Here is a 144,179-nt window from a genome sequence, read left to right as displayed (position 1 = left end):
CATGAAGAAGAGATGAGTGACCTTGGAGGAGGAAAGATTGCTAGCTAATCTCCTCCAAGGGGCCGGCCTCCTAGAGAGAAAGGGAGAGACATGTTCTCTCCAATTTTCTCCAAAAGAAACCCTAAGGATGAAATGGCTATAAAGTTGCCTTTATACCACCTCACAATGGAGTGGCAAACTTGCAATTAAGCCAAGTTCACTACCCCTCTCTATATGGCCGGTTTTCCCAAGCCTTTGGGCTGTTTTGGGCTTCTTGAGTTTTGTTTGTTAAGTTGTCATACAACTTAAGCTAATGGGCTTGACGATTCGAACCCCAATTTGGGCTTTAAGGCCCAAAACTAACTCAAGGTTTAAAAGGAACTTATTCGTTTGATTAATTAACATATTAATTAATTCTTGCCATAAACAATTAAACCATTTAATTGTCCTTACTTATCTCCGTTGTTTTTTCAATCTCTACCTTACACGGTGTATGATCCATTAGGTTCCTTTTAGCGAGGCAGTGGGTGATTAGAACTCTTTCAAATCGATTGTGAATTGAAACTTACTTTCAATTCTCCCTTTAGTGATTATACACGTTTAGGGCTCCACAAACCATGAGTGACACCTAGCAGCATGTCATGGTTACCCAAGCTAATCAGAAGAGGTGGAAAACCTATTCAGTTTAGGATTACAATGCAATACGGTCTTTCTCTAATACAATACTCTTGACCACATTGTTTGGTTTAATAGCTTATTCATGTCTACTATCCAATGTGATTCTCTTACTTATATGATTACCTTGAATGTGATTTGGAACGACTTCCTAAATCTTATTCATACTCTGGCCAGAGATTCTTAATCATATCATAGAGTATTCTCCCTCAAACAGTTTGAAGGTTAGAGATCCCTTGTTGCGCATTCACTTGCCTCCATGGCTAAGTGGCTTAACCCCAACTATGCCGTGGACACCCTCTGACGGAGTGACTTTGACATAGTCAAAGATCAAGGACCTAACCACAAGACAACTATCATGCCTCAGGTTAAAGGACTACTTTGCATTATCCCAACCATGAGTTCTCATGTGACATGAGTATGAGAACTCCTCGTTGATCGTGTTCAGTGAACTCATTCGCTATTGAGCACCTACATGCTTGTCTTGGTGTCAATCACACCAATGCTCAAGACTAGTCACTCTCTCTGAGAGAAGACACAGCACGTACTGATCTTAACGGACTGTCAATGCCCAATTGGCAATCCTATGATCAGGAACGTTTAGGATATGTATACGAAAGAGAATGGTCTCATGAATCTAATTTGTTTAAATTACATTCTCCTAATTACATATTCCTTGGACTTATCGTTTAAGCATATAACATTTATATGAGACGGCTTAAAACAATAATATGTGCCCTTGATATTAAACTAGATTAGTTTAACATGTGAAATGTCCGTAAAGTATCATCATATGATTGGTTTTAGGGCACATTTCCAACAATCTCCCACTTGCACTAGAGCCAATCAGCTTGGTCATCAGTGATGATACCTCTTCTGTAGTCATTTCAAAAATGGTTGAGTAGTAGGCCTAGACAATGGATATCTATATGCTATCCATAAAAGCAACCTTGAGAATAACAACGTCACCATTATACATGATTCTTAATCATGTGGTTTAGTCTCTCATTTGAGTTCAGATCTTGATGAGACCTTGATTCCCCGGCTTGAACTATCGCCCCATTAGTGTCGTAGTGTCGGTACACTGGAGACACTTTTTGGTTGGAACCGAATAGAGAATTCATAAATGAACTTTCTCATCCAAACAACATTGTTGTAAGCTTCTTTGTGGCAATATATTTCGCATGCATAATGGAACACACTAAAGTCATTACTTTTAATGTTTCCATCCAAATATCTCTTTAGTTATAATAAGGAGATATCTAATTATCTCTTCATTCATAATGAAGAAACATCCAATGATGGATTAGATTCATAATCTAATACATTTACGCTTCCATTACGTTACTCTAATTCTTCCTTATTCTTGAGGAATCCATCCTTTATTATTTCTTAAATACTTAAGGATTCACTTGACAGTTGCCATGGTTCTGATCCTGGGCTTGCATTGATATCGTCTTGTACCGATCTTGGTACAACTCATATCAACGTTTTTCATACAATATGAAATACATAAATCACCTTTCTACATATGCATAAAGGATTCAATTTACGCATTATTTCTTTGGGAGTCAAAGGGTACATTCCCTTTGAGAAGAGCTACCTCCTAGTCTCACTAGAGTTGTTCTTCTGATTGAAGTTTATCATCATATGAGAAACTTCCTAGCAGCTTTTGTCTATCATTAGGGCTTGATATAATCCAATTATATCCTGAAATCTATCATTATAGATTTCCATCCCATGTTTATAGACTATGTCTCCCATATACATTCTATCGTTATAGAATATTTAAAGTCATACCTTTAACGAAGAAGTATTCTTTTCATTTCCAAAATTAATATATCATATATGTGTATATACATATATATTCAAATTTAGGAACATGATTAACTCCCACTAATCTTTTGTAAACCTAGTAAACAAAAGATTCATTTACATTTTATGAGAAATCAAACGATTTGATCTTTCTCTCATAAGACGCTTATAGCTCCCACTAGTTTGCTAAGATTCATGATGGATGGATCTCTACAACTTACATGTCTTGTGATTCATAGTTTTAGACATATATTATCAAGACTATCTTAATAATTGTTTCGGAAACCCATATTATGTCCAAACATTGAATCACCATTTAGTTGTAGCTAGCATTCTTTGAATTAATTGAAACCAAGACTATGTCAAAGATGGTTTCTTCCAAGTCAACCATTCTCTTTGATTGTAGTCACCTTAAGCTATCATTTAGCTATAAAGGTTTCATTATTTCGGGTCAAATGGTACTTTACCATTTCCTTGAGTATATGTCGTATATACACTCAATGTAGTCATAAGGATTTTCATTCTTATTTCTTTCGAATTAAGAGGTGTAACTCTATGACATAGTCACAAAGTTCAAACCATTCAACTGAGATAGTTTATAAATCCTTCTCGAGTACCTTGGATCCTGTGGTGTAGGAACTAGGTTGTTATATTTGTTGATTATCATCTTGTCTCTCAAACAACCCGTTCTTTGAGTTCTATCTCTCGTTCATTTGCGCATAGGAAAATCATTTGTAGGATTACAATGAACTACCCAACAAAACAACATTTGTTAGTTGGTTTATAGAAGTGATATCCAAAGGTTAATTTAAGGATACCCACAAGATAATTCTTTAAACAAATATTGCTTATTAGCACACAACCCCAAATCTTAACATGATTAAGATTTGTCTTTCTTTCCAACTACATCCTATGGAGTCATGAAAATTTTGGAAGATCTTCTAATTGACAATCATATTGTCTTAGAAGTATATATCATATATATGGGTAATTGATAACATCCAACAAACTAAATCTTATTCAAGTTTGTTCTTCTCCTAATGGAGAAATCCATTATCTTATGATGCTTCTTTCCTTGATATCTTTCAAGGAAACTGTTCTAAAGTGTTACCTTTCCTTGGATCAAATCTAAGGAGGTAAATACTTTAGACGTCTTACTCATCAACTTACATTCTTGAATTCTTTGAAACCTTTTGCAAAGTATTCGGACTTGTGTTTATTCAAAATTAACGATAGTCCAACCGAGAGCGATCTTCGGTGAATGTCATACAACATGAGTAGTATTATGTTGTGGACAAGTGCCACTAACATCTAAGTGAATTAACCTCAACAACTTTGTGATTCTTTCTTCCTAAAAGAATAAAGATTCAAACATTTTGCCTCTATACAATTTTAACAAGAAGGCATTGGATCCGGATCTAACGATCCAAAGCATCCATCTATGACCAACTCATAATTTATGTTTTAGAGGTATCACAACTTAGTTGGGATTAGTCACTACCTTGCAACCTTTTAGGTTTTAAGCATCGTTATATTCTGAACAGTTAACACTACCATATCATCTCTACTATAGAGATAATCAATTAGATTACAATAATCTAATCATTCATTAATAAAGAACAATGTTTTGTCAAACAAAACATTCATCCATTTCTCATACGGAATTATGTTCCTTTATTCAAATTGGAATGTAAAGACAATCTTTGTTTTTCCATTTTCTTTGGTAGTTCATATGAGGAAGTAAGTACTACCTGCTTTCGCAGAGATCTACATTTGATTCACATTCCGAATGTGAAGTACTTTCTCTTTTCTCATTAATCTTCTACTTCTTATTAGCCACACTTTTACAACGATTGTAAAACATAGTTACTAATACGGAATCAAGCATTCAAGTAGAAGAACCAACTGTTTTGAACTATTCAAGAACAATTTACAACACCTTCGAAATGTGTGTTCTTGACACTTGCAAGACATTTCTTGCAAATACCCCTTCCAATGTCCATCCTTTCATAAAGAAAATTTGTTCCCTTGGAGTTATTTCGCCTTCTTCATTTGACTTCTCCTTTGACTACAATAGTCATGGTCCCTAAACTCCCACTATCTCTCTTGAAACTTATTTTAATTGTGTTATACACATCAAACGATTTGGAGAGAGTGCGGTTATTGTTCACTATATAATTTACAATAAACTTAGTGAACCATTTGGATAGGGACTCAAAGGTGAGGTCCTAGCCTAGTTTCCGTCTCGTGAAGTGGTTTAACACTTCAACACTCAATGATTCAAAATCATCATAAGTCCTTGTTGATGGACTATTTTTGTCAACCAACCATTATGTTCTAAACACAATTACAAACTTTCAAGAGTTGTTCAAGGAAACTCTCATTTCTTCATACAACAATTTGTAAGTGAAGAATCATGGCACATAAAGTGTCCATGCCCTTGTGCTTACTTCTCAAGTTCTTTGTTCATTTAACAAAGGAACAAGCACTAGTGTTTGCATTAACTAAGGGTTGTTCAAAGCAACTCTTATTTCTTCATACAACGATTTGTAAGTGAAGAACTATGACACTAAAAGTGTCCTTGTCTTTATGCTAATCTTCATAAGTTCCTTTGTTCATATAACGAAGGAATAAGCATTGGTTGTTTGTGTTGTCCTCTTTATGATAGACTTATCTAACATGTTCTTCCAATGATACATTACCAATACGAAGATTGTGAGGATGAGACTACTTAGGTACATATACAATCCATTTAAGACAATATATGGGATTGTGGTACCAAGTCCAGAAACTAAAGCATTCGGCTTTTCTTTGTCAAGTTTTGGATAGTGTTTACAAATATATCGGTAAACAAATACATAACAAATATAAATTGATTGATTTTAAGCCATTTGATCCGGGTCTTTAAATCAAATAGCACCACCCACTATTTTTGGCAAATTCCATATCCCTCATCGGAATTCGAGAGTTTTGGAGGAAACTCATAGTAGGGTATAGGAGACTCATCATTACCAAGCCCACCTCACAATGATATGATGTTGGCTAGCATCAATAATAATGAGAGAGTACACTTACTCATTTGCATCTCTTGCAAGTACCCATTTTATTTGGCCTCTAGAGAATGAAGCCTCACAATGATATGATGTTGGCTCCATTGCACTTAGTTAAGTCATTCCCACCATGCAAGTTCGAGTAGGGGTTCAACAACAACCTTACAATGATATGATGTTGATCATTCTCGTTGCCTACCTTCACGACATCATGTATCCATATAGAACTCCTCCTGAGTGTAAGCATGCACTTTGTACTCCCCCATGATAGGGTGAAGTCAGTGTACGAGTCACAAACTATCACAGCCTACCACGGTGGAAGGCCACGAAAGAGTGTTCAAAGCACTCTCACGTTTATCAACTTAATAATGGTTTGGTTGAGGGTTTTAGGTCTCATCACATATAAGCATGCATTTTAATCTTATTAAAACAATTTGGTCCTATTACAACTATTGGTCCATGTGATTGATTTAGTTGTATATAATACTCCCACTATGCTTGTAAAACAGTTTTTAAAGCAAGAGTATATGGTACTACTAACATAAGGTTTGCATTCATTGATGGACTATATAGTTGCCTTAGGGCCTTAGGATGACTATGAACCTTTGATTAGATCCAACACGAGCCTAGTGTTGGATCTTGGTCTAGGGATGGTGATTGATTTTAGTTACGCATTTAATCATATTAAGGCGTGTTTTTCCTATTGGGCGTTGGACCCAACTACACCAATTTCATGCATATCAAATAAAACAAGAAAGGAGTACTTCAAAGTAAAGAAGAGCTTATGCTGTTTTGTAACATTTGATCAAAACACCAAACCTTTTTGTTCTTGGTTAGAACATAACAAGAACAATGAAGAACATCCATGAAAACCCATAAGAGCTCCATGAACAATTTTAACCCAAAGACACCCCAAAAACTCTCAAACTTAAGGGAAAAAACATATTACCATACTAGGGTACTTAGGGGTTCCTAATGTCACTTTAAAACACTTTTAACAAGACAAACAAGAACCCAAAAATCCACCCTTTGGATTTGGCCGAATTTCCCAAAAAACATGGCACCAAATTTTAGCTTCAAAATTCATGCTCATATGAACTACGTCTTCAACATTTGAGATGGCAAATTTTCTAACAAAATTTACATTCAAAGAAGCATGAATAAAGCTTGTAACAATTACAACATTCAAATCAAAGACTATGAACTACAAAACCCAAAAGGATTCACCAACTACTAGACCTAGGCTCTTGATACCACTTGAAGGAAATTTTGTGAAAAACATGTTCATTTGAGCAACATCAATGGCATGCAATTAACATTTAAAGGCGGAATCATGCTTGTATGCACTCAAAACACAACATTACCCATGAAATTCAAAGCCTAGTAGAAACGTGAACCAAGACTCAACTCAAGAACAAAGTGAGTTGAGAAATCTTATACCTTTGTTGATTCCTCTTTGCATAAGCAAAGGCTAATCACCCAAGGAGAGGGCCTTCATTCCTTGCTTCTTAGATCCATGGATTTCTTGGATGAGGATGGTTGAAAGGATTCTCCAAGTTCCCAAAGTTGAGAACCTCTAATTTTCCACACCAAGGAGGGACATGAAGAAGAGATAAGTGACCTTGGAGGAGGAAAGATTGCTAGCTAATCTCCTCCAAGGGGCCGGCCTCCTAGAGAGAAAGGTAGAGACATGTTCTCTCCAATTTTCTTCAAAAGAAACCCTAAGGATGAAATGGCTATGAAGTTGCCTTTATACCACCTCACAATGGAGTGGCAAACTTGCAATTAAGCCAAGTTCACTACCCCTCTCTATATGGCCGGTTTTCCCAAGCCTTTGGGCTGTTTTGGGCTTCTTGAATTTGTTTGTTAAGTTGTCATACAACTTAAGCTAATGGGCTTGACGATTCGAACCCCAATTTGGGCTTTAAGGCCCAAAACTAACTCAAGGTTTAAAAGGAACTTATTCGTTTGATTAATTAACATATTAATTAATTCTTGCCATAAACAATTAAACCATTTAATTGTCCTTACTCATCTCCGTTGTTTCGCCAATCTCTACCTTACACGGTGCATGATCTATTAGGTTCCTTTTAGCGAGGCAGTGGGCGATTAGAACTCTTTCAAATCGATTGTGAATATAAACTTACTTTCAATTCTCCCTTTAGTGATTATACACGTTTAGGGCTCCACAAACCATGAGTGACACCTAGCAGCATGTCATGGTTACCCAAGCTATTCAGAAGAGGTGGAGAACCTATTCAATTTAGGATTACAATGTGTTTGGGTTGAAACTTAAACTTTGGGCTTAGAAGGGAGTTGGCCCAAAAAGAGAAGGAAAAGCCTGAAGCTCAGCCCAAACCTACAAAGCAGAAAGTGTTGGAAATGTGCCCTAAAACCAATCATATGATGATACTTTACGGACATTTCACATGTTAAACTAATCTAGTTTAATATCAAGGGCATAGATTATTGTTTTAAGCCATCTCATATAAATGTTATATGCTTAAACGATAAGTCCAAGGAATATGTGATTGGGAGAATACGATCTAAAGAAGTTAGATTCATGAGACCATTCTTTCGTAGACACGTCTTAAACGTTCCTGATCATAGGATTGCCAATTGGGCATTGACAGTCCGTTAAGATCAGTACGTGCTATGTCTTCTCTCAGGGAGAGTGACTAGTCTCGAGTCATTGGTGTGTGTGACATCAAGACAAGTACGTAGGTGCTCAATAGAGAATGAGTTCACTGAACACGATCAACGAAGAGTTCTCATATTCATGTCACATGAGAACTCATGGTTGGGATAATGCAAAGTAGTCCTTTGACCTGAGGCATCACAGCTATCTTGTGGTTAAGTCCTTGATCTTTGATTATGTCAAAGTCACCCCATCCGCGGGTGTCCACGGCATCGTTGGGGTTAAGCTACTTAGCCATGGAGGCAAGTGAATGCGCAACAAGGGATCTCTAACCTTCAAACCGTTTGAGGGAGAATACTCTATGATATGATTAAGAATCTTTGGCCAAAGTATGAATGAGATTTAGGAAGGCGTTCCAAATCACATTCAAGGTAATCATATAAGCACACGAATCACATTGGATAGTAGACATGAATAAACTATCAAGCCAAACAATGTGGTCAAGAGTATTGTATTAGAGAAAGACCGTATTGCATTTGTAATCCTAAACTGAATAGGTTCTCCACCTCTTCTGATTAGCTTGGGTAACCATGATATGCTGCTAGGTGTCACTCATGGTTTGTGGAAGCCCTAAACGTGTATAATCACTAAAGGGAGAATTGAAAGTAAGTTTCAATTCACAATCGATTTAAAAGAGTTTTAATCGCCCACTGCCTCGCTAAAAGGAACCTAATGGATCGTACACCGTGTAAGGTGGAGATTGAAGAAACAATGGAGATGAGTAAGAATAATTAAAAGGTTTAATTATTTATGGCAAGGATTAATTAATATGTTAATTAATCAAACGAATAAGTTCGTTAAAGACCTCGGGATAGTTTTGGACCTTAAGGCCCAATGGGCTTCGAACGTCAAGCCCATTGACTTAAGTTGTATGACAATTTAATGAATAAAGATTCACAAAGGCCCAAAAGCCCAAATCCCTAATGTGGCCGGCCATATGTGTTGAATTAGGGTTTTTTGGTTCTTTAGGTCATTTATAGAAGTGACTATATAAAGAACTTTATAGCCTAAAACTCATAAAGGGTTCTTTTGGAGAAAATTGGTGAGAACTTGTCTCTCCTTTTCTCTCTAGGAGGCCGGCCCCCTTGGAGGGTGGATCTAGCAATCCCACTACTCCAAGGTCACTCATTCCTTCTCCAATCTCTCCTTGGTGAAGAGACTTAGAGGTTCTCAATTTTGGGAACTTGGAGAAACCTATTCTTCCATCCAAATCCATAGATTTAAGATGCAAGGAATGAAGGCCCTCTCTTTGGGTGATTAGCCTTTGCTTATGCAAAGAGGAATCTACAAAGGTATAAATTTCAACTCACTTTGTTTTGAGTTGATTCATGGTTCACCAATCTACTAGGCTTTGAATTTCATGGGTAATGTTTTGTTTTTGAATGCATGCAAGCATGATTCCACCTTTTAATTGTTAAATGCATGCTATAGATGTTATTCAAAAGAACATGTTTTCACAAAATCATCCTTCAAGTGGTATCAGAGCCTAGGTCTAGTAGTTGGTGAATCCTTTTGGGTTTTGTGGTTCATAGTTTTGATTTAAAAGTTGTAATATGTTACAAGCTTTATTCTTGTTTCTTTGAATGTAAATTTTGTTAGAAAATTTGCCATCTCAAATGTTGTAGATGTAGTTCATATGGGCATGAATATTGGAGCTAAAATTTGGTGCCATGCTTTTGGGAATTTTCGGCCAAATCCAAAGGGTGGATTTTGGGGTTCTTGTTTGACTTGTTAAAAGTGTTTTCAAGTAACTTTTGGAACCCCTACGTACCCTAGTTTGGTTATATGTTATTTCCCTAAAGTTTGAATGGTTTTGGAATGTTTTTGGGTGAAAAATGTTCATGGAAATTTTTTGAGTTTTTCATGAATGTTCTTCATTGTTCTTGACATTTTAGCCAAGAACAAAAAGTTTTGTGTTTTGATTTATTTCATAAAGTTTATGTTTTATGATTTTCAAATGTTTAAATGTTTTAGATATTTGTTTAAATGGTGTAAGAGATATTGGTGGGTGTGTAAGGATTAATTTCCTTTCACACACACCACTTGCACCACTTGATTGCTTTATGTCAAAACTCACAAATCAACACACACATCACTCCATTTCTTCTTCCAAAACCGGCCACCCCCTAGTGGGGGTACTTTTGGGGCCTTTTATGCAATTACATAAAGTTTTGATACTTTTGTGTATTTGCACTTTGGCCCAAAAGTTTACGTTTTTACGTTTAGGTCCAAAAACGCAAAAAAGACAAATTGTTTTGCTCCTTTAATGAAGTTTTTACATTGTTTAAATTTTGGGTTCTAGTGTAATTACATGAAGTAGTGGACTTTTGTGTTCTTACAAAGTGACCCCAAAAGTTTATGTTTTTGCAATATTGCCCAAAGGTTGTGGTAATTGCATTTTGGCCCAAATTAGGTAGAGAACAAAATTGTTTTGTCTCTTTAATTGAGAATTGGATTTTCATTTCATTTAGCTCCATTTAAATCAATTTTATGGATACAAAAACCAAATGAAAATGTTGTATTCAATTTAATTAGTTAAAGTGTTAATTAATTAAAGGATGATTATGAACCTAAGCCTAATATAATTGAGCTATGTGAAAGGCCGTTTCAAATTTGTTTGAACCATGGGAATGTGTAGATTAGATTTTGGTTGTAATTTGATTTGATCAAATGTTGTAAAAGGGCATAAGCCCTTCTTTACTTTAAGGTAATTTGTTTTATGCAAATGTTGTAATGAGCATAAGCTCACCTTTACTTTGAAGTACTTCTTTCTTGCTTTATTTGATATGCATGAAAATGAAGTAGTTGGGTCCAACGCCCCTAACACAACACGCCTTAATGTGATTAAACGCGTAACTAAAATCAATCTCCATCCCTAGACCGAGATTCAACACAAGGCTCGTGTTGAATCTAAACAAAGGTTCATAGTCATCCTAAGGCCCTAAGGCAACTATATAGTCCATCAAATGAATGCAAAGTTTATGTTAGTAGTATCATATACTCTTGCTTTAAAAACCGTTTTATAAGCATAGTGGGAGTATTATATACAACTAAAACAATCATATGGACCAATAGTTGTAATAGGACCAAAATTGTTTTAATAAAGATTAAAATGAATATTAATATGTGATGAGACCTAAAACCCTCAACCAAACCATTATTAAGTTGATAAGCGTAAGAGTGCTTTGAACACTCTTTCGTGGCCTTCCACCATGGTAGCTCTGAAGGAAAATTTTTGTGAAAACATGTTCTTTTAAGCAACATCAATAAGCATGCAATTAAAAATTAAAGGCGGAATCATGCTAGCATGCACTTAAAAACAAAACATTAACCAAGAAATTCAAAGCCTAGTAGATTGGTGAACCATTAATCAACTCAAAACAAAGTGAGTTGAAATATATACCTTTGTAGATTCCTCTTTGTATTTAAACAAAGGCTAATCACCCAAGAGATAGGGCCTTCATTCCTTGCATCTTAGATCCATGGAAATGGATGGATCTACACCAAGGAGAGCATGGATGATAAATGAGTGACCATGGAAGAATAGATAGCTAGCTACAACTTCCATGGTGGCCGGCTTTTCTAGAGAGAAATGGAGAGACAATTCTCACCAATTTTCCCCAAAACAAAACCCCTATGAATAAAAGGCTATAAAGTCATATTTATACCTTTATTCATTTGAGTGGCAAACTTGTAATTAAAGCAAGTTCACTACCCTTTCTCTATATGGCCGGCCATGGGGGGTTGTTTGGGCTTTTGGGTCTTAGTGAATCATTATTCATTAAGTTGTCATACAACTTAAGTCAATGGGCTTGACGTTCGAAGCCCATTGGGCCTTAAGGTCCAAAACCTATCCCGAGGTCTTTAACGAACTTATTCGTTTGATTAATTAACATATTAATTAATCCTTGCCATAAATAATTAAACTATTCAATTGTTCTTACTCATTTAGTTTGTTTCATCCATCTCCACCTTATACGGTGTACGATCCATTAGGTTCCTTTTAGCGAGGCAGTGGGCGATCAAAACTCTTTCAAATCGATTATGAATTGAAACTTACTTTCAATTCTCCCTTTAGTGATAATACACTTTTAGGGCTTCCACAAACCATGAGTGACACCTAGCCGTATGTCATGGTTACCCAAGCTAATCAGAAGAGGTTAAGAACCTATTCAGTTTAGGATTACAAATGCAATACGGTCTTTCTCTAATCTAATACTCCTGACCACATTGTTTGGTTTGATAGTTTATTTATTCATGTCTACTATCCAATGTGATTCGTGTTCTTATATGATTTCCTTGAATGTGATTTAGAACGACTTTTCTAAATCTCATTCATACTCTGGCCAGAGATTCTAAATCATATCATAGAGTATTCTCCCTCAAACGGTTTGAAGGTTAGAGATCCCTTGTTGCGCATTCACTTGCCTCCATGACTAAGTGGCTTAACCCCAACGATGCCGTGGACACCCCGATGGGGTGACATTGACATAATCAAAGATCAAGGACTTAACCACAAGACAACTGTGATGCCTCAGGTCAAAGGACTAATTTGCATTATCCCAAACATGAGTTCTCATGTGACATGAGTATGAGAACTCTTCGTTGATCGTGTTCAGTGAACTCATTCTCTACTGAGCACCTACGTACTTGTCTTGATGTCACACACACCAATGACTCGAGACTAGTCACTCTCCCTGAGAGAAGACATAGCACGTACCGATCTTGACGGACTGTCAATGCCCAATTGGCAATCCTATGATCAGGAACATTTAGGATGTGTCTACGAAAGAATGGTCTCATGAATCTAACTTCATTAGATTACATTCTTCCAATCACATATTCCTTGGACTTTATCGTTTAAGCATATAACATTTATATGAGACGGCTCAAACAATAATCTTTGCCCTTTATATTAAACTAGATTAGTTTAACATGTGAAATGTCCGTAAAGTATCATCACATGATTGGTTTTAGGGCACATTTCCAACAATCTCCCACTTGCACTAGAGCCAATCAGCTTAGTCATCAGTGATGATACCTCTTTTGTAGTCATTTCATAAATGGCTGAATAGTAGGCCTAGGCAATGGATATCTATATGTTATCCATAGAAGCAACCTTGAGAATAACGACGTCACCATTATACATGATTCTCAATCATGTGGTTCAGTCTCTTATATGAGTTCGGACCTTGATGAGACCTTGATTCCCTGGCTTGAGCTATCGCCCCATTAGTGTCATAGTGTCAGTACACTAGATACACTTTCTGGTTGGAACCGAATAGAGAGTTCACTAAATGAACTTTCCCATCCAAACAACACTGTTGTAAACTTCTATATGGCAATATATTTTGCATTCATAATGGAACACACCAAAGTCATTACTTTAATGTTTCCATCCAAATATCTCTTTAGTCATAATAAAGAGATATCTGTTTATCTCTTCATTCATAATGAAGAAACATCCAATGATGGATTAGATTCATAATCTAATACATTTACGCTTCCATTACGTTACTCTAATTCTTCCTCATTCTTTGAGGAATCTATCCTTTAGTATTTCTTAAATACTTAAGGACTCACTTGACAGTTGCCATGGTTCTGATCCTGGGCTTGCACTGATATCGTCTTGTACCTATCTAGGTACAACCCATATCAATGTTTTTCATACAATATGAAATACATAAATCACCTTTATGCGTATGCATAAAGGATTCTTATTTACGCATTATTTCTTTGGGAGTCAAAGGGTACGTTCCCTTTGAGAAGAGCTACCTCCTAGTCTCACTAGAGTTGTTCTTCTGATTAAAGTTTATCATCATATGAGAAACTTCCTAGCATCTTTTGTCTATTATTAGGGATTGATATAATCAAATTATATCCTAAAATCTATCAATATAGATTTCCATCCCATGTATATAGACTATGTCTCCCATATACATTCTATCTTTATAGAATGTTTAAAGTCATAACTTTAACGAATGTTTAAAGTCATAACTTTAACGAAGAAGTATTCATTTCATTTCCAAAATTAATAAATCATATATACATTCACATATATCACATATATATTTATATATATATATACATACAAATTTAGGAATATGACTAACTCCCACTAATCTTTTGTAAACCTAGTAAACAAAACATTCATTTACATCTTTATGAGAAAGCAAACGATTTGACCTTTCTCTCATAAGACGCTTATAGCTCCCACTAGCTTGCTAAGATCCATGATGGATGGATCTCTACAACTTACATGTCTTGTGATTCATAGTTTTAGACATATATTATCAAGACTATCTTAATAATGGTTTCGGAAACCTATATTATGTCCAAACATTGAATCACCATTTAATTGTAGCTAGCAATCTTCGAATTAATTGAAACTAAGACTACGTCAAAAATGGTTCCTTCAAAGTCAACCATTCTCTTTGATTGTAGTCACCTTAAGCTACCAATTAGCTTATGAAGGTTTCATTATTTCGGGTCAAATGGTACTTTACCATTCCCATGAGTATATATCATATATGCACTCAATGTAGTCATAAGGATTTTCATTCTTATTTCTTTCGAATTAAGAGGTGCAACTCTATGACATAGTCATAAAGTTCAAACCATTCAACTGAGACGGTTTATAAATCCTTCTCGACTACCTTGGAGCTTGTGGTATAGGAACTAGGTTGTTATATTTGTTGATTACTTTCTTGTCTCTCAAAGAACCCATTCTTTGAGTTCTATCCTTCGTTCATTTGCTCTTAGGCAAATCACATTGTAGGATTACAATGAACTACCCAACAAAACAACATTTGTTAGTTGGTTTATAGAAGCGATATCCAAAAGTTAATTTAAGGATATCCTACAAGATTGTTATCAAACAAATATTGTGTATTAACACACAACCCCAAATCTTAACATGCTTAAGATTTGTCTTTCTTTCCAACTACATCCTATGGAGTCATGAAAAATTTGGAAGATCTTCTAATTGACAATCATATTGTTTTAGAAGCATATATATCCTATATATGGGTAATTGATAATATCCAACGAACTAAATCTTATTCAAGTTCGTTCTTCTCCTAAAGGAGAAATTCATTATCTTATGATGCTATTTTCCTTGATATCTTTCAAGAAAACTATTCTAGAGTGTTACCATTCCTTGGATCAAATCTAAGGATGTAAATACTTTAGACGTCTTACTCATCAACTTACATTTCTTGAATTCTTTGAAACCTTTTGCAAAGTATTCAGACTTGTGTTTATTCAAAATAAACTATAGTCCAACCGAGAGTGATCTTCGGTGAATGTCATCCAACATGAGTAGTATTATGTTGTGGATAAGTGCCACTAACATCTAAGTGAATTAACCTCAACAACTTTGTGATTCTTTCTTCTTTCCAAAAGAATGAAGATTCAAACATTTTGCCTCTATACAATTTTAACAAGAAGGCATTGGATCCGGATCTAACGATCCTAAGTATCCATCTATGACTAACTCGTAATTTATGTTTTTAGAGGTATCACAACTTAGTTGGGATTAGTCACTACCTTGCAACCTTTTTTTTTGGGTTTTAAGCATCATTATGTTCTAAACAGTTAACACCACCATATTATCTCTACTATAGAGACAATCAATTAGATTACCATAATCCAATCATTGATTAATAAAGAACAATGTTTTGTCAAACAAAACATTTATCCATTTCACATAGTGACGGAATTTAGTTCCTTAAAATTGGAATATAAAGACAATCTATGTTTTTCCAATTTCTTTGGTAGTTCATATGAGGAAGTAAGTACCATCTGCTTTCGCAGAGATCTATATTTTATTCACTTTCCGAATGTGAAGTACTTTCTCTTCTCTCATTAATCTTCTACTTCTTATTAGCCACACTTTTACAACGATTGTAAAACATAGTTGCTAATACGGAATCAAGCATTCAAGTAGAAGAACCAACTGTTTTGAACTATTCAAGAACAATTTACAACGCCTTCGAAAGGTGTGTTCTTGACACTTGCAAGACATTTCTTGCAAATACCCCTTCCAATGTCCATCCTTTCATAAAGAAAGTTTGTTCCCTTGGAGTTATTTCGCTTTCTTCATTTGACTTCTCCTTTGACTACCATAGTCAAGGTCCCTAAACTCCCACTATCTCTCTTGAAACTTATTTCAATTGTGTTATACACATCAAACATTTTGGAGAGCATGTGGTTATTGTTCATTTATATAGTTTACAATAAACTTAGTGAACCATAAGGATAGGGACACAAAGGTGAAGTCCTTGCCTAGTTCCCGTCTCTAGAAGTGTTTTAACACTTCAACACTCAATGATTCAAAATCATCATAAGTCCATGTTGATGGACTATTTTTGTCAACCAACCATTATGTTCTAAACATAACTACAAACTTTCAAGAGTTGTACAAGGCAACTCTCATTTCTTCATACAACAATTTGTAAGTGAAGAATCATGGCACATTAAGTGTCCATGCCTTTGTGCTTTCTTCTCAAGTTCTTTGTTCATTTAACAAAGAAACAAGCACTAGTGTTTGCATTGACTAAGGGTTGTTCAAAGCAACTATTATTTCTTCATACAACGATTTGTAAGTGAAGAACTAATAACACTAAAAGTGTCCTTGTCATTATGCTAATCTTCTTAAGTTCCTTTGTTCATATAACGAAGGAATAAGCATTGGTTGTTTGTGTTGTCCTCTTCATGATAGACTTTTCTAACATGTTCTTACAATGATACATTATCATTAGGAAGATTGTGAGGATGAGACTACTTAGATATATATGCAATCCTTTTAAGACATTCTTTGGGATTGTGGTACCAAGTCCGGAAACTAAAACATTCGGTTTTATTTGTCAAGTGTTGGATAGCGTTTGCAAATATATTGGTAAACAAATACATAACGAATATAAATTGATTGATTTTAAGCTATTTGATTCGGGTCTTTAAATCAAATAGCACCACCCACTATTTTTGGCAAATTCCATATCCCTCATTGGAATTCGAGAGTTTTGGATGAAACTCTTAGTAGGTTATGGGAGGCTCACTATTACCAAGCCCACCTCACAATGATATGATATTGGCTAGCATTAATAATAATGAGAGAGTACGCTTACTCATTTGCAACTAATGCAAGTACCCATCTTATTTGGCCTCTAGAGAATGTCACCTCACAATGATATGATATTGGCTCCATTGCACTTAGTTAAGTCATTCCCACCATGCTTAGTTCGTGAAGGGGTTCAAGAATAGCCTCACAATGATATGATATTGACTATCCTCGTTGCCTACACTAACCTCATCATATGTTTATGGATTCCTCCTGAGTATAAGCATGCACTTTGTACTCCCCCATGATAGGGTGAAGCCGGTGTACAAGTCATAAACGATTGGAGCCCACCACGGTGGAAGGCCTACGAAAGAGTGTTCTAAGCACTCTCACGCTTATCAACTTAATAATTGTTTGGTTGAGGGTTTTAGGTCTCATCACATATAAACATACATTTTAATCTCTATTAAAACTATTTTGGTCCTATTACAACTATTGGTCCATATGATTGTTTTTAGTTGTATATAATACTCCCACTATGCTTATAAAACGGTTTTTAAAGCAAGAGTATATGATACTACTAACATAACCTTTGCATTCATTTGATGGACTATATAGTTGCCTTAGGGCCTTAGGATGATTATGAACCTTTGTTTAGATTCAACACGAGCCTTGTGTTGAATCTCGGTCTAGGGATGGTGATTGATTTTAGTTACGCGTTTAATCACATTAAGGCGTGTTGTCTTAGGGGCGTTGGACCCAACTACTTCATTTTCATGCATATCAAATAAAGCAAGAAAGAAGTACTTCAAAGTAAAGGTGAGCTTATGCTCATTACAACATTTGCATAAAATAAATTACTTTAAAGTAAAGAAGAGCTTAAGCCCTTTTACAACATTTGATCAAATCAAATTACAACCAAAATTAATCTACACATTCCCATGGTTCAAACAGATTTGAAACGGCCTATCACATAGCTCAATTATATTAGGCTTAGGTTCATAATCACCCTTTAATTAATTAACACTTTAACTAATTAAATTGAATGCAACATTTTCATTTGGTTTTTGTATCCATAAAATTGATTTAAATGGAGCTAAACAAAATGAAAATCCAATTCTCATTTAAAGAGACAAAACAATTTTGTTCTCAACCTAATTTGGGCCATCATGCAATAACCACAACTTATTTGGGTCATAATGCAATTAACCTCAACTTTTGGGCTATGTTGCAAAACTTTTGAGGTCACTTTGTAAAGACACAAAAGTCCACTACTTCATGTAATTACAATAGAACCCAAAATTTAATCAATGCAAAAACTTCATTAAAGGAACAAAACAATTTGTCCTTTAGCGTTTTTGGACCTAAACGTAAAAACGTAAACTTTTGGGCCAAAGTGCAAATACACAAAAGTATCAAAACTTTATGTAATTGCATAAAAGACCCAAAAGTACCCCACTTGCAAGGGTGGCCGGTTTTGGAAGAGGATAGAGTGATGTGTGTGTTGATTTGTGAGTTTTAGACATAAAGCAACAAGTGGTGCAAGTGGTGTGTGTGAAAGGAAATTAATCCTTACACACCCATCACCATTTCCATCACCCTTCAAATAAATATCTTATGCATTAAAACATTTGAAAAACATAAAACATAAACTTTATGTAATAAATCAAAACTTTGAATCAAAACACAAACCTTTTTGTTCTTGGCAAAAATGTCAAGAACAATGAAGAACATTCATGAAAAACCCAAAATTTTTCATGAACTTTTTCCACCCAAAAACATTCCAAAACCATTCAAACTTTAGGGAAATAACATCTAACCAAACTAGGGTACATAAGGGTTCCAAAAGTCACTTGAAAACACTTTTAACAAGTCAAACAAGAACCCAAAAATCCACCCTTTGTATTTGGCCGAAAATCCCCAAAGTCATGGCACCAAATTTTAGCTCCAATATTCATGCTCATATGAACTACATCTACAACATTTGAGATGGCAAATTTTCTAACAAAATTTACATTCAAAGAAACAAGAATAAAGCTTGTAACAATTACAACTTTTAAATCACAAACTATGAACCACAAAACCCAAAAGGATTCACCAACTACTAGACCTAGGCTCTGATACCACTTGAAGGAAAATTTTTGTGAAAACATGTTCTTTTAAGCAACATCAATAAGCATGCAATTAAAAATTAAAGGCGGAATCATGCTAGCATGCACTTAAAAACAAAACATTAACCAAGAAATTCAAAGCCTAGTAGATTGGTGAACCATTAATCAACTCAAAACAAAGTGAGTTGAAATATATACCTTTGTAGATTCCTCTTTGTATTTAAACAAAGGCTAATCACCCAAGAGATAGGGCCTTCATTCCTTGCATCTTAGATCCATGGAAATGGATGGATCTACACCAAGGAGAGCATGGATGATAAATGAGTGACCATGGAAGAATAGATAGCTAGCTACAACTTCCATGGTGGCCGGCTTTTCTAGAGAGAAATGGAGAGACAATTCTCACCAATTTTCCCCAAAACAAAACCCCTATGAATAAAAGGCTATAAAGTCATATTTATACCTTTATTCATTTGAGTGGCAAACTTGTAATTAAAGCAAGTTCACTACCCTTTCTCTATATGGCCGGCCATGGGGGGTTGTTTGGGCTTTTGGGTCTTAGTGAATCATTATTCATTAAGTTGTCATACAACTTAAGTCAATGGGCTTGACGTTCGAAGCCCATTGGGCCTTAAGGTCCAAAACCTATCCCGAGGTCTTTAACGAACTTATTCGTTTGATTAATTAACATATTAATTAATCCTTGCCATAAATAATTAAACTATTCAATTGTTCTTACTCATTTAGTTTGTTTCATCCATCTCCACCTTATACGGTGTACGATCCATTAGGTTCCTTTTAGCGAGGCAGTGGGCGATCAAAACTCTTTCAAATCGATTATGAATTGAAACTTACTTTCAATTCTCCCTTTAGTGATAATACACTTTTAGGGCTTCCACAAACCATGAGTGACACCTAGCCGTATGTCATGGTTACCCAAGCTAATCAGAAGAGGTTAAGAACCTATTCAGTTTAGGATTACAAATGCAATACGGTCTTTCTCTAATCTAATACTCCTGACCACATTGTTTGGTTTGATAGTTTATTTATTCATGTCTACTATCCAATGTGATTCGTGTTCTTATATGATTTCCTTGAATGTGATTTAGAACGACTTTTCTAAATCTCATTCATACTCTGGCCAGAGATTCTAAATCATATCATAGAGTATTCTCCCTCAAACGGTTTGAAGGTTAGAGATCCCTTGTTGCGCATTCACTTGCCTCCATGACTAAGTGGCTTAACCCCAACGATGCCGTGGACACCCCGATGGGGTGACATTGACATAATCAAAGATCAAGGACTTAACCACAAGACAACTGTGATGCCTCAGGTCAAAGGACTAATTTGCATTATCCCAAACATGAGTTCTCATGTGACATGAGTATGAGAACTCTTCGTTGATCGTGTTCAGTGAACTCATTCTCTACTGAGCACCTACGTACTTGTCTTGATGTCACACACACCAATGACTCGAGACTAGTCACTCTCCCTGAGAGAAGACATAGCACGTACCGATCTTGACGGACTGTCAATGCCCAATTGGCAATCCTATGATCAGGAACATTTAGGATGTGTCTACGAAAGAATGGTCTCATGAATCTAACTTCATTAGATTACATTCTTCCAATCACATATTCCTTGGACTTTATCGTTTAAGCATATAACATTTATATGAGACGGCTCAAACAATAATCTTTGCCCTTTATATTAAACTAGATTAGTTTAACATGTGAAATGTCCGTAAAGTATCATCACATGATTGGTTTTAGGGCACATTTCCAACAAGCTCCAATCGTTTATGACTTGTACACCGCCTTCACCCTATCATGGGGGAGTGCAAAGTGCATGCTTATACTCAGGAGGAGTCTATATACATACTTGATGAGGTGAGTGTAGGCAACGAGGATAGCCGATATCATATCATTGTGAGGCTATTCTTGAACCCCTTCATGAACTAAGCATGGTGGGAATGACTTAACTAAGTGCAATGGAACCAATATCATATCATTGTGAGGTTACATTCTCTAGAGGCCAAATAAGATGGGTACTTGCAAGAGATGCAAATGAGTAAGCGTACTCTCTCATTATTATTAATGCTAGCCAATATCAGATCATTGTGAGGTGGGCTTGGTAGTAGTGAGTCTCCCATACCCTACTAAGAGTTTCCTCCAAAACTCTCGAATTCCAATGAGGGATATGGAATTTGCCAAAAATAGTGGGTGGTGTTATTTGATTTAAAGACCCGAATCAAATGGCTTAAAATCAATCAATTTATATTCGTTATGTATTTGTTTACCAATATATTTGCAAACGCTATCCAACACTTGACAAATAAAAGCCGAAAGCTTTAGTTTCCGGACTTGGTACTACAAAACCATAGATTGTCTTTAATGGCTTGTAAATGTACCTAAGTAGTCTCATCCTCACAATCTTCCTATTGATAATGTATCAGTAGAAGAATATGTTAGAAAATGTCTATCATAAAGAGGACAACACTTTTAATGTCATAATTCTTCAATTACAAATTGTTGTATGAAGAAATAAGAGTTGCTTTGAACAACCCTTAGTCAATGCAAACACTTAGTGCTTGTTTCTTTGTTACATGAACAAGGAACTTGAGAAGTAAGCACAAGGGCATGGACACTTTATGTGCCATGATTCTTCACTTACAAATTGTTGTATGAAGAAATGAGAGTTGCCTTGTACAACTCTTGAAAGTTTGTAATTATGTTTAGAACATAATGGTTGGTTGACAAAAATTGTCCATCAACATGGACTTATGATGATTTTGAATCATTGAGTGTTGAAGTGATAAACCACTTAACGAGACGGAAACTAGGCAACGACTTCACCTTTATGTCCCAATCCTAATGGTTCACTAAGTTTATTGTAAACTATATAGTGAACAATAAACACATACTCTCCAAAATCGTTTGATGTGTATAACACAATTGAAATAAGTTTCAAGAGAGATAGTGGGAGTTTAGGGACCATGACTATTGTAGTCAAAGGTGAAAGTCAAATGAAGAAGATAAAAATTAACTCCAAAGGAACAAACTTTCTTTATAAAAGGATGGACATTGGAAGGGGTATATGCAAGAAATGTCTTGCAAGTGTCAAGAACACACCTTTCGAAGGTGTTGTAAATAGTTCTTGAATAGTTCAAAACAGTTGGTTCTTCTACTTGAATGCTTGATTCCGTATTAGTAACTATGTTTTACAATCGTTGTAAAAGTGTGACTAATAAAAAGTAGAAGATATATGGGAGAAGAAAAGGTGCTTCACATTCGGAACATGAATAAAATATAGATCTCTGCGAAAGCAGATAGTACTTACTTCCTCATATGAACTACCAAAGAAATTGGAAAAACCAAAGATAGTCTTTACATTCCAATTTTAAGGAACTTAATTCCGTCACTATAGTAGAGATGGATGAATGCTTTGTTTGACAAAACATTGTTCTTTATTAATCAATGATTGGATTATAGTAATCTAATTGATTGTCTCTATAGTAGAGATGATATGGTAGTGTTAACTGTTTAGAATATAATGATGCTTAAAACCCAAAAGGTTGAAAGGTAGTGACTAATCCCAACTGAGTTGTGATACCTCTAAAACATAAGTTATGAGTTGGTGAAAAATGGATGCTTTGGATTGTTAGATCCGGATCCAATACCTTCTCATTAAAATTGTATAGAGGCGAAATGTTCGAATCTTTATTCTTTTGGAAAGAAGAAAGAATCACAAAGTTGTTGAGGTTAATTCACTTAGATGTAGGTGGCACTTGACCACAACATAATACTACTCATGTTGTATGACATTCACCGAAGATCGCTCTCGGTTGGACTATAGTTTATTTTGAATAAACACAAGTCCGAATACTTTGCAAAAGGTTTCAAAGAATTCAAGAAATGTAAGTTGATGAGTAAGACGTCTAAAGTATTTACCTCCTTAGATTTGATCCAAGGAAAAGAAACACTTTAGATGAGTCTCCTTGAAAGATATCAAGGAAAGAAGCATCATAAGATAATAAATTTCTCCATTAAGGAGAAGAACGAACTCGAATAAGATTTAGTTCGTTAGATGTTATCTATTACCCATATATAGGATATATACTTCTAAAAACAATATGATTGTCAATTAGAAGATCTTCCAAATTTTCATGACTCCATAAGATGTAGTTGGAAAGAAAGACAAATCTTAAGCATGTTAAGATTTGGGGTTATGTGCTAATAAGCAATATTTGTTTTGATAACAATCTTGTGGGATATCCTTAAATTAACTTTTGGATATCGCTTCTATAAACCAACTAACAAATGTTGTTTTGTTGGGTAGTTCATTGTAATCCTACAATGTGATTTGCCTAAGAGCAAATGAACGAGGGATAGAACTCAAAGAATGGTTCTTTGAGAGACAAGATGATAATCAACAAATATAACAACCTAGTTCCTATACCAAAGGCTCCAAGGTAGTCGAGAAGGATTTATAAACCGTCTCAGTTGAATGGTTTGAACTTTATGACTATGTCATAGAGTTACACCTCTTAATTCGAAAGAAATAAGAATGAAAATCCTTATGACTACATTGAGTGTATATATGATATATACTTAAGGAAATGGTAAAGTACCATTTGACCCGAAATAATGAAACCTTCATAAGCTAATTGGTAGCTTAAGGTGACTACAATCAAAGAGAATGGTTGACTTTGAAGAAACCATCTTTGAGATAGTCTAGGTTTCAATTAATTCGAAGATTGCTAGCTACAACTAAATTGTGATTCAATGTTTGGACATTATATGGGTTTCCGAAACCATTATTAAGATAGTCTTGATAATATATGTCTAAAACTATAAATCACAAGACATGTAAGTTGTAGAGATCCATCCATCATGGATCTTAGCAAGCTAGTGGGAGCTATAAGCATCTTATGAGAAAAGGATCAAATCGTTTGATTTCTTATAAAGATGTAAATGAATCTTTTGTTTACTAGGTTTACAAAAGATTAGTGGGAGTTAATAATGTTCCTAAAATTTAAAATATATATATGATATATTAATTTTGGAAATGAAAAGAATACTTCTCCATTAAAGTTATGACTTTAATACATTATATGAAGATAGAATGTATATGGAAGTTAATCATGTTCCTAAAATTTAAATATATATATTGAAGGATTATTTTGTGAAAACAAGTTCATTTAAGCAACATCAATAAGCATGCAATTAACAATTAAAGGCGGAATCATGCTTGCATGCACTTAAAAACAAAACTTTAACCATGAAATTCAAAGCCTAGTAGATTGGTGAACCAAAACTCAACTCAAAACATAGTGAGTTGAAATTTATACCTTTGTAGATTCCTCTTTGCATAAGCAAAGGCTAATCACCCAAAGAGAGGGCCTTCATTCCTTGCATCTTAAATCTATGGATTTGGATGGAAGAATAGGTTTCTCCAAGTTCCCAAAATTGAGAACCTCTAAGTCTCTTCACCAAGGAGAGATTGGAGAAGAAATGAGTGACCTTGGAGTAGTGGGATTGCAAGATGCACCCCCCAAGGGGCCGGCCTCCTAGAGAGAAAATGGAGAGACAAGTTCTCACCAATTTTCTCTAAAAGAAACCCTAATGAATAAAAGGCTATAAAGTCATATTTATACCTTTATTCATTTGAGTGGCAAACTTGTAATTAAAGCAAGTTCACTACCCTTCCTCTAAATGGCCGGCCATGGGGTGTTGTTTGGGCTTTTGGGTCTTAGTGAATCATTATTCATTAAGTTGTCATACAACTTAAGTCAATGGGCTTGACGTTCGAAGCCCATTGGGCCTTAAGGTCCAAAACCTATCTCGAGGTCTTTAACGAACTTATTCGTTTGATTAATTAACATATTAATTAATCCTTGCCATAAATAAATGATTAAACCATTTAATCATTCTTACTCATCTCCATTGTTTCTTCAATCTCCACCTTACACGGTGTGCGATCCATTAGGTTCCTTTTAGCGAGGCAGTGGGCGATTAAAACCATTTTATATCGATTGTGAATTGAAACTTACTTTCAATTCTCCCTTTAGTGATTACACACGTTTAGGGCTTCCACAAACCATGAGTGACACCTTGCAGCATATCATGGTTACCCAAGCTAATCAGAAGAGGTAGAGAAAACCTATTCAGTTTGGGATTACAAATGCAATACGGTCTTTCTCTAATCTAATACTCCTGACCACATTGTTTGGTTTGATAGTTTATTTATTCATGTCTACTATCCAATGTGATTCGTGTGCTTATATGATTTCCTTGAATGTGATTTAGAACGACTTTTCTAAATCTCATTCATACTCTGGCCAGAGATTCTAAATCATATCATAGAGTATTCTCCCTCAAACAGTTTGAAGGTTAGAGATCCCTTGTTGCGCATTCACTTGCCTCCATGGCTAAGTGGCTTAACCCCAACGATGCCATGGACACCCCGATGGGGTGACTTTGACATAATCAAAGATCAAGGACTTAACCACAAGACAACTGTGATGCCTCAGGTCAAAGGACTAATTTGCATTATCCCAAACATGAGTTCTCATGTGACATGAGTATGAGAACTCTTCGTTGATCACGTTCAGTGAACTCATTCTCTACTGAGCACCTACGTACTTGTCTTGATGTCACACACACCAATGACTCGAGACTAGTCACTCTCCCTGAGAGAAGACATAACACGTACCGATCTTGACGGACTGTCAATGCCCAATTGGCAATCCTATGATCAGGAACATTTAGGATGTGTCTACGAAAGAATGGTCTCATGAATTGATCGGATCATATTTATATATATTTTTACTTCGAATTCACTCGTCTTTTCTTGGTTAGTTCCTTATATTTTTGAGCTATTTACGTTATTTTTGTGTTTATAGGATCTGTTATGCAAATTTACCCTTTATTGTCACATGATAATACTAATTTACATTTTATAAACAATGTTTGTCCCTCTCATTATTATGATGTTTGCAAAGGAAGAGAAGAAAGAAGAATAAAATAAAGGGAATCCAAGAGAGGAGTGCGGGGAGGACAGCAAGTCAAAGTGGACAGCACGTTGGGGGAGTCAAAGTAGGAAAAAGAAGGCAGAAAACTGGAAGAGGGACACGGCATAATTAAAAGGAAGGAATCCAAACATGGCAGCTGGCAGCTAGGGCAGCGGAAGGAAAGAAAAGACGGGATCCGAGGAAATAAAAAGAAAATCTGAGGTCATAGGACGCAGAGGGGGGGGGTGAGATAGAAGAAAAAGGGGGAGCTGCCTTTGGGCAGCTCGCAGAGACGCAAGGGGGATAGCGGGGAGAAGAAAAGAGCTGCTTGAGCAGCGTCAAAGAAAAGAAAAAAATATAAAAAAAAATAAAGGAAGGAGCAGCGAAAAAGATGTGAGGCAAGCAAGGGAGATAGGCAGAGAGAAGGGGAGAGGCGCAGGAAGAGTGGGGAGAGAAGAGACTGGCAGCGTGCAGGGGACAGAGGACGGGACAGCAGAAAAAGCACAGAGGCTTGCCAGCGCAGAAACGCAGGGAGAGGGAAGTCAGGGAGTGAAGAAAGCTGCAAGCTGTTCTCTCTCTCGGTTTAAACTTTCCAAACTTCTATTTTATTTCTGTTTTAATAATATGTAAATAAACTGATTTTGGCTAGAGGTTAATTCAAAGCCATGATTATATCTGTAATATGAATTGATTACCTTCGGTTGTGATTTCATAAGTTGTGATTTCAATTTACTTATCCGTTCGTATAAAAACTGATTTGTGTATGTTGGTTGAGAGTGCACGCTTAATTTACATGCATGAATTTGATGCTAGAATATAAGTGAATTTCACCTAATCGTTATGAACTTATTTTCACAAGTAGTAAAGGTTGCTAGTCACAATCACGTTAAGTAAATTCTTGGCAAGAGTATCATGCTTTTCATAGTTACGAATGCCTCGTCAATGCTTATAGTTTTCACAAAGTTTAATGATCTTTGATTGTATCTCTATTGTGCTTTTCACGTAGGGGACTTTTGAAGAATGTTTTGAATTGTTGTATGCGTTTTCCCGTCCAATTCAATAACTTAAGGAAAACTTGAAGATTAAAAAAGTGTTGTTCACGGTTAATCTGAAGTGATGAGATTCACAATTTATTGAAAGAACAACTGAAAATCAATTTAGATTGCATATGTGTCATGTGTGGAGAAGAACCCTCTAGCTAGTCCGTCATTTATCATTTTACCTTAATTTCATGTTTTTGTCAATTCTGTAATTTAATTAAGTTTAATTTACTTTTCATCAAAACCAAACACCCATCCATTATTAAATTATATTATTTATTTAGTTTTCTTTATTGTTAGTCTTTTAATTTAATTTCCATCCATTTCAGTTCCTAGTGTTTAATTTAATTGTTTTCATTATTTTGAGTCATTTTAAGTGTGTTTCGAGTTATTAGAGTTTTTAGCCTAGTTTTGTGTCCTTGAGTCTTGTTTAATATTTTTAAATTAATTTAGAATAGATTAGCAATCCCTCCTAATCCCCGGCCTAGAACGATACCCTACTTACATCTATACTACAATTGTCAAAAAGAGGGTTTAATTTGTGTGTTAACTTATTTTACGCATCAAATTTTGGCACCGTTGCCGGGGATTAGCAACTTTGCTAATCCTTTTATTTTTGTTTTTGTTTATGTTTATATTGGTGTTTGTGTATTTTACTTTTGATATTTGATTTATTTTTCTTTCTTTGATTTTAGGTTCAAATGGAGCCGAGGGAAATTTAAAGGAAAGATGCGTCCGGCTAAAGACGTTAAATCAAGCGCTTCTTGGGAGGCAACCCAAGCATTCAACGAAGGGAGACTTTGGAATCACTAACCCAATCAGCTTTGCATTCTTCCACCCTTATCTTTACTGCTTTCATTTTGTTTTGTTTAGTTAGTTGTGTTATTTGGTTGATTTCTGTGAGTTTGTGTTATTTAGTTTAAGTGTGGGGGAAGGTTAACCAAAGTCTCTTTACATTAATTTACATATAAAAAAAAAAAAAAAAAAAGGATAAAATTTAAAATTAATGAAAAAAAAAAATAAAAAATACATAAAAAAAAAAAAAAAAAATGCAAATATTTTACAATAATGTAAACTAATAGTATTCATTGGTCGGGTGGTGCTTCAGTAGTAGGCGGGGCTTCAGCAGTCGGCGGGGCCACAGAAGGAGGAGGCGGCAGAGGTTGATCAGTTGGAGCTTCACTACGCGGTGCCGCCCCAGAAGACGAAGGCAGATGCGGTTGGAATAAACCCACAAACCTCCGATGATCAAGTAAAATTTGACCATCGGTGTCCTGCATCTGGTCAATCTTCCTCTTCATACTGGTGGCATAGCTGTGTGCGAGCTTGTGCAATTCCTTATTCTCATGCTTGAGCCCTTTAATCTCTTGCTTGAGACTCTGTATTTCAGCCACCAAGGATTCAACGTGACGGGTTCGGGCATATAGGCGTTGGGCCATGTTGGATACGGAACTCGCACACTGCACGCTAAGAGCCAGAGACTCCTTCACAGCCAACTCATCAGACCGTCTAGCGAGCAGTCTGTTATCTCTGGGAGTGACAAGGTTTCGGGCCACCACCGCAGCGGTCATGTCATTTTTTATCACCGAATCCCCCACGGTAAGAGGACCGGTAGGGGATATGAAGGATGGGCGCCATATATTGTCTGGTGAAGGCGGAGCTGCCTCTTCACCAATGTTCAAGTCAAAACGACGATCGGAAGGGCCAGACATTTTTCAGAGGTGGTGAAGAAAGAAGAGAGTCGGAATGATCAAGATTAAACAAGTGCAAGAAGGGAGTGTTTACAGGAGGGTGCTCAAGTGTGTTGTGGAACAAGCTTAACGCCTCTATAAAAAGAAGAAATCGGAGAGGCGCTCCTCAGAGAAGCGTCCTCTCGCAAATCGAAGAGTCGGGGCTCCTTTCTCAAAAGCTGGATTCTTTTCTCAAAAGAGGCGTTTCATTTCTTAAAGGCTGGGCTTGCTCAGAAACCACGAGCCGAACCCCGGATTTCAAAAGATCAATTTGTCCAGACGTGTCGTCACTTGTCACACGTAAATTGCTTTGCGAAATTCTCGGGCAGTTTGTCGAAGCACCAATTCAGAAATCGAAGAGGGAAATTCAACAGTCAAAGACACGCTAGCTTTCTCAAAAGCTGGGCTTCAACCCACGGGCAAATCTTCTTTTCCAGATTTATCCGCACGTGTCACATGCTACCTCTACAATCGACGTTGCTCAGAGCTCGAAGCGCCGATTCCAGATATCAATGAGGAATCTGCTTTGCGGAAATTACGGGCAGCTTTGTCAGAAAGCGCGTAATGTGTACTATTCATCCATCCACCGGCTGCCGACAATGAGTGAGAGAATAGTTCCGGTTGTGAAGAAAAGCCCTATAAGTATCTACCTTCGCCTTCCACAGCAAAAGCACACTCTCTCAGCACACCCTCTCAACACTTCTTCATCTCCGAAAATGCATTCCCAAAGAATCCTCCTAAGTTACTCTGTGTTCCTCATTCCTTGGGATACTCCTGCGAACAACCCATTCAAAGCAAAAGTATTTCATATCATGAAGGTTGAAAGCAAGAGTATCTCATATCATGCTTTCTCCCTGTCCTTTCTCCAGCCAGCACTTGCTCTCGAGTACTCATCATCTTGTGTTTCCTCTTCGTCTCTTACGTATAAGGGAAGTGAAGATGATACCTCGAAGCATGTGGAGACAACGTGCTGATTCATCCTCAACTAAGGACAAGGAGAAAGAGAGCAAGAGGTGGGCACTTGGAAAGATTGAAGAAAGAAACAGACCAACACCTCTCCCTCGTGCCTGCCCGCCATGCAGAGGAAACAAGCAGAGAAGAATGCAGCTTGCACAATCATCCCAGCAGAAAGAGTCTGAGATGAAGAACTAGAGAAGCTGCCACATCTGCTTGGAGAACAAATAAGGAACTGCAAAATCACCAAAGAGCAAAGCTTCGCCGTACAATATCATCAAATCATCACTTGCAAGTAAAAAGCTAAGTGTCACCCTGTTCAAGAGGAAAGCTGTGGAAAGTCAACAAGCACGACCAATGATTACTTATTAGTTTTATTCATTATCTTTTATCGTAATTTTCAATTTTTCGTTTGCAATTTTTTTTTAATTAATTTTCTTGCGTACTTAACTGAATTATTTCTTTTCTTTGCAGGAACTTTTGGTTCTTTCCACCCTTGAAGTTGATTGCAGAATTTTAGCTTGGGGGTCATCGCTTGATTTTACTGCAAATTAGGGAAGTTTTCAGTCCACTTGTTTTATTTTGTTTCTTATTATTTTTTTTATTTTTTTATTTTTTATTTGCATTATAGTGTTTTCTGACATTGGGGACAATGTCAAGTTTAAGTGTGGGGGTAGAAATCTCTAGAATTTCATTTGTTTCTGTGTTGTTGTTTTTTGTTTTCTTAATTAGTTTTGTTTTCTTTAAAAAAAAAAAAATTAAAAAAAAAAAATTCGGAAAATTTAAAAATAAAAAAATATTGTCGTTTTCTTTATTGTTTTAAATTAGATTTTTGTTAGTTTCCCGACCCAATGATATAATTAGATCAAATTTGAACCATGATCATCAAGAACTTAGTTAACATGTGTTTTGTGAAATTCCTAATTCTCTTGTTAGTTTTGTACATGTTTGACCATCTTTGAAAAAACCAAATGCACATAGCCTTGTTAATGTGAAACTAAAGCATGACTTAAAGCTTTATATGTGAATTTAGTGACCATATACATCCTATGTGAGTTTTTGAGCCTATTGAAAGTGTGTGCATTTTTCATACACTCCTATTCTTTCATGTGTGATGAACTTATGTGAGATACATCTCTAGAACTTGCGTAACGATCTTTCGAAATGTTTGTCATTGATTGCATGAACTTGGAAATGATAGAGGCATTAGGTTTACCACTATGGCCCAAATAACCATGTTTCCCAAAGAAAAATGATATCATTAGTTTGCCAATTTGAGCCGTGTTTGTTGAGCCTTTTATTTCTTATCACCAGATATGTCTACCCTTATACCTGAAACATTTTTCCTTACCCTTTCCAAGCAAGCTAGTGAACAATGTGAGATTGTTTTATGAGAAACGTTTGTGTAGTACTTTGAAGGTGTTTGGCAAAAGAATAAGTGTGGGGGTATTTCATGTTTGTATTTAAAAAAAAAAAAAAAAAAAAAAAAAAAAAAAAAAAAAAGAGAAAAGAGAAGAAAAAGAAAGATTGTATACAAATGAAATAAAAGTTTTTAAAGTTTCAGTTTAAGGGTGTGGTTGGAGGTGTTAGAAGAATTGTTGGAGAGCTTGAGTTCTTATAAATCTAAACAAAAGAACTGCTTGTAGCTTGGAACTTGTGTTTACCTATTCTTTCATTTCAATAACCCTCTCCCTAAACCTCATTACGTCCAATAAAAGTCCTCTTGATTTAAGTTTTGCAATTATGATTGTGGAGATGAGATCTTTATGCAAGCTTATGGTAGAAATTTCACATTTGATTCTTTGAGCGAAACACATTAAAACTAAACACATATGTGATTGAGTGTATATCCCGTGAGAAGGTTACTAGTTTGCATATGATGATTTTAAAAATAAAAACTTGAAATTGCATTAGCATGGCTATCTGACACACTACACTTCAAGGATGATTCAAAGATTACTGCTAATATTTGAATAAGGAAGATAAACTTGGATTAGTTTCTTGATGCTAGCTATGGTTCTTGATGATTTGTTTTCTTAAATGAAATTCTATGAGGGTCACATAGGGGGAAGCTAATGTTTTTCTTGTTACTTCTTGTTCTTATTTTCTTTGTTTTGCTCGAGGACTAGCAAAAGTTAAGTGTGGGGGTATTTGATCGGATCATATTTATATATATTTTTACTTCGAATTCACTCGTCTTTTCTTGGTTAGTTCCTTATATTTTTGAGCTATTTACGTTATTTTTGTGTTTATAGGATCTGTTATGCAAATTTACCCTTTATTGTCACATGATAATACTAATTTACATTTTATAAACAATGTTTGTCCCTCTCATTATTATGATGTTTGCAAAGGAAGAGAAGAAAGAAGAATAAAATAAAGGGAATCCAAGAGAGGAGTGCGGGGAGGACAGCAAGTCAAAGTGGACAGCACGTTGGGGGAGTCAAAGTAGGAAAAAGAAGGCAGAAAACTGGAAGAGGGACACGGCATAATTAAAAGGAAGGAATCCAAACATGGCAGCTGGCAGCTAGGGCAGCGGAAGGAAAGAAAAGACGGGATCCGAGGAAATAAAAAGAAAATCTGAGGTCATAGGACGCAGAGGGGGGGGTGAGATAGAAGAAAAAGGGGGAGCTGCCTTTGGGCAGCTCGCAGAGACGCAAGGGGGATAGCGGGGAGAAGAAAAGAGCTGCTTGAGCAGCGTCAAAGAAAAGAAAAAAATATAAAAAAAAATAAAGGAAGGAGCAGCGAAAAAGATGTGAGGCAAGCAAGGGAGATAGGCAGAGAGAAGGGGAGAGGCGCAGGAAGAGTGGGGAGAGAAGAGACTGGCAGCGTGCAGGGGACAGAGGACGGGACAGCAGAAAAAGCACAGAGGCTTGCCAGCGCAGAAACGCAGGGAGAGGGAAGTCAGGGAGTGAAGAAAGCTGCAAGCTGTTCTCTCTCTCGGTTTAAACTTTCCAAACTTCTATTTTATTTCTGTTTTAATAATATGTAAATAAACTGATTTTGGCTAGAGGTTAATTCAAAGCCATGATTATATCTGTAATATGAATTGATTACCTTCGGTTGTGATTTCATAAGTTGTGATTTCAATTTACTTATCCGTTCGTATAAAAACTGATTTGTGTATGTTGGTTGAGAGTGCACGCTTAATTTACATGCATGAATTTGATGCTAGAATATAAGTGAATTTCACCTAATCGTTATGAACTTATTTTCACAAGTAGTAAAGGTTGCTAGTCACAATCACGTTAAGTAAATTCTTGGCAAGAGTATCATGCTTTTCATAGTTACGAATGCCTCGTCAATGCTTATAGTTTTCACAAAGTTTAATGATCTTTGATTGTATCTCTATTGTGCTTTTCACGTAGGGGACTTTTGAAGAATGTTTTGAATTGTTGTATGCGTTTTCCCGTCCAATTCAATAACTTAAGGAAAACTTGAAGATTAAAAAAGTGTTGTTCACGGTTAATCTGAAGTGATGAGATTCACAATTTATTGAAAGAACAACTGAAAATCAATTTAGATTGCATATGTGTCATGTGTGGAGAAGAACCCTCTAGCTAGTCCGTCATTTATCATTTTACCTTAATTTCATGTTTTTGTCAATTCTGTAATTTAATTAAGTTTAATTTACTTTTCATCAAAACCAAACACCCATCCATTATTAAATTATATTATTTATTTAGTTTTCTTTATTGTTAGTCTTTTAATTTAATTTCCATCCATTTCAGTTCCTAGTGTTTAATTTAATTGTTTTCATTATTTTGAGTCATTTTAAGTGTGTTTCGAGTTATTAGAGTTTTTAGCCTAGTTTTGTGTCCTTGAGTCTTGTTTAATATTTTTAAATTAATTTAGAATAGATTAGCAATCCCTCCTAATCCCCGGCCTAGAACGATACCCTACTTACATCTATACTACAATTGTCAAAAAGAGGGTTTAATTTGTGTGTTAACTTATTTTACGCATCATGAATCTAACTTCATTAGATTACATTCTTCCAATCACATATTCCTTGGACTTTATCGTTTAAGCATATAACATTTATATGAGACGGCTCAAACAATAATCTTTGCCCTTTATATTAAACTAGATTAGTTTAACATGTGAAATGTCCGTAAAGTATCATCACATGATTGGTTTTAGGGCACATTTCCAACATATATGATATATTAATTTTGGAAATGGAAAGAATACTTCTTCGTTAAAGTTATGACTTTAAAACATTATATGAAGATAAAATGTATATGGGAGACATAGTATATATACATGGGATGGAAATCTATATTGATAGATTTTAGGATATAATTGGATTATATCAAGCCCTAAATATAGACAAAAGATGATAGGAAGTTTCTCATATGATGATGAACTTCAATCAAATGGACAACTCTAGTAAGACTAAGGAGTTGCTCTTCTCAAAGAGAACGTACTCTTTGACTCCCAAAGAAATAATGCGTAAATAGAATCCTTTATGCATACGCAGAAAGGTGATTTATGTATTTCATATTGTATGAAAAACATTGATATGAGTTGTACCTAGAAAGGTGAAAGACGATATCAGTGCAAGACCAGGATCAGAACCATGGCAACTGTCAAGTGAGTCCTTAAGTATTTAAGAAATACTAAAGGATAAATTCCTCAAAGATCGAGGAAGAATTAGAGTAACGTAAAGGAAGCGTAAATGTATTAGATTATAAATCTAATCCATCATTGGATGTTTCTTCATTATGAATGAAGAGATAATTAGATATCTCTTTATTATGACTAAAGAGATATTTGGATGGAAACATTAAAAGTAATGACTTTAGTGTGTTCCATTATGAATGCAAAATATATTGCCATATAGAAGTTTACAACAATGTTGTTTGGATGGGAAAGTTCATTTATGAACCCTCTATTCGGTTCCAACCAGAAAGTGTATGACACTAATGGGGCGATAGCTCAAGCCAGGGAATCAAGGTCTCATCAAGGTCCGAACTCAAATGAGAGACTGAACCACATGATTGAGAATCATGTATAATGGTGACGTCGTTATTCTCAAGGTTGGTTCTATGGATAACATATAGATATCCATTGTCTAGGCCTACTACTCAGCCATTTATGAAATGACTAAAGAAGAGGTATCATCACTGATGAACAAGCTGATTAGCTCTAGTGCAAGTGGGAGATTGTTGGAAATGTGCCGTAAAACCAATCATATGATGATACTTTACGGACATTTCACATGTTAAACTAATCTAGTTTAATATCAAGGGCATAGATTATTGTTTTAAGCCGTCTCATATAAATGTTATATGCTTAAACGATAAGTCCAAGGATTATGTGATTGGGAGAATACGATCTAAAGAAGTTAGATTCATGAGACCATTCTTTCGTTGACACATCCTAAACGTTCCTGATCATAGGATTGTCAATTGGGCATTGACAGTCCGTTAAGATCAGTACGTGCTGTGTCTTCTCTCAGGGAGAGTGACTAGTCTCGAGTCATTGGTGTGTGTGACATCAAGACAAGTACGTAGGTGCTCAATAGAGAATGAGTTCACTGAACACGATCAACGAAGAGTTCTCATATTCATGTCACATGAGAACTCATGGTTGGGATAATGCAAAGTAGTCCTTTGACCTGAGGCATCACAGCTGTCTTGTGGTTAAGTCCTTGATCTTTGATTATGTCAAAGTCACCCCATCCGCGGGTGTCCACGGCATCGTTGGGGTTAAGCTACTTAGCCATGGAGGCAAGTGAATGCGCAACAAGGGATCTCTAACCTTCAAACCGTTTGAGGGAGAATACTCTATGATATGATTAAGAATCTTTGGCCAAAGTATGAATGAGATTTAGGAAGGCGTTCCAAATCACATTCAAGGTAATCATATAAGCACACGAATCACATTGGATAGTAGACATGAATAAACTATCAAACCAAACAATGTGGTCAAGAGTATTGTATTAGAGAAATACCGTATTGCATTTGTAATCCTAAACTGAATAGGTTCTCCACCTCTTTTGATTAGCTTGGGTAACCATGATATGCTGCTAGGTGTCACTTATGGTTTGTGGAAGCCCTAAACGTGTATAATCACTAAAGGGAGAATTGAAAGTAAGTTTCAATTCACAATCGATTTGAAAAAGTTTTAATCGCCCACTGCCTCGCTAAAAGGAACCTAATGGATCGTACACCGTGTAAGGTGGAGATTGAAGAAACAATGGAGATGAGTAAGAATAATTAAAAGGTTTAATTATTTATGGCAAGGATTAATTAATATGTTAATTAATCAAACGAATAAGTTCGTTAAAGACCTCGGGATTGTTTTGGACCTTAAGGCCCAATGGGCTTTGAACGTCAAGCCCATTGACTTAAGTTGTATGACAATTTAATGAATAAAGATTCACAAAGGCCCAAAAGCCCAAATCCCTAATGTGGCCGGCCATATGTGTTGAATTAGGGTTTTTTGGTTCTTTAGGTCATTTATAGAAGTGACTATATAAAGAACTTTATAGCCTAAAATTCATAAAGGGTTCTTTTGGAGAAAATTGGTGAGAACTTGTCACTCCTTTTCTCTCTAGGAGGCCTTCCCCCTTGGAGGGTGGATCTAGCAATCCCACTACTCCAAGGTCACTCATTCCTTCTCCAATCTCTCCTTGGTGAAGAGACTTAGAGGTTCTCAATTTTGGGAACTTGGAGAAACCTATTCTTCCATCCAAATCCATAGATTTAAGATGCAAGGAATGAAGGCCCTCTCTTTGGGTGATTAGCCTTTGCTTATGCAAAGAGGAATCTACAAAGGTATAAATTTCAACTCACTTTGTTTTGAGTTGATTCATGGTTCACCAATCTACTAGGCTTTGAATTTCATGGGTAATGTTTTGTTTTTGAATGCATGCAAGCATGATTCCGCCTTTTAATTGTTAAATGCATGCTATAGATGTTATTCAAAAGAACATGTTTTCACAAAATCATCCTTCAGAAAGGGCCTTTCCCGACTAGGTGCAGATCATTTGCACCACTTGCTCACCTACCCAAGGGCCAAGTGGTATAAACCTTGCCCAACCTTCTTTATTTTTGTCTTTTCATTCATTAGCCTAGCAATATGTTGTATACTTCAAGTTGTATCCAAGTTATTTCTAGTAATATGGCTATTAAAAGACTCTCTTAGCGCTTGAATCCGATTTGAATATGTCTTCACAGTTTAAGCCAGATCTAAGCTCTAAGCCCTCGGGCATATAAGATTTGATCACCCTAAAAAGTCCTTGGCCTCAAGGCATAAAAAAGAACCTGATGTGGACTTAACCCATCCACGACAAGCTTTGATAAACAAGAAGTCCAAAGTTACTTGGGGCGCAAGTAATTAACCTGCCACTTAGTTTTATTTCTGTTATATTATGATGACCATATAACGTTCGAGTACATGATGAATTCTGATGGGAAGCCTCAAGGCCTATTCAAGGCCCCACAAAGGCACCTGTTTGGATTCATCCTATTTCTCGGGCAAGAACGTCGAGTACGGGATAAATTCTGATGGGAAGCCTCAAGGCCTATTCAAGGCCCCAAAAAGGCACCTATTTAGATTCATCCTATTTCTCGGGCAAGAACATTGAGTACAGAAGGGGTTCTGATGGGAAGCCTCAAGGCCTATTCAAGGCCCCACAAAGGCACCTATTTGGATTCATTCTGCTTTTTGAGCTCAGGTAATCAGAAGTATGATGGTTATAAGACCCATATAACCAACAAAAGGAACCTTATGTGTTTGAGTACTAAGTTAGTTATTTATGGGAAGCCTCAAGGCCTACACCTAAGGCCCCACAAAGGCACCTGTCAATAACTAACATAGTCTCTCGAATATATATAATTAAAACTCAAACATCCGTTCTACATCTGCCATGCTGAAGATGGTAGTGGCACGCTTGAGCAATTCAAAGTTAATCTTGATCGTGAGCCTCAAGGCCTACACCTAAGGCCTCACAAAGGCACCTTTCAAAGTTAACTCTATCCTTCTCTTTCACCCTTGCCCGATAGGCTTTGCCCGACATGCCCGCCAGTAAAGCAGAAGTCCGACAGAAAGCATCAGTCGGCGCCAACCTCTCAAGGAGCTGTGTGCTCGTCGGCCAGGAAGCATTCCCCACGGAAATTCCCACCACGAACATAATTTTGGCATGCCCGGTGGGACTATTTCCAAATTGCTTTGTTGCACATGCTACAAAGACTGGAGAATGTTTCTGCAGGCTCAAGAAAAGAAGATGACCCGGTTCTAAAACCACCTATCCCTATGTCTTTACCTCATCTTGGGGAGAAAGATGATAGGGAGAAGAGGGGCCTTAAAACCAATCAACTAGAAGAAGCTGCGGTGACGGATAAACATACGAATCCCTTCTTAGAGGCCCCTATAAATATGATCAGTATAGCCTGGGCGGAGAAGGGAAAAAAGTAGGTCACAAGAGAAGAAGAAAGAAGACTGGTTGACAAACCCATAAAGGGGGGGTTAACTTGCCTGAATATCCAAAAGTCGCCATATTCAAAGGAAGGGTGTTGTGCAGTAAGTGCCAATGCGAGTGTGAACTCGAAATACCGCCCGCAGGAGCCCTCATAGATCATGAACTGATCAGGAGGAATGAAGAACAAAAGAGAAAAGAGGCACAGGAGAAAGCTCGACGGACTGCAGGAAGGGATACCTCCCGAAGTGTCTTTTAGCGGTTAGGAGGCGATTCCCAACCAAGGGCTTTATCAGAAATATTTTGTAACCATGAAGTTTCTGAGGAGGCAGAGGATAAAGATGCCAAGAAGCCAAAAGAGAGAAGTGTAGGGCACTCTCAGTACGGCCATATGGGAAGAGAGGTCAGGAGGAATGACAGGATAACAAACCCCGTCACAAAAGATAATCCTACCCGCCTCGGGTGAAAATGGTATGTGGTTGGGAAAAATGGACAGCCCGTTAAGCAAATGGGTGCCTCCATGGTCAAAAGGGTTTAGAGGCAACACAAAGCTTACATGAATTCCTTGAAAACCCCAACGACGTCGGAAGCTTCCAAAAATCAAAAGTTAGAGAAAACGTCATCTGGGGGGAGTAGTCAGCTCCGCTGGAGAAGTAAGAAGGAGGTGGAAAAGGCTAATAGCAAGATTGAAGGCGAAGGAAATCATGTGCCACAAAGCCTACACCCTAGGAAATATAGAATCTTGAGGAGAGCTCAAGAAGATATGGTTATGGTGCCAACTCCCGGATGGAAGGCAGAGCAGCCTATTTGCGTTGGAACTATCTCCCCTGAGAATAAACAACCTTCTCTATCATTAGAGGATCCCTTCGGGGAAGTTCCAAAACAAACACCATGTTTAGGTGTGAATCAGCTAGAGGGGGCACCAGAACCATTGCTTCCACCAGATGCTATAGCGTGGTTGGATGAGTTCATGGACCAGATTGGGAGCAAAAAAGAGGAACTGCCAGAGCCTAGCAACTTTCATATAAACATGGCGTATGTGCTATCTGCTATGTTTGTTGCCCAACCTAATCAGCCCGCCGCCATGGAAGGAGATTATGTAACAATTGAGCCAATGATGGCTCATGTTAATATGGAGATAGCAGAAGAAGGAGAGTCGGGAAAAGCTGCATTATCTGAATCATCCAAAGAAGGTCCTTTAAGGATCTACACAGACAAAATGGTGTTCAATCGCCCGAACATTTCATTTGCCAATCATCTAAAGCCCATATATGTAACAGCTCATTTGGAGGGAGTGCCCTTCAAAAGGATTTTGATTGATGGAGGGGCAGCTATTAATGTATTACCAGCCAAGCAGATGAAAAAGTTGGGGAGAGGCACAGAGGATCTTATTCCTACAGACCTCACAGTTTCTAGTTTCTCGGGCGCTATCACCAAGACTCTTGGGATATTGCCTTTGGAAGTAGATCTGGGGTCTAAACAGATCATGTTGGCGTTCTTTGTGGTGGACTGCACCTCCACCTATGGAGCCTTACTTGGAAAAGATTGGATCCACCAAAGTCTTGTTGTACCCTCCACCCTACATCAACAAGTGGCTGTGTATCATGAGGCAAGCGCAGAAGGGCCAGGCTTTTGGGAGATGGTAGAGGCCAAATCACGGCCATTTCTTCCCCCAGCCAATATAGCGGAAGCAAGTTTCTACAATCCCAACGTAGGAATCTTGAAGTGTTTGGGAGCAAATGAGAACGGCCGCCCTACCAAGGTGACGGCCCAAAAGCTCCTAGAACAAGGGATGCTCCTTACTAGAGAGGAGTGGGATAGACTTTATATCATCCCAACACCCCTACACCATCAATGATAGAACAAAAAAGGAAAGATCAGGTAATGACAGTCAGATCCCTGATTAAACGACTGTTGGTGTATGGGAAAGGAAGAAGACAAGAAAATGAGCTCTTAGACAGAGAAGAGCAGGAATGGCAGGTAGGAGCTTCAACCAGCCAGGATGAAAGCAACGAGGAATCTTGTCTAGAAGAATTGGAAAGGGCCATTCAAATGGACGAGTGTATATATGACCTAGATGAGCCAGATGACTTGCCCAAGAGCCTGGAGCTAGTAGAATTTTTGTGTACAGAACCTGATAAGCCACCACCGGAGGTCCAAGATCCTTTGGAAGTTATTGAGCTAGGAACAAAGGAGGACCCAAGACTAATACAAATCAGTGGTTTATTGGAGAGTGAGGATCGGGCACAAATTATCTGTCTCTTGCAAGAATTCAGAGATTGTTTTGCTTGGCATTACACTGAGATGTCGGGTTTAGATGCAACCTTGGTGGAACACAGAATGCCCATCAAGGAAGGATATAAGCCGGTTAAGCAAGCACCACGAAGGATATCGAAGGAGATAGAAGATAAGGTCAAAGAAGAGATTGAGAGGCTCGTAAAAGCTGGATTTATCAGGCCAGCCAAATATGTGGAGTGGTTAGCCAACATTATACCCGTTTTAAAAGCCGTAACAAAAGCGGTACGATGTTGTGTTGACTACAAGAATATTAATGGTGCTACACCTAAAGATGAGTATCCCATGCCCATGGCAGATCTATCCATAGATGTAGTAACAAAACACAAAGTCTTATCTTTTATGGATGGAAATGCCAGGTATAATCAGATAAAGATGGCCCCGGAGGATATACATAAAACAGCTTTTAGGTGCCCTGGGCATGTGGGGGCATATGAATATCTGGTCATGCCCTTCGGGCTCAAGAATGCTGGTGCAACCTACCAAAGGGCAATGAATGCCATCTTTCATGATCTGATTGGCCATAATATGGAGGTATATATTGATGACATCATGGTGAAATCCAAGACTGAAGAACAGCATCTGATAGACCTTAGGTAGGCATTAACAAGAATGAGGATCCATAAATTGAAGATGAATCTAAAGAAGTGTGCGTTTGGAGTGAAAGCGGGCAATTTCTTGGGATTCCTGGTTCATCAAAGAGGGGTAGAAGTGGACAAAAATAAAGCTCGGGCAATAATGGAGTCGCCTTCACCCACCAACAAAGTGCAACTTCAGAGGCTGCTGGGTAAAATTAATTTCTTAAAAAGATTCATTGCCAATCTAGCGGGCAAGATCCAGCCGCTGACTCCTTTGTTAAGACCGAAGGATAAGGAGAATTTCGAGTGGGGACCACCGCACCAAGAGGCTTTCGATGATATCAAAGCTTATTTGACTTCCCCGCCAGTATTGGTACCACCTCAGAGGGGAAACCCCTTAAAGCTATATATCTCTGCTTCAGATAAATCAATTGGGAGTTTGCTAGCTCAGAATAATGAAGGCGGGAAAGAGCAAGCAATGTACTACCTCAGTAGAATTCTGACCGAGGTAGAAACAAGGTATTCCCCAGTAGAGAGATTATGCTTAGCTCTGTATTTTACTGCCAATAAGCTGAGGCATTACATGTTACCTTGTCATGTGCACATTATCGCCAAGACATATGTGATAAAGTACATGTTGTCAAAGCCAATGTTAACAGGAAGGATTGGGAAGTGGATTATAACATTATCAGAATTCAGCTTCCAGTATGTCCCCCAAAGGGCAGTAAAAGGCCAAGCAATTGCTGACTTCTTGGCGGAGCATCAAGAATCTCGAGATGAGATAATCAATATACCGGGAACCCTGGAAGTTACTAATGTTTGGATCCCGCCAGGCAAAGGGATCTCGGGCAAAGATGAGTGGATCCAACAGGAGATAAGAAGAGTGGCTGGTTTATGGATTACTTCTTGGAAGCTGTATTTCGATGGTTCTTATACTCAGAAGGCTTCAGGAGCTAGGATTGTGATTATCAACCCTCAAGGGATTTATCATTATTACTCATTTCTCTTGGATTATCAAGGGAATACCAACAATCGAGCAGAGTATGAGGCCTTAATAATTGGTTTGGAAATCTTAATGGATCTGGGGGCAATGGAAGTTGAGGTGTTTGGTGATTCAGAATTAGTAATAAACCAGCTAAATGAGGAGTTCAATTGCAGACTTATCACCATGGCCAGATACAATTTGACGGCCACACAATTGTTGAGTTATTGGGATTCTGATATATCGGTGAGTCATGTTCCCAGGGGAGCCAACCTAGCAGCTAATGAGATGGCGCAATTGGCCTCAGGCATGCCAATACAGGAAAAAAGATATGGGTTGGATGTCGAGATTCAAAGGAGAAATCTTCCTTCTATCCTGGAAAAGGGATTCAGCCTAGATGTAATGGTTCAGGAAACTGAGATAGAAGATTGGAGATCGCCCATCATCCATCATTTGAAATATCCCTTCAGCAAGAAGAATAGACAGCAAGCAACTAAGTATGTCTTATGGGCGAAAGACCTACTAAGGAAGACTCCAGACGGGTTATTATTGAAATGCTTAGGCCAAGAGGAGTCCATGAGAGTGATGGCCAAAGTACATGAAGGAGTATGTGGAGCACATCAGGCGAGGACAAAGATGAGGTGGTTACTTAGGCGATATGGTTATTTTTGGCCCGACATGGAAAAAGATTGCAAGTCCTATGCCCGAGGGTGTGAGGAATGTCAAAGGCACAGTCATCTTCAACATGTACCCTCTGTGCCTTTAAATCCAGTAGTCAAGCCCTGGCCCTTCAGAGGATGGGCAATGGACTTCATCGGGCATATTTACCCGGCTTCTAGCAAGGGGCACACTTTTATCATTGTAGCAATGGATTACTTTACCAAATGGGTGGAGGCCTCGGCGGTAAAAACCGTAACCTCAGCTGCGGTCAAAAATTTTATTGAGACCAAGATTCTGCATAGATTTGGGGTGCCCGAAACCATAGTGACTGATCGAGGGCCATCTTTTATTTCAAAAAAAGTTGAAGAATTTGCAAGCAAATACAAAATAAAGATGATCCGGTCCAGTCCCTACTACCCGCAGTAAAATGGCCAGGCAGAATCCAGCAACAAGATTTTGGTAAACATTATCAAAAGAATGGTGATAGATAGTCCGGAAAAATGGCATGAAAAGCTGGGGAATACTTTGTAGGCATACATAACTTCCAAGAGGGCAGGTACAGGGACAACTCCTTATGCTCTAACCTTCGGGCAAGATGCAATGCTTCCCATAGAGATCAATGTGAGTTCTGTCAGAATTCAAAATCAGTTTGGGTTACATAGCGAAGAATACATCGAAGCCATGTGTCAAGGGATTAAAGACTTAGATGTAGCTCGAATTGAAGCTCTGAACCAGATTCAGGAAGGAAAGAGAGCTGTTGCCCGAGCGTATAACAAAATAGTGAAAGAAAAATCTTACAAGGAAGGAGATTTGGTGTGGAAGACAGTTCTTCCTCTAGGAGCTCAGCTTAGGGGCTTTGGAAAGTGGAGCCCGACGTGGGAAGGTCCTTTCATGTTAAATTCTTGAAAAGGTATTGTCCTACATTATGGGATGTTAGGGATTGTTACATCGAGGAGGATGCAAAGTAAAGCAGGTTTCGGGATGCTAAAGTATAGTGTATATTCATCAGTCATTCAAGAAGACAGAAAGACACAAGATTGTTAAGATATTGTTTATTTCATTTTCGACAAAATGGTGAAGTTTACAACAAATTCAATTTAATCCCGATGTACTACGTACGACTCCTTCCAGGTGCAATGACATCTCAGCTGGTTTTCTGGTATCTTCATAGGTAGAATCCGGTCAGGTGATCAAGTTGTACGGCCAAGACGCGCCTGGTAGAAGATCCTCAGGCAGAGTCATCACCATATATGATGTGAAGCCTGACTTATCATGACGACGAGCGGGAAGGCAAGTCTTCATGGGAGCACCGCCTGACCAAGGGTGTTGGAGATAGCAGGGTGTCTGACCAAGGGTGTTGGGGATAGTGGTTATTTGATGAAAACTCTTTTTCTCACGAAAAGGGAGTTTTAGGAAACCCCATTTGAATCTTAAAGAGCTCATTTCTCAGTCTTGGGGAGAAAACTAAGAAGGCAAAAATACTCAGGGTTAATTGAAGCGAGGGTTAAAGGAATTTGGTTGACTGAGCAAGAGGCAAAATCAAACCTGAATTTATAGAAACCCCAGAGGGTAACCCAAAGGTCGTGAGAAGAGCAAGAGACGCATGGTCGTAGGCCTCCTGTCCAGAAAAACACAAGTTCCAAGAGCGAGTATACAAGCATGCGGATATTCAATCAATATTGGCGCCTGGAATTCCAGTCTGAATATTGATTGAAGGGGGCACTGTTTGGGTTGAAACTTAAACTTTGGGCTTAGAAGGGAGTTGGCCCAAAAAGAGAAGGAAAAGCCCGAAGCTCAACCAAGACCTAGAAAGCAGAAAGGGCCTTTCCCGACTAGGTGCAGATCATTTACACCACTTGCTCACCTACCCAAGGGCCAAGTGGTATAGACCAACCAGCTAATCAGCCCAAAAGTACTTTATGATGGCAATACAAGTAAATAGCTGATGAGTCACTATCCTTCAAACTGCATTCGGGCAAGATTATTGCTACAGGAAGCCAAGCCAAGGTGGCTATAAAAGGAGAAAGAGAAGTCAGAATCAAGGACACTCAAACAAACAAACAAAAGTACAAACTCTGTTCAAAGCCAGATTTGCCTTCAAAACGAAGCTGTAGTCAGCCCAAGCCTTCATCCCTTTTGGGACAAACCTTTTGTAATAGCTCTACTACCCTGTTTAACGCCTGCTGTAGTATTGATTTTCTTTCTGCAAACTCACCTCCCAACCCCTTTTCTAAGCTTTCAAACCTTCTGTTAACCCATAAAGATAGGAAGTTGCAAGACGATCAGCCTTGCTCGACCTTCTTTGTTTTTGTCTTTTCATTCATTAGCCTAGCAATATGTTGTATACTTCAAGTTGTATCCAAGTTATTTCTAGTAATATGGCTATTAAAAGACTCTCAGCGCTTGAATCCGATTTGAATATGTCTTCACAGTTCAAGCCAGATCTAAGCTCTAAGCCCTTGGGCATATAAGATTTGATCACCCTAAAAAGTCCTTGGCCTCAAGGCATAAAAAAGAAACTGATGTGGACTTAACCCATCCACGACAAGCTTTGATAAACAAGAAGTCCAAAGTTACTTGGGGCGCAAGTAATTGACCTGCCACTTAGTTTTATTTCTGTTATATTATGATGACCATATAACGTTCGAGTACGGGATGAATTCTGATGGGAAGCCTCAAGGCCTATTCAAGGCCCCACAAAGGCACCTATTTGGATTCATCCTATTTCTCAGGCAAGAACATTAAGTACAGAAGGGGTTCTGATGGGAAGCCTCAAGACCTATTGAAAGCCCCACAAAGGCACCTATTTGGATTCATTCTGCTCTTTGAGCTCAAGTAATCAGAAGTATGATGGTTATAAGACCCATATAACCAACAAAAGGAACCTTATGTGTTTGAGTACTAAGTTAGTTATTTATGGGAAGCCTCAAGGCCTACACCTAAGGCCCCACAAAGGCACCTGTCAATAACTAACATAGTCTCTCGAATATATATAATTAAAACTCAAACATCCGTTCTACATCTGCCATGCTGAAGATGGTAGTGGCACGCCTGAGCAATTCAAAGTTAATCTTGATCGTGAGCCTCAAGGCCTACACCTAAGGCCTCACAAAGGCACCTTTCAAAGTTAACTCTCTTTCAGCCTTGCCTGACAAGCCTTGCCCGACAGGCTTTGCCCGACATGCCCGCCAGTAAAGCAGAAGTCCGACAGAAAGCATCAACCGACGCCAACCTCTCGGGGAACTGTGTGCTTGTCGGCCAGGAAGCATTCCCCACAGAAATTCCCACCATGAACACAATGCAATACGGTCTTTCTCTAATACAATACTCTTGACCACATTGTTTGGTTTAATAGTTTATTCATGTCTACTATCCAATGTGATTCTCTTACTTATATGATTACCTTGAATGTGATTTGGAACGACTTCCTAAATCTTATTCCTACTCTGGCCAGAGATTCTTAATTATATCATAGAGTATTCTCTCTCAAACAGTTTGAAGGTTAGAGATCCCTTGTTGCGCATTCACTTGCCTCCATGGCTAAGTGGCTTAACCCCAACTATGTCGTGAACACCCTCTGACGGAGTGACTTTGACATAGTCAAAGATCAAGGACCTAACCACAAGACAACTATCATGCCTCAGGTCAAATGACTACTTTGCATTATCCCAACCATGAGTTCTCATGTGACATGAGTATGAGAACTCCTCGTTGATCGTGTTCAGTGGACTCATTCGCTATTGAGCACCTACATGCTTGTCTTGGTGTCAATCACACCAATGACTCGAGACCAGTCACTCTCCCTAAGAGAAGACACAGTACGTACTGATCTTAACGGACTGTCAATGCCCAATTGGCAATCCTATGATCAGGAATGTTTAGGATATGTATACGAAAGACAATGGTCTCATGAATCTAACTTGTTTAAATTACATTCTCCTAATTACATATTCCTTGGACTTATCGTTTAAGCATATAACATTTATATGAATGGCTTAAAATAATAATCTTTGCCCTTGATATTAAACTATATTAGTTTAACATGTGAAATGTCCGTAAAGTATCATCATATGATTGGTTTTAGGGCACATTTCCAACAGTTGTGGGAGTCCCTACTTAGGGACTCCTATCAGAGATGCTCTAAGGGTGATAATAAACATGTAAATATTAGCATTTTCCCGTTGTCATTTTATTTATGATTCCATTACCAATTTCCTAATAACTACAACTTTATTCCTCCATACTTTGTATCTTTTACTTATATTAGCGAAAGAAGGGTGTTCTTGTTGTGGAGCTTTGGACTCTTCTCTTTTAGTGCATAAAGGTTTGAGTTAAACACAATTTAGTTGAGTTGTTGTATCCTGGGGGGGACAAGTCAAGAGATATATTGCTGCACCAGTTCGTGAGCTTTTGTAAAACTGTAGTGGGCTTCAATCTCCTTAAATAGAGTGAGATACATGTGCCTCAACCTAATTGTCTACGTGCTTTCTTAAAAGAATACTACAATTTTATTGTAATTTTCTTGTAATTTTCCCAACATTGTCTACATAATATTGTGCTTCAATTGTACTCGCGTATTTCTGATCTCAAATTTAATTTTTGTCTTTAGGTGTTTAGCCATCTCTTCTGCCTTGAGCTTGTAGAAGACGTCAATGAAGTTATCTTTGGTCATTGTTCTGCTTCTTGTATCAAGGAGGATTGCTTCTCTGAAGCCGCTCTTCAACTTGAGAAATCATTAAAATTGGAACACCAGGAAACAAGCCAAAGCATTATTGTTGAAGTTTCGGTTTAAGTTTTCTTGTATTTCTAATAATGTGAATGTACAAGGATACACATATATAAAAGAAAAGAGAAGAATAGAAGAACCAGTTACATCCAGCAGTCCTTAGGCTAAACCCTAGAGACCAGCTATACTCCTTAATTGAAGAAGATTACACCAAACACTAGATATTAGCCGTACTCCTTAATTGAAGGAAACCAACTACAAGACTAAGAAGAGATTTACACATGATCTGTCAGGAAACACAGAAGGTGTCATAGAGCCTATGATGCACCCATGATTTCTGGATTTGCATAATCAATCCTATGCAGCATCAGTCAATACTCCCCTTCAAGCTGGATCAAGGAGTATAATTGATCCAACCTTGCTGAGAAGATGTTGAAAATGTGCAGACGAGAGAACCTTAGTGAACACATTTGCCAATTGATCATAACTACAACTGAAGACCATTTTGATGAGTTATGACTGAGCTTGAGCCCGGATGAAGTGATAATTAACTTCAACATGCTTGGTTCTTTCATGAAAAACTAGGTTTGTAGCAATGTGCATGGCTGCTTGATCATCACACATGAGAGATATAGGAGTTGTACTCGAGAACCCTAGGTCAAACAAAAGACTTTTAAGCCAAATCCATTCACATGTAGTGGCAGCCATTGTTCAATACTTCACTTCAGCACTAGAGCAGGCAATGACTTGTTGTTTCGTACTCTTCTAAATAACAATGTTGCCTGCAACAAATGTGCAATAACCAGTGATGGATTTTCTGTTGATTGCACTACTTGCCCAGTCAACATCAGTGTATGCATAAAGATACCCTTATCGTTGGAATGGTTATTACGCATGAGGATACCCCTATCGATTGACCCTTTGAGATAGCATAGAATCTTTTTAACAAAATTTAGATGTTCTACTATGGGTGCATGCATGAATTGACTGACTAAGCTCATAGCAAAGGTAATGTCTGGACGGGTGATAGTAAGATAGATAAGTTTGCCAACCAATCTTTGACAATAGGTGATATTCTTGAGTGCCTAACCATCAGTGGTAAGCTTAAGTTTACTGTCAATTGGGGTGACAACTGGCTTGCAATTGGTGAACTTAGCTTCCTCGAGTAGATCCATGGCATACTTGCGTTAGTTGAGAAACAAACCCCTTTGAGAGGTTGCCATCTCAATGCCAAGAAAATACTTCAACTTTCCAAGATCCTTGATGGCAAAGGTTTGATGTAAGGAGGCTTTCAAGGCTCTAATTTCATATGCATTGTCACATATGATAATAAGATCATGTACATAAATAAGGACCACTAACTTCCCACGGGCTCCATTATGTACAAACAAGGAAGAATCGGCATTACTTATGAGAAAACCTTCCCTTTCCAACACTGAACTAAGCTTGGCATACCAAGCTCTTGGTGATTGCTTCAAACCATAGATAGCCTTGTGTAGTTTGCACACCATGCCATCCTTTGCTGGAGAGTAACATGGATAGGACTGATGCTGCATAGGACTGATTATGCAATTCCAGAAATCATGGGTGCAACATGGGTTGCACGGCACCTTCTGTGTTTCCTGACAGATTATGTGTAAATCTCTTCTTAGTCTTGTAGTTGGTTTCCTTCAATTAAAGAGTATGGTTAATATCTAGTGTTTGGTGTAATCTCCTTCAATTAAGGAGTATAGCTGGTCTCTAGGGTTTAGCCTAAGGACCATTGGATGTAACTGGTTCTTTTCTTCTTCTCTTTTCTTTTATATAGGTGTATCCTTGTACATTCACATTATTAGAAATACAAGAAAACTTAAACCAAAACTTCAACATGGTATCAAAACAGTGTCATCCTTGACCTGTCTCTACCCAATTTTTTTTCTGCTGTTGTTCATCTTCAAGCTCCAGTAATGGCTGAAGAAGGCTAGGGTTTATCAATGTTAGAGTTGAAGCACCTGAGCCTTCCACTCAAGCACATGAAGCATGGTTATGCAAGGACCAACTGGTCATGTCTTTGTTACTCAACAACATGGAGAAGCATGTGGCTAAGATCTTTAGCTATGCTGAATCCTTACAAGATCGATGGAAGTCTGTGAAGGACATATATGGGAACTAGAATAATTATGCTCGTGTGGTCCAGTTGAAGAAAGATATTGCATGTATTCAACAAGAAGGAAGGACCTTTGTTCAACATCTTGGTGTCCTTAAAACCATGTGCAATGAGCTGGATGTGTATCTTCCTCATATCACTGATCCATCTATTCTTCTCAAATGTGCTGAGGAAGATAAGATATATTAGTTGCTAGGAAGTTTAAGCTCCGAGTATGAAGATCTCAGAAGTCATGTTTTAATGAGCACGTAGCTGCCATCTTTTCAAAATGTTTGTGCTACTGTGCAACGTTAAGAATAAGAAAAAGGGTGATGAACCAAGAGCCAAGCCACAAACTACCTGAGGCTCGAAAGTATGCTGCAAACTACAAGTAAACTGACAACAACGTGTAAAAGGGGAGGAATCCACACTTCAAGTGCAAATACTGCAATGCTACCGGACATGTGGAAGAAAGGTGCTGGGAATTACATCCAGAGTTGAAACCTAAGTTCAATAAGAATATTAGGTCAATCACTCCGAGAGCATCACAGATAAGCTCCTACAAAGCACAACATGTTGCAAATCATGCCTCGAGCTTGATTAACCATGGCTCATTTGACTTCACTACCAACCCCTTATCTCTTATCAACGAGTTTGCAGCATATCTTCAAAGCAAAGGGCATGGAAAGGTTGTACCAACTCCTAAGGTGAACAGTGACAACCACATTGCACTCTTGGCCAGTTTGCTTGGTTCCTTGCTAACCATGACCATGTTCATCCTGATAAAGCTTCAGGTATCTTCAATGCTTTCTCCACTGCACTTCAAACTGGTGTTGAACCTGATGGTTGGATAATCGACTCAGGTGCCAATGATCACATGACAAATAAAGTTTCAAACTTGCATGACTTTCATCCTTTTTCAAAGCCTTCTCAAGTGTCCATTGCAAATGGAACAAATGTTTCGGTGATGGGCAGAGGAAAATTAAATTTGATGTCAAAAAACATCGAGTCTAGTGCCCTATATGTTCCATCGTTTCCCTTTAAATTACTCTCCATAGGGCAACTCACCTCTACTTTAAAATGCACTACCACTTTCTCACCAACTAATGTGGTATTTCAGGATTGTATTACCAAGAAGATGATTGGTGAAGGTTTCTTTCTAAATGGCTGTGTTATTTTTGCAAGAAGTCCCATCTTCCTAAAGCTCTTCAAGCAAACTTAAGTAAACCCCAGGATCAATAACTTTAGCATCAAAGACTAGGTCATCCATCCGAAGTTGTTTTGTCAAAACTATTTCCCATGTTTTGTCACCCATATTTTAAGTGTGATACATGCCTTTTTTCCAAATTTGCTAGGCTACCTTTTGGTTCTTCAATGTCCAAGTCTAGTACACCATTTGAAATGGTACACACTGATGTATGGGATCCTACTTTTGAATCATTAGAGGGTTACAAGTATTTTGTTATATTTGTGGATGATTACACTCGAATCACTTTCCTTTATCTCATCAAATCTAAAAGTAAAGTTCCAACTATTTTTAAAGGTTTTCATAAGTTTGTTGTAACACAATTTCACTCAACTGTTAAAACCTTGAGATTAGACAATGGCACTGAGTTCTTATCCAAAATCATGACTCAATACTTAAGTTCACAAGGAATTATTCACCAAACAAGTTGTGTGGGAACCCCACAACAAAATGGGATAGCCAAGAGGAAGAATAGAGATCTACTTGAGAAGACTCGAGCACTCATGTTGCATGTGAATGTACCCAAAAAGTTTTGGTCATATGCAATCCTTACAGCCACCTATTTAATCAATGGGCTTCCTAGTCGTGTTCTAGGTTTCAGAACACCATATGAAACCCTTAAAGACAGACCAATAAACCTGTCACACTTGAAAGTTTTTGGTTGTACTTGTTTTGTACATGTGCAAACTCGACATCGTGACAAATTGGAAGCTAGGGCAGTCAAATACGTGTTTATGGGGGTACTCCTCCACCCAAAAAAGGTATAAATGTTTTAATCCTGTCACTAACAAGTGTGTTGTATCCAGAGATGTTCGCTTTGAGGAAGAAACTTCATTCTTTAAAAAGGGTTCTACTTCATGTAAGGGGGATCTTTTGTGTGACTTGTTTCCATTACCTATATACACTGAGTTTTTGCATCACGATGATTCCTTAAAAGGCAATGGCAGTCAAGAGCAAGAAGTCATGTTGAAAACGACAACTTCAATAGTTTCTCAACCCAACTCACAAGGAAATGGTGATCTTGAGGCTACACCTCAATCCTTCACTCATCAACCTTCTCAAGATGTTAGAATGAATCCACCTAGGGAAAGGAAGGCTCTTGCCAAGTTTGTAGACTACGTTACTTATGCTTCTAGACATCCCATCTTTGAAGCAATAAGTAATCACAGTTTTTCAAAATCTCATGTGGTATTTCTTACTGCAGTCTCAAATCTTGTAGAGCCTAACACTTTTCAAGAGGCCAATCTCATCCCTTATTGGAGGAAAGACATGTCTGAAGAACTTCAAGCTTTGGAGGAAAATTGTACTTGGAGTATCATTCAATTACCTCCAGGAAAGAAGGCAATTGGGAGTTGTTGGGTTTACAAAACTAAACTCAAGGCTGAAGGCTCAATAGAACGACACAAAGCTCGGCTTATTGCTTGTGGTTTCACCCAAATCTTTGGGATTGATTACAAAAAAAACCTTCGCTCCAATGGCAAAAATGAACAAAGTGCGTGTGCTACTTTCAGTTGCCGTCATTTATGGTTGGTTGTTATACCAGATGGATGTTATGCTTTCCTTCATGGAGAGCTTCAGGAGGAAGTTTACATGAAAATTCCCCTAGGTTACTCTCCAGCAAAGGATGGCATGGTGTGCAAATTACACAAGGCTATCTATGGTTTGAAGCAATCACCAAGAGCTTGGTATGCCAAGCTTAGTTCAGTGTTGGAAAGGGAAGGTTTTCTCATAAGTAATGTCGATTCTTCCTTGTTTTTACAGAATGGAACCCGTGGGAAGTTGGTGGTCCTTATTTATGTAGATGATCTTATTATCACATGTGACAATGTATTTGAAATTGGAGCCTTGAAAGCCTCCTTACATCAAACCTTTGCCATCAAGGATCTTGGAAAGTTGAAGTATTTTCATGGCATTGAGATGGCATCCTCTCAACGGGGTTTGTTTCTCAACCAACACAAGTATGTCATGGATCTACTCGAGGAAGCTTAGTTCACCGTTTGCAAGCCAGTTGTCACCTCAATTGATGGTAAACTTAAGCTTACCACTGATGGTGAGGCAGTCAAGTATGTCACCTATTATCAAAGATTGGTTGGCAAGCTTATCTATCTTACTATCACCCGTCCAGACATTACCTTTGTTGTGAGCTTAGTTAATCAATTCATGCATGCACCCACAGTAGAACATCTAAATATTGTTAAAATGATTCTACGCTATCTCAAAGGGTCCATCGATAAGGATATCCTCATGCATAATAACCATTCCACTGAGATTCATGCATACACTGATGTTGACTGGGCAGGCAGTGCAATCGACAGAAAATCCACCACTGGTATTGCACATTTGCTGGAGGCAACATTATTACTTGTAAGAGTAAGAAACAACAAGTCATTGCTCGCTATAGTGCTGAAGGCAACATTGTTACACCGAATTTCATACGTATAAACAATAATGCATAACCTTTACAAAAATGTAAATTCAATAATCATAAATATTTCATAAAAGCAATTTAAATAAATCCCAAATTCTCCGTAAAATAAATATAGAAATCCATAAGGCATAATATAAATCATGTTCAAATCCTGAAATATGAAATGCATGCTATACTAATAGGTATAAAATATTCAATTTGAGAAGGGGTCCACTCACAGTTATTCTACCACCGGGATGCCGCTTGAACTAGGGAAGACAAGGTCACTTCCTACCGATGCACCTAACCACAATTAGAGACCAATTAATAAAACTCTACTAGAACGGTAGAATTTGGGAAAATGGACAACGGATTCGGATTTGGCATGTAGAAAAACCTAAGGAGGGACCTCGAGTTCCACCACACGTCGTCACAGGGCAGCTGCCCGAAAGGCCACGTGCTGAGATAGGTCACCAAAAAAGTCATCGGCGGCGCCGTGGATGATGACGTACATAGTACCTTTAGTGGAGGTGCGTGTGCTCCATGCCCCGGCCATGGCAGCGCCCACGCGCTGATCGTTGCAAATGGGTTTCAGAGTTGGGTCGGGTCGGATATGGGCTTGGGTAGTTGGGTTGGGCCAGTTATTAGGTTAGGCCTGGGTTGGATCCAGGTTGAGTTAATGGGTTTGGGCCTGGCTAGTGGGTTAACAAATTTGGGCTGGATAATAGGTTGGGCTCAGTTTGGGTTACGGGTCAAATCTACCCGATTGGACTGGTGAGTCATTGGAGTTTCACCAGAAACTGCATAATTGCACCAAGAGTTTGCAGGGGGTGATCGCAATCCAAAATTCATGAATTACAAGTCAAAACTTATAGAAAACATCAATGCAAGGTTCGAGGACTTACTCATAGTAGATTTAGGAGAAATAATGGTCAAATCCACCTTGGATTCGACGAATTTTCCTCAAAGACCATTTGCTGGAAACAAAGACCACAAAATGCATAGAGGTTAGAAACCTTAGATTTCAACTCAAAATTCACATGCAGAGCAAGAGAACGATACCTAGTTTCCTTTTGGATTAATCTTAGTTCTAATTGGACTCAAACTCAAAGAGTTTTCACTTGGAGTTCACCAGAAAAACTGCACTAAGAGGAGCAGCTTAAGTTCTCCTTCTTCCTTGGCTTGATTCTCACACACAAGACCAACAAAAGATTCTTCAGACTGTGTTGATTCCAAATATGGTGATTCCGAATTTTTGTTTGATTGTAAAAGGAGGTGGTGGTTGGCTTCGGTGGTTTTAGAGACAATTAGAGAGGGAGGCTGTTACAGAAAAGAGAGGTGAGGGAGAGAGTTTGAGATATTAGAGGGAGAGAGCACGGGGAATGAGGAAAGTGGGGTGTGGCAAGCTTGGGTTCAAGAGTAGTGATGATGGTGCTCTCGGTTACTAAAGAGAAAGTTGTAGAGTATTGTTGAGAAGAGAGAGAGAGAGAGAGAGAGAGAGAGATAGAGAGGGTTCTAGATAGTGGAATGTGTCACAGAGAGAAAGAGAAGAAAGTGGCCCGGAAGACATTACCCAACATAAGGGTATATTTGTAATTTTATACATAATTTTTAAAAACAGGTTGTTATGCCTCAAGTTTGACGTAACTGAGTAGTGAATGACTTTTAGCATCAGACATATACTCTGCATCATGCATTCCCTAGGAATGGCGGGCATAGTCGGTTCTACATTGAAGTGACGTGAATTAGAGGAAATCTTAGTGGGATAAGTCTAGTTGAGATCAATTGAAGATCAGAGGCTATGATGGTCCTCTGGGATTTACGTTCCTTAGGAATGGCAGGTAGAGGCATACCTATTGGGAGATTACTCAAAACATCCGAAGTCTGTGTTAGAGAAAATTATGGAAGCACTAGTTATAGGCAAAGTTAGTAGGTATATGTGGGGTATACCGAATCTGTTTCTTCGGGCTTGTTGATTCCGCTGAGGGAATTGGTGTGGACCCTTAGGAAAATTTCCCGGTAATTGTTTTAGTGACAACATTCTTGCTTACTCCAACAATGAGGTTAGTTCAGTAAACCTCAACAACCAGCTTTATACCAAATTTCTCAAATGTCGACCTCTTAGATTTCGTACCTTTCTTGGGAGACAAGAGCGTAGCAGAAAATATTTTTACCAAATCCAAGGTTGTGATAGTTGGAAATAAAAAATTCTCTCGAGTGTCGTGAATGCTGAAATAACATTGGTCTTGTTGTATCTATCGACAGTTATCAACGATTCCTTGACCATATCTTTATTTCCATTTTCTTTGGCTAGGAAGAAGTCGATTTTGTTAAGATGTTGGTTGTGAACGAAGTCTTCAACAACTGAAGTGTTGTTTCACTTGACTATTATTCCTACACCTTTCGATGACGTCGATCAATTTCAAATCCTACAATGATGCTTTATCGAACGTGTAACTGTGAGCTGATGCAGCATGATTGTGTAATGCTCATGCCTTGACATTGGAACTGCATGAAGTGAACCATCCAATCTATGACCTAGAGTCTACAATTATCGTTCTTACTTGAAAACTCTCTGTGGAGAAATGTGTTAGATCTTTATCAACCTCGCAAACTTCCTATTTATTTTCACTTGGAAGGAAAAAAATCTTAGACAACAGTGATGGATAGGATATATCAATGACTACGATTGCACCATCGCGTACAACCCTGATTATGCAATTGTAGTTACTGACGACCGCATTAGAAAAACACATAGGTACCGAATGCTCTTCAATCAGTTCTATTTTCAACTTTTGCGGAACACTCGAATACTTTAGTGACACTGCTTTTTGATTATCAAGAAACCTTGTTAGCTAATTTTCAAGTTCTACCTTTCTACCTTTGGCTTGAGATGACAAGGAATTGTTTAGTCCTTTGGCATAATTCTTCATTATCGAATTTATCACTCTTTGACGTTTTGGGCTGCACTGGCTTTGTTTGTAATCCCAGATTCACCCCCTTGGTACTAAAAGATATTTTAGTCAATCTTGGGTCACTCATATGTTCTTTGTATCATTCTAAAGTAGATAGATTGACCAGGAGGACCACCAGACATTGAAGTTTTTAGTTGAGATCATCAGTCCTTGAATTGCCCAATTAGCAACTTAACGAATGAATCTTCACCATTGGTAATTTAATATTCTTGAAGCTACCGTTGTAACAAATTCTAGTATATTTTGGTTTGGGAAAAATCTAACTTTCAGTCCGTCAGCTTTCATTTGACTATCATTCAAGTTGAGTTATCGTTCGACCATTTCCATTGCTAGCACATAATCAAGTTAAGAAGTTACATGCATTCAAGCAGCATAGTTGTATATTCAAATCTAGATATCATGTACTCTAGAGTTAATGGACTTATCTTGACCATTGAACTTTCGAGTGTTCTTATAGCTTTCTCGACATGGTTTCTCTTAAAATCCGTGAAGAATTCACGATGGATCGACTCAGCTAAAATTCAGGCTCATGTTCATATCGGTTTTGATCGGAACGTTGGGGGCATAATCTTCTCACAAGCTTATCAGATTTACCGGGAAGAATTCTAAGTGATCTTGAGGTTTGTGCAGTATTTTAGTATGGAATTAGTGAAGGAAGAAATGTATTCTTTGAGCATGGTGATTGTGGGGCCAATTTTTGTGAAGGATTTGAAGCGGTAATCGTTATTCGAAGGAAGTGGTCATAGTGATAGTTCCTTTATTATAGGCTTCGAATCTTGTACATCTCAATCAAGATAGCAATCATCGTGGTTAGTCACGAAAGAAATGTTCTACGGCAAGTGTTTGTCTCTAAAGATTTTTTTAATTATTTCGTTCCGGGACTTGATGGTTCTTATGTACCTGGATGTCAAGGCACTTCCAGTAGTTATGATTGGTGCGTGTTGGGGTAGTGTGGGAACGCGATCGAGGTGTGAATCGAACAATCTAGGCATATTCTAACATGAGAGGTAAAATGGTATTTTGGCATCCTCAGAACTAGTCACTCGCTTACCGAGACAAAAATGAGTTATTAGTGTTATAGGTTGTAGACTGTAATATTGATTGCGTAATTGTTGGGTTCACTAAGTAAGTGGGCAAGTCGGCTCGTCTACGGCAGTAGTTATTGATTGGTTATGGTTTGGACTTGACTCGTGACACACACGCACACTCATTCTCAGAGTACATGACAGTTTGAATACAAAGGTGAGACCCATTTTCATTTCGGTTTTGACTTTTTAGCGAAAATATTTTGATTTACATTATTATATTTATAGATGTATTTTTTACATCGTAAATTTTTGGGTAGTCATTTTTACTTTCGGTTTTACTTTTATTACAAGTATTCTAATTCTATGTTATATATCTATTTTCGACGTTATCTTATTTTCCATGTATATTTTTGAACTTATACTTATATTTTTGACTTTATAGTTTTTATATGAGTACTTCACTGTATTATTATAATGGGGATGGAAGAATGTATGAGCTTGGAGGCATGAAGGAGAACTCATTACAATCCGATCGCGACGGAATGGCATTCTCTTTTATGCAACCTCTCTAACTTGATTTCTTCCATGTGTATATATACATATTTTCTCCCTCTTTTTCGAGTATTTTATGTATAGCAAGTTATTTCAAATTTCAAGGTTGAAATTTTCTTAATGGGGTAGATTGTAACAACCTGCAACTTTCTCTTTAGTAACCGAGAGCACCATCTTTAAAGTTAGAGCACCATCTTGTACACAATTCTGTTTTCTTAAGGGGTAGATAGTAACAACCTGTTTTTAAAAATCCTGTACACCATCCTGTTTTCTTAACGGGGTAGATAGTAACCCTCAACAATACTCTGCAACTTTCTCTTTAGTAACCGAGAGCACTATCCTGTCACACCCCACTTTCCTCCTTCCTCGTGCTCTCTCCCTCCAATATCTTGAACTCTCTCCTTCACCTCTCTTATCTGCAATAGCCTCCCTCTCTAACTATCTTTAAAACCACCGAAGCCAACCACCACCTCCTTTTACAATCAAACAGAAATTCGAAATCACCATATTTGGAATCAACATAGTCTAAAGAATCTTTTGTTGGTCTTGCATGTGAGAATCAAGCCAAGGAAGAAGGAGAACTTAAGCTGCTTCTCTAGGTGCAATTATTCCAGCGAACTCCAAGTGAAAACTCTTTGAGTTTGAGTCCGATTAGAATTAAGATTAATCCAAAAGGAACCCAGGTATCGTTCTCTTGCTCTGCATGTGAATTTTGAGTTGAAATACGAGATTTCTAACCTTTGTGTATTCTATGGTCTTCGTTTCCAGAATCCGGCAAATGGTATCTAAGGAAAATTGTCAAATCTAAGGTCGATTTGACACTCATTTCTCTTAAATCTACTATGAGTAAGTCCCCAAACCTTGCAGTGATGTTTTCTTTGAGTTTTGACTTGTAACTCATGAATTTTGGAATGAGACCACCCCCTACAAAGTCTCGGTGCAATTCTGCAGTTTCCAGGGAGACTCCGGCGACCCGCAAGTCCAATCAGGTCGACCCGACCAGCAACCTAAACTAAGCGCAACCTATTATCCAACCCAAATCTATTAACCCATTAGTCAGGCCCAAACCCATTAACTTAACCCGGATCCAACCCAAGCCCAGCCCAGCCCAACCCAACCACCCAAGCCCATATCTGACCCAACCCGAGTTTGAAACCCATTTAACACAGTCAGCGCGTGGGCGCTGCCATGGCCGATGTGTGGAGCACACATGCCTCCGCCGGAGGTAATGTACTCCATCGCTATCCACGGTGGTGTCACCGACTTTTCCGACCAACTTTTTGGCAACCCAACTCGGAGTATGGCAGCATGTGCGGTGGTGTGTGGCCTTCAGGGCCACCACCTCGTGGCGACGCGTGGGGGAACCAGAGGTCCCTTCTTAGATTTTTCGACGTGCCAAATTAGAATCCGCTGTCCGTTTTCCCAAATTCTATCGTTCTAGTAGAGTTTTACTAATTTGTCTCTAATTGTGGTTAGGTGCATTGGCTGGAAGTGACCCCATCTTCCCTTGTTTGAGTGGCAACCCGATAGTGGAATAACTATGAATGGACCCCTTCTCAAATTGAATATTTTATAACTATCAGTCTAGCATGCATTTCATATTTCAGGATTTGAACATGTTTTATATTATGCCTTATGGATTTCTACATTTATGGTTACGGAGAATTGGGGATTATTTAAATTGCTTTTACGAAATATTTATGATTATTGAATTTACATTTTTCTAAAGGTTATGAATTATTGGTTTTATACGTATGAAATTCGGTGGATTTACGAATATGAATTAGCATGGATTTATTCGATGAGTTTTCGAGCCCTGATGTTTTGGCATGAGTTTTTGAGATATATTTTTCGTAAATATTTGGTGGGTTATTATACAGCACATCCACACAACATGGGTATGTAGACGTCTATGGCCATAGGACACAGTTGAGGATACTTATGTTATACCCCCAGCTTCACTGGCGAAACCAGTGTCGGACAGCTTCACTAGCCACGGCTAGTGTTGGTGTGTGATGTTATATGTATATGTTTCTTCTCTGGCATCACCCAGAGTTGTACAATTTCACCTTCAGGTAATGGGGCCTACCATGTTTCTTCACTAGCGTAACCTAGTGTCGTACAGCTTCACCTTTAGGTGATGGACATGTACTACCTTCAGGCAACTATGATACCCTTAGACATTTCAGTATTGATGAGATTTATGGATTTGCCTTTGGGCAACGACAAGACCATTATTGAGCTTTGTTTTGCGCATACTTGTTTTACGAATGATTTCATGGCATGCTAGAGTTTTCAAAAAACTTATTATATGTAGTATTATATATGTTTTCAAAATAGGGGGTTAGTATGTTCCTAAGAAATCGGTTTTCATATTATTAGTATTAACATAAATTATGGTCCACTCACCTTTTGCTTTTGCCCCCCTCAGGAGTTGGAAACGAGGCATTCGAGTCTTCTCAGTGTAGGTCTCATTCCTTGGTTCAGATCTTTGGTGTTTTTCTTGGTTAGTTATATGCTCTGAACACGATTCGGCATTGGTGTTTTATATTCTATTGACATATTTTTTTTTATTCATATGCATGTTTAAAATGGCTTCATCACCCTTGGGTGTCTGCCAACACGTGCTTATCCTGATATTGGGGGATATCGGAGTTGGGGCGTGTCACAACCCACTGACAGTAGAACCCCATCCTTAGTGTAAATTGACCAATCTGCCCCCAAATTCTATCTGTTGGATCTTAATTAAAGCAGGCAAAAGGGTAATTTGGTCTACCAACTAGGCAGCCCACTTTGAGCCCAAAACCCACCAGCCCAAATCAGGCAACAATGGCGCAACCCTAAACCTAAACCTATGGACACAATTACCCTCTTAACTTTTAATAATTACCCTCCAACGTAGACAAATTTGGTGGCTATGATGTAAATAAGGCAAAACCAAGGGTTAATCATTTGACTGTAGCTAAGCTACAGTCAAATGCCTTCTCAATTTTAGAATAGATAATTTCCCAAGCCTTTTGAGTTGTCCAAAGAGGTTGTAAATGGTTTATATAAATCATGTTTGTTAATCATTGTAATCATCTTTCAATCTTTCAATCAATTAATCAAATATTGTTTGGGATTTCCGTCAAAAACTGGTGGATTCTAGATTATCGTTTCTTGAAGGATATTGCGTCAGAAAGTTAGCAAAATTATTTTACAAAATTTGGTTACAAGGACAAGTCTGTTGCAAGGAAACTTTTCACGAACTATTCAATTTGTTGTAGGATGTTTTTTAATGAGGATAAATTGGAATTAAGTACACTTTACAGTTGATAGAGATCGAGATTTTTCCATAGTTGCTACGATTGTTTTCTTTCATTGCCAGCTTCAATATAATGTTATCTTTGGTTAAAACCTCGAAGTTGATATATGACAGATTGGGAGAAACACAGTTTTGTGGTCGGTAAATGTGATACAAACAACATTATTGACTCTTTCCTTGGATATAAACAGTCTTGTCCCCCTCTTGAGCACAACCGCGCTCTTTTGACGTCCAGTTTTTTGACCCCTCTTTGAATCAAGGTTGCCAAATCTCTAGGTATACAAAATTCGACTAATTACTTGTTGGACGGACAAAGAATAACTAATTTGGCACTTCTCCAACAGAAAACTAGATGATATTTGCGACATCCAATGCTCAGTTACCTTTGATAACCTTTCTTTTTATTTTCTTAATCTAGTTTAAAGCCTGTATTAAATTATGATTAACAAAAGTAAAGGGAGTGTGGGTTGTTCGCAACTTAAAGGGGTTGATTGAGAGCAAAAGGACGACTTGAAGGAGAAGAAATTAGGTTAAATAGGACGGCGACGGAGCAGTAATCCGACAAACTTTCAGTAAATATCAAGCTTTCTTGTTTTTCCTCGAGACTAATTACCTTTTACTTTTGCACACCGAAATTTAGTACACTTTGGTTAAAAAATGGCAAAGAATTAAAGACGAAACAAGTATCTTAATTCTTAAACATATTTTACTATATATGTTCTTTTTACTCGTTTTTAAAACTATGAATAGTAGAGTTATGACAATAGTCACTGACATTAGTTGAACGTGATGACATGATTTAATGGATAGTGTCATGTTTTATTTTGGTGTAATAAAACACTTTACACTACAAATACAAATCCAAATCCCTCATTTTTAATCATATTCCATCTAGATGAAGTCTCCATATACTAACAAAACTATTTGCGCCACAGTTGCTAATTATGCCGTGCGTGACATTCATATTCATGTTAGTAAATATGGTTCAATTGGCAGCACTTCAAACCATATATGATTGCTGTGTCACGGGATCTGCAAGTAAATATGGTTCAAACCGCTCAGCAAGTGTCCAGCACTAAGTGAAAACATGCACCGATATTGTCCCTAACTTAACCATTTACACCCGAATACCCAGAGTCCCAATAGACCTTAATTGAGAGGTTTTCAGAATACAATAAGAAGTAAACCACCTACATTTGAACTTTATTATATTGTATTATATTACTATTGTACTTCTTTGATGTGCCACTCGCTTCAGATCCTTATTGTATCGATCCAACTTACGCCAACAATGCTATCAGATATTGCATCTCATGGCAGTATAAATAAGCTGCAAAACTAGAGAAACAAGCCATCAATTAAGCCATGGCCTTAGAGGAGGAAGTAGATAGCTTGTTCGAAAGCGCCATGAAAGGGCAGTGGGGAAAGGTGGTGGAAGCCTACAAAAACAGTTCCAAGGCTCAAGAGGCCAAGATAACCAAATCAAAAGAGACTGCTCTGCACATTGCAATTGCAGATGGCCAAACAGAAATCGCAATCGAGTTGCTCAGCATCATTTCCCTCGGAGGAAATGCATCCAAAATATTCAACTTGGGGAATGAGAAAGGCAACACAGCTCTCCATCTGGCTGCCAGGCTTAATTACGTGCAACTTTGCGAAATCATGGCTACGAAGGATCAAAACCTCGTCTCCGTACGCAACCTGGACGGTGAGACCCCTCTCTTCTTGGCAGCTCATAATGGCAACATAAAGTCTTTCCTTTGTCTTCATTTTCACTGCCAAGAAAAGTTCCATTCCTTTAGAGACAACAATGGTGATACCATTCTCCATGCTGCTATCTCTGGTGAATACTTCTGTAAGTACACTCCCCTTTAGCCATCTGTGCTCCAGACTGACCGCAACTAACTATCCTAAAAATAAAAATGCCATTCATTCTGTACTTTTGTTTTGATAGGTCTGGCGTTTCAGATAATTCGATTGTACCCGGAACTCGCTAACTCTATGAATGAAAACGGTTTATCTCCGCTGCATATTCTGGCCGGAAAGCCTAATGCATTCAAAAGCAGTACTCGCCTTGGAATAGCTGATGAGATTATATACCGCTGTAAGATATTCTAACTAAAGATGTAAATTATCTTTTTGTTCATCGTTGCATGATCTTAGATTTAAACCGAACTTTTCGATTTCATTTGTCAGGTTTGATCATTGATAATCTCAAAATTGAAGCATATAATCATGAAGCTTGTCTGCACAAGGCAGGAGAACAAAACAGTTTGAAGTATCCGGCAAACTACGAAACTTGCATGAACTTCTTCCGGCATCTGAGAAGTCTGTTCAAAGTGTTAAGTGGGTGAATCTTGTCAAATATTTATGTTGCATTAATTCTCTTCACCGAACGTTTGCACTACAGGTCTAATTCAGTTTCTCAAATTGTAGCGAAATCACGGGGAAAAAAGAATTGTACCCAAGCTTTGCGCGTATACTGGAATAAACTGCGCTGCTCACTCCCTCAAGCTAATGGAGGAAACAGAAACAGAAATGGTATCAATGCAGCTGAAGATGAAGAGAATCCACGACCAATGAGCAGCTCAGTAATAGGTAAGCATCCTACTTGAGGGCACGTTTTGGGATCGCTTATGTAGGAATTACATTTTATTTTTTCTTTTGGAAAAACTTATGTAGGAATTACTTTTGCTCACTAGAAATGCTTTCATTAGAAACAAGTTCAAATTTTGTTAAAGTGCTTCCTGAAGAAGCATCTGTCTTGAAACTGCTTCTACGATCCAAAACACTTTAAACGTTTTCTGCCAAACACAATCCATCCTTGTGAATCTTCCGTCAGCGACTCTGCCAATATACGAATAAGTTAATTACTTTCATCTGATTAGTTATCCCAATAATTGCAGAGGCAAGTTCTGGAGCATCATCTTCTGATATCAAGTTAGAATCCAAAGAAATATTGGATACAACGAGTTCAAGATCAACTGATGGTAAACTTCTTTACCTAGATAGGGTCTATATATTATATACAATGTATATTATATAATTGTAAGTGCATAACATTGTCAAGTAATATAATAATAAGTAGAGTGTTCTTCCCACAAAAGTCTGATTAATTTAAATTTACTATCATGATAAATAAGACAAAAATTATGATGACAAATTAGATATGCAAAGAAACTAAATGCAAATAAATATGAAAGATGAATGAAAATAAAGCATGGTATATAAATTATTAAGACGCCGACTTAACCTAATTAACCAATCCCACTCGAAATCTATAGCATATGAACTTAGACATGTTGACAGTTGATTTTTTCTAATTTATTTGATAATCCCTGTACAGGCTCCTTCAAAAGTATTCCTGACTAACAACCAATTCTTTTCCAATCAACGAATATAGAAAGACCAAGAACCAATTACGTACTATGGAAAATCCTCAAGAAAATAGAATGTTAGTTCAATTCTTTTCCACTCAACGAATATAGAATGTTAGTTCATTCTTTGCACTCATTCAAGACATGACATTCGTTACAAGAAGCTATATATTAGATATCTCATTCAGATCTCAACTTAATTCTTCTAATCAAACAATTATTGAACAATTAATTGCAAGCATTAAAAACAGTAACAAATACTGAACAAATAAGAAATTAATATAATTATAAACTTGGAGTATTCATGGCTAGGCTACATCTTAAACCCTAGCAAAATGAATTTAATTAATTCATGAAAATTTAAATAAAAACATGATAGAATTTGAAAACAGAGAAAAAATACACCTAAATTTCAATTACGAACTCCAATTTATAGAATGAGTAATTTCTATACCTTTCCGAGATCAACTCCCCCAAAGAAGTAATCATTTTGTGTCCTTCATTAAAAAGATTATGGAAATAAGGTCTCCAGATGTCTTGAACCGCATTCTCTGCAGCTAAAACATTTCCATTCTCATCATTGATACACCTTACCTGGTTCAAGTCTCTTGTCTTCCTTTCCCTTGCTCTAGCAAGTTATAGACATCCAACTCGTCTTCTTCTCAATTTTATGCCTCTCATAGTTTCATTGGTTGTATTTTGTATAAGGCTTTACATTCCTACTTAGCCTTAACCTTTTACAATACCTCCTCCCTTCGACCACCAAAATTTCTTTTGATGTGGAGCAAAACTCTTGAACTCTCCTAATATCCCTTTTGCAACTTTTCATTTACAATTAACCATAGAATCTCATATATGATTAGCATTCCGTCTGTATCCGACATTTACCACAAAAAGTTATTTAGAATGAAACAGAACAGTCATATATGCAAACATATATTTGTGTTTGAACTAATGTACCCTCGAATTTAGCTCTACTTTTGTAGAGAGTTTCATGAATTGTACGGCACTCCAGAGTTGATCATAACCTTTCTGTTGCAGATGCAAACCAACCAGAAGGAGTGAAGGCGTTTCCACCGAATTATGCCTCGTTTGTTTTGTTTTGGAAGCTTATGATGAAGGCCTTGCTCATCATTCTGGGAATTGGTCAGTGTCAAACTTACGCTTCCTTTAATTACATATTTGTTTTGTCGATCGTAATGTTTGTTTCTTGAATGGAGAATCCAGGAATTTGGAAGATAAAGAAAATCCAAGAGAAGAAAGAGCGACATATATGGGCTAATCAGGTCATGAATGAACTCGTCCAGTGCACTTCTTTATACAAGTATCAAAATACCGGCCAAAATCCCAACGAAACTCACCCAAGCAAACATAAAGAAGAGTCTGAAGTTCCTAATCCCACCTTGCTAGAGCAAACCCCCTCCTCATCCTCATCACCAGATCATGTACATGATCACGAGCCTGAGCTCAACAACAGTAATGATAGGAAGCACAACAAGATCTCGAGAGACAAGAAGAAAGTAACTTATGATGAAGCAGATAAAAGGCAGACACCTATATTAATTGCAGCAAAGATGGGAGTGACCGAAATAGTAGAAAAAGTCCTCGACAAATTTCCAGTGGCTGTCCAGGACGTGGATTCCGATCAAAAGAATGTTGTGCTCTTAGCTGTTGAGAACAGGCAACCCCATGTTTACAATCTCTTGCAGAAGAGAAGGCTACTAAAAGAAAGCTTGTTGCGTCAGTTGGACAACCAAGGTAACAGCGCATTACACCTTGCCGCTACATGTGGACAGTACCGACCTTGGCTTATTCCGGGCGCCGCATTGCAAATGCAATGGGAAATCAAGTGGTACAAGGTAGGTTACTATTATTGATCTCCCATATATACTACAGTATTTTACAACTCTTCACTTTGGTAGTATTGCAATATGGATGTATATGTTGTCAAACTGTAAATGTAGACTGCACATTCAGATAAGAATCATGTTAATCACTAGTCTATGTTGAAATAGTACATGGAAACAGAACATTTTCGTTCAATTATATTATATAGCATTTGCCTACACACTTTGTGTGTATGAACACATTTTTTTTTAAATGAGAAGGAGAGAGGGTGAGAGAGAGAGAACGTGGGGGGAGTGGGAGGTTTTCGTTTTTCGTTTTTTTTTTTTAAATATTGGAGGTATTTTAACATCATCTGTAGGTTAGACTTCAATATAAAAAAGTAAAATTTGAGCCTGTGAAATTACATTATTGCCCATCAATTTTTTTTGTGTGATAGAAGAACAAGTAGTAATTTCACCCTCTTTTGGTTGACAAAGAGGGTTTCATTAATTAATAGAGATTACCGGCATTTGGTTAATCTTTGATGCTAAACTTCAAGCAAGTTTTTGAAGTATCTGAGCTACATCTTCTAAGAGTACTGTTATGTTAACTGATTGCACAGTTTGTCAAAAGCTCAATGCCTCATCATTTCTTTGCTCGCTACAACAAAAAAGGCCAGACCTCAAAGGAGATCTTCATACATACACACCGAGATCTTATGAAAGAAGGCAGCAAATGGCTTATCAAAACCTCGGAGTCATGCTCTGTTGTTGCAGCGCTCATTGCAACGGTTGCATTTGCAACATCGGCGACTGTACCAGGTGGACTTGATCAGACTACAGGAGAACCAATTCTTAAGAACAAGCCAGCCTTCAGTGCCTTCACCATCTCATCACTCGTTGCTCTCTGCTTCTCAGTAACATCCCTGGTCTTCTTTCTTTCAATTCTCACTTCTAGATACGAAGAAAGTGATTTTTCACTGGACTTGCCTCGGAAACTTTTGATAGGTCTAACATCACTCTTCGCATCTATAGCTTCCATTATAGTCTCATTCTGCGCAGGGCATATCTTTGTCCTCAAACATCAACTGAAATTTGTGGCATATCCATTATATGCGGCAACTTGCCTGCCAGTCACCTTTTTCGCAATTGCACAGCTGCCCCTCTACTTTGATCTCATGAGGGCCATTATCAAGAAGGTACCACAGCGGAGCTACGAGGTCTTTACACACTAGGTCTTCATCAGTTACGGTACCAAGGTCGGTGTTATGCAGCGATGATCTTGAGTGCTTAAGTATGTTTGGTTTCAGGGTGAGGTTTAATTATGTGGAATTATTACTTGTATGTGAACCATTCAAGGAGATTGTGTTCCAAATTTAGATTTTAAACGTTCGTTTGGTTGTTGGGAGAGTGCAGTGCTATAATGGCGGCTGGGTTTGGAGAAGGACTAAGGCTCCACATTTTGTCAAGTTCGAGGACCAAATTTAATAGATTTTAATTCATGGATTAAAGTTACAATTCAATTAAAGTTTAGGGACCATTTCTCTTCATTTACTTTTCTTTTTATTCGATTAAAATTCATGAATCAAAGCTGCAATCTGAATTTTGACTTTTCAACCAACTTTGGTCCAAACGGGACACTCCCCCTCGCCTAAATTAATGTAACAAATTTGAATCCTTCTGCATCCTAATAAAATAATAAAATAATAAAAAATAAAAAAAATAAAAAAATAACTCAATTTGTGTGGTGAGTTTGGTTTACGTACAGAATTGTTTAACAAATTAGTTTAGGATTTAATATGGTACTTGTGGAATGTTCCTGGATGTAAATATTAATATTTAGTGTCAATAGTGGCACCTTTATATAATACATTTGATATTAACTGCAATGAGGTGAAGGAGTAAGTTAAACCTCACAATAATGGCACATTGCAATTCTTCAATGTATATAATAGTTGAGAAGATTTCCAAAAGAAAATGCATCCCATGTAACGTTATGCATCAATCTCATTGATCTAACTATCTTAGATCATTTGTCTCTTAGGTTAATTACATTCATGGAATTCAATTATTGATTATATACATAATACGTAAGAATAGTGGATGACAATAAACATTGTCCCTCCATTAAACTAAATAAGAGTTTAACAGCATAAGTATTTCTAAAGCTGTTAAATCAAATGAGTGTTTTGTTCCTGCCTTCACTAATACAGCATTGATTCAATAACTTCATAATCACAACAAATTACAGCCTAATATTGTTGTCCCTCCTTCCTATACAGCCGCCGCCGCCACCACCTCCTCCTCTTCTCTCTCTCTCTCTCTAAAGGGCAAGAAAAGAAACGAAATGACCAAAATAACCTTGCCATGTAACACCAGTTGAACAAGGCAACCTGGTTCCTAGGGTAAATGAATGAACCAGTTTGATTGAGGACTGACTCAGAATATTTCTCTCAAAACTATTGCGTGCTACCTATACAAGGCTAACAAACTCAATCCGACTTCCAAATCTTCTGCAACTCTCTAAGGACTCGTTTGAAAATACTTTTAGAATGATTGAAAGCACTTTTGATGAAAACGTTTTTGAAACCAAGCTTAAATAAAAATCCAAGTAGATCCTTAAAAAACACTTTTAAAGTGCTTCTTGCAAGTAACCCATGTCCGATGCTTCTTTCAAAAAATACTTTATAAGTTTTTCAAAACCCTCCCCAAAAGCGTTTTCAATCATTTTAAAAGAAATTCCAAACAAGCCTTAACTCTAACGCGCTTTGAAGGACAGCACAATGGAAACAACTAAGTTCTGCCGTAATTACACACTTGAATGCCTTTAGGCAGAATTATTCATTAAAATTGCCTTCTTCTAATATATACATACATAAGCACATGTCCACTGTAGTATCATGCAGTTTAGAATGCCATAACAAAGTTATGGTCCATGGAGTATACTCAAACTTGTTTCTCTTATTTATAACCCTTGCCATTATGCGGCATCTATACAAGCATAATAACTGGCAAATTCAGCATGATAACAAGCACGCCCAACATGTGAATCACAATGCACGCGTTCTACCTCAGAAATACAAAGCTTAACCACTCCATTCTTCACCCCCATCTTCTTGTTAATGGTTCAGAACTGAGACAAACCAACTAATGATGATGACCTGCATCTTGCCTCAACTGCCAACGTCTTAACAACGCCTCGGCATGGGTCACCTCCAAAACTGATATTTGATATTTCAACTGAACAGCTATTCTTTCCCAGGCAACTCTGCAGAAGAGGGGAATATTATCAAAATAGGACTAGCAAACTCAAAAACAGGCATGAAACAACCACCGAAAAAAATCACATAATTTTCTAGCAGAATACTAGGAATTATCGAAAACCAAATTTACCTTGGAGACAATGGACAATGAATTGGTTGCATGGCAATTTCCCATAGAAAACTTCTGGCAGCTACCTTGAGGTGTTCCATAGCTGGCAAATTCTATGGAAGATATCGTAAACCCATCTTGACATTGCAAGTGCATTTCTGGTGTCAGATCGTTTACTGTAATTTTTTCATCCGCAGAGTCTGGATTGAACCACTTCTGAACAGGCGGGTAGTGAGACTCTGACACTTGAGCACAGAGGACTCTGGCTGATCGCAACTTGATTGAAATATCAAATGGATTCCCGCCAGTTTCCTCCAAAATAACAAGTAAATTACTTGAAGACTGTAACCATGACCTCGGTACATGGTACCTGGAGAAAAACCAATACTGGCTATATTAAACAACTAAACTCATTTCTTATTTAATTTCACGTGTAAATTACAAAGATCACCAAAAGTACAAAAATACATATGAAAGCATGACTTGCAAGTTTGCAATCAGATTTTAAAAGGAATACTTTCTTTAGTCGGGAAAAACAACAGATGCAGCTAGTTCACTTCACTTATCTCATGATACTGGGATAGAAACTTACAAGGTTTGAGTAGGCTTCCCACAATTAAATGAGCACTTATCGGAGTTGTATGCCCCACGGTAATCACAGATTTCTGGACATCCATCTTCTGGAGCAACAAGTGTCCAATATCGTCCTATATGGTGGCCATTGACCCAAGCCTGGCCCTTACCCATGCTTCCTAAATCAAGAGCAACTGGATCTGTGCCAGCAGGGCTATCAAAGTATGTCTGCTCAATAGAAACGACAAATATCTGTAAATAAATTATACTTTAAGAAATAAAAGAGTGACATATTATGCACTACTACCAATGTTTTAAAAGGTGAAGGCATAGGTGAGGCGTTTCATGGATAGCACTGCCTAGGCAAAAGCCTTGAGGCCATCTAAAATTTTTAAATAATATATTTTGTTATATTATATATATAATACTTTGTAAAACAAATTAACCAACAATCAAACAAGCAATCAAATTACTAGTGACCAAATTAAAATTGGAATAAAAAACTTACTTGAATTTTAAAACAAATTGTGGTGAGGTATGAGATTGGGATAAAATTGAAATATGGGATTGGGGAGAATTTAGGGTGCATTTGTTGCATCGGACTGTCTCGGACTGGACTAGCTTCAAGGACTAAACTGGACTGGCTTAGTGAAGCATTTGGTGCAATGTCAGACTAAAAAGTATACCAAACATGGGACAATAATCCTAGCTAGTCCAGTCCCACTTAAGAAGGTGAAACAAACACACCCTTAGGGTTTGAGGAATTGGGAAATTGGGGAATTGGGGAATTGGTAATTTGGGAATTGAGGATTGGGGATTGGCTGAATGTGAATGGGAGAATCGGGGGAGCTGCTAAGGTTTATAGAAAAACAAAAAAAATTAGGCATGGCCAACACAACGTCGCTTTGGGCCAAGTCATTTAAAAAATATTAAAAGAGTTGGCCAAAATGATGCTGTTTTGGGGCGAAGTGTTAAAAAAAAGCGCAGTCGTCTTCTTCATGAAGATGCTGCTGTATCATACACAGGCAGCCCGGTGTTCGACTTCAACCGTTCGACTTCAAGCAAGGATTTGGAGCGATGAAGGGTCTTGGGAACGCCCAATCAGCTGCCTCAGGCATGCCTCAACCACCTAAGCATGCCATAACCACGTCTAGGCGAGTTTAAGCCTTCTACCATTGGGCAGAGGCGTTTCCACCACTGCACCACCTCCAAAGCCGCCTCGGGTTTATTAAACAACCAACTACAACTTGAACCTTTTATTTCCACTCGAAAAGTAGCTACACCACTTGGTGCTCATGTGAAATAAAGCCATATGTTTTTCCTACCTTTCCTAGGGTCCGTTTGAACAAGGAATGGAGATTTACATTCCTATCTTTAAACCCAAGGAATTAAGTCCTCTACCCAAAATATGAAATTTGGTTTAGGTCAATAAATAATATATATTTCGGCATAGGTCATTTCATTTTATAGCATAGGTCAACAAAAATAATTGTCCCCTTCAACTATGGTCAATAAACTTAATACCACTTTATAAAATTTCCCTTTATTGACCTCTCCTGAAAAGCACAAAAAAGTCGATTTACCCCATCCTAAAATAGAAATTATTTCGTGACCTAGAACAAATTAACCCTAGACTATAGAGATTGGGATTGGAAAATCCCATCCCATCCAAATATTCCTCTTTCACCTCCTTACGAGGTGGCAAGTCTGTAAATTCTTCATACATGCACTCATACGTTTTTCACATTACTCTAGTGAACCACATATTGATTGTTATCTACGAATGAGGTAGTAGAATTGTTATCATTTTCTTTAACAAGAATAAAAGGACTTGTTGTGACACATGAATACACATTGAATTATACTACATCCAAAATAAGATTATAAAATGGAGACTCAGAGATACGACAAGATCGGTGGAAAGCATGGGTAATTTGCAATCGTTACATAAGCAATGAAAATTTACAGCAAAATAGATGGTAATATATGCCTCACACATGCGAATGAGATTATTTACCTTGTACCATATAAACGTGGATGGATCATCATCTGGCGATATCTCAGCCCAACTTGCCTTTTCATTTTCTTCTATGGTGTATATTTTCAAAAACTCGCCCTTAAGCCCAACCTATAATCAAAACAAATCAAACATCCACCTGATGATTTTAACACTTTTGATAGGCAACAGACTAGGAGAAAATTTATAATTTACAAATGGTGTTAGCCATGCTATTTTAAACAAGAGAAGATAAATGTGTATGCGAATAAGCGTCAAACCATTTCCAACTTTGTAAAACAGACTTGTCTAGGGTACATGCATTTACTTGATACATTCACATTTGGTTCTCTTGCTCCTCTCAAAACCTTTTTTCCCAACCATTGGATGTATTTGACGGTCAAGGGGGTGAATGTATTAAGTAAATGCGTGTACTGTAGCCAATCCCGAATTTGAAATAGCTATTTGACATCGAATTTATTCCATACAAATGTAATTCTTACCATTGCAATTACAAAACCCGAAGCTGAACTTTCCCTCAACTTTATTAAACTTAAGAATGTAACTTCACTATACTAATATATGAAGTATTGAAGGATTAGATCATGGACACTCTGTCCATTCAGATTCATATTCTGCCTGATAAATGTTTACAATACATTTAAAGAATTAAAAGGAAGTGCTGATACTGAAATGCCTGAATATATAGAAATTTGCTACCTACACAGGAATTTATATTTGAGCAAAAGCTCGGATAAATGTTATAATTTTGCAGCATACGAACAGTAGAAAATTAACCAAATACTTCAACATACAAGAATAACTTGGACAATGGATTTACTATTACACTCGAAATGGAGAGGGCAGAAACTTCAAAATTATAAATGTATACCTGGTAAGTCCATAGCAAATTTGACAAGTCAATATCACCATTTTTAAAGCCAGTAAGCTTAATCTGTCCTCTAAATCCTGCCCCATCTTTCTCCAGGAAAGCACCATAGTTCTGTATAATAATTTTCAAATCACAGAACATTGAATGGAATCAGTAACACCATCCCCCTAGGAGTATATAAGCCTGATGGTAGAAAGTGTGATCAAAATTGTCTGAATAGAAGGCACTGCTATCAACGATAAGCAAGCAAAAAAATTTAAGATAAAACTTGCAGAGTTTTATACACTACTTCTAAACCCAAAAAACAAAAACAAAGAAAACAGAATAATACACTTCAATGGAACGTGTTACCAAAATAAAGAATTCAGAAGGAAACTAACGCAGTAACAAAACCATAAAAAAATGAGGCCTAAACCAAGGCCTAGAATATGGGCTTATCCATCTAACAACTCTCTTCCCCAGCTTTTTTTTCGAAAACTAAGCTATTTTTACCGACCAAACAGCCTAAAAAGTTGCTGACTTACTGCACCTCCGCAAAACATTTTTCTTCCCTTCAAGAGTGGTAAGAAGAACCCAACTCAATATAGTTAAATGAAAAAAATTATACCACATTGTCAAACCACAGGACAATAAAGAAGAGATATGAAAGCCCTCTGAAGCCCCCTTATACACAGTGCATGAATGAAGAAATACACAACAAAAAAAAAGGTCACCTCCATCGAATGACCCGAGAGGGGGAAAAGATCGACTACAAAAACAGATAGAAAAAAGGGGGGGGAGAGGGCAAATGTAAGAACTGTTTTGAAATCAATGCAAAGCCCGCATGCAGAGAGAGAGCTTTAGACGAAAAGCTTAACATTTTACCTGCAAGCCCACTGTCTGAGTTAACAACACCAAATCATTGTATCCCTTCAGAAACTTAACAGGCTGCTCCACCTTGACCCAGTGACCAATGACACTGCCTTCAATAAAAAATGGAGGCAATAACACGTAGATTAGAGAACACAAAAGAATATGTTATAGAGAATATGAAGCAAAAGTATGCACTGGTTGTATGTTGATGCACAAAATCAGCAAGGACTTTGGTATAACAGAAAGTGTTAAGTTTGTGACCTTCGCTAGATTGCTCTGTCACTAGTGTGGATAAGTAAGTAAACGGATAGGGACAGAGAAGCAAACACAAGATGTACATGGTTCACCCAGATTGGCTACGTCCACAGAGTAGAGGAGTTCTCATTAATTGTGAAGGGTTTACACAAGTACATAGATTCAAGCTCTCCTTTACTGAGTACTAGTGAATGATTTAGTACAAGACATTAGGAAATATTGTGAGAGAATGATCTCTATTTATAGAAGAGAGTTTCTAGTTTCATTCTGACATTGACACGTGTCGTGTTGTGATTGGCTTCTGATGTTGACAGGTGTCGCGTTATGATTGGCTTCTGATGTCGACACGTGTCGCGCTGTGATTGGCCTCCTGGTTGTAGGGAAACTCTTCTGGGTCCTTGACGGTATAACGTTGACCAGTGCTCAGTAGTTTCGGGATTGGTCAAGTATGGTACAAATAGTGCTCCCCTAAGTTCCCGAGTGAGGGAAGCTCCTCGGTTGGGGACTTGCAAGATCCAAGCCATTGAGTAATCACGAAACTTCTAAGTACCGAAGTGTGGTATCATTTTTACTTGTCTTATCTGTCTCATACGTAGATATGGCATCTTCTCTGGAAGTATTTTTCCTCCATCCATGGGTGGTATCTTTAACAGATGAAGATGCACAAGGTAATGTATCAATTTCACTTGAAGCTTACTTGTAGTTTCGGGCTTGGTCAAGTGCGATACAAAACCTTATAGTAGGAGTCCCCAAGTCGCCGAGCTAGGAGATTTGCCGAAAGAGGTAATAGATAAGGTAAGCAATCAGACTTCCAAGCAAGCAACCTGGATCGGAGATTCGACTTCGGCTTCCGGTTGATTGTTCTCCTTCTCCTTGTGTCATAAACAGCAACAAGGATAAGGAGAAGCAAATGGAGAAGAGATGATATGAGATACTTTTGCTTTTGAAGAAGTAACTTTCCACAGGTTTATTCTTGAACTGGGCTGGACGGTTTTCTGGTTTCCTTCAGAGTATAAGGCCGACTCAAGAATTTGAGGGTCAAAACAAGAGTGCATTCGACCTTGATGATATGGTATACTTTTGCTGTTGACGAAGTAATAGATGAATCAGCATGTGTTCTATTGTGCTTGTCTCCACATGCTTCCTTGTATCCTTCTCACTTGCCCTATGTGTTCCTCAGGCAGATGTGGTATCTTTTCTGGAAGCATAAGATGTTGAAGATGAGGACTCGAGAGTAATGCCAGGTAAGTAATCAGGCAAGGGGTTTCAGGCAGTCAGTTCCTGACTGGAAGCTTGATTCCAAGTGCTGACTGATTGCTCTCTTTCTCCTTGTCTTGCAGGTAAGAACAAGGGCAAAGGAAAAGACAGGGAAAAAGCATGATATGGGATACTCTTGCTTTTGACCCTGATGATATGAGATACTCTTGCTCTACTGTGGCTGGTTTGCATAGGTATTATTAGGGGGAAGAAAGCTAAGTGTTTCGAGAGGCTTCGTTGGGAGTGCCCTCTCAGATATGAGAAAGGGTCGAGCATTTTTGAGAAAGCAATCCTGTCGGGGATCTGGCTCTCGAGATTCGGAAAGCGGTGCCTCTTCGATTTTTGAGAAAGCAATCATGTTGGGAGTCTGGCTCTTGAGATTCGGAGGACGGTGCCTCTTCGATTTTTGAGCAAGTAATAATGCTATTCCTTTACCCTTCTTGGTCATAGCAATGTAGTGGGAGCTGCAAGCTTCACATGTTTTAACTTTGTCAGAGCGCTTTGAAAAAGTGGTATGTGGTATCTGGAAAGCTGATGTTGCGTATGAAGATTGCAGACAAGCTTTATCTAAGGAAATCTGGCTCTCGAAGTTCAGAGAGCGGTGAGAGCGGTGCCTCTTCGATTTTCGAACAAGCAATTCTGTCGGGGATCTGGCTCTCGAGATTCAGAGAACGGTGCCTTTTCGATTTTTGAGAAAGCAATCTTGTTGGGAGTCTGACTCTTGAGATTCGGAGAGCAGTGTCTCTTCGATTTTTGAGAAAGTAATTCTGTTGGGAGTCTGACTATTGAGATTCGGAGAGCAATGTCTCTTCGATTTTTGAGAAAGTAAACCTGTTGGGAGTCTGGCTCTCGAGATTCGGAGAGTGGTTCCTCTTCGATTTTTGAGCAAGCAATCTTGTTGGAAGTGTTTTCTCGAATGTGAGTAAAGGTTAGGCATTTTTGCCAATCTGCCTTGACATGGAGCACGAAGGTTGACACACATTGGGACTTTCTAGTTATCAAACAATGGTGCTGTTCCTTTACCCTTGTGGGTAATAGTAGGGTAGCTGGACCTTCAAAATTTATGTGTCTAAACTTTGTCAGAGATCTTTGGTACCCGAGGAGCTGATGTTGCGTGTAGAAAGTGGTGATTCTTCGAAATCCGAAGAGTGGTGCCTCTTCGGAATCCGGAGAGTGGTGCCTCTTCGGAATCCGGAGAGTGGTGCCTCTTCGATTTTTGAACCAACGGCCCTGTTGCCCTTTCTTTTATAAGGGCACCAATTGTGTGCAATTACATTCAAAGAGTTATTGCTTGTAGGAATTTTCCCCTTACTTCAGAGATTTATTGCACCTCATTTCTCCTTCATCATTTTTGAGAATGTCTGACCCATCCAACCGTCGTTTTGACTTGAACTTTGGTGAAGAGGCAGCCATGCCTTCTTAAGACAACATATTGCGCCCATCCTTCTTATCCCCTACTGGTCCTCTTACCGTTGGGGCTCTGTGATGAAGAATGATATGACCGCTATGCTGGTGACCAGGAACCTTCTCACCCCCAAAGATAACAGACTACTTTCCAAACAGTCTAATGAGTTGGCTGTTAAGGATTCTCTGGCTCTCAGTGTTCAGTGTGCAGGTTATGTGTCTAATATGGCCTAACGCCTATTTGCTCGAATCCGCCAAGTTGAATCATTGGCGGCTGAAGTGATAAGTCTCAAACAGAAGATCAGAGGGCTCAAGCATGAGAATAAACAGTTGCACAGGCTCGCACATGACTATGCTACAAACATGAAGAGGAAGCTCGACCAGCTGGAAAAAATCTGATGGTCAATTTTACTTGATCATCAGAGGTTTGTGGGTTTGTTCCAAAGGCATTTATTGCCTTCGTCTTCTAGGGTTGTACCGCGTAATCAAGCTCCAAATGATCAACCTTCAGTGCCTCCTCCTTCTGGGGTTCTACCTAGTACTGAGGCTCCGAATAATCACCCTCTGGTGCCTCCTCTTTCTGGGGCTCTGCCGACTGCTGAGACTTCTCTTGAGCAACTTTTGTGAAGGCTCCCTCTTGTTTGTTTATTTTGATTCATGTATATGTACATATTTGTAACTTATCAGAAATGTCAATAAACAAGTTTTGCTTCATTTCAACATATTGTGTTAAATACACCAAGGCCTTCTTCACTAAGTTCTTTGAATTTTTCCTTTTGTTGAAGCTTGTATGTTGAAGGTTTGTGAGTGAGCATGTAAGTTGAGATAGTGCTACCTTAATTTCCCGAGTGAGGAAAACTTCTCATTTGGAGACTAGAAAAATCCAAGTCACTGAGTGGTCGTGAGACTTCCGAGTATCAAGGTGCAGTAGGATATGGTAGGAGTCCCCCAAGTCTTCGGTCGAGGGAGTTGACGAATGAGGCATTTCATTTCTAAGTGGCAGCCCAAAACTCCTTCATATATATTTGTTATGAAAGTTGTTAGGCCCAAAGAAGAAGAGGCCTAGGCAATTTTTTTTTTTTTCGAATTTTCGAATTTTTGAATTCCCGAATTTTTTAATTTTCGAATTTCTGAAAATATATATATATATTTTAAAGCTTTGTAGGCGAAGCTTTGAGGTTGAAGCTTTGTTGGGCACCATGAATTGATTTTGCTTCACACTATCTTGAACAAGATAGTGTGAAGCTTTGTAGGTGAAGCTTTGAGGTTGAAGCTTTATTGGGCACCATGAATTGATTTTGCTTCACAATATCTTGATCAAGATAATGTGAAGCTTTTGTAGGTAAAGCTTTTGTGGGTCAAGCTTTTGTAGGTGAAGCTTTTGTGGGTCAAGCTTTTGTGGGTCAAGTTTTTGTAGGTGAAGCTTTTGTGGGTCAAGCTTTTGTGGGTGAAGCTTTTGTGCTGAAGCTTTTGTAGGTGAAGCTTTGGAGTTGAAGCTTTGTAGGTGAAGCTTTGGAGTTGAAGCTTTCGTTGGGTACCATGAATTGATTTGCTTCACACTATCTTGATGAAGATAGTGTGAAGCTTTTGAGAATTTGTAGTTGTCATCCATTGATGAAGCTTTTGTTGGTGAAGCTTTGGAGTTGAAGCTTTTGTTGATGATGCTTTTATGGGTGAAGCTTTTGTGTTGAAGCTTTTGCAGGTGAAGCTTTGGAGTTGAAGTTTTGTAGGTGAAGCCTTGGAGTTGAAGCTTTTGTTGGGTACCATGAATTGATTTTGCTTCACACTATCTTGATAATGCCGAATCTGCAAAGGATGTTCTTCCATACAAAGTCTTCTATTTTTGCCTCAGTAATGGTTGCCAAGGGTTCTACTTCGGCACACTTTGTGAAATAGTCAACTGCAACGATTGCATAGCGAACCTTGCCCTTCCCTGCAAGCATTGGACTCATCAAATCAAGTCCCCATTTGGCGAAGGGCCAACAGCTGATCATAGGAGGGAGCGGCTCGGGAGGGGAGTGAGGAATAGTTGCGTAGCGTTGACACTTATCACATGAGCGGGATATTCTGATGGCATCTTGGTGGAGTGTTGGCCAGTAATATCCTTGGCAAAAAGCCTTGTGTGCTAGGGATCGAGATCCAGCATGATCTCCGCAGACTCCTTCATGTATTTCCCGAAGGACAGTTTCCGCCTCTGCGGGAGTAAGGCATCTCAGGTATGGTAGGTTAAAACCCCGCTTGTAGAATTGGTCATTAATGATCAAGTAACGGGTAGCCTTGTATCGAATCTGCTTAGCTTGAACTTTGTCATTTGGAAGGGTGCCATGAGCAACGAATCTATAAATCGGGGTAATCCAACTATCTCCTTGTTGTAAGTTGCAAACTTCCGCAGCCATGGTGCTTGGTGCTGCCAACAATTCGACTTGAATTTTTCTTCCAATCTTGTCTTCCACCGCTGAGGCGAGGTGAGCCAAAGCATCTGCATGACTGTTTGCCACTCAAGCAATTTGGGTGATCTGGTAGTGGAAGTGCTTGAGCAACAATTGTGTTTGTGCCAGATATGATGCCATGGAGCTATCCTTAGCGTCAAAGTTGTTGGTGACCTGGTTAACCACCAATTGGGAATTACAGAAGATATCAATTCGTTTAACCCCAAAGTGTTTGGCCAAACGTAAGCCTGCTAAGAGAGCTTCATATTCGGCCTCATTGTTCGACGCCTTGAATTTGAAACGAAGAGCATACTCCATCGCCACTTTGTCAGGAATCGTAAGGACTAGTCTTGCTCCACAACCCTGTTGGTTCGACCAGCTATCAACATATAGACTCCATGCTAAGGCTGTTGGTTCTATTTTCTGAGCTTCTGAGGGTAATGAAACCACTTCTTTAGGCGTAGAAATAATGTCAACAGGACATGTGAAGTCTGCGATGAAGTCTGCCACTGCTTGGCCCTTCTCAGCTGGCTTTGGTTGGTAGGAGATGTCAAACTCACCAAATGCTATCGCCTATTTGATCATTCGCTCGAAAGTGTAAGGACTTTGGATTATCGGTCGAAGAGGATGATTAGTAAGCACGATGATGGAGTGTGCTTGGAAGTAAGGGCGAAGTTTTCGAGCAGACATGACCAATGCTAGAGCCAATTTCTCAATGATGGAGTATCGTGTCTCCGCATCTTGTAAGGCCTTACTAGCGTAGTAGATAGGCCGTTCGACATTACCATCCTTTCGAATGAGAACGGAACTTACTGCTGAAGCCGATACCGACAGATAGATAATGAGAGTGTCACCAACCTCAGGTTTGGAGAGCAAAGGGGCTTTACTCATGTAGTCTTTGAGGTTCTTGAATGCCTCAGCACATTCATCAGTCCATGTAATTTCCTTCTTACTTCTCTTAAGTGCTTTGAAGAAAGGAGCACATCTGTCTGTGGTCTTAGAGATGAACCTAGTTAAGGTTGCCACCTTGCCAGTAAGGCTCTAGATATCTTTTGAAGTTACCGGTTCCTTCATGTCGAGGATTGCTTTGATCTTCTCGGGATTAGCCTCAATGCCTCGTTGGCTTATCATGAAGCCCAAGAATTTGCCAGAGCCTACGCCGAAGGCACATTTGTTGGGGTTTAACCTCATTCGATACCTCTTCAGAATGGTGAAAGTTTCAGATAGGTTGGTGATGTGTTGGTCAGCATGTTTACTCGACTAGCATATCATCAATGTAAACTTGCATGCTCTTCCCAATCTGTTCGGCGAACATTGAATTGACCAGTCTCTGATAAGTCGCTCATGCATGCTTTAGGCCGAAGGGCATGACTTTATAGCAATATAGTCCCCTGTCAGTAGTGAAGGCTGTGTGTTCTTGGTCCGGAGGGTTCATGAGGATTTGGTTGTATCCTGAGTAAGCATCCATGAAGCTCAGGAGTTCACACCCTGCCATAGAGTCTATATGTATGTCTATGAGAGGAAGAGGAAAGTTATCCTTCTGGCATCCTTTGTTTAGGTCGGTGTAATCGACACACATTCTCCACAAGACCTTTTGCAGCAGGAGACTTTCCTTGGTCGGATTCTTCTTAACAAGGACAACATTTGCTACCCAAGTTGGATAATTGACTTCGCGGACGAAGCCTATGCCTTTGAGTTTTTCAACTTCTGCCTTCACTGCCTCGTACCGTTCAGCGTCATAAGATCTTCGCTTCTGTCTCACTGGCTTGGTCTTGGGGTCAATACTTAAGCGATGACAGATTATATCGGGAGAGATGCCTGGCATGTCCTCATATGACCAGGCGAAGACCTCAGTGTTTTCTTGCAAAAAAGAGATCAATGCCAACCGAATGGATGGTGACAAGGTGGTACCAATCTTCACCATGCGATCCGGATAATCTTTTGAGATAGAGACCCTCTCCAACTCTTCAACGGGTTGTGCTTGCTGGGTGAAAGAATCATCTTGAGGATTGTCGGGTTGACTGTTGCCACCGGGAAGATCCAAGTTGGCTTCGTCTGGGCTGGTCTTTATGACTTGGTCATGTATAGAAAGGGTTACCTTGGGCACATGCAGGTGTTGTTGCTTGACCGAAGTGTTGTAACATGATCGTGCACTAAGTTGATCTCCTCTGATGTAACCATTGCCATAGGAGGTTGGAAATTTCATCAACAACATATGTGTGGATACCATGGCCTTGAGATCATTGATGCATGTGCGTTCGAAGAGGACATTGTATGCTGTTGGGCAATCAACCACCAAGAAGTTAGAGGTAATGGTAGTTGTGTAAGGGCCTGTACCAATGGTGAAAGGTAAGTGTATGCTCCCCAAAGGTTGCACAATATCACCGGAGAAGCTTATCAGAGGGGAAATCGAGCGGTCGAACAAGTGTTCAGCTACATTAAGTGCCCTGAAAGCTTCAGCAAACATGATATTGACCTAAGCCCCCGTGTCTACCAGGATTCGTCGTACTTCAAAGTTGGCTATGTGAGCTTTCACGATCAGCAAAACGTGCCCGTGTTCTTCATGGGCTTGTAATTCGGGTGCCTCGGCTTTCGCTTCGGGATCAAGTGTGTTATGCTGGGGTAAATGGCCATGCATGTGGCGTTCAAAGGTGTGTATGCCTCACTCCTCGGGGTAGGGGCTGTCCTAACACGTGCTTGACCCACTGTGTTGACTGCCTGGGGTCGGGGATTATCATGGCGATACCCTTGGTTATCGTGGTAATGTCCCTTACTCCTTTTACTAAAATGAGACTGGTGAGGATGGAAATCTTTCCTTTTGCCCTGATTTTGATATGTCTGTTGACTTGGCAAAGTATTAAGTAAGGCAGGGGGAGGCACCATTGCCGTTTGGAAGGTCGAGGTCTTCTCATTTGGTTGGATCTGGCTTCCACTCCCTACTTGCTGATAAGGGGTGGTTGTAAGGGGTTTCCCTTGATATGTCCTTGCCTCGGCAGAGGCATGGTTGTAAGCCTGTGCCTTCACCTCAGAGTAAGTCTTCCAAGAGTTGGCATTGATCATGTACTTGAAGAAACAATCGCGTAGGCCTGCCGTGAAGGCCTTGAGGGCGGTCTTGTTATCTGCGTCAGAACAAGGAGAATACACATGGCTGAAACGACCAGCATACTCTCATAATGACTCGTCCGGCTTCTGGCGAATAGTGTACAAGTCATCTGCAGAATGCAAGCGATCGGTCTGGAAGATGTGTTGAGAGACAAACAGTTTCCTCAGTTCATCAAATGAGTCTACTATCTCAGGTGGAAGACGGCAATACCAATTTAGAGCTCCGCCAGAGAGGGTGGAGGGGAAAAGAAGGCATTGCTCTTTGTCGGTGTGCATCCGATATGCTATGTTGGACTCAAAGAGGTTAAGGTGGTCAATTGGGTCCTCCCTTCCAGTATATAGTTGTAAACCAAGCTTTTGTTTTGTCTTCGCTTGAAGGGGGTGTCAAGGATCCTCCTTGTGAGAGTGTCAGGCCTGGGTTGGTTCTAATCAGATATCTCGGCCTGAAGTTCGACCTTCAACTTGTTTACTTCCTCAAGGAGCTGTAGGACAAGGGGGTCTTGAGTGGAGTCATGTACCACTGGGATTTTCTTTCGTAAGTCTCCATCGCCTCTTTGAAGTAGGAAAGTTTGAGCAAGGGCGTGTGATTTTCCCTTGGACTCGCCGTACTGACTTCTAGGGCGAGTCTGTCGGAATACCTCAGAGTCCCCTGTACCTTCATGTTCCTCTAGGACATGTCGTTCCTTCCCTAGATTGGCAGCTGGCATGGGTCGTTGGAGGGGACTGAGTCTTTCAGAAACCCTTGAGTCATTGATCTTCGAGCATATGTGGAAGGGATTCTCTCGACGTTGCTTTAGGAAGTCTCGGCAGTCACGATAAACGACTTTCGATCCTTCCAACCCTTCTGCAAGGAGTTGTCTTCCTCCACTTCTCCTGCTTCAGGTCGAAGCAGCTGGGTTGAGAGAAGTCTCATGTTGATCAATGTTGTGATGATTAGCTCGCCCCTCATTAGGGATACCCGTGTCGAAGGAAGGTGACCCTCCGTGTTGGGAGGCACCCAGATGATGGTTGATATCCACAGGGGCAACAAGCTCGCGTGTTTGAGTACGCATAGTTTCGTGGAGCGTCTCAAAGAGCTTCTCATACTGTTCCTAGAGGACCTCATTCTTCATTGCTATCTTGTTGTTTTGGGCTTCTAGCTCATCGACTTTAGCTTGAAGAGCAACCCTCTTTCCTTCCTTCTTTCGTTGCTTCGCACTAGGTGTAAAAGGGGTGTCATTCTATGTGTTGTGGCTTCCTTCGCTCCCCATGTTTACGAATGGTGGAAACCAGCTTGACAAAACTGAAGAGAGTGGGAATAAGTGTCGTTCCCCGAACGGCGCCAAATGTTGATGCATAAAATCAGCGAGGACTTTGGTACAACAGATAATGTTAAGTTTGTGACCTTCGCTAGATTGCTCCGGTCACTAGTGTAGATAAGTAAGTAAACGGATAGGGACAGGGAAGCAAACACAAGAAGTACATAGGTTCAAGCTTTTCTTTAGTGAGTACTAGTGAATGATTTAGTACAAATGACATTAGGAAATACTGTGAGAGAATGATCTCTATTTATAGAAGAGAGTTTCTAGTTTCATTTTGACATTGACACGTGTCGTGTTGTGATTGGCTTCTGATGTTGACACATGTCGCACTATGATTGGCTTCTGATATCGACACGTGTCGCTCTGTGATTGGCTTACTGGTTGTAGGGAAACTCTTTTGGGTCCTTGACGCTATAACGTTGACCGGTGCTCAGTAATTTCGGGATTGGTCAAGTATGATACAAACAAATATGTTATAGAGAATATGAAGGAAAAGTATGCACTGGTTGTATATTGAAATCAATCATTACAAACCCTCTGGCTCTAAAACATTGAAGAAGAAATATCTGCAGTAGTTTGGAAGCATGAAACTCCAAGCAGATAGTAGATTAATGCAGGTCAACTACATCTTCGTGGTGCCAAGAAAACAACCTCAACAAACAACAACTCCAACTACCTATTATTAGGTGTAACTTTAACAAGTATATTGTTATGACAGAAGTTCTTGCTCACCGCATAAACGCAAATACCCCCAAAAGATTAGTCACTAATAGGTCTAACCATAACCGCTCAAATAACCCCAATCAACTCAGCACAGAAAGTAGGACTTCACAACAAATGTGGTTCATACTCAACAGAAATGAAGTGGTACTTAGATTCCCTTTTTTGAGAAAGATAACAAATATTGCGCATACATTCCCTTTGTTTCATAATTCTATTGCTTTACATTGTCTACTAATATCCTCTTTCCTGGATGTTCATAAAAATGGTGGTTAAGTCATGATGAGAAATAAGCATCACCAGAAAAGCCCTTAAAAATGATTCCACAAAGCTATGGACTTTTCAGTAATTCTATTACATATCTTTCTTAGTTCATTCCATCCATTCCATAAAGAACATATTTATCTCGCTCACCAATAGATATACCTATATTTATATGGGATGCATAATAGTCAAATTATTAACTTCAATCACCTGTAAGCTGGCCATTAACAAATACACGCAACACGTCGCGCATGCTATCAATTGAGACTGCTGGGCTAATATTGTTTTTCTCCCAAAAAGATATGTCATCCTCTGAAACAAAAATCCTATATTCCAAAAAGGCATCAAATAGGTATTGAATGATATCAAATATAGTTTTAAAAATTGACATGCATTGATTTAAAACAGTTAGTACATTAAACCCTAATAGTCATCCCATCAGAGACACGAAATTCAACATAATGATTGTTTGTTATGCCACATACAACTCCGGAGTAAAAAAATGAACTTTTCAAAGATAGTAATAAAAACCAATGAGAGGTCTTTTTTTTATTAATCTTTTTTTCCAAAGTCTCATTTTTTGTATGAAAGAGTGCATCCGGCGTGTTGTGTGACCGTCGTAGGCCACTAAAGCTCAAGGGAAAATTTTATAGGACGGCAATAAGGCCGGCGATGCTGTATGGCACAAAATGTTGGGCGGTGAAGCATCAACACGTACACAAAATGGGTTTGGACATGTGCAAAGAAGGCCTACTGACGCTCCGGTTTGAAGATGTGACTATGGGATAGAGGTTCAGGGTCGAAGGGGTAGAGGAAGACCTAGGAAAACTTTGGAAGAGACCTTAAGAAAAGACTTAGAGTGCTTGGATCTAACGGAGGACATGACACAAAACCAAGCGCAATGGCATTCTAGGATTCATATAGCCGACCCCACTTAGTGGGAAAAGGCTTTGTTGTTGTTGTTGTTGTCTCATTTTTTGTATATTAAAAGGACCTCTACTAAGTAAAAAATTGAACTTTTTGAAGATAATAGTCAACTGACTAGAAATACGACAGTTATGTTGTGTGCCACATATAACTCTTATCCAAACAATCTCATCCAGCAGTAGCTCTATTCAATAAAATAAATATACCTGGTTATATGCCATAAGTAATCAGACTGGTCTTTTGTTACATTCAAATGCTCCAATATTCCTTGGACCGTAAAATTGTTTTCACTCCAAACACCAACTGGCTCTTTTACAGTCATCCATGATTCGGTGATAAACAAATCATCATTCTTGGTAATGAATTGTTGCTGTGAAGAAATACCTGAATAAAGGGGCAAATCAAACTCTACTGTTTTGATGGAAGTTTGTGCACCAACCTGCCCAAGCATTGGAAAACAGAAGACTCAGACAAACACTTCAGATTGGAAAATTGTTTCACATTTTCACAAGTTCAGATTCCGAAGAAGAACCACGTAAAAGCTCATTAAAGTTTGAGATGAGGACAACTGTGATAACATCCTCACTTAGAGATATGCAGAATTATTTAGAGATACACAGAACTAAACTTCATTGAAGTATCTGACTGATAAAAGGAGACATGAAACTGACCACAAACTGAATAATTGTATGTTATCATATTTCCAGTACAGATCTGGAACCATTAGGCTAAAGTTGTTTATGGTTTCACTTCGGCTCGTCATGACTGCCTGGCTGTTGAGCTCAATTTCAAGCATCAACAAAATTATTAAATCTCTCTCATTAATAATTAGTTTCAGGAATTTGAGGAGGGAACAATACATTTTCCTAAGAATTCTATTGTTATTTACGTTCACCATCAATTATGGCAGCTCCAGTAAGATTTCACACAGTGGCAATGGTTATATAGAGTATTCAGTTACAACATAGATAGCACAAGATATAATTTACAAAATAATTTTTTTGGTATGATTTATATAAGAAAGAAGTACGAACCCCAGAGAATTAAAATTTATAATTCAAGTCTTTGTAATGAACCATAGAGAGGTAAACCTATAATTTAAGTATTTGGTATGAGTGTTTCTATGTAAGAACCACAGAGAGTTACAATTCATAATGTAAGATTTTGGTTCAAGTGTTTATATGTAAAAACCAAAGAGAATAACATTAAAAAACAGATTATTTAAGATTGGTCATAAACTACCAGCTAACAAGTAAAGAGTAAGCTTACCGAGTCTGAAAAATAATATACAAATTAAATTTGGCTTTCACATATGCGAACAGAATAATAGCAAGTTGAGACATATACACAATTGATCCAGCTCATATTCTGTGATATATGTTGCCAGAAAGTTCTTAATGTTGCAGTCATCAACATGTGCAATGTCAAATGATGCAATCATACCTTGGCAGTGTTGTACACCACGTTCCGGCAGTCTGGCAAAATACTGACTGACCATGGTGGTAGATTATACTTTTGACCAAGGAATGTTACAGAAGCTGCTTTATGTTCATCAATGTTTGCAAGGAATGCGGAGCAACTGATTTGACTTCCATACGAAGTAATGTTCGGGCCTTTGGTGTGAGAATTCATGCAGTACACGTGTGCCTGAATACATAACAGAAATTAGTTTGCAGGTAGAACTAATAAACTCCAAAAAGAGCAATAGAAAAATGATTCCAATATACATAATTGTTTCTAACACTAGTCACATGTAAGAGATATTCAACTGAGGATGGAATAGTAAATTATTTGGTAACTTCTATAGGGACTTATGGACTTATGTCACTCTAGATGGGCAATTGTCCAAAAGGGATAAAACATTAAAAAGTAGAGGACAGTTTTAACAGACAATATAATCTCCAATTACTTATTTCATTTCAAATAGGATTCAGGAACACAAGTGCTCGAAGAAGATCCAACCTATGAAAGACACAATAAACTGAGACTTCAATGAAAACGTAAACTATTAAAATCATAGACATAGCGGAGATGAGGATGCTTCGTTGGATGTGTGGGCACACGAGAAAGGATAAGATTAGGAATGAGGATATCCGAGGTATAGTAGGAGTAGCCGAAATTGTAGGAAAGCTGAGAGAAAATTGGTTACGGTGGTTTGGACATGTGCAAAGAAGGCCTACTGACGCTCCGGTTAGAAGATGCGACTACGGGATAGAGGTTCAGGGCCGAAGGGGTAGAGGAAGACCTAGGAAAACTTTGGCAGAGACTCTAAGAAAAGACTTAGAGTACTTGGATCTAACGGAGGACATGACACAGGACCGAGCACAATGGCGTTCTAAGATTCATATAGCCGACCCCACTCAGTGACTTGGATTTTTCAAGTCTCCAACCGAGAAGTTTTCCTCACTCGAGAAATTAAGGGAACACTACCTCAACCTACATGCTTCACTCACAAAGCTTCAACATACAAGCTTCAACAAAAGAAAAATTCAAAGAACTTAGTGAAGAAGGCTTTGGTGTATTTAACACAATACGTTGAAATGAAGCAAAACTTATTTATTGATATCTCCGATAAGTTACAAATATGTACATATACATGAGTCAAAATAAACAAACAAGAGGGGGCCTTCACAAAGGTTGCTTAGGAGAAGTCTCAGCAGTCGGTAGAGCCCCCAGAAAGAAAAGGCACCGGAAGGTGATCACTCGAAGCCTTAGTACTGGACAGAACCCTAGAAGGAAGAGGCATTGGAGGTTGATCATTTGGAGCTTCATTACGCGGTACAGCCCCAGAAGACGAAGGTAATAAATGCCCTTGGAACAAACCCACAAACCTCTGATGATCAAGTAAAATCTGACCATCAGATTCCTTCATTTGGTCAAGCTTACTCTTCATGTTTGTAGAATAGTCACTGAGAGCCAGATAATCCTTAACAGCCAAGTCATCAAACCGTTTGGAAAGAAGTCTATTATCTTTAGGAGTAAGAATGTTCCTAGCCACCACCGCAGCGGTCATATCATTCTTCATCACGGAATCCCCAACGGTAAGAGGACCAGTAGGGGATAAGAAGGATGGGCGCCATATGTTGTCTGGAGAAGGCGCGGCTGCCTCTTCACCAAGGTTCAAGTCAAAACGACGGTCAGAAGGGCCAGACATTTTCAAAGGTGTTGAAGAGAGAAGGTCGGACAAATCAAGATCTTAGAAGTGCAAGAAGGGAGCTTCTACTGGTGGAGATTCAAGTGTGCTTTGGAACTTAATGACAGCCTCTATAAAAATCTGCACTCGACGGAGCTTCAAAAATCGAATAGGCGCCTGCTCAGAAATCGAAGAGGCGTTTGCTTTCTCAAAAGCTAGGCTGCTCAGAGACCACGAGGGCCGATCTTAGAGATCGAAGAGGCGTTTGTTTTCTCAAAAGCTGGGCTGCTCAAAGACCACGAGGGCCGATCTTAAAAATCGAAGAGGCGCTTGCTTTCTCAAAAGCTGGGAGAAAGAGAGCAATCAATCAGCACTTGGAATCAAGCTTCCAGTCAGGAACTGAGTGCCTGAAACCCCTTACCTGATTACTTACCTGGTATTGCTCTCGAATGCTCATCTTCAACATCTTATGCTTCCAGAGAAGATACCACATCTGTCTGAGGAACAGATAGGGCAAGTGAGAAGGATACAAGGAAGCATGTGGAGACAAGCGTAACAGAACATGTGCCGATACTTCTACTACTTTGTCAACAGCAAAAGTATCCCTTATTAGCAGGGTCGAACGTACTCTAGATTTGATGGACTTGTTTTGACCCTCAAATTCTTCAGTCGGCCTTATACTCTGGAGGTAACCAGAAAACCATCCAGCCCAGTTCAAGAATAAGCCTGTGGAAAGTTACTTCTTCAAAAGCAAAAGTATCTCATACCATCTCTTCTCCTCTTCTTCTCTTTATCCTTCATGCTGCCTGCAAGATAAGGAGGATGAGAACAATCAACCGGAACTCGAAATCAAACTTCTGATCTGGGACTGATTGCTTGGAGCTCTGATTGCTTACCTTGTCTGTCACCTCTTTCAACAGATCCCCTAGCTCAGCGACTTGAGGGACTCTTACTACATGATTTGTATCGCGCTTGACCAAGCCTGAAACTAAAAGTACGCTTCAAGTGAAATTGATACATTACGTTGTGCATCTCCAACAGTTAAAGATATTACCCCTGGATGGAGGAAGAGTACTTTCAGAGAAGATGCCACATCTACCTATGAGACAAATAAGGCAAGTGAAGACGATACCACACTTCGGTACTTAGAAGTTTCGTGATTACTCAGCGGCTTGGATCTTGCAAGTCCCCAAGCGAGGAGCTTCCCCTCCAACCAGGAGGCCAATCACAAAGCGACACATGTCGACATCAGAAGCCAATCATAGCGCGACACATGTCAACATCAGAAGCCAATCACAACACGACACTTGTCAATGTCAGAACAAGGCTAGAAACTCTCTTCTATAAAAGGAGATCATTCTCCCAAAATATTTCCTAATGCTATTTGTACTAAATCATTCATTTGTACCCACTAAAGGAGAGCTTGAACCTATGTACTTGTGTAAATTCTTCACAATTAATGAGAACTCCTTTACTCCGTGGACGTAGCCAATCTAGGTGAACCACATACATCTTGTGTTTGCTCTCCTGTCTCTATCCTTTTACATACTTATTCACACTAATGACCGGAGCAATCTAGCGAATGTCACAAACTTAATATTTTTTGTTGTACCAAAGTCCTCACTGATTTTGTGCATCAACAATCCTTAAGTCCTTACCTTATTGCATTGGTAATGGATGAGTTAACAGGACATATTCAAGATGTTATTCCTTGGTGTATGTTTTTCGAAGACAATATAGGGTTGATAAATGAAACTCAGGAAGGAGTAAATACGAAGCTTAACCTTTGGAGAGAAGTGTTGGAATCTAAAGGTCTTCGCCTAAGCCGATCAAAGACAGAATATATGGAATGCAAGCGGGATGGATGAAGTGGAAGAGTGCATCCGGCGTATTGTGTGACCGTCGTATGCCACTGAAGCTCAAGGGAAAATTTTATAGGGCGGCAATAAGGTCGGCGATGCTGTATGGCACAGAATGTTGGGCGGTGAAGCATCAACACGTAGACAAAATGGGTGTAGCGGAGATGAGGATGCTTCGTTGGAGGTGTGGGCTCACGAGAAAGGATAAGATTAGGAATGAGTGGGTTGGACATGTGCAAAGAAGGCCTACTGATGCTCCAGTTCGAAGATGTGACTACGGGACAGAGGTTCAGGGCCGAAGGAGTAGAGGAAGACCTAGGAAAACTTTGGAAGAGACCCTAAGAAGTACTTGGATCTAACGGAGGACATGACACAAAATCGAGCGCAATGGCGTTCTAGGATTCACATAACGGACCCCACTTAGTGGGAAAAGGCTTTGTTGTTGTTGTTGTTGCGTACAAGTGCATGCAAGTTTTGGGACACTACTGCAAATACAAGCGGTTAAGAGCTGGATCGTTATATTAATAGTTATTCCCAAATGAAGAAAAAACATTTATTATATAATATCATCAAGACCAGAAAATCCTGTTTGTGAGCACACATATTAAAGTGTGAACAAACATAACTCAAGGTTTGGCTCAAACCTCTTGTTTTGGTCCCAACTTTATATAATTCGGAGAATCAGCAGCAACAAGAGCAGGTTCGCAGAGCTTTATAGCAGCATGTAGATCCTTCAAATGTCCCCATTTTGGCTCACTCAGCAGACCTAGTTAATAAATCAGTACTTTTATTGATTGGATTCAGTAATGTAACACCCATGCTAACTTTTCCATAGAAGATATCCATATGAAACTCATTAACTCATTACAACTCGATCACAGGGACTTGGACACAAAAAGCAAGAAAATGAACCAGCCATATAATAAAGTTATCTCCGACCAAAAAAAAAAAAATATATATATATATATATAACAAAGTTATCATTTAGACCCATTAACCTACCATATTCATCAATTGGAGCATCATAATCATAACTAGTAATATAAAACGGGCCCCCAGAAGTCCGCCCAAAGTTTGTTCCACCAAAATACTGCACACAAGCAGCAAGCTTGTTAAGATTTATAAGGGACATAAATAAGACATAACACATTGACATGTTATCTGACAGTGAACAAATCAGGGAAATGAGTAATATTTTATCTTTACATATTACCTATATTGCCAAAAAAATAATAAACTGTAAAATGGAACTTTTGGCTGTTGTCCCATGGTGATATTAGTTGTTCCACATTTATCAAGCTATAGAAACCGAAATTTTGAATTTCTCTTGCCAAAATCAAAAGCACTGAAGAGAATTATGGAAACAAATTTGGCCCAAAGGGAAACAGAACAATGTAGTCACATTAAAGAAATTTCTTTTTTAGAAGAAAGAGCAAAGAAATGAAAAATAACGTTTTAGCACATAATGACACCACTGAAGACATGTCAAACAAATCTATGTATGATTTTTTTTTTATTTGGTGTACACCACACAATACCATACTATTTATGAACTAAATCAGCAGTGCACATATGGGTTGTCTTTGTACCATATAATAATTCTGAAAGCTCCCTCCACGTTGGTAAAAGCGTGCTACTGCAAATGCAAGATCTTCAACAGGCCTGTGAGGCAATCTTCCACCCCATGATGCATACCTCAGAAAGTCGTGTAAAAGATTAGACTACAATTTCAAGAAGCAAAATTTGCAAAACCACAAGTAAATCTGCAATTATCTCCCTTTAAATAAAATAAAATATAAAATCCTAAAGCCACAAAATTTGACATAAGATTCTTTCACACTTTACTGGTTTTCTTAACTACTTATTCTTTCTTCAACCCTTAGAACATCAAAACTAGCTCAAACAATTAGGGTGGAAGAGGCTTTCAAAATTCTTGAACCCCAGAATGTCTGTTTTATAGGATCTAGTCGTACCCAGTGCACAAGGCTCCAGCTTTACGCAGGGTCTGGGAGAGGTGAATGTCGGTTAGCCTTACCCCCATTTATGGAGAGGCTGCTCTCAAGTCTCGAACCCGAGACCTACCGCTCATGGGCGAAGGCACTTGCCATCGCACCAAGTGCGACCTCTGTTTTATAGGATCTAGTGGCTGAGGAAATTATTAAAGGATTGGACAGTTGGAAAAGGGCTTACTTGTGCATGGGTGGAAGGTGATAAACTGGTAATTCATGCGGACTGGAAGGTGGTAAACTGGAAATTCATAAGCTTTCTCTTGTTCAGCCTCAGCTGTTTCGCAATTTTACTTGGGTTAATACTGACAATTGTATGACTTTAGTAGTAGATGGATGGTTGGTTTTTTAATACAGCTTGTCCACTATGTTTGTAGTACCTTTAGAGTTTAGTTATAGCATACTAATAGAATTTTTTTTCTCTCTCTCGTAAAAAATGTTAATAGGATACATAGATGTGCAGAGAGTCAAGGCGACAAATTCACAGGGATTCAGCATACCATCCATCCCAATCTTCTGTCCACATTGTTGGTTTGTTATAGGAATTTGGTTTGTAACCATCACAATAGTAGCCGTTGCATGCATCTATCTGTAAAAAACCAAAAGCTATTTATATATACATGACCGCAATGAAATGATATGTTGAAATGTTTAAACGTTAGGACCTTCCCATGAAATGAACTGCATTTAATATGTCGTCTTAGCCATTGCATCCTGTTGACTTTTACTACTTGCCATTTTGCATTTTCCAGTGCAATATAATATTCATAAGAACTAATTCAGAAACTTAGATGTGCATGCATGACAAACGGAGGCATAAGACAAGCTAAGGGCCTTACAATACTTCCTGGAGCATCAACTTGCTTGCACATGACCCATGGAACCCCAGCACCGAGACCTAAAGCCATCTCAGCAGCCCACTTAATATATTCTTTCCCTTTCTGACCAAATTGCCCTTCAATATTTCCATATTCATTTTCAATCTGATAAAAATTTCATAGCAGCATCAGTATACATGGCTAAGAGCACATATATCAGGGAAAATACAGCCTGTTGAAAAAATATATTAGTAAAGACACAGAAATGGTAAGAAAATAAACACATTATTAAGGCTGAATGTCTGATCACCGATGAGCTAACTTAAACAAATACTCAACCTGCAGTCATACTGCGTAACCAGAAATCGAGAAATTACATAATTAAACAACTGAAATGGTAATGGAAGCGTGTACGCAGTGTGTAAAAGTGGGAAATATTGCCGGAATTTTTTAAGAGGTACATGCATATAAGTCATGCTTATAGAATGGCCCTCAGACCAGACATATGCATGACCCCAGTTACACTCTGAGAATAATGCATGATAGACAGAATACAATACCCACAAATTATAACAATTCTATAATTTCTATGATGCTTCTTTTCACTTTCAATTCTCATGATCCAAACAGGGCCCTAAGATCTCATCTACAAACAAGCTCAAATGGCCAATCTATGAAATATTCCGAATCAACTAAAAAATTTGCTTACAACCTGCAGCATGATAATTGGACCACCTTGCCAAGATAATAGTTCTTCCTCTTGCATCAGATCCACCATCTTTTTAACAAACCGCTGCATCTCCTCCTGTCGAAAATCAAAGCAACGTAAAGATGTCAAAGCCACCACTTTAAACTGCAGTTTACAGACTGGCTAACTCAATTTGAAAATTTAACTGGTCAAGAAAGGCCAGTTGTAATGCTATATTTATATAAACCCCTACAACACTAGAGAAACTCAAAGAAACTTCAGCTGTAGAAAACCCAAATCTAAGAGACTAAAATTAAACAGAACACACAAAAGATACTGAAGAGAAAATTACACGCCAAAATCACTATAGAAATGCGACTTCAAAAGTTATCATGGAACATTTTTGCTTTGTATAAAGGTTAAAAAAAAAAAAAGACCTGGCGGGAAATTCGAAGCACTATGTTATCAGCTTCAAGAATATGATACCTTCCTCAAGAAGAAAAAAGTTTAGTGAGTTTACAAAAATTGTTTGCTTCACTGAAAGAGAAAATCAAAAGAACAAAAAGAAAAACTTTTAAGTGCTAAGGGTTTAGCATCCCTCAAAGGGGTAGGCAGCAGCTAGTATGGTGTTACAGAAGTAAACTTATGACTGTCATTGTCACCCATGTTATCGTAAGTGTGGGAAATGTACTACAAAAAGAGCAATAGGACTGCATATGAGAAAGTGGAAGGATTGCTTTTACCTCTAAGAGATTCAATGGGAAAATCCACAATTCTAAAGAAACATTACATACAACTGCCCACATTAAAATATTGGTTATCTGGTGCAACCAAATCTGTGTTACAATCAGGAGTATGCTGTGGATTAGTATTTATATGGATGCACCTGTATATGTACAAATGATTTAGCAATTAGGGGACGGAAAAAGAAATCTAGACATTTAATTCCTTGTTGCATAACGTCGCTGGATGGAGTTTTGGATACACAGGGCAGTTTGAAATATTTAAATAAAATGATTACAACAGAAATTAAAAATAAAAATAAAGTAAAAAAAAAAACCTGCAAAATTCCAAAATTTATATATATGTGCAATTGTAGAAGCTTAGGGGCATTGAACCTTAAAAAGCGCATTGTTTGTTCGAAACTCTATTCCAGGGATGTCACGCAACCACACGGGGAAGCCACTGCAATGTAACCAGTGGAATACTAACTATTGTATGTTATGCAATGCATAAATAGAGACAGAAAAACAAGGCACCATGTTAAAAGTAGGGGAACTTGTAAAAACAGAAGAAAAGAACAGTTGAGACAATGAGACCCGAAGTTCCACTCAGCGCAGACATAGGGCCCTATGCGTAGATGGAGATAGAGTCCACTGGCTCCCACTAAATTTGCAAACTTGACAATATCATATCTCCCTTCAAAGTTGTACTGAGCAATTTATCCAGAACACATATTAGTTTTCAGCAAAAAATAAATGATTTTATTTAAGCCAACCAGAAGCCTATCACCCCAAACTAGCTGTAGAAAACGTTATGGCACCTGTCCTCTCACTGGCTCATGGCCGCTCCAAAATGCATAAGTTTGGATCACATCCGCCCCGCCTTCCTTGCTTTTTGCGATCAGATCAGGCCACATCTGACATCAAATCCCAGGCTTAAAATTTGTTCACAACAAATAATTACACAGCACTCTAGTCTGGCTCTACAGCGGCGTATTAAGATTTCCGCTCGCCAGATGCCACATTTTACAAAATTCCCATATGGTTATGCGAATGATGCAATAAACCAATAAGAAATTTTTTGTTGATTTCTTCTTTCTGTCACTTCAAAGTGACCCAAGAGCAGTTAATTACTCTTAGTCAAAGTACCACGCCAGCATTCCAGTGTTTGTAAGGAATATTCTGGAAGTTTACTTAAGGTTGTTGAATGCAGTAAGTCGCCGATCATTAGTTTTCTGTTCCTATTAATTAGTAACTAATCACAGATTAGTGAAATTATCATTACTAATATCATCCAAAAAAATGAATTATCATTCATTTAGAACCCTACTTCCTCACAATCATTGAAATTGTCAGTGCTGTTAAACCATTAGCATGCAGAAGCAGAGAAGCTATGGCGGAATCGAGAGAGCGTAGTACCTCAGGAGTGGCGCGGGGGTAGTGGATTCCGGCGGAGACGAGCATGCGGCGCTTGCCGTCGATGATCAGAGCTCGGTGGTCGTAGCTGACGTTGAATGGCTTGAAGTACTCGGCGGCCGCCTCCAGAGCAAATTGAACTGCCAGGCAGAGGAAGAAACATCGGAGCCCCCATGGGCTGCCTCTTTGGGCAACCATTTGCCACTCACTGCCTCCGCTGTGCTTTCTCTCTGTGCGTGGAAAAGAGATGGAGGAGAGAGAGTTGGGGAAGAAGACTGACTGTATCATCGCAGGAAGCTAAGAAGTGGTTGTACCATCTTTGTCGCCCGCAAAATATGTTGACACGTGTCAGCTCCAACAAAAGGGAAACAGAAAATTTCGGACCAAGTCGCCAAAATATTGGGCCAACTACAGAGAGATTTTTCTGTGTTACCGTCCCTTAGGTGGTAGATCACCTATTTCTATATAAATGTTGATTATGTATGTTAAAAGGTTAATAACTTAAAAATTAAAAATTTTCACCATTTGTATAAAAACACGTAGTGTACCAAGTTTCCGTCATAACTAAAAATTTCTCTAAACTAGGAACTGTTATGTATTTTTTATTGGGAATTTTAACAAAAAAAATTCTCGATATTGTTCACTTTAACGAAAAATCATATTTTTACACTAAAAAGTCAATCCTGGTACTATTCACTTTACCATTTATTTTATCCTAAAAACTTAAAATTTTCAAACCATTTTCATTGGTTTTTTTTTTATTTGTTTCGGATGGGAGAGGTGAATACACAAGGAAATAAGTGAAAAAAACTTGTGTGATTTCCTTCTGCTGTGCTTTGCGCTTTGCTGCTCACAAGGGAAAAGGTGGAGTTGGCTTCTCGCTTTGCGTTTGGGGTCTCAAACTTACCCCTTTACATAGAAAAAGTTCACCCACAAAATATATACAGACTCGCACAACCATACGCTAAGAGTGCTGCAGTAGGGAGTTTTAACGAAAATGTTGATCAGTCCCACTTACGTGTCCTGGATTTTCTACTCCTAATGTACTACTTTCTTCTGCTGGATTACATTCTTCTTTCAATTCTAATAAATTATTATATTCTTTTGATCCTAAAATATTTTTACTCCTATTTCTAAAATTAATTTTTTCATCCCTTCATCCGAAATTCTATGTAGTCCTAAATCATATGTCCTATATTTTTCTAAAAACTCTTCTTCATTTAAATGGTCAATATCTTCCATAAGCTTATCTACAATATGATAAAAAAAATCAACTAAATTAATATGTAAATTATCAAAAGTCATATGTATACTCTTATTTTCGATCTCACTTTCATCCTCTTCTATTTTTTTCTAGTTGCTTGTAATTACTAAACCTAATTGTTGTTTGCCTTGTACTAGTTTCATATATTTATATTTTATCTGGTTGTCTATTTCTTGTTACTTGTAAATTAGGTAACGTCCACTGAGTTTCTTCTAAAAAGCTATTATCTACGGGTTTTGCTTCTATCATACTATCAAATGTTTGAACTAAATTTTGAAATTCTAAATTAAACTTATGATTGTATTTATCAGACACTTTACCAATATACATTAAGCTACTGGACAACTAACCAAAACCCCCCAAAAACTTTCATTTTAATCATAAGGACAAAACAATTCAATAATACCCAAAATGTGCATGTAAAAGAGACAAGGGAGAGAGCATTTTAAGGGAAAAAGCATTTTAGGGATATCACATGCAAAATGAGACAAGCAAATTGTCACAGCTCATCCCGAATTATTTGATCATCAGTGTGAAATGTCTATTTTGCCCTTGGACGTTGAGGTGTGTTGTGTGTGACATACTTTTAGAGGTGGTCGAATATGTTAAGTTTCTAAATTTTTGGACCCAATTAGAACTAAAGGTTCTAATTGTTTTGGTTGGTTGTAAGAAAATCTGGACCACAAACACACACCTATACCCAATCCCCTTGACCTCTCTCTCTATCCTCTCTCTCGGTTTTTCTCCATCTTCCGTACAATATGTACAGACAAACCTCAAACCAAGCAATTTCTTCACTAATCGAGGTTTTCGAAGTCATCTTTGTGTTCTTTGTGAGCTCAGAAACACATCTATACCGTTTTTAGAACGTGAAGAGCTCATTTTCCTAAGAACCCAGTTTTGGGTTACTGTTCATGCACTCGTGATTTCGAAGTTTTTAGGAGATTTTAAGCTGCTAGTGAGCTTTAGGACATCTTCACGAAACTTGGAGAAGAAAAACAAAGTGAATTAGATGTCAGGAAGTTGAGTTTGGCAAGTTTCAAGTTTGTATCTGTCTATTTTATTATACATTAGTAGTTGCATATATTTATGATTGGTGCTGCGGATGCACAGGTAAGTGACAGGTAAGTTTATAAATTAAAGTTATGAGATTGTTTTAGTTTGATGTGATGTATTGAGAGCTCATAAACCTGCACCTCGGTGTTAGTGCTCCGGCCCAGAGTTAGGGCACAGTCCTTCACGTGATGTTCACCTCCCGCACCATATGCTCACCTTGGATCCAAGTTAAATGCACAAGCTTGTCGTACAGACCATTATAGGTGGTTCCGACTCGTAGGTGACCAGCGATCATTCATACAGTCTTCACGTGATCGTAGCACTAGAGCATATTTATTTTACACCTAGTCTTGTCGTATAGACCACTTTAGGTGGTCCCGACTCGTGTGTAGGATTTGATTTGATATGATTGAGATTGATTATGAGTTATAGACTCAGCCATACAGATTGAATTAGAGGGATTTGGCTGATGTGATATCTGACATTGATATATTTTGTCTGGATTACTTATGGTATTGCATTGAGATACTTTGGCATGGTATACTTCTATGGATTTTCATCTTGAGTATGATTTCTGATACAGCTTATTATTACTATTATTTTCTGGAAAATTATACAGGTTTTACGGCGAGGGGTTAGAACTTTTGAGAAATGAAATGATTTTGAAAGGTTTTGTTTTTGCCCACTCACACTTTCTATTTTGCGTCCCTCCAGGTTTTAGGTAGAAGTGCTTGGTGGATCACGAGGATTTCGACGGGGGTTCTGGCAGAACATCATTAATGTAGGATCACCTTTAGGTGTTGTATAATCAATACTTGTCCTGTTTGAGGATATTTATGCTCTGGTTGTGTATTTCACACTTAATCTTGCACTAGCACTTTATCTTAGCTAGTACTCTAGTTGATTTGGTTTTTGTTTATTCGTAATTCCTTTTATCTCTATTGCTTCGGCATTGTGCACATGGTTACGTCATCCTACATGACAGCCAGCATGCCTCGATCTAGGTTGGGGTGTGTCACAAGTTCACATGCAAAGCAAAAATCAGGCCACGTTTCAGAAACAGTGTTGAAAATTTCAGCAACAGTAGAAACATAGTGACAAATGACAAGTACCAAGGAGATGTCCACACCATTTATTTTTAATTCCATTGTATCCTCATTCAGTCTATATATATGGGGAGTTTCATTCATTGAAAAGATACCACAACCACTCAACACCTGAACACTCTACTCTCATACTCACACCATCTTCGTGCTCTCAAGCATCCGTAGTCTTCATAGCATCCTTGTAAACACTTCCTTGTAAACACTTTGTTGTAAACGACTATCTTTGTAAACATTCCATATATCAATAAAAGTTCAAATGTACATATTCAAGCAATCTCAAAGTCTTAAGTAAGCTTTCTTTACTTTCTTTAGAGTGTTTGTTAAATTCGACTTCTAGTCCAAAACCCGTAGATAATAGCTTTTTAGAAGGAAAATAGCAAGAAATAGACAACCAGATAAAGTACAAATATATGAACCTAGTACAGGTCAAGCAACAATTAGGTTTACTAATTACAAGTAACTAGAAAAGTAGAAGAGGATGATAGTGAGATTGAAAATGAGAGTATACATATGGCTTTTGATAATTTAGATATTAATTTAGTTGAGAAATTTTTTTATCATATTGTAGATAAGCTTATAGAAGATATTGACCGTTTAGATGAAGAAGAGTACTTAGAAAAATATAGGACATATGATTTAGGACTACATAGAATTTCAGATGAAGAGATGAAAAAACTTAATTTTAGAAATAGGAGTAAAACATATTTTAGGGTCAAAATAATATAATAATTTATTAGAATTGAAAGAAGAATGTAATCCAGCAGAAGAAAGTAGTACATCAGAAGTAGAAAATCCAGGACAACAAGTAAGATTGATCAACAATTTTTTAGACCAACAAATGAACAATATAATGAAAAAGCAAAAGTAGATTACATAGAAGAAAGTATGATAAAACCACCTAGAAAAAAATAGGATTCCATATTTGAGAGGGTTAGAACAAATAAATATAGCAGGCAACATATTAAATTTAGATAATGTAGATCCCCAAGATTGGGAGAGAACTATTGAGAGATGGGAGAAAGGTTGCGTACGTGCAGCATTAATGTTAGATTTTAGCAATTCACAAAATATGTTAGATTACTTTGAACATACTTTGGATGGTTTAGTTTTTGATTATTTCCAGTCATGGAAAGTCCAAAATCCAGAATAGCACCAGGCGGCTAAAACACAATTTAATATAGATGGTTTTTTTACTTTAGTTAAACAAAAAATTTTAGATCATAATAGGTTAGATGACAGAAGTGAACAAGAACAAATAAGAGCAATTATAAATTTAGAAAAATTACAAAGCAGCATCTCATCCTATGCAAAAGTCTTCAATGAATCGTAAAGACTCGCATGACATCAATTCTTACAACACTCCTTCTTGGATGCCCATGCATTATTGATTAGTTGCTTAATTAAAACCTTGCTAGAAAAAAACCCAGTAGGAAAAATCCTCGTCGAAAGAAAAAGAATTCAACTTTGTTTGGATTATTAATGTAGTGTTGAGTGCGCTTTTGTTGCCTCGTTAAAACCTTGCTATGAAAAACCCAATGGGAAAAATCCTAGTTGAAGGAAAATGAGTACAACACGCATGTGTTGTAGACTTGCAGTGATAAGAGCATATTTATGCGACTTAGTTAGCTTGTTCTTATGCATTTATGTTGTTATTTCTTAGTCAATTATGTATTTTAAGCTATTTTCGTGTGTTTGTAGGTTCAAATAACAAGGTTAGCAACAAAGTCCTATTTGGAGCATTTTGGAGCATTTTGGAGCATTTTTGGGCCAAGATTGGATAGTGGAAGCATGGAGACATGAGGATGGACGTTTTTGAAGATTTGAAGGTTAGAAATCAGCATGTGTGTGTGCAAGTGTGTTGACCTATAACTCCAAACATCCATCCACTACACCCATTACATCCACTCATTACCAAATATCCATGCACTACACCCATTACATCCACTTATTACCAAACATCCACCCACTACACCCATTACATCCACTCATTACCAAACACTCATCCACTACACCCATTACATCCACTCATTACCAAACATCCATCCACTACACCCATTACATCCACCATTACCAAACACTCACCCACTACACCCATTACATCCACTCATTACCAAACACTCATCCACTACACCCATTACATCCACTCATTACCAAACATTCATCCACTACACCCCTTACATCCACCATTACCAAACACTCACCCACTACACCCATTACATCCACTCATTACCACAACATACACCACTACCACCTTAATTAGATGGTGGTCCTCTCCCTAGCCTATAAATACATCCACCCTTCACCATAACAAAGGGGAAAAGACAATCCACCCATCCACCCTTCACCATAACTCACCTATATCCATCCACCACCATAATTTACCACTCATCCATCAAACCACACTTTGTGCCACAACAAAGAGAAGAAGGAGGACCCTTGGACGTGCTTGCCATTCAAGTTGGATTGTTGGAGCGTTTTTAGGTGTTTTCATTCTTTTGTTTTCAATGTCTAAATTTGTTTATCTTTGCTTTGTGAGTATGAGGAACTAAACCCCCCTTAGCTAGGGGGAATTCGAAACCATGGTCATGCTTGCAATATGATTTGATTACCTTCTGTTGTGATTTCATAAGTTGTGAATTCAATTTGTTTAACTGCTTGATTGATAACTTATTCGTGTATGTTTATTAAGAGTGTACACTTAGTTTGCATGCATGAATATGATGCTAGAGTATAAGGGAGTTTCACCTAATAGTTACAAACTTATATTCACAAGTAGTGGAGGTCGCTTATAAACGATCGCGTTAAATAAATTTTTGGCAGGAGTTTCATGCTCATCATAGTAACGAATGCCTCATCAATACTTATAGTTTTCATAATGCTTAATGATCTTTGATTGTATCTTTATTGTGCTGTTCACGTAAAGAACTTTTGAAGAATGCTTGAATTGTTGTATGCGCTTTCCCATCCAATTCAATAACTTAAGGAGAACTTGAAGGTTAATTTAAGCGGACTTAATTAACCTGGGGTGTTGAGTTTCATGATTGATCGAAAGAACAACTGAAAATTGGTTTATGTGCAAGTATGTCATGTGTGGAGAAGAACCTCCGAGCTAGCCTTCCATCATTTCAATTTACTCAAATTCGTGCAGATTTCATTAGTTCTTTAATTTACTTGTTTTGTTTTCAAATTCGTCAAAACCAAAACCCCTTTACTTTAAAGTGTTTTATTAGTCAAAATCTATTTTGATTTGTGATTTTAGGTGTCCCAAAAGTGTGTTAGAGTCCAAATCTGCCCAGTTTGTGTTTTTAGGCAAATTTGAGCGTTTTTAGCTTGTTTTGAGTCCTTTGAGTTTGTTTTAAGTTCTTTGAGTCTAGTTTAGTGTTTTTAACTTTGTTTATATGTTTTTAAGTCAGTTTAGAGGTTTTAGCAAGCCCTCATAATCCTCGGTTTAGAACGATCCCTACTTACATTCTTTCCTACAATTGACAACAAGAGGGTTTAATTTGTGTGTTAAGTTAAAATTCGCATCAAATTTTTGGCGCCGTTGCCGAGGATTAGCAACTTTGCTAATCCCCCGTTGTTTCTTTTTCATGTCTTTTATTTTAGTTACTGACTTTGTTTCTATTTGTGTCTTTTATTTTTACTTATGATATTTGATTTAATTTTGTTTCCTTGGTTTCAGGTACTAGAGAAGTAAGACATGGATTTTGCTACCATTCAAGCTCAATTGGCGAAACTTACTTCTCAATTGTCAAAATATGCCGAAGGGACCACAATGCAAAGTGTCCCTACATATGGTGTGTCATATGGGCAAGGATATCCAACTCATCAATGTTCTCAATTCGCTGCGAATGAAGATGCTTGGGGTTATCAAGGCCATAGCCAATCATGGGACAACATGTTTTCCAACGCTTACAATTCGGATATGAGAGATTATTCAGATTACATGTGGGGAGAACCTTAACAATTCCAACAAGATGGGTATTGGGAGCAAGAAGAGGAGTTCTATTCAAGACCTATGCAGCCACCACAACAATCTACCCAATTTAATTTAGGTACGTCTTTGGATAATGATATGTTTAATAAGTTACTCACCTTTTTGAACCAGGAAGTAGAAAATGGAAACAAAGAGATGCAAAATCAAGCCAAGAAGACGGGTGAATTGGAGAAGCAAATTGGGCAGATTATGGAGTTCATGGCACAAATTCAAGATCAAAGTGAACTCTCTAACTCAACTATTGAAAATTTGAAGGAAGATTTTGAAATCCATGATGCTATCACTTTAGGAAGTGCTATGGAGGTTGGAGGTGAACCTAAGACATCCAACCAAGCCAAAACATGGATGAACAACTGATGCTCGAAGAAGAGGAGAATACCAAGGCCACGACAAGTGAAGAACCACCCTTGCCGCAGCCCCATATGTCCTTTATGTCGTCCATTACAACCAAGGTAAGCCTAAATTCAATTTGTCCTGACCCCGTTTCACCAAATGTCTTTATTCCTTGCAGGATCATGCAATCCAAGGAAGAAGCGGGTGAGAAAGGCATCTTCGAAACCTTTCCAAAGAATCAAGAGCAAGAAGTGGATGGGGAATGTCTAGAATTCATCAAAGAAGATACACTTGAGACAAAAATTCCCAAAGAAGTTGGATTTTATGACACGGGACAAGTCATAACTCTCAAAACACCAAATCTGGCCAAGTCCCATATCCCGGCAACCTTCAAAGATGTGGTGTTCGTAATTGAGTTTGTGTTGGAGCAAGCAAGTAAGCCATCTTCTCCAACTTCGATTTTATTATATACTAACTTGCTGATTTTGATGATTCAGGTACCTACACTAGAATTTAAACCATTGCCAGATCATGTCAAGTATCACCGTCCATTCAAGGATCAATTCCATGCTATGGGCCCTATCCAAGTTTAGAAGTTTCGTCCGGCTGGAAGACGTTAAAGCAAGCGCTTCTTGGGAGGCAACCCATGTATTCAAATAAGGAAGATTTTTGAATTGCTCCATGATTGGTTTTGCATTCCTAAAAACCTTCCCTTTTATGTAGTTTTATTTTGCCATGATTGTCATTTTTATTTATTGCTTGTTTAATTGTTTTTGGTGTGGGTTTATTTTTAAAACACTGACAATTATGCAAGGTATTTTTACATTCATTTTCATAAAAAAAAAAGAACATTAAGCAGAAAAAAGCTACAAGAAGGAGCCTTCACAAAGGCTGCTTAGGAGAAGTCTCAGTAGTCGGCGGAGCCTCAGCAGTCGGCGGAGCCCCAGAAGGAGGAAGCATCGGAGTTTGATCATTTGGAGCTTCATTACGCGGTACAGCCCCAGAAGACGAAGGCAAATGCTGTTGGAACAAACCCACAAACATCTGATGATCAAGTAAAATCTGACCATCAGATTCCTGCATATGGTCAATCTTCCTTTTCATGTTTGTAGCATAGTTATGTGTGAGCCTGTGCAACTGTTTATTCTCATGCTTGAGCCCTCTATTCTCCTGTTTGAGACTCATCACTTCAGTCGCCAATTATTCAACTTGACGGGTTCGAGCAAATAGGCATTGGGCCATATTAGACACAGAACCTGCACACTGAGAGCCAGAGAATCCTTAACAGCCAACTCATCAGACCATTTGGCAAGTAGTCTGTTATCTTTGGGAGTGACAAGGTTCCTGGCCATCACCGCAACTGTCATATCATTCTTCATCACCGAATCCCCAACGGTAAGGGGACCAGGAGGGGATATGAAGGATGTGCGCCATATGTTGTCTAGAGAAGGCGGGACTGCCTCTTCACCAAGGTTCAAGTCAAAACGACGGTCGGAGGGGCCAGACATTTTCAGAGGTGTTAAAGAAAGAAGTGTGATTTAAACGTCCTGCGTACCTTTATAAAAATCAGCACTCGACGGGATTTTAGAGATCGAATAGGCGAGCTTAGAAATCGAAGAGGCAAACTCAAAAATCGAAGAGGCGCTAGCTTTCTCAAAAGCTAGGCTTGCTCAGAAACCACGGTCAATCTTCTTTTCCAGATTTGTCTGCACCTGTCACATGCAACCTTTGCACTCGATGGGATTTCAGAGATCGAAGAGGCAAGCTCAAATATCGAAGAGGCATCTGCTTTTCCAGACGTGTCAACATCTGTCACATGGAGAGTCAGCTTTGCGAAAATCACGGGCAGTTTGTCGAAGCGTCGATTCCAGATATCGGAGAGGCATCTGCTTTTCTAGACGTGTCAGCATCTGTCACATGCAGAGTCAGCTTTGCGAAAATCATGAGTAGTTTGTTGAAGCGCCGATTCCAGATATCAAAGAGGCACTTGCTTTTCCAGACGTGTCAGCGCCTGTCACATGCACACTCAGCTTTGCGGAAATCATGGGCAATTTGTCAAAGATTTCTGGTGAAGTAGAAAGCACGTGAAGTTTACTATTTAATCATCCAACGGTTGCCGACAAGAGTGAAAGAATAGTACCGGTTATTATTTCCTATAAATGTCGACCTTCACCCTCCATAGCAAGGAAGACATACATAACCTTCCGTCATCTCCGATAATGCCTTCCCAACGAAGCCTCTCGAGTCACTCAATGTTCCTTATTCCTTGGGGTATCTCTGCAAACAACTCATCCAAAGCAAAAGTATTTCATATCATGAAGGTTGAAAGCAAGAGTATCTCATATCATGATTTCTCCCTGTCCTTCTCCTTGTCGTTGTTTTCATCTGCGGGACAAGGAGAAAGAGAGCAATCAGCCAGCACTTGGTATCAATCTTCCGATCTGAAACCGACTGCCTGGAACCCCTTCCGGATCACTTACCTAGCCCTGCTTTCGAGTACTCATCTTCAACATCTTATGCTTCCTCTTCGTCTACCACATCTGCCTGGGGAACAGATAAGGGAAGTGAAAATGATACCTCGAAGCATGTGGAGACAAGGTACTAATTCATCCTCAGCTAGGGACAAGGAGAAAGAAAGCAAGAGGTGGGCACTTAGAAAGATTGAAGAAAGAAACAGACCATCACCTCTACCTTGTGCTTGCCTGCCGTGTAGAAGAAACAAGCAGAGAAGAATGCAGACTGCACAATCAAATCAACCCAGCAGAAGGAGTCTGATTTGAAACCAAGGAACTCTTGCTCAGAATTCCGAACCAGTTCGAGATCAAAGCTGTGGAAAGACAACAAGATCACCTATCTCTAAAACCAGATTTGCGTTCTTAAACTCTACTCTGTCTGGTTTTTACTTTGCCATACTTGTCATGTTTATTCGTTGTTTGTTTGTTTGCTTGTTTATGTGTGAGTTTATGCTTGAAACATTGAGGACAATGTTTGATTTAAGTGTGGGGGGGGGGGGGTAACCAAGTTGTTTTGCATGAAATTCGTAGGAGTTTATCACCCATTACTTCTAGTGTTGTTCCTCGCTGTTTTAAGTGTTTTTAAGTTGTTGATCGGATCATATTTATATATATTTTTACTTCGAATTCACTCGTCTTTTCTTAGTTAGTTCCTTATATTTTTGAGCTATTTACGTTATTTTTGTATTTATAGGATTTGTTATGCAAAGAAAATAAAAATAGAACAAGTGAAATTTTATGTAATAAATTCGTCAAAAGCAAATTTAAATTACAATTTTGCTGACCCATTGTGACGCTAAATGATAAACCAATATTTAAACTATATTTCATCCTTTTATATTTCTTTTCTTGTCTAATTTAGTTGGAAGCTTTAAGTATTTATGATACTTTTGATATATTGTGTTTGTAGGAGTAACATGATCGAAAGAACTTATTTTTCTGCTATGTGAGGCTGCTAGAAACTAAATGAAAATAAAAGGAAAGACAGCGAGAATCCAAGGGAAAGAAGTGTGAAAGCTGCTTGGCAGCTGGGGGGTGAAAGGGAGCGGAATAGAAAAGAAAAAGGAGGAGCAGAACCAAGGGGGGAGAAAACAGAGAGCACCGCTGCCCTTGCAGCGTGTGCGCCAGAGAAGAAAATAAAAGCAGCTGCCTTTGTGCAGCGAAGAACGGGAAGCAAAGCAAAGGGAAGAAGCAGCAGAAGGCTGCTTTGCGGCAGCAGAAACCGAGGAAGGACGTGATTTTGGGGGAATTAGCAAGCTGCCTTGCGCAGCTTGAGCCTTGGGGAAAAAGAGGTCAGAGTGCGACAGCCAGGGAAGAAGAGGAGCACAGAGGCAGAGGGCTTCACTCCGTTTTTATTGGTGTTATCTTCTCAAACTCATGATTTACGTTTGGTTTAATTTGTTAATAATGTGTAACTAATTTATTTTGGCTAGAGGTTAATTCGAAACCATGAATATATTTGTAATATGAATTGATTACCTTTAGTTGTGATTTCTGAGTTGTGATTTAATTTGCTTAACTGCTTGATTGATAACTTATTTTTGTATGTCGATTAAGGATGCATACTTAATTTACATGCATGAATTTGATGCTAGAATATAAGTGAATTTCACCTAATCGTTATGAACTTATATTCACAAGTAGTGAAGGTTGTTATCCACAATCGTGTTAAGTGAATTATTGGCAAGAGTATCATGCTTTTCATAGTTACGAATGCCTCGTCAATGCTTATAGTTTTCACAAAGTTTAATGATCTTTGATTGTATCTCTATTGTGCTTTTCACGTAGGGGACTTTTGAAGAATGTTTTGAATTGTTGTATGCGTTTTTCCGTCCAATTCAATAACTTAAGGAAAACTTGAAGATTAAAAAAGTGTTGTTCACGGTTAATCTGAAGTGTTGAGATTCACAACTTATTGAAAGAACAACTAAAAATCAATTTAGGTTGCATATGTGTCATGTGTGGAGAAGAACCCTCTAGCTAATCCATCACCTATCCTTTCACCTTAATTTCATGTTTTTGTCAATTCTGTAATTTATTTAAGTTTAATTTACTTTTCATCAAAACCAAACCCCCCTCATTATTAAATTATATTATTTAGTTAGTTTTCATTGTTGTTAGTCTTTTAATTCAATTTCCGTCTATTTCAGTTCCTAGTGTCTAATTTGATTGTTTTCATTATTTTGAGTCATTCTAAGTGTGTTTCGAGTTATTAGAGTTTTTAGCCTAGTTTTGTGTCCTTGAGTCTTGTTTAATATTTTTAAATTAATTTAGAATAGATTAGCAATCCCTCCTAATCCCCGGCCTAGAACGATACCCTACTTACATCTATACTACAATTGTCAAAAAGAGGGTTTAATTTGTGTGTCAAGAAATTCTCACACCAGTTGTTTTGGAGTGTTTTAGTGTGTTTTGATATAAAAATCCGAAAATCTCATAAAAATTTGAAAAGTTGTTTTGAAAAACCCAAAAAGAGTTGTTTTTGTATGTTTATTTATGTCTTAGGGTACCTTCCAACACAATGATGAGGATTTGTTTTTTAATTACATGACTGTTAAAGAGAGTTATAAACTTCGATAAAAATTTGATTTACTCTTTGGTGTATGCTTGGTTGTGGTTATAATTTATGAATTCACATGCAATCATAAAGAAAAAAAAAATCAGTTTTTGTAACATGCTTGAAAGAAGGAACTCAAATGAACGCTACAACCTTGTGAGACTTGAGCCTAAACGTTAATTTGGAGAGTAAATAATTTGTGGTTTTCTAAAGTCGTTGCATGATCTCATTATTCTTTGCTTGCTTGCTATTTAGAATGCGTTTCATCATTTAGTTCCAAATACTAGAACTCATGCCTATTTCATTCAAAGCATGTTATTGATTTGCATAACATATATTCAAGATGAAGTTGTTTAGTAAGCCAAGAGCCAAAAAGCCTATCCCGTTCATTATGTGTTTAACTGATAAAGGTTTCATTCAACCTAGTACTTCACTGTGGGGAGCTCCAGTGTTGTTTATAAGAAAGAAAGATGGAACTTTGAGATTATGTATTGATTACAGGCAATTGAATCGGGTAACGATTAAAAACCGTTATCCATTGCCTCGTATCGATGATTTGTTTGATCAGCTTAAAGGTGCGTGTGTGTTCTCTAAGATTGATTTGAGATCTGGCTATTATCAGTTGAAGATTAAAGATGAAGATGTACCTAAAACGGCTTTCAGGACCCATTATGGACATTATGATTTTTGGTGATGCCATTTGGATTAACTAATGCACCTGCAGCTTTCATGAGACTAATGAATGAAGTGTTCCAGCAATATCTTGATAGGTTTGTCATTGTTTTTATTGATGATATTTTGGTATACTCTAAGTCGAAAGCAGATCATATTCGACATCTCAACTTGGTATTAAAGAAATTGAGGGAACATCGGTTGTATGCCAAGTTTAGCAAATGCCAGTTTTGGTTGAATCAAGTGGCATTTTTGGGACATGTAGTCTCGGTACAAGGAATTCAAGTAGATCCTTAAAAGATTGTAGCAGTGGAGAATTGGGAACAGCCACGAACTGTCACTGAGGTGCGGAGTTTTCTTGGTCTAGCAGGTTAATAACGACAGTTTGTTCAAGATTTTTCTATGATTGCTTTACCACTAACGAAGTTAACTAGGAAGGATGTTAAGTTAAAGTGGGATGAGAATTGTGAGCAAAGTTTCCAGCAGCTGAAATATTGCCTCACTCATGCTCCAGTGTTGGTACTTCCTGACGATAGTGGTAACTTTGAGATTTACAGTGATGCTTCCTTGAATGGTTTGGGATGTGTTTTGATGCAGCATAATAGAGTGATCGCCTATGCTTCTCGACAATTGAAGATTCATGAAAGGAATTATCCTACTCACGATCTTGAGTTGGCAGCCATTGTCTTTGCTTTGAAGATTTGGAGGCATTATCTCTATGGTGAGAAATGTAAGATCTTCACAGATCATAAGAGTCTTCAGTATCTTTTTACTTAGCATGATCTTAATCTTCGTCAGCGAAGGTGGATGGAGTTACTAAGTGATTATGACTGCATTATTGAGTATCATCCGGGTCCTGCAAATGTGGTAGCTAATGCACTGAGTAGGAAACCTCAAGGTCGAATTAATGCTTTCTATGCTTGTTGTGTTCCTCTTCTTGCAGATTTGAGAGCTACTAGAGTAAAGTTGGAGTTAGAAGAACGAAGAGAAGCTTTTCTTGCTGTTTCCAAGTCAGGCCAGTTTTAGTCGATCGTGTACTTGAAGCTTAGATGGTTGATGAAGAGATCCAAGAAATGATCCAATTGAGAAATGAAGGGAAAAAGAAAGACCTCAGGATTCGAGAATCGGATGGCATGCTTATGCAGGAGACCAGAATGTATGTGTCGAATAATGAGGAATTAAAGAAATAAATTTTGGATGAAGCACATTGTTCGGCTTATGCGATGTATCCAGGAGGAACTAAGATGTACCATACCATTCGACCATTTTATTATTGGCCGGGTATGAAAAGGGAAATTGCAGAATATGTAAGTAGGTGTATTGTTTGTCAGCAAGTCAAAGCAGAAAGAAAGAAGCCTTTTGGACGGATGCAACCACTTCCTGTTCCTAAGTGGAAATGGGAAAATATAACTATGGATTTTGTGTATAAACTTCCACGTACACATAATGGATTGGATGGCGTTTGGGTGATTATAGATCGGCTTACCAAGTCAGCACACTTCATTCCAGTGAGGGAAAAGTATCCCCTGAATAAATTGGCTAAGTTGTTCATCACGAAGATTGTGAAGTATCATGGAGTTCCAGTGAATATTATTTTTGATCGAGATCCAAGATTTACTTCTAAGTTTTGGATAGCTTTTCAGGAAGCTCTTGGTACAAAACTGCTTTACAGCACTGCTTATCATCCTCAAACAGATAGACAATCAGAGAGGACTATTCAAACGTTAGAGGATATGCTGAGATCTTCAGTGTTACAGTTTGGTGATTCTTGGCATGATCGCCTAGACTTGATGGAATTTGCCTACAATAATAGTTTTCATTTGAGCATTGGTATGTCACCATTTGAGGCACTTTATGGTAGAGCTTGTCGTACGCCATTGTGTTGGTCAGAGGTTGGCGAGAGGGTGCTAGAGGGCCCAGAGATTGTGGATGAGACTACTCAAAATGTTCAGGTGATTAAGTCTAACCTGAAAGCGGCCCAGGATTGACAAAAGATTTTAACAGATAGACATGCTATTGATCGAGTATATGATGTGGGTAATTTGGTATTTTTGAAATTGTCACCTTGGAGAGGTGTAGTGCGGTTTGGAAATAAAGGCAAGCTAAGTGAAGGAAAATTTGTGAAAAACATGTTCATTTGAGCAACATCTATATAGCATGCAATTAACAATTAAAGGCGGAAACATGCTTGTATGCACTCAAAACAAAACATTACCCATGAAATTCAAAGCCTAGTAGTTAGGTGAACCAAGACTCAACTCAAAATAAAGTGAGTTGAGAAATTTATACCTTTGTTGATTCCTCTTTGCATAAGCAAAGGATAATCACCCAAGAGATAGGGCCTTCATTCCTTGCTTCTTAGCTCCATGGATTTGGATGGAAGAATTGGTTTCTCCAAGTTCTCAAAGTTGAGAACCTCTAAGTTTCCACACCAAGGAGGGATTGATGAAGAAATGAGTGACCTAGAGGAAGTAAGATTGCTAGCTATGTTCCTCTAGGGTGGCCGACCTCTTAGAGAGCAAAGAGAGCTTTTGTTCTCATCTTTTCTCCCAAAAGAAACCCTAATGATGAAAAGGCTATAAAGTCATATTTATACCTACCTTCATTGGAGTGGCAAACTTGTAATAAGTCCAAAACCCACTCCATTATTAATATGGCCGGCCATAGGGTGTTATTGGGTTGTTTGGGCCTTTGTGAATATTTAGTCATTAAGTTGTCATACAACTTAAGTCAATGGGCTTGACGTTTGAAGCCCATTGGGCCTTAAGGCCCAAAACAAACCCTAGGTCTTTTAACGAACTTTATTCGTTTGATTAATTAACATATTAATTAATCCTTGCCATAAATAATTAAACCATTTAATTATTCTTACTCATCTCCGTTGTTTCTTCAATCTTTACCTTACATGGTGTACGATCCATTAGGTTCCTTTTAGCGAGGCAGTGGGCGATTAGAACTCTTTTAAATAGATTGTGAATTGAAACTTACTTTCAATTCTCCCTTTAGTGATTATACACGTTTAGGGCTTCCACAAACCATGAGTGACACCTAGCAGTATGTCATGGTTACCCAAGCTAATCAGAAGAGGGGGAAAACCTATTCAGTTTAGGATTACAATGCAATATGGTCTTTCTCTAATACAATACTTTTGACCACATTGTTTGGATTGATAGTTTATTCATGTCTACTATCCAATGTGATTCATTTACTTATATGATTACCTTGAATGTGATTTGGAATAACTTCCTAAATCTCATTCATACTCTGGCCAGAGATTCTTAATCATATCATAGAGTATTCTCCCTCAAACGGTTTGAAGGTTAGAGATCCCTTGTTGCGCATTCACTTGCCTCTATGGCTAAGTGGCTTAACCCCAACTATGCCGTGGACACCCTCGAATGGAGTGACTTTGACATAGTCAATGATCAAGGACTTAACCACAAGACAACTATGGTGTCTCAGGTCAAAGGACTACTTTGCATTATCCCAACCATGAGTTCTCATGTGACATGAGTATAAGAACTCCTCATTGATTGTGTTCAGTGGACTCATTCGCTATTGAGCACCTACATGCTTGTCTTGGTGTCAATCACACCAATGACTCGAGACTAGTCACTCTCCATAAGAGAAGACACAGCACGTACTGATCTTAACGGACTGTCAATGCCCAATTGGCAATCCTATGATCAGGAACGTTTAGGATATGTATACGAAAGAGAATGGTCTCATAAATCTAACTTGTTTAAATTACATTCTCCTAATTACATATTCCTTGGACTTATCGTTTAAGCATATAACATTTATATGAGACGGCTTAAAACAATAATCTTTGCCCTTGATATTAAACTAGATTAGTTTAACATGTGAAATGTCCGTAAAGTACCAATCAGCTTGGTCATCAGTGATGATACCTCTTCTTTAGTCATTTAAAAAATGGCTAAGTAGTAGGCCTAGACAATGGATATCTATATGTTATCCATAGAAACAACCTTGAGAATAACGACGTCACCATTATACATGATTCTCTATCATGTGGTTCAGTCTCTCATTTGAGTTCGAATCTTGATGAGACCTTGATTCCCTGGCTTGAGCTATCGCCCCATTAGTGTCGTAGTGTCGGTACACTAGAGATACTTTCTTGTTGGAACCAAATAGAGAGTTCATGAATGAACTTTCTCATCCAAACAACATTGTTGTAAGCTTCTATATGGCAATATATTTTGCATTCACAATGGAACACACTAAAGTCATTACTTTTAATGTTTCCATCCAAATATCTCTTTAGTCATAATAAAGAGATATCTGATTATCTCTTCATTCATAATGAAGAAACATCCAATGATGGATTAGATTCATAATTTAATACATTTACGCTTCCATTACGTTATTCTAATTCTTCCTCATTCTTTGAGGAATCTATCCTTTAGTAGTTCTTAAATACTTAAGGACTCACTTGACATTTGCCATGGCTCTGATCCTGGGCTTACACTGATATCGTCTTGTACCGTTCTAGGTACAACTCATATAAATGTTTACATACAATATGAAATACGTAAATCACTTTTCTGCGTATGCATAAAGGATTCTATTTACGCATTATTTCTTTGGGAGTCAAAGGGTATGTTCCCTTTGAGAAGAGCTACCTCCTAGTCTTACTAGAGTTGTTCTTCTGATTGAAGTTTATCATCATATGATAAACTTCCTAGCATCTTTTGTCTATCATTAGGGCTTGATATAATCCAATTATATCCTGAAATCTATCATTATAGATTTACATCCCATGTTTATAGACTATGTCTCCCATATACATTCTATCATTATAGAATGTTTAAAGTCATAACTTTAACGAAGAAGTATTCTTTTTCATTTCCAAAATTAATATATCATATATTTGTATATATATATATATATATATATATTCAAATTTAGGAACATGATTAACTCCCACTAATCTTTTGTAAACCTAGTAAACAAAGGATTTATTTACATCTTTATGAGAAATCAAACGATTTGATCTTTCTCTCATAAGACATTTATAGCTCCCACTAGCTTGCTAAGATCCATGTTGGATGGATCTGTACAACTTACATGTCTTGTGATTCATAGTTTTAGACATATATTATCAAGACTATCTTAATAATGGTTTCGGAAACCCATATTATGTCCAAACATTGAAACACCATTTAGTTGTAGCTAGCAATCTTCAAATTAATTGAAACCAAGACTACGTCAAAGATGGTTTCTTCCAAGTCAACCAATCTCTTTAATTGTAGTCACCTTAAGCTACCAATTAGTTATAAAGGTTTCATTATTTCGGGTCAAATGGTACTTTACCATTTCCTTGAGTATATGTCGTATATACACTTAATGTAGTCATAAGGATTTTCATTCTTATTTATTTCGAATTAAGAGGTGTAACTCTATGACATAGTCATAAAGTTCAAACCATTCAACTGAGACAGTTTATAAATCCTTCTCGACTACCTTGGAGCTTGTGTCGTAGGAACTAGGTTGTTATATTTGTTGATTATCATCTTGTCTCTCAAAGAACCCATTCTTTGAGTTCTATCTCTTGTTCATTTGCGTGAGGCAAATCATATTGTAGGATTACAATGAACTACCCAAGAAAACAACATTTGTTTAGTTGGTTTATAGAAGTGATATCCAAAGGTTAATTTAAGGATATCCACAAGATAATTCTCAAACAAACATTGCTTATTAGCACACAACCCCAAATCTTAACATGATTAAGACTTGTCTTTCTTTCCAACTACATCCTATGGAGTCATGAAAATTTTGGAAGATCTTCTAATTGACAATCATATTGTCTTAGAAGTATATATCCTATATATGGGTAATCGATAACATCCAACGAACTAAATCTTATTTCGAGTTCGTTCTTCTCTTAATGGAGAAATCCATTATCATATGATGCTTCTTTCCTTGATATCTTTCAAGGAAACTGTTCTAAAGTGTTACCTTTCCTTGGATGAAATCTAAGGAGGTAAATACTTTAGACATCTTACTCATCAACTTACATTTCTTGAATTCTTTGAAACCTTTTGCAAAGTATTCGGACTTGTGTTTATTCAAAATAAATGATAGTCCAACCGAGAGCGATCTTCGGTGAATGTCATACAACATGAGTAGTATTATGTTGTGGACAAGTGCCACTAACATCTAAGTGAATTAACCTCAACAACTTTGTGATTCTTTCTTCCTTTCCAAAAGAATAAAGATTCGAACATTTCGCCTCTATACAATTTTAATAAGAAGGTATTGGATCCGGATCTAACAATCCAAAGCATGTTGGAAATGTGCCCTAAAGCCAATCATATGATGATACTTTACGGACATTTCACATGTTAAACTAATCTAGTTTTACATATAAAAGGCAAAGATTATTGTTTGAGCCGTCTCATATAAATGTTATATGCTTAAACGATAAAGTCCAAGGAATATGTGATTGGGAGAATGTAATCTAATGAAGTTAGATTCATGAGACCATTCTTTCGTAGACACATCCTAAATGTTCCTGATCATAGGATTGTCAATTGGGCATTGACAGTCCGTAAAGATTGGTATGTACTATGTCTTCTCTCAGGGAGAGTGATTAGTCTCGAGTCATTGGTGTGTGTGACATCAAGACAAGTACGTAGGTGCTCAATAGAGAATGAGTACACTGAACGTGATCAACGAAGAGTTCTTATATTCCATGTCACATGAGAACTCATGGTTGGGATAATGCAAAGTAGTCCTTTGACCTGAGGCATCACAGTTGTCTTGTGGTTAAGTCCTTGATCTTTGATTATGTCAAAGTCACCCCCTCGGGGTGTCCACGGCATCGTTGGGGTTAAGCCACTTAGCTATGGAGACAAGTGAATGCGCAACAAGGGATCTCTAACCTTCAAACAGTTGAGGGAGAATACTCTATGATATGATTTGGAATCTCTGGCCAGAGTATGAATGAGATTAGGGAATGCGTTCCAAATCACATTCAAGGAAATCATATAAACACACGAATCACATTGGATAGTAGACATGAATAAATAAACTATCATACCAAACAATGTGGTCAAGAGTATTAAATTAGAGAAGGACCGTATTGCATTTGTAATCCCGAACTGAATAGGTTCTCTATCCTCTTCTGATTAGCTTGGGTAACCATGATATGCTGCTAGGTGTCACTCATGGTTTGTGGAAGCCCTAAATGTGTGTAATCACTAAAGGGGGAATTGAAAAATAGTTTCAATTCACAATCGATGTAAAATGGTTTTAATCGCTCACTGCCTCGCTAAAAGGAACCTAATGGATCGCACACCATAAAAGGTGGAGATTGAAGATTAAACGGAAATGAGTAAGAATGATTAAATGGTTTAATCATTTATTTATGGCATGGATTAATTAATATGTTAATTAATCAAACGAATAAGTTCGTTAAAGACCTCGGGATAATTTTGGACCTTAAGGCCCAATGGGCTTCGAATGTCAAGCCCATTGACTTAAGTTGTATGACAACTTAATGAATAAAGATTCACAAAGGCCCAAAAGCCCAAAAATCCTAAGGTAGGCTTGCCATGTAGATGAATTAGGGTTTTTGTTCTTTAGGTCACTTATTTGAAGGGACTATATAAAGGACTTTATAGCCAAATATTCATTAATGTGATTAAGGGTTTATTTTGGGTGAAAATGGGTGAGAATTGTCTCTCCATTTTCTCTCTAAAGAGGCCAACACCTTGGAGGGTACATCTAGCAATCCTACTACTCCAAGGTCACTCATTTCTTCTACAATCAAACCTTGGTGAAGAGACTTAGAGGTTCTCAATTTTGGGAACTTGGAGAACCTATTCTTCCATCCAAATCCATGGATCTAAGAAGCAAGGAATGAAGGCCCTATCTCTTTGGGTGATTAGCCTTTGCTTATGCAAAGAGGAATCTACAAAGGTATTAATTTCAACTCACTTTGTTTTGAGTTGATTATTGGTTCACCAATCTACTAGGCTTTGAATTTCATGGGTAATGTTTTGTTTTTGAATGCATACAAGCATGATTCCGCCTTTAATTTGTTAATTGCATGCTATAGATGTTATTCAAATGAACATGTTTTTCAAAATAATTCCTTCAAAGCATCCATCTATGACCAACTCGTAATTTATGTTTTAGAGGTATCACAACTCAGTTGGGATTAGTCACTACCTTGCAACCTTTTGGGTTTTAAGCATCGTTATTTTCTAAACAATTAACACTACCATATCATCTCTACTATAGAGACAATCAATTAGATTACAATAATCTAATCATTCATTAATAAAGAACAATGTTTTGTCAAACAAAACATTCATCCATCTCTTATAGTGATGGAATTAAGTTTCTTAAAACTTGGAATGTAAAGACAATCTATGGTTTTTCAAATTTCTTTGGTAGTTCATATGATGAAGTAAGTACCATATGCTTTCGCAGAGATCTACACTTGATTCACGTTCCGAATGTGAAGTACTTTCTCTTCTCTCATTAATCTTCTACTTTTTATTAGCCACACTTTTACAACGATTGTAAAACATAGTTACTAATACGGAATCAAGCATTCAAGTAGAAGAACCAATTGTTTTGAACGTTTCAAAAACAATTTACAACACCTTCGAAAGGTGTGTTCTTGACACTTGCAAGACATTTCTTGCAAATACCCCTTCCAATGTCCATCCTTTCATAAAGAAAGTTTTTTCCCTTGGAGTTTATTTCGTTTTCTTCATTTGACTTCTCCTTTGACTACAATAGTCATGGTCCCTAAACTCTCACTATCTCTTTTGAAACTTATTTCAATTGTGTTATACACATCAAACGATTTGGAGAGTGTGTGGTTATTGTTCACTATATAGTTTACAATGAACTTAGTGAACCATTTGGATAGGGACACAAATGTGAAGTCTTTGCCTAGTTTCCGTTTCTAGAAGTGGTTTAACACTTCAACACTCAATGATTCAAAATCATCATAAGTCCATGTTGATGGACTATTTTTGTCAACCAACCATTATGTTCTAAACATAATTACAAACTTTCAAGAGTTGTTCAAGGCAACTCTCATTTCTTCATACAACAATTTGTAAGTGAAGAATCATGGCACATAAAGTGTCCATGCCCTTGTGCTTTCTTCTCAAGTTCTTTGTTCATTTAACAAAGAAACAAGCACTAGTGTTTGCATTAGCTAAGGGTTGTTCAAAGCAACTCTTATTTCTTCATACAACGATTTGTAAGTGAAGAACTATGACATTAAAAGTGTTGTCCTTTTTATGATAGACTTATCTAACATGTTCTTCCAATGATACATTATCAATAGGAAGATTGTGAGGATTAGACTACTTAGGTACATATACAATCCATTTAAGACAATCTTTGGGATTGTGGTACCAAGTTCGGAAACTAAAGCATTCGGCTTTTCTTTGTCAAGTTTTGGATAGCGTTTGCAAATATATTGGTAAACAAATACATAACGAATATAAATTGATTGATTTTAAGCCATTTGATCCGGGTCTTTAAATCAAATAGCACCACCCACTATTTTTGGCAAATTCCATATCCCTCATCGGAATTCAAGAGTTTTGGAGGAAACTCTTAGTAGGGTATGGGAGACTCATCATTACCAAGCCCACCTCACAATGATATGATGTTGGCTAGCATCAATAATAATGAGAGAGTACACTTACTCATTTGCATCTCTTGCAAGTACCCATCTTATTTGGCCTCTAGAGAATGAAGCATCACAATGATATGATGTTGGCTCCATTGCACTTAGTTAAGTCATTCCCACCATGCAAGTTCGAGTAGGGGTTCAAGAACAACCTCACAATGATATGATGTTGGCTATTCTCGTTGCCTACCTTCACAACATCATGTATGCATATAGATATCTTCCTGAGTGTAAGCACGCACTTTGTACTCCCCCATGATAGGGTGAAGTCTGTGTACGAGTCACAAACGATTGGAGCCTACCACGGTGGAAGGCCACGAAAGAGTGTTCAAAGCACTCTCACGCTTATCAACTTAATAATGGTTTGGTTGAGGGTTTTAGGTCTCATCATATATAAACATACATTTTAATCTTATTAAAACAATTTTGGTCCTATTACAACTATTGGTCCATGTGATTGATTTAGTAGTATATAATACTCCCACTAAGCTTGTAAAACGGTTTTTAAAGCAAGAGTATATGGTACTACTAACATAAGGTTTGCATTCTTTGATGGACTATATAGTTGCCTTAGGGCCTTAGGATGACTATGAACCTTTGATTAGATCCAACACGAGCCTAGTGTTGAATCTCGGTCTAGGGATGGTGATTGATTTTAGTTACGCGTTTAATCATATTAAGGCGTGTTTCTCCTATTGGGCGTTGGACCCAATTACTCCAATTTCATGCATATCAAATAAAACAAGAAAATGAGTACTTCAAAGTAAAGAAGAGCTTATGCTCTTTTACAACATTTGATCAAAACAAATTATTTTAAAGTAAAGAAAAGCTTATGCTCTTTTACAACATTTGATCATATCAAATTACAACCAAAATCTAATCTACACATTCCCATGGTTCAAACAAATTTGAGACGGCCTTTCACATAGCTCAATTATCGTAGGCTTAGGTTCATAATCACCCTTTCTTTAATTAATTAACGTTTTAACTAATTAAACTTGAATGCAACTTTGTCATTTGGTTTTTGTATCCATAGAATTGATTTAAATGGAGCTAGATGAAATGAAAATCCAATTCTCATTTAAAGAGACAAAACCATTTTGTTCTCAACCTAATTTGGGCCAAAATGCAATAACCTCAACTTTTGGGCAATATTGCAAAACATAAACTTTTGAGGTCACTTTGTAAAAACACAAAAGTCCACTACTTCATGTAATTACAACTAGAACCCAAAAATTTCAACAAATTCAAAAACCTCATTAAAGGAACAAAACAATTTGTCCTTCAGTGATTTTGGGCCTTTACGTAAGAAACGTAAACTTTCGGGTCAAAGTACAAATACACAAATGTATCAAAACTTTATGTAATTGCATAAAAGCCCCAAAAGTACTCCCATTGAGGGAGTGGCCGGTTTTGGAGTAGTGTGAAGCCATAAAAATTTTGAAATTTTTTCAACAAAGTCATAAACCCATGCAAGTGGAAATTGGTTGCTGGGAAACATGTGTGTAAGAAGAAAATCAATTATGTACATAAATTCAAACACTCTATCAACATTTTCAATCACCTTTAATTAATTAAATGTCTTGTTGATAGAAAATTCACACCAACCAACACAAAACAAAGACTTTATAAAATCAACCAAAACTTTGAATCAAAACACCAAACCTTTTTGTTCTTGGTAAGAACCTCAAGAACAATGAAGAACATCCATGAAAACCCATAAGCGTTCCATGAACATTTTCACTCAATAAAACTCAAATTTTCACTACTCAAAATGGGGTTAACATCCTAGGGTACTTAGGGGTTCCAAAAGTCACCTTAAAACACTTTTAACAAGACAAACAAGAACCCAAAAATCCACCCTTTGGATTTGGCCGAATTTCCCCAAAAACATGGCACCAGATTTTAGCTCCAAAATTCATGCTCATATGAACTACATCTACAACATTTGAGATGGCAAATTTTCTAACAAAATTTACATTCAAAGGAGCAAGAATAAAGCTTGTAACAATTACAACATTCAAATCAAAGACTATGAACTACAAAACCCAAAAGGATTCACCAACTACTAGACCTAGGCTCTGATACCACTTGAAGGAAAATTTGTGAAAAACATGTTCATTTGAGCAATATAGCATGCAATTAACAATTAAAGGCGGAAACATGCTTGTATGCACTCAAAACAAAACATTACCCATGAAATTCAAAGCCTAGTAGTTAGGTGAACCAAGACTCAACTCAAAACAAAGTGAGTTGAGAAATTTATACCTTTGTTGATTCCTCTTTGCATAAGCAAAGGATAATCACCCAAGAGATAGGGCCTTCATTCCTTGCTTCTTAGCTCCATGGATTTGGATGGAAGAATTGGTTTCTCCAAGTTCTCAAAGTTGAGAACCTCTAAGTCTCCACACCAAGGAGGGATTGATGAAGAAATGAGTGACCTAGAGAGTAAGATTGCTAGCTATGTTCCTCTAGGGTGGCCGGCCTCTTAGGGAGCAAAGAGAGCTTTTGTTCTCATCTTTTCTCCCAAAAGAAACCCTAATGAAGAAAAGGCTATAAAATCATATTTATACCTACCTTCATTGGAGTGGCAAACTTGTAATAAGTCCAAAACCCACTCCATTATTAATATGGCCGGCCATAGGGTGTTATTTGGTTGTTTGGGCCTTTGTGAATATTTAGTCATTAAGTTGTCATACAACTTAAGTCAATGGGCTTGACGTTCGAAGCCCATTGGGCCTTAAGGCCCAAAACTAACCCTAGGTCTTTTGACGAACTTTATTCGTTTGATTAATTAACATATTAATTAATCATTGCCATAAATAATTAAACCATTTAATTATTCTTACTCATCTCCGTTGTTTCTTCAATCTTTACCTTACACGGTGTACGATCTATTAGGTTCCTTTTAGCGAGGCAGTGGGCGATTAGAACTCTTTCAAATCAATTGTGAATTGAAACTTACTTTCAATTCTCCCTTTAGTGATTATACATGTTTAGGGCTTCCATGAAGGAAAAATTTTGTCCTAGCAAAGAACATTTGAGAATATTTGAACACATATGCAAACTATAAACACATTAAAGTAGGCATGCATTCAAAAAACAATTCTAAAAACCCATGACTTTCAAAGCCTAGTGAATGGTGAACCATAAGACTCTTTAACAACATTAAAGAGAAGGTAAGATTTAGAGATTTATTACCCTTGAAGCTCATCCTTGTTTACACAAGGGATTCACCCAAGTGGAGGGCCTTCAAGTAACCTCCTAGTTCCTTGGATCTTCCTTGTGATTTTCTTCCCTTTTTGTGCTCCTTTGCTCCTTGAGGATATAAGGAAAGGATCTCCAAAAACACCAAAGGTTTGGTGTCTCTAAGTCTCCACACCAAGGATGAGGTGTGAAGATGAAATGGATGACTTAGAGAAGAAAAGATTGCTAGCTAAATCCTCTCTAAGTGGCCGGCCTCCTTGTAGAGAAAAGAGAGAAAATGTTTCACCTCTTTGCCTCAAAGAAAAACCCCTAATGAGAAAATAGCTATAAAGTTAACTTTATACTACATCACATTTGAGTGGCAAACTTGTAATTAATTCAAGTTTGCATCCACTCTCCCTTATGGCCGGCCTTGTCATTGTTATTGGGCTAATTGCCCATTTTGTTTTAGTTGTCATACAACTTAAACATAATGGGCTTTGTGGGCCAAAACACTTTTGGGCCCCGAAACCCAAAACCAACTTAAAAGCCCAATGATCGAATTTAGGAAATGGACAGCGGATTCGGATTCGGCCTGTCAAAAATCCTAAGGATCTTAGGGTTCCCCTACGCACTGCTGCACGCGCTGCCACGGGGCGACTGCCCAGGTCAACATGCGCTACCACACACCGAGATGGGTCGTCTAAAAAATTGTCAGCGTTGTTGTAGACGGCAGTGGAGCACAGTGCCTCCAGTGGAGGCGCATGCACTCCATGTGCCACCCAAGACAGTCCCACGTGTAGCCTCATGCGCCACCCCACAATTTTTGGAATTTTTCCATATTTTTCCACCAACTTTAAGAGCTCATTCGAGCTCGATATAAGTCTAAATTGAGTGATTCAAAAGCTAAAATGTAGTTAAAAATATGGAGAAGAGATTCATACCCTTAGGAAGCCCAACAGAGATCGGAGTTGGCTGGAAAAATGGCTAGAAGATGGCCAAACGACCACAATTTCAAACTTTCAAATTTTGCACAGTGACTTCCCTTGTATTTTTCGAGTTCCTGCACGACCAAAAACACCCAAAAACTTATTAATCATGAACCTAGACACGATCTACAATGATAAAGACCAATTTCGAGGCTTACCTTTACCAGAAATGGCGAGAACTCGCTGAAGAAAAGTGATGCACAATGAAGGTTACTGTGCAAATGAAAGAGAGAAATTATTGGTGGTTTCGTCCCCTTCCAAAGCTCGCTAAAGTGCTAAGGTACTTGTGATGGTGGTGATTAGAATGTAGGTGTGTGTGTGGGTGTTGCTCGGCCAAGAGAGGGAGAGAAAGAATGAGATATGAGTGAGGTGAAGAAGAAAGGAAGGAAATAATAGAGAGAAAGAAAGGGGACTCAGGATAGAAAAGAACTCCCCAGAAAAATGGGGAATCTGCCACGTGTCAAACAGGGGATGGTCCAAAATGGAGAAATATCCCCACTTGTGAAATTACCAAAATGCCCTTAACATTCAAAGATTCGTAAAAACTTCATTTTAGCTCTGAATTTGATTTCGTTCACACCCATGCGTTCATATCCACAAATGCTATGTGAATAAATTAAAAGAAAATTTCCTATGTGTCATAGAGCGAAAGTCAATGAAAGTCAATGCTTTTGTTGTTAAGGGTATTTTCGTAAATTTAACTAATTAAAACGTAAAATTTAAAACGGGTTGTTACAGCTAATAGCTCACAGGCCTCTTTCCTTACTTTTTCAAGAATTCTTCTTGCTTCAAAAAAAATTTCTATGCTCCTCAAAAGTTTTCTTTCCTCCTCAAGGCGTTTTTTAAGTAGGCGACAAATCTTGTCTAATGGAGCATGATCGAGATCTTAATACATCATGTGAACTTTGTAGTTTTTGCATTGGGTCCCACTGGGCGTGTTAAAATGTTGACCCTAAAAACTACCTAGCTTACGTGGTACGCAAGCTGAGTAATTAATAAGCTAACTATGTCATCGGTTGAATACGTGACATGTCAACTCGTCGACCAAGTTCAGTTAGGGAGTAAAATATGTTGATGAGGCGTTGCGTGAGCTGCTGACTTCTTGATCTTATGACTGCAGCATAGGAAGGAACACATCTTGGCCTTTGATTGTAGAGCCTGAAGACAAGGTTGCTAGTTCTGCAAAGTTCAATATCAAATTTAGCTTTCAATGTGCCGAATGTAGTAACTTGGTAAAACCTCACTTAGGCGAGAAGGCTAATAAGATGACCTATTCCAACAAAGACTCAGAAATCCTTGATGATCGAGACTTAGATAAATAACTAGTCGGTCTCGAAGTAGTGTTGTCTATCCAAACTGAAGGTGCTCCTTGATCGACTAATTCTACAGCTCCAATGGTGTTTATCCAAACTAAAGATGTTGTTGATTGCCTACACAGTGCTATTTATCCAAATTAAAGATGTGTTGGTACGGAAAAAAAATAAAAATCTCAAGATGTTTGAGAGGTTTGCGCATGGCAGTTGTATGTTGAATTGGAGGGGCTTTTATGTCGTCACTGCATCTGTACTTATAGTACTGCAAAAGTTCGATGATACCACATAACAAATTGTTACCGTGAATCCTACTTTCACTATAATATTCCTGAGAATATTGTATTTCAAAGCAACCATATCCACGCGGAAGCCATCTTTATCCCCTTGCTTTGTGAAAATCAATATGTATCCAAGTACTTGATGGCCTTCTAATACCACGTGCTGGAACCAAAGCATGCAAGTTTACCTTCTAGCCATGCATTTCAATATGTATCCAAGTACTTCATGTAAACTTCTTCTTCGATATCCCCATGCAGGAATGGATTTTTAACATCCACTTGATACATTAACCATCCCTTATTTACAACAACTGAGAGAAGTACCCTCACTGAGTTCATTTTGGCAACAGGAGCAAAGGTTTCCTTGTAGTCCAAATCAAGGGTTTGTGTGAATCCATGAGCTACCAATCTTGCTTTATGTCTTTCAATTAATCCATTTGAATTGAACTGGATCTTATATATCCATCTGCATCCCACATCCTTCTTCCCTTTTGGTAACTTTACAATGCTCCAAGTGTTGTGTTGATCGAGAGCATGTAACTCATCATGCATAGCTTTCCTCCACACTTCAGATTCACTAGCATTATGGAAATTTTGAGGTTCTGTGAGCTCAGAAACCTTGTTGAGAAATGCATTATGAGCAGGTGCAAGCTTGTGATAGGAAACATAATTGGAGATTGGATGTCATGGCTTGTAAGTCTCACAATCAAGCAATCTTGCAGGCAGTTGTCTCTTTCTTGCAGGGTTGCATCGAGGTGCAATAGGTTCCATTGCTTCTAAAGTCACACTTTGCAAGTTTTCACACTCTTCATCAGTTGTATTGCTAGGAGACTAGCCTTCATTAATTTGTTCACTCGAAGAAAGAGTTACTTGAGTAGGTACATTGACACTTGAAGTTGGGACCTCAGTGATCATGACATCTGTTTTTGGTAAGGGAAACAGATCCAAGTAGTTCTCCCCCTGAGTGGTAACTTCAAGATTCTTACTGAAAAAAAGGGTTAGTTTCATGAAACCTAACATTCTTATATACAATAAGTTTCTTAAGTTGAGGGTTATAACACTTGTATCCTTTTTTAGTTGAAGAATGCCCAAGAAAGATGCACTTTGCTGCCCGAGGATCTAGTTTATCTCGATATAGAGATTGAATGTGCACAAAACATATGCATCCAAAAACTTTAAGGTGTGAGAGATCAACTTTTCTTCCTTTTATTATCTCCATTGGAGACTTGAACTTTAACACTTTATTAGGCTATCTGTTAATCAAATAAACAGCTGCCATAACACCATGTGACCAAAAATTTTTAGGCACATTCATCTACAACATTAATGCCCTAGTTTTCTCCAATAAGTCACGATTTTTTCTCTCAGCAATGCCATTTTGTTGTGGTGTTCCCACACAACTAGTTTGATGCATAATGCCATCATTGCTCAAGTATTGTGTCAGGATTTGAGACATGTATTCTGAGCCATTATCAGACCTTAGAGTTTGAATGTTTAAAGAGAAATGATTTTTGACAAGATTATGGAAATCTTTAAACATATCCATTACTTGATTTTTTTTTATTTCAAAAGATACAACCATGCAACCCTTGAATAATCATTAACAATGGTTACAAAATACTTGTAACCATCAATAGATTCACTAGTTGGTCCCCATATATCTAAGTGTACAAGCTCAAAAATCTTGCTAGCCCTAGAAACTAACTCTCCCAAAAGTAACCTAGTAGCTTTGGACATATGGCAAGTTTCACACTCGATTGCTTCTTTGCTTGACTTGGGAAACAAGGTTGACAAAATAGGTTGGGAAGGATAAACTAGACGTTGATGCCACAAAAGGTTGTCTTGGTTGGAAACTGACTTGACTTGAAATGCACTTGGACTGTTTTTTGAGATGTAATATAGACCACCAAGGAAAAAGCCCTCACCAATCATCTTCTTGGTGATACAATCTTGAAAAATGACACTTTGTGGTGAAAAAATGACCAAACAGTTCAAAGTACCTGTGATTCTTCCCACAGATAAAAGCTAAAAAAGAAATGAAGGTACATACAACGCCATAGACTCAATTTTATCTGAAATCAGGTGAACTTTTCCCTTTCCTACAACCTCGACCCCTTCACCATTTGCAACTGACACTTGTGATGGTTTATGCAATTTTTCAAACTCTTTGAGTTTCGATACTTTGTTAGTCATGTGGTATGTGGCTCCAGAATCAACAATCCAAAAATCATGCAACAAATTGACATTTAGAGCAGTTTTGGAAGCATTCAAAATACCTTGAAGGTCTTGCTTTGGCATATGATCAGCATTGGCTAAAAATCCAGCAAACTTGCCCAACAAGACCGTGGTATTTCCATCTTCATGAACAACATCTTGATCAAATTCTTCTCTTCTTGTTTCCTTGTGTATGAAGGTTACAAACTTGTTTATAAGGTCTACAAGATTGGCCGTGAACTACTTGCAAGGATCATGACTGTTGATAGATGAAGATGAAGCCATGTTGGCTCAGTGGGAAGGTTGCTGAGGTTGAGGTCACCTTGGTGCACCTTTGTCTTTCAAGAAGTCTAGTTTCAACTCTGGATGCAAGATCCAGCACATCTCCTTTACGTGACCATTGTAGTGGCAATGCTGACACTTCAAGTTAGGGTTTTTACCTCTGTATCTCTTCTCAGTTGTCATGTAGGCTCGAGCTTCAATATCATTGTCTTTTGTTCCAACATTCATAACCTTCCTTCTCACTTCTTCTCATTGAATGGTAGCACAGATGCTTGTGAAGGTTGGCAGCTCAAGATTCATGAGAATGTGACTTCTCAGATCCTCATAATCTACACTCAAGCTGGATAATAGCTAGAAGATTTTATCCTTCTCATCCATTTTTAAGAGAACTGTGGAATCAGTAGTATGTGACATGTAGACATCCAGTTTATTCCACATACTTTTTAGAGATCCAAGATGCTAAATAAAGCTCTTACCTTCTTGCTGGATAACGGACATATCTCTTTTAAGTTGAAACACACGAGCGGAATTGTTTTGGTTCCCATACATCTCCTTCACCATTGTCCATAGCAAGAGAGAAGACTTTGAGTAGTTGAAGATCTCAGCTATTTTCCTTTCCATGGAGTTGAGCAACCATGCAATAACAAGTTGATTTTTACATAGCCAACCTTCATAATTTGAGGACGTATTTTTTGGGGCTGGCACATTACCATGGATGAACCCGAGTTTGTTTCTTCCACCAAGAGCAAGAGTAACTACCCTTGACCATGGGAGATAATTGAACTTATACAGTAGTACTGAGTTGAGCCTTTGGTTGGGATTGATATCCACTTTTAAAAGCTTCTCAGGCTGAGAAGTAATGGTGTTGTCAACTTCCTGGTTAACTGAGTTTTCTTGACACATCCCAGTCTCGGCTCCGTCGTAGCACAATATGCCTGCTTTGAGCCTTAGCCACTCCCTCACGGTTTTGTTTCTGGGAACTTAGACGAGAACTTCCCAGTGGGTCACCCATCCTAGGATTGCTCTTGCATGAACTCGCTTAACTTCGGAGTTATGATGGGATCCGAAGCCAGTGAGTTCCCAAAAGGCCTCATGCTATATAGAGGTGGGCATGTACATATAAGGCACATCACCCCCTCTCCGTTGGTCGATGTGGGATGTTACAATCCACCCCCTTCCAAGTGTAGTTCTATCTTGTATTGCAAAGTAAAATCATGAGGTTACAAAAAGGAGGAAGAGATATTTAAGAAGGATTCGGTGCACATTGCAGTGCACGAAGACATCCAGGAAACTCCTTGAAACACCCCACAAAGGCTAGTCTAGTAGTCTTACATCAACATACCTCAATCTCCCTAAATCAAGGAGTCTAGAGACCATAGACTAATCTCCTTAAATCAAGGAGTTGACAACAAGGAAATGACTTATACCAATCTCCTTAAATCAAAGAGAAAAAGACTACTTACAAAAAGATAAAGTAAGATAAACCCTAGAACCTATAGCAACCCTAATAACCACCATTCCTTCAATATGTATCAATATTTACTTTCTTTATTCCATCTTTCTTTCCAACTAAATGCAAACCATGCATTATCAAAAAGTTCAACCTGATCACATCTCCCATTTCTGCATCCTGTCTTATCCCTAAATTCTTATAAGTAGCACTTTTCCATGTTGATCAGGACGCGAACCAACCAAGCTGCATAATGCGTAACCACACAGAATCCTTGTACAATGCTTTCATTTATTTGACTCTCAAGCTGCAACTATAAGGTAATTCCCATTTTAATAAATTCCTAATAAAATGGTAATATCAATTATGGCCTCTCTCATCCAACAACTTAAAGTATCACGGCCGAGTGCGTGCAAAATCACAGCCTCTTAATATTCAGAGTCATCTGATGGCCTAAAATTCTGCTCATTTAACGGTCTCAATCGCTCAGACTGATTGTGTAATTTTGGGTCCAAACAGGTACCATGGACAACCAAGAGAGTAAAGGGAAGAGTTTGATTGCATAATTACTCGGAAAAATAAGTTTATGCATTAACTATTCTGATTAAATTGATAAGATACATTTGAGGACAGGAATGTTTACGATTAAGATCACTTTTATATGTTACTTAATTGTTATAGTAATTTTTTCCCTCATGTTGTCAAATGAATTATTGTTTTTTTTTTAATTTTAGGAATACGAAAATTTTTCAACTGGAGTTCGACATATCAAGTATGTAAGTACATGATAGGAGCAATGTATCAAAGTGACCTTACCTACTTTACTTTTATATTGATTGGGATTTTAGTATTTTTCTGCTTAACATTTCAATTTTTATTTTGTTTACATAAGTATTTTCATTTTTTTTTAAATTAAAATTCATTGTCTGTTGTAATTTCTACATAAAGATCGACAATGAGAAAGTTCGATTTGGACAAACAAATGTTCACAATTCTCAACTGTCAAAGCAAAGGTATCATAGGAGCAATCAACAAATACAAAGACGATAGTCTATGAATTCATTACAGCGGGCTCAAATTTCCTTCATTTGGGGTTTTGTCTCACTGGGTACAAATAAAGTTTCAATTCTGTCACAAATATTCTCCCTCAACTTCTGTGAATTTCTCCCTATATTATGTGACATGATGATTACCTTTCTTTTATATTTCTAATATGTCTCATAAAGAAATAAAATAATGAAATAATAAATAAATGAAGCAATCCACGCAAATAAATACGTTTAAATGTATTTGCTCAAAAAAAAAATGTGAGTCAAATGTAGCACACTGTGATTAAAAAATAGTCTTTTACACGCGCGGAAGCACGTGAAAGAAGACTAGTACACACAATAAGTAAGTTGCCCTTTTAATGATTTTGCTGCTCAAAACACATCCAAATCATCATTTTTCTTTTCACTCGTTCTAATATGCTGAGTGTACAAAAGCTTTTTTATCACTATTTTTGTTTTCATCTGAATGAAATAGTTAATACAGTCCGACATTTATACTATACAAACAAAATCATAAATTTTTGTTTCACATTCTAAACCCTAAAAGTAATCAACCCAAAACTAAAATTGTACAATCCCAAAATAACCAAAGCCAAATCCTAAAATATGGTTCGGGGTTCCTATTGATCAATGTACTTAAACACACAATTTCAAGTCAATTTATTAAAATAAAACTAGTATTTCACAAAATTGCATAACAAAAATTGCAATGTAGTTTCTCATCTGGCAGTGGAGGCATACAAAAATTAGAGGAGCCATCCTCAGGCCACCGATAACGGAAGACAAGGACGTCCGTCCTGTGAAAGTACCAGAATCAAGGAGGGAGGGGGCGTGGAAGCCCATGGAAGTGTCTCACCCTTGAGTTGGCAAGTGCAGCTGCCATATGCATGACTATACATGCATCTAATCTGACAAACATTTGAGAGTTCATTATATATAAACAGAGCAGAGACCAATTATACTTCGTAAAATCAACACACTTGAATCAAGATGACATCAAGATGACGCCGGTTACTCAGGGCTCCGCAGGAGATCAAGTTCCAGGTCAGTTTTATAATTTTATCCGCTGTTCGAATCCCTTGATAAAAGAAGATGTCACTTATATATCGACTATAGAAATGCTAATCCTAATCCTCCTCTTTTCAACATATGCAAAAGACACACCAGTGCATGCATGTATTGCTCATTACAAGCAAAATCATACACACAATCATACTAAAGGTAGGTGGAATGCCAGAGTTACAACATCAAAGTGTTCTACTTGAGAAAAAAATAGAAAAATTCCGACAGAGATCTACAAAATGCTCAAAGTGTAAGTATGGTCTCTCGGAGTACTTATTTCTTTAGACTAACAGAATAAAGGACAGTAAGAACAAAACTAATTTCTTCTGACACGAACCTAGGTTGCGGCCAAAAAGAGCTTTATCTGAAAGGTAGAAGTCACAATACTGATCAAAACAGCTTGATTTCACACTCATAATTCCAACACATTATTGAGGGATAAAGAAAATTTATTCAATTTGAACAAGATAATTACATAAAAATTTCGAGTTGGGAATCCATAGTCCTTATTGACTTGATTTCAAGCTCAACAGATCAGTCAATAATCTTATCTAATTGAACAAAGTACAAATCGGAGTGCATTAAACAATTTTCTAACCTTTATATTTCTCACTACACTGCAGACATTCATACATACAGAGCAGAGAGCAGTTTCTTCAAGGTAAAGCATTATCCATCGACAATGAATTGATCATCTTGATTTTCTCCTTCAACCCTAGCATCGTCATGAACCAAACTATTCACATGGTGCAAGTTCTGCATCATTTGTGGTAAATAATGGTTACTAGCATTTGTATGATCAGACAATCCAGCTGGATGAGCAGTCCACTGGGAGACAATCCCAAGTAACTGGCTCATAAGGTTTTGTTGCTCATGAAGAATACGAGTCTGCATCTGGCCCATCTCTGCCCGGTGGTGACCCAACATTTCGTCAATCCTCGTCTTCCATTCTGTTCTCCTCCTATTCATCCTCTCCTCCCATTCCCTCTCATGAATCAACTCTTCCTCTTTCCTTCTTATTTCTCTTTGTTCACTCTCCTTCTCCAATTCGTCCCATTCTAAAATCCTCTGCTTCTTTAACTTCTCTCTTGTCTTCCCCTTCATCTCCTTTTTATTTGCCCATTCCTCCCATTTCCATTCTCGTTCTTGCTCACACTCCATTCTAAAATTCTCACTCCTCTGTCTGTCCCGTTCTCTCGCTGCCTCGCGACGCTCAAATTGTGCCTCCATTTCCTTCAACTTGCCCAGTTGGTTACATAGAAAGGCCCATGCCTTCTTCTTTCCCAACCCCGTCGACACCTCCCTCTTCTTCTTCTTCCTCTTCTTTAAATTATGACCACTTTGCTCCACTCCTTCGCACACAAACTTGTCATCTCCATTCTGCCTCAACCGATCATTACTATTAAAATTCTCCTCTCCCTCCTCCCTGTCGTACTCAAATCCCAAACCCATCACTCCATTCTCAACCCCATCAATCCCCGCCCCAAAATCCCCATCCGAATGCCCCAATTGCCCAAACTCCAGAAGCCCCATTCCCCTTCCACTCTCCACAAACCCCCCACCATTCTCACCATCCCCATTCACAGACACCATCAAATCATTACCCCTATTACTCACAATCTCCACATCCCCAAAAACGTCTTTATACCTCAAAAAATTTGACCAATGAGCGAGGCCCTCCATCCAATCAAACTCCTCCTCACTACACTCCCCACTCCCACCACGACCACCACCACGACCACCACCCCCCGAATTACACTCGGGTTGCTGTTTCTTAATCTTCTGTTTCACAAGCATATACTGGTGCCTCATGTTCTGGACCTTGGTGGAAACATCCTTCCAAGACCACTGCCAACGATACGCGATCGAGTCTCGAAGATGGTGCACAGAATTCACATAGCAGGCAATGGGTTTAAACTTTTTCTCTCTAGTTTTCATCTTAGCAAGGGTCCCATGAGCGATCATCTCTCCGTATCTGTCGATCAGAGTTCTCTCCTCGGACTCTGTCCACTTCTTTCTTCTCGAGGACATCATTTTTGTGCCCACTAACCAATCTTGACTGTGCAAAAACAACCTCAAATATCCCAGAGGCTAATGACAAACACCTAAAATCTGACAGACCCAGATCGAGAAAACATGAGAAACGAGCAGCAAAGTAGAGAGAATGGAGTGAGTGCTTACCTTGAGATGGAGATTGAGAACCTGTGGTGGGAATTTTCTCGGGAAAATTGGTAGAGAAAGTGAGGGGAGGTTGTGGGTGTGTGATCGGTGGGGTTTAGTGTAGTTTTCTGAATCTTTTGACTCGGGTAGTTAGTAGGAGAACCAACAGTTTTAACTGCGGTCTTGAAAAATTTTGTGTCCAACTACCGGAGTAGATAAACCAGATACAACGTGAAGCAGATTTCCTTGTCCGAAATTGTTTTCTGCTTTTATTTTCTTTTTTCTTTTTTCTTTTATTTTTTATTTTTTTACTCTTTTTGTTTTTTAATTTCAAAGTTTTAAGAAATGACCTATTTACAAATTCGCCCTAAAACTTATTTTTACCCACTCACGCTTATAATGGCTTAAAATTGAAGATGTGTTTGTAGACATTGAAATTTCGGTGAAATAAATATTGGCCATTGCATTAAAATTATTTGTAAACTTTGAAATTTCAGTAAAATAAATGTTGACCATTTGATCAAAATTACAACATCCACTCATTTCACCTACATCATACACTTAATTCACCTACAACAATCCACCTAATTCACCTACAACCTCCACCCAATTCACCTACAATAATCCACCCAATCCACCTACAACATCCACCAAAGCAAAAGGATGGTGGTAATTCATTCTCAAAGCCTATAAATAGGTCTCTCCATCAAATGATCAAGGGAGAAAATTTACATACACTTTCTCTACTCTCAAGCAAATACTGAAGAATCAAGAAAACCCTCTTCGTTCTTCGTGAAATCCTCCTTCAAGATCAAGCCCTAACGGCCCTTGAAGAACTTCCACCAATTCAAGATCAAGCCCCGACGGCCCTTGAAGAAAATGTTCATCATTCATCAATCGTTCATCCAGGATCAAGCCCCGACGACCCTTGGATCAACAACACAATCCAAAAATTTACACATTACGAAGATCGAATCAGAGGCTAAATTGGTAGAAGAGATTGTAACCCTTAAATCATTAATACAAATATTATTTTGTACACGTATTCTTGTCTCATTCATCGTAGGAATTCTCGTGTTTACAAATTTGGCACGCCTAATGGGACAATCTCTACCACTCATCTCTATCTTTGTAATCAGTAAAAAGCAAAAATGGCATCAAGGAAGGCTCAAGCCGTTCTCGCAACCAATGCAAGGAACAAGAGCGTCATCGTGCAGGTGGTGTCACTTCAAGCATCATAACCCGAAGCAAGGCAAAGGCTCTTTTTGCCACCTCTTCCACCCCTGCATCAGCTCCGCTAAAGGCAGAATACCACCCGAGGCACGAACCCGTGATCACCCTGGCCTCACTAAGGGTGCCAAGAAAGGAAAGCCCGAGAAAGTACTCGGAGCCCTTACTTTTAGATGTCGACTCAAGAAACAGCATAGCCATGCAAGTCATGACTACCAGAGCAACTTCAATCGAAGAGCAGCTGGCTCAAATGAATGAAGCGATCGCAAAACTCACACGGACTGTGGAGGAGAAAGACCTGCAAATCACCGAACTCGTCAACCAACTAGATACGAAGCCCAACGTGAAAGTCGAGCAAGGGGATAATCCAGTAAAGAAGGAAAATGACGAGGATGAGGAGCCTTCTGCGGAGAAAGTCGAAGAGAAGCTAAAGCCAAACCAATCAGCAACATTCATGGGATCTCTCATTATCCAGCAGCTGCAGGAGATGATCACTAGCACCATCAAGGCACAATACGAAGGAAGCTCCCATGACTCCGTGCTGTACTCAAAGCCCTACTCCAAGAAGATTGACGCTTTGAAGATGCCGAGGGGTTATCAGCCACCAAAATTCATGTCGTTCGATGAAAAAGGAAACCCAAAACAACATGTTGCCCATTTCATTGAAACTTGCAACAATGTTGGAATGGAGGGAGACTACCTCATCAAGCAGTTTGTGCGCTCGTTGAAAGGTAACGCCTTTGACTGGTACAACGACCTCGAGCCTAAATCTGTCAACAATTAGGATCAACTAGAAAGGGAATTCCTCAACCGCTTCTACAGCACGCGCCACACAGTAAGCATGCTGGAGCTGACCAGTACGAAACAGTGGAAGGATGAACTTGTCGTCGACTACATCAATATATGGCGTTCGTTAAGTATGGATTGCAAAGATCGGCTTTCCGAAACCTCCGCCATTGAGATGTGCGTTCAAGGCATGCACTGGGGGTTACATTACATCCTTCAAGGCATAAAACCGAGAACATTTCAAAAGCTAGCAACTCATTCCTACAACATGGAGTTGAGTATCGCCAACCACGGGAAGAGGGAACCGATCACCGACTTCAAGAAGGATAAGCTGTTTTCCCCAAATGTAGACAAGACTGGGAAGAAACCCCCCAAGGAAGCGTTCACCGTCAACACTACGCTCATCAAGACCTCTTTCGCGCCCATTAAGACCTCCTCTGCGCCTATCAAGATCTCCTCCAAGACCAAAGCAAAGGAGATAAAGAGAGGTGAGCCTCCTCGCACCCAAGACAAGTACAAAAACACCTTAAGGAATTGAAGCAGAAGGTGTACCCTTTTCTTGACTCAGACATGGATGCAATGTTAGACGACTTGCTGAAAAAGAAGGTGCTCAAGTTACCGGAATGCAAACGCCTTGAAAAGATGAATCGCGTAAAGTACCATTGTATCGTGAGCCATCATGTTGGCAAGTGCTTTGTCCTTAAATAACTCATCATAAAGTTAGCGCAACAAGGTTAAATCGAGCTCGACCTTGAAGACACGGCAGCAACACATACTACTACAATTGCATTTGGATCTTTCAATCCCGTGCCTCTCCACGTGACACCTGACCATTTCCGTCAATGCTCAAGCTGCATGGCACCTTCTGCACAACCATCACTAGGGGCAAGCGACCAAGATGCACATATCGATGATGAAGAAGCATGGACATTGGTGACTTACAAAAAAAACAAGGAAAACAAAACCACAAGCCACAAGACTAAAGGTGGAACAAGGGAGAAAACACCGTCGCCGCAACAGTAGGAAGCCTAAAAGAAACGGAAAAGCTGCTAAGTGAACGTATGCTGGGAAACCTATGGAGCAAGAGCCACGCATTCCTGTCTCCTTGCACGAGTACTTCCCGAAGGACTTTTTCCAACAGTGCGCTACCGTCGCCTGTCACATGGTTGAAGTAGAGATGGAAGAGCCCTTAAAAGGCAAAGTTATCGCCACTGAGGGGGGAAAAACTCTCACGCTCGAAGAAGGTCTGCCAACACACTTTAGCATCGAGAAAGCACTACGATTGCCAAAGAAGATGCGAAGAGCACTTGCAGCGGTCTTGGTAAGTTTCGACGACCACGAAGTGCAAGAAAGCAGGAACGAAGGCTTGAAGCTTCGGCCACATGAATGTGCCACATGCTGTGCCGCCGAGGACGCAATCTGCTTCACCGACGAAGACTTGCTGCTAGGATCCAAGCTTCACAACTATCCTCTCTTTGTCTCTGGGTACGTAAGGGAGCACAAAGTCAACCACATGCTTGTGGATGGTGGATCAGCCATAAACATCATGCCAAAGTCAACAATGACTACAATCAGCAACAAGGCAGAGGAACTGTCCCTAAGTCGTCTACTAATCCAAGGTTTTAATCAAGGAGGACAAAGAGCGATAGGCATGATCCAAGTGGAGATGACTATTGGTGAACTCAAGTCAAGCATGATATTCCACGTGATTGATGCAAGAACTTTCTACGGCTTGCTCTTAGGAAGGCCTTGGATCCATGCGAATGGAGTAGTACCATCCACCCTTCACCAATGTTTAAAATTCTATCGAAAAGGAGTGAAGGTGATCTATGGCGACACCAAACCATTTACCAAAGCCGAATCACATTTTGCAAACGCCAAGTTCTACATGGATGAAGACATGGTGCCCAAAACTCTTCCAAAAGAGATCAAATCCATGAGCAAAGCAACACCTAAAAAGCGGGAGTGGCAACCCTTGCCCAAGAAGCAAGAAGAATAAGCTATGCCGTCTTCAAGCAAGAACGATGATGAGCTTGCTAAACCTGCAACAACCAAAGGGAGTAGGATGCCTTTAAATGGACCAAACACACCCGTCTTCCGATACATCCCGATGTCGAGAAGAAAGAATGGTCAATCTCCGTTCGAAACAGGAGCAAGCAAAGTCGATGCACAGCAGCACAGGCATAATGTAAAGTTGCTCAAGATGAATGCAGTTTTGCCTCTGACATAGCTAAGCGACGCTAAGGTTGCAAGACTACCACAAGGCTTCATAAAAGCTCTACCAAAGGGGGTGGAACCAAGCTTTCTCCCAACCAAGAGGACCGAAAAAGGTTTTGATCTAAATGCCTACAAACTCATGTCGAAAGTTGGGTACGACTTCGCTTCGTCTTCGAATTGTGGAAAGAAGGTTTCAAACACCGTCAACAATAAAAAACGTGACCTCACTGAGACTCAAAAGAAGTTAAAGAAGAATGGTTACGGAGTTGACAACAACAAAGCTGGACTTGGCTTCACACCAAATGCACTCGTGAAGATTTCAAGCAAAGCGAAAAATAGTAGCACTCAACACATTAGCGTAAGCATTGAACAAGATCAAGAGGAGCCTAAATCTGCCCCTCGGACGTCAGTCTTCGATAGGATGAATCGTTCAAGACCCAGAACCTCAACATTTAATCGCATTGGTGGTCAAAACTGAACCTCCATCTTCAAGAGGCTTAACATGCCAACATCCTAAAGCTTTGTTTTTGAAAGATTGTCAAAACCTAAGAGGCTAAGCAACACGGCTAGCTCTCCTTCTCGTCGGTCAGCTTTGGAAAGACTTGAAGACAACAAGAAGCTTTCTAGAAATAGGGAGACAACGTCAAAGGAAGAAAAGCTCGATGGGCTAGTAGAAAAAGGCGATATTCGAAGCTTGATTCCTTCAAGGATGAAGCGCCAAGCAACTTTGGAGGTTGACACAAAAGGACCACTAAAGGTAAGGAGGCGCCATCATCAACACCGGCCAATCTTCACACTAACAAACCCAAGAGGACGACATTGAAGAGGAGGCCCAAAAAGACAAAGAAGACGAAATCCCAGAAGAAGACGTCGCTTCTGGCTCTATCAACTCAAAATCTTCACCTCAATCGCTGGGGGCATGCTCCAAAACCATGCCAATCAAGCCGAGTAAAATTGAAGGATGGACTCATGTCACTCCAAAGAAACTGCACAAGAGGCATATGTCTTCTCCATAAGTACCCCAATCGGAAAGGGGGCAAAGCAGCTTTTGCCAACCTCCAAAGTGACATGAAAGTGTTGAAGATGAGGAAATTTCGACACAAAGATCGACCATGCGCGATCTCTTCTTCCTCAAAAAATTATTCAGCTACTCAGTCAAGGCTCATTGCTATGAAGATTACAAGGAACGACTCTCCCGGATCGCTTGACAAACACCAAAGCTCCTTGCCTGCACGAGCTGAAACTGCAATACGGCAACCAAAATGCTCCTTGTTCGCACGAGCCTAAACTGCATGAACTAACGCTTCTGGCCCACAAGAGCACAACTGTGTATGGTAAAATCATCATCAAAATCACCATTAAAACCATAAAAAAAAAATCATCGCTCATTTGAACTACGTCATAACTTGATCCCTCCTCAACCGAGGGTACGTAGGCAACTTGAAACTTCAAAACTTCGAGTACAGTCACATCATCAACAAAAAACACAAACACTTTGAAGAATAAAAAAAAAAGCAAATTCAAAATATGAATACTTTATTTCTTTAAAGGAATGATTTGGTTACAAAGCCATATTACAAAGGGAGAACATCACACCAACATCACCACCGAGGAAAGTTATGACCAAAAAGCACTACACAGCATAAACTTGCTGCAATCTTTTGCATAACCCCACACGGTAAAGGTGACGCACTGGAACAAGCTCCAAGCAGCAGCGACAAAGAGCCCACGGCAAGCAGCAAGGTCAATGTGCACGGCAACGTCACCATTGAGGAAAGTTGTGACCAAAAGGCACTACACAGCATAAACTCACTGCAGTCTTTTGCACAACCCCACACTGTAAAAGTGACACGCTAGAACAAGCTCCAAGCAGCACGGCAAATAGGGCAGCTATAAGACGGTCCTTCAAAGCACGCTACAGGGGTAGAGGAAACCAAAATGCTACACAATCGCACTACGCAAACCTACAGCGACTACGCAAGAAGTTTCTTGCACCGCATGTCGACGTCACCACCAAGAAAAAATTGAGACCAAAGACATTACACAGTGAAACCCCGCTGCAGTCTCTTGCACAACACCACACGACAGCGCACCACTAAGGGAAACTGTTATCAAAAGGCACTACACAGCGAAACCTCGTTGCAGTCTCTTGCACAAGCACTAGGTAGCAAGTACACCCACGTCTTTGAAAAGCTTCGTGAGGATCCCAGCATCCTGCTCTACCTTCTCAAAATTAAAGAATTATAGCATTGCAGCAAAGAAATCCATCAGTGGGGTACACATATATCATATACAAATAAACACATTATATATATATATATATATATATATATATATATATATATATATATATATACACGACACACACACACATGGTGATAGGACAACTTACGTATGTGCATATATATATATGTGCATGACAAAGTTGTCCTCAGCTTCAAACCTGCACTTGCAGCCTTCGTGTCTTCCTTCACCGCAGCCTTCAAACATGCACTTGAAGCCACTTTTTTTCCAGCACCGAGTTCAACAGGCAGCAGACGAGGATTCTCCAAATACAGAAGGCACGTTGTTAGTAGTAGCAGTAGCAGTCGAGGATCCTCTTGATACAATAGGCGCACTGTTAGTAGTAGGAGCAATGGAGGATGCTACGTAAGAAAGTCCAGTCGACGAAGATGTAGAGTTGAAAGCGGTAGCAAATACAAGAGACTTACCAGGCGGCAGACGCGGGGAAAACAGGAAGCGGTGCATGCAGTCGTGATTGCAGCCAGACAACAGCTGTCTAGTGAATGTGCAGTGCCCTATGTGTGTATGTGTGCGCGTATGCCTATATATATATACAACGATCTTAACAGTTGCAAAAGAAATTGATCCGCATGTGGTGCAGTGACTGTGCAGCCCTATATATGCATATTGATCTCCCAAGTGAAACTGATCCGCATATGCAACAGTAGTGCGGTGACTGTGTAAATGATAGTCTCCAAAGAACCAAGTGAAAATAGTCCGCATGCGGGGAAGAATGCAGTACAGTAGCTGTGTAAACAGTGATCCGCATGCAGAGAAAAAACGCAGAGAAGAATGGTGCAGTGACTGTGCAAAAAAAAAAATGATGAAAGGTGTTTGGTGCGTCAGGTAACATCCATCAAAACACACACACACATATATATATAGTGAAATCTTGGTGCATGGTACTATTCTGAAAAAAAAAAAAAAAAAAGAGGGAAGTAACACATCTTAGTGAGATATGTGTTTCAACACAATACGCTGGATAAAATAAAGTCTATTTATTGATATCTCCGAGAAATTACAAGTACAAAAAAAAAAAGGAAACTTCACAACGATTACTCACGTGAAGCCTCAGCACTCGGCAGAACCCTAGAAGAAGAAGGCACTAAAGATTGATTAGGTGGTGCCTCAATACTTGGTCGAACGCCAGAAAGCGAAGCCAAAAGGTGCCTCTGGAAGACAGCCACAAACTTCTGATGGTCGCTTTGAATTCAACCTTCAGATTCCTACAGATGATCAAGCTTTCTCTTCATGCTCGTCGAATAATCATTTGCAAGCATACGTAACTCTCGATTCTCATGCTTGAGACGTTTGATCTTTCTTCCAAGACTTTCCACCCCGATCGTCAATGATTCAACTTGGTGAGTTCGAGCAAGTAGGCGTTAGCCCATGTTGGACACATAGCCCGCACACTAAACACTAAGAGCCAGGGAGTCTTGGACAGCCAACTTATTGGTCCACCTTGAAAGCAACCTATTATCTCTAGGAGTGAGGAGGTTCCTAGCTACAACCATAGCCATTGTCACTCATCACAGAGTCTTCAACTGTAAAAGGGCCATCAGAAGATAAGAAGGATGGGCACCATATATTACCCTGACGCGGCACACCTGTGTTATTGCTGAGACTCAAATCTAAGAAAATGTTAGATGGGTAAGCCATATTCAAAAATGTTAAAAGAAAAGGGTTGGATAGAGTAAAAGCTTAGAAATACACCGGAGATGATTTTCACGAGCAGGCAATCTTCAAAGTGTGCATGTTGAATACAATTGACACCTCTTTAAAAGGAGAGGCAACACAACCACTTGTTCAAAAAATCAAAGAGACACCACTCTTCGAATTTCAAAAGTCGAATTTTCCTGCGTAAAGTCCGTCAACACTTTTCAGACGCAATCTCAGCTTTTCAGCTATCACGTGCAATTTTGTCAAAGATCTCTGACATAGTTGAAAACGCGTGAAGGTCATTATTCCAACTACCACACTTTTGGTCGACAAGCGTGGATGACAAAGCCACATCCGCACTACCACTTGCTATTGGGAAATCACTATATAGTTCGACCTTCATCCTATATGGCAAGGCACATATCCAAAACGCCTGACTCTTCTTCCTTGCCAAATGCATCTGTAACCAAACCCTTCAACATACTCAGTTTTCTTCCTCCCTGGAAACACTTCTACAACCAAGTCACACCAGAGCAAAAGTATCTCATATCACTAAGGTTGAAAGCAAGACTATCTCATAGCATGTTTTCTTTCTATCCTTTTCTTTGTCCTCGTTCTTCTCTGCAGGGCAAGGAGAAAGAGAGCAATCAGCCAGCGCTTGGAATCAGCCTTCTGATTTGGAACCGACTGCCTGGAATCCCTTCCCTGATTGCTCGCCTAGCACTGCTCTTAAGTACTCATCTTCAACTGTTGATGTGATGCCGAAGAAGATACCAGATGCCTGGAGAACAGATGAGGCAAGTGAAAATGATGCATCGAAGCATGTGGAGACAAGCGCAACAAATACATGTGCTGATCATCCGCTACTTCTTCAAAAGCAAAAGTATCTCATATCATCAGGGTTGAAAGCAAAGGCATCTCATATCATGCCTTTCCCCTATCCTTTCCTTTGCCCTTGCTCTTGCCTGTAGAACAAGGAGAAAGGAAGCAATCAGTCGGAACCTGAAATTAAACTTCTGATCGGGAACTGATTGCTCCGAACCTTTGCCTGGTTGCTTACCTAGCACTACTCTCGAGTGCTCATCTCCAACAATCGACGGGTCTCGAACTTCCTCAGCAAATACTTCAGGACAGTTGATATGATGTTGGCTCTTTACACTGAAGCTGCCAAGCATGGATAAGTAGCTGAGAAGTGATGCTCTGAAGGACCATTTAAAGGTAAAAGTTTGCGCACCACTTCTATTACGCAAAATAAACAAGCAGAGAAGAACGCAGAATGATGAGCGGGAACAAATCACTGTAGCATGACGCCCTTCCCTGCAGAACCACATAATCCAGGTGGAGGAGTTTAAGTCAAATTCAAGCCCGGTACCGTTGCTCTAATCAAAGAGCTCGAGAAGCTTCAACAACCTTTTGTTGGCACCGTCACCGAAGAGCAAAGCCTCGTCGCGCAATGCTGTCAAATTGCCAGGACTTCTTCAAAAGAAAAAGTATCTCATATCATCAAGGTCGAAAGCGAGAATGTCTCATATCATGCTTTCTCCATGTCCTTTTGTTTGTCCTTGTTCTTACTTGCAAGACAATAAGAAGGAGAGTAATCAGTTGGTACTTGGAGTCAGCCTTCCGATCTGGAACCGACTGCCTGGAACCTCTTCCCTGATTGCTTACCTAACATTGCTCTCGAGTAGTCGTCTTTAATGGTCGATACACTTCCAGAGAAGATGCCTCATCTGCCTGAAGAACAGATAAGACGAGTGACAATGAAACATCAATCTTGTGGATCATCAGCAAACGCGACAACTGCAAATGTTGATTCATCCCCTAACCCTGAAGCCATCACCTCTGCCTCGTGCTTGCCTGCCATATGTCTGAACCTTGAAGTCGCTTGTAGTTCTATTTAAATTCAAGATCAAGCCCAACGACCCTTGAAGAAATCACAAGTCCAATTCAAAATCAAGTGTCCACCACCCTTGAATCATAATCAACTCCAGATAAAAGGAGTAAGTTCGAACCTCTGGAGGAAGCCAAAACACCCTCCATCCCAGTTCAAGATCAAGCTTATGGAAAATCAACAATTGGAGGAAACCAAAAAACACTCCAACCTAGTTCAAGATCAAAGCTGTGGAAAGTCAACAAGCGCAACAAAATACGTGTCGATTCATCCATTACCAAAGCCAAAGATCATCTACCACATGAAGCTCCTTGTGGTCCAAATTTC

At 38.5% G+C, this 144,179-nt stretch overlaps 4 protein-coding genes and 1 long non-coding RNA gene across 8 annotated transcripts; 3 read left to right on the top strand and 2 right to left on the bottom strand.

Moving 5' to 3' along the window:
* Positions 1-41,586: 41,586 nt before the first annotated feature.
* On the top strand, positions 41,587-43,974 carry LOC126595476 (uncharacterized). Its single transcript, XM_050261757.1, has 3 exons — positions 41,587-41,917; positions 42,086-43,311; positions 43,600-43,974. Exons 1-3 carry the CDS (start codon positions 41,587-41,589, stop codon positions 43,972-43,974), a joined length of 1,932 nt encoding a protein of 643 aa, XP_050117714.1.
* An 18,832-nt stretch (positions 43,975-62,806) lies between these two features.
* On the top strand, positions 62,807-68,131 carry LOC126595876 (uncharacterized). Its single transcript, XM_050262264.1, has 8 exons — positions 62,807-63,286; positions 63,386-63,535; positions 63,628-63,777; positions 63,868-64,029; positions 64,338-64,421; positions 65,850-65,954; positions 66,036-66,667; positions 67,258-68,131. The coding sequence occupies exons 1-8, from the start codon at positions 62,839-62,841 to the stop codon at positions 67,867-67,869; spliced, it is 2,343 nt and encodes a 780-aa protein (XP_050118221.1). The 5' UTR covers positions 62,807-62,838; the 3' UTR covers positions 67,870-68,131.
* A 1,312-nt stretch (positions 68,132-69,443) lies between these two features.
* LOC126595875 (beta-galactosidase 9) lies at positions 69,444-96,943 on the bottom strand. 4 transcript variants are annotated; one of them, XM_050262260.1, is made up of 20 exons: positions 96,624-96,943; positions 96,026-96,121; positions 95,742-95,914; positions 95,601-95,667; positions 95,226-95,318; positions 94,507-94,599; positions 93,816-93,959; positions 93,477-93,565; positions 92,560-92,665; positions 91,973-92,060; positions 91,615-91,736; positions 87,422-87,625; positions 86,185-86,417; positions 85,262-85,377; positions 74,332-74,429; positions 73,468-73,578; positions 72,597-72,707; positions 70,599-70,807; positions 70,028-70,376; positions 69,444-69,902 (listed from the first exon to the last, which is right to left on the bottom strand). In XM_050262260.1, exons 1-20 carry the CDS (start codon positions 96,906-96,908, stop codon positions 69,762-69,764), a joined length of 2,928 nt encoding a protein of 975 aa, XP_050118217.1. In that variant the 5' UTR covers positions 96,909-96,943; the 3' UTR covers positions 69,444-69,761. The 4 variants fall into 4 exon arrangements, with proteins under 4 accessions (XP_050118217.1, XP_050118218.1, XP_050118219.1 ...); XM_050262261.1 differs by having other exon boundaries at positions 95,802-95,914; positions 96,624-96,940; XM_050262262.1 differs by lacking the exon at positions 95,226-95,318 and having other exon boundaries at positions 96,624-96,940.
* A 29,396-nt stretch (positions 96,944-126,339) lies between these two features.
* LOC126595505 (uncharacterized) lies at positions 126,340-126,687 on the top strand. Its single transcript, XR_007613565.1, has 2 exons — positions 126,340-126,434; positions 126,466-126,687. It is a non-coding gene; the product is annotated as an uncharacterized LOC126595505 (long non-coding RNA).
* A 5,367-nt stretch (positions 126,688-132,054) lies between these two features.
* Positions 132,055-134,002, bottom strand: LOC126597439 (uncharacterized). Its single transcript, XM_050264235.1, has one exon. The coding sequence runs from the start codon at positions 133,658-133,660 to the stop codon at positions 132,296-132,298; it is 1,365 nt and encodes a 454-aa protein (XP_050120192.1). The 5' UTR covers positions 133,661-134,002; the 3' UTR covers positions 132,055-132,295.
* Between the last annotated feature and the right edge of the window lie 10,177 nt (positions 134,003-144,179).

Source organism: Malus sylvestris, chromosome 13 (genome assembly GCF_916048215.2).
Source record: "Malus sylvestris chromosome 13, drMalSylv7.2, whole genome shotgun sequence".
In the NCBI taxonomy this organism is placed as follows: Eukaryota; Viridiplantae; Streptophyta; class Magnoliopsida; order Rosales; family Rosaceae; genus Malus; species Malus sylvestris.
The sequence above is the reverse complement of the archived record's forward strand: the minus strand, read 5'-3'. Positions and strand labels throughout refer to the sequence as shown.

Bases quoted from the DNA above. Each gene is read 5' to 3' on its own strand.
- LOC126595876 (XM_050262264.1), top strand. From the start codon at position 62,839: ATGAAAGGGCAGTGGGGAAAGGTGGTGGAAGCCTACAAAAACAGTTCC. The intron at 63,287-63,385 runs GTAAGTACACTC...TTGTTTTGATAG, and splicing joins TATCTCTGGTGAATACTTCT to GTCTGGCGTTTCAGATAATT. The intron at 63,778-63,867 runs GTGGGTGAATCT...CTCAAATTGTAG, and splicing joins AAGTCTGTTCAAAGTGTTAA to CGAAATCACGGGGAAAAAAG.
- LOC126595875 (XM_050262260.1), bottom strand. From the start codon at position 96,908: ATGATACAGTCAGTCTTCTTCCCCAACTCTCTCTCCTCCATCTCTTTT. The intron at 95,915-96,025 runs GTGCCATAACGT...TAAATTGCTCAG, and splicing joins ATGAGCCAGTGAGAGGACAG to TACAACTTTGAAGGGAGATA. The intron at 72,708-73,467 runs GTATACATTTAT...TTTTGATTATAG, and splicing joins ATTTGCTATGGACTTACCAG to GTTGGGCTTAAGGGCGAGTT.
- LOC126595476 (XM_050261757.1), top strand. From the start codon at position 41,587: ATGGAGTCGCCTTCACCCACCAACAAAGTGCAACTTCAGAGGCTGCTG. The intron at 41,918-42,085 runs GTAGAATTCTGA...CAATGTTAACAG, and splicing joins GCAAGCAATGTACTACCTCA to GAAGGATTGGGAAGTGGATT. The intron at 43,312-43,599 runs GTAAAAACCGTA...AATACTTTGTAG, and splicing joins AATGGGTGGAGGCCTCGGCG to GCATACATAACTTCCAAGAG.
- LOC126597439 (XM_050264235.1), bottom strand. From the start codon at position 133,660: ATGATGTCCTCGAGAAGAAAGAAGTGGACAGAGTCCGAGGAGAGAACT.